This window comes from Canis lupus, chromosome 13 (genome assembly GCF_011100685.1).
Source record: "Canis lupus familiaris isolate Mischka breed German Shepherd chromosome 13, alternate assembly UU_Cfam_GSD_1.0, whole genome shotgun sequence".
In the NCBI taxonomy this organism is placed as follows: Eukaryota; Metazoa; Chordata; class Mammalia; order Carnivora; family Canidae; genus Canis; species Canis lupus.
In genome coordinates this window covers 22072868-22207188 of record NC_049234.1, presented here as the reverse complement: position 1 = coordinate 22207188, position 134321 = coordinate 22072868, and the positions used below count along the sequence as shown (strand labels likewise).

At 39.0% G+C, this 134321-nt stretch overlaps 2 protein-coding genes, 2 long non-coding RNA genes and 1 pseudogene across 8 annotated transcripts; 3 read left to right on the top strand and 2 right to left on the bottom strand.

Annotated features, from left to right (window-relative positions):
* Positions 1 to 23792: 23792 nt before the first annotated feature.
* NTAQ1 (N-terminal glutamine amidase 1) lies at positions 23793 to 88692 on the bottom strand. Of its 4 annotated transcripts, XM_038555447.1 has the most exons (8): positions 80648 to 80800; positions 72996 to 73075; positions 44607 to 44706; positions 43449 to 43499; positions 39779 to 39927; positions 39012 to 39136; positions 25271 to 25319; positions 23793 to 24173 (listed from the first exon to the last, which is right to left on the bottom strand). In XM_038555447.1, the coding sequence occupies exons 2-8, from the start codon at positions 73043 to 73045 to the stop codon at positions 24089 to 24091; spliced, it is 609 nt and encodes a 202-aa protein (XP_038411375.1). In that variant the 5' UTR covers positions 73046 to 73075; positions 80648 to 80800; the 3' UTR covers positions 23793 to 24088. The 4 variants fall into 4 exon arrangements, with proteins under 4 accessions (XP_038411375.1, XP_038411372.1, XP_038411373.1 ...); XM_038555444.1 differs by lacking the exons at positions 72996 to 73075; positions 80648 to 80800 and adding an exon at positions 50275 to 50455; XM_038555445.1 differs by lacking the exons at positions 23793 to 24173; positions 25271 to 25319; positions 80648 to 80800 and adding exons at positions 33700 to 34389; positions 88660 to 88692.
* LOC111098542 lies at positions 25326 to 31225 on the bottom strand. Its single transcript, XR_005368608.1, has 3 exons — positions 28299 to 31225; positions 27811 to 27960; positions 25326 to 27071 (listed from the first exon to the last, which is right to left on the bottom strand). It is a non-coding gene; the product is annotated as an uncharacterized LOC111098542 (long non-coding RNA).
* On the top strand, positions 28405 to 41154 carry LOC102154353. The gene is made up of 2 exons (XR_005368609.1): positions 28405 to 28585; positions 40930 to 41154. It is a non-coding gene; the product is annotated as an uncharacterized LOC102154353 (long non-coding RNA).
* On the top strand, positions 50892 to 125406 carry ATAD2 (ATPase family AAA domain containing 2). 2 transcript variants are annotated; one of them, XM_038555442.1, is made up of 28 exons: positions 50892 to 51039; positions 71362 to 71510; positions 76460 to 76509; positions 78046 to 78211; positions 78544 to 78646; positions 78980 to 79067; positions 79907 to 80053; positions 80664 to 80781; positions 86753 to 86860; positions 88919 to 89027; positions 89280 to 89395; positions 93545 to 93719; positions 94587 to 94675; positions 100574 to 100733; positions 102133 to 102223; positions 102898 to 103212; positions 103794 to 103926; positions 104271 to 104457; positions 105105 to 105290; positions 113180 to 113315; positions 114603 to 114799; positions 115363 to 115522; positions 117880 to 118002; positions 118151 to 118294; positions 120283 to 120678; positions 122447 to 122580; positions 123890 to 124018; positions 124748 to 125406. In XM_038555442.1, exons 2-28 carry the CDS (start codon positions 71467 to 71469, stop codon positions 124790 to 124792), a joined length of 3849 nt encoding a protein of 1282 aa, XP_038411370.1. In that variant the 5' UTR covers positions 50892 to 51039; positions 71362 to 71466; the 3' UTR covers positions 124793 to 125406. The 2 variants fall into 2 exon arrangements, with proteins under 2 accessions (XP_038411370.1, XP_038411369.1); XM_038555441.1 differs by lacking the exon at positions 50892 to 51039 and adding an exon at positions 59627 to 59896.
* On the top strand, positions 91841 to 92252 carry LOC102154406 (annotated as a pseudogene).
* Positions 125407 to 134321: the final 8915 nt, after the last annotated feature.

The following is a 134321-nucleotide window of genomic DNA, read 5'->3' as shown; positions in this document are numbered from 1 at the left end:
CTGAGGCACAGAAAGGATAAGCAGTCTGCCCAGGAACATACAACAGAACTGGGATTCAAGCTTAGGCTGTCTAAATCCAGGACCTGCACTCACTGTGCAGCTCGGCAGGGTGACAGGGTGAGGGGGGGTGGTGTTAGAGTGGCCAATTTTGCTGGGTACTTCCGGGAACACACAGGCTAAAGTGGTTTTTTTCCAAAACAGCGACCGATAAAATATAGTCCTAAAATAACTTGCAACAAAGAAGTCTGGCTCTGCCTGAACTTTCTAAAAAACATTCGCATGGATTCTTCATTCCTATTTCAAATTAGAAAAGGCAAAAATTCGGGGCACCTGGGTGACTGAGTGGTTGAGCGTTTGCCTTCACTCAGGGTGTGATTCTGGGTCCCAGGATCGAGTACCGCATCGGGCTCCCTGCGGAGAGCCTGCTTCTGCCTCAACCTGTCTCTGCCTCGCTCTTTCATGAATAAATAAATAAAATGTTTAAATTAAAAAACCAAAAAGGCAAAAATTCATTCCGAGGGCCCTGGGTGTGCAGATACAAGCTCCCTAGCTGGTACAACTGGGGCCACCCTGGCATGTTGATCCTTCAAGCCTGCATCCGGCTCTTCTTGCAGAAAGCTGCATCCTGCCCCTCAGCCAGGTGTCTTGTTTGATTTGGATGCCATGCCCTCCAAAGGGGGAATTTCAGGTCCTCGAAGTATAGCCGGGGCAAGCAATGCTTGCTCTTGGTGTTTATATAACCATCCCAGCTCCAAAACAAGGGATGCTGGCACTCTGTAATTACAGACTTGTTGGCCTGTCGCTGGGGAGAGAAAAACAGGGATAATAGCTCCATCTGCCTGTGGAATTCAAGCTCTCTCTAGAAGCCCAACAAAGCTCCCAGAAAAGGAAGCAGGAGGCTAGATCCCCTAGCACCCCATTCAAAACATCCATTCTTATTAAATAAACAGAATTTGGCTGCTTCTAAACTGAGCGTGACTGTGGCCTTGGAAATGACATCATCACATCTGGGTAGCATTTTGTTAAGAGGAGAGCTCCTTTAAGTTCCCAGCCACATAAATCCGCCCCCCTGCGCATATCAAACATGTTCTTTAATCAAGAACAGCAAGAGTTCAACTTGGGAAGCATAAAAAAAGACATGCTTATTAATCCATACCATGTATCAGGATTCCAGATATCAAAATCTTGCTTCTCTTTTGCACACTAATAAACTGTGAGCTGGTGTCCAGTATTCCCATGGGGAGTTGGTGGTCCGAGCTTTTAATTCTACTGCATTTCATCAATTCTAAAATGAACATCCTTTTCATTCTTTACATCTTTGAATTCAGGCTGCATCTTATAATCCATGGCATCTTAGATTCAGAGAAGCATAGACTGAGACTCATGTATCTCATAAATTCTATTCTGCAATTCCTCTCTGACGGTTCCCCTTCGTCTTCACTGCCTCCTCCAACTAGAGCTGTCAGCATCATTTGCCTGGAAGTCTGCAGGAGGCGCATAACATGTCCCCCCATTGCCAGCTTGCACCCCTCCAACACATCCATCTTACTGCTTCTAGAACATATGTCTAATCATATCTAATCGTTGAATCTGGGAGATAGGTAATTAAAGATTATTTCACTACTTTTTTTCTATTTTTGGCAGGTATCTTGGTCTCAGGCTGCCATAACAAAATCCCCTAGACTGGGACCTTAAACAATAGAAATGCATTTTTCCATAGTTCTGGTGGCTGGGAGTCCAAGATCAATGTCTGGCAGTGTCCGGTTGCCAGTGAGAGCTCTCTTCCGGACTTGCAGACAGCCGTCTTCTTACTGCGGCCTCACATGACAGACAACTGACCTCATTTCATCTGAATTTCCTCCTATCTCCAAATGCAGTCACACTGGGGGGTTTAAGGCTTCAACATATGAATTTCAGGGGAACACAATTAAGTCCACAGCAGTAGGTTTGAAAATATACATAATAGAGATGCCTGGGTGGCTCAGTCAGTTAAGCATCTGACCCTTGATCTAAACTCAGGTCTTGATCTCAGGATTGTGATTTCAAGACCCACATTGGGATCCACACTGAGCGTGGAGAAAAAAATAAAATTCAAAACACATCAGTGAGGATTTCCTATTAACAAAGGCTACCTCTCTGTTAGGGGAGGTGAAGGAGGCTGATTTGGATGCACATAGAAGACAGCCATGAAAGGGGACGTTCACTCTTTAACCGCAAAATTACTTGGGGTTGTTTGGGAGTCTGGCAAGAGTTGCTTTTGTTGTTTTTATAATAATTTTTCAAATCACTTCAAGGCATCTCTTTAATACTGGTCTGACATTCAAGCTCACTGTCATGGCAAACATAAAGCCCCTGCCTCCCCAAAACCTCATCAAGAGCCTTATGTGTATCCTCTGTTCCAGCTCCCCCAAAACACATGCAGTCCTTTGAACTAGCCAGCAGCTTAATGGCTCTTTGCATGCACTGTTTTTGCTGTCTGGAATGCTCTTCCCAGCCTTGTAAATTCCTACTCTCCCTATAAGGCCCAGCTCAAAAGTTGCCTCTTCTGTAGAGACTTCTCTGAGCTTCACCTCCCAATTCTTTTTCTTTTTTTTTAAGATTTTGTTTATTTATTCATGAGAGACACAAGGTGAGAGGCAGAGACATAGGAGAAGGAGAAGCAGGCTCCCTGGGGGGAGCATGATGCGGACTCAATCCCAGGACCCCTTGATCACAGTCTGAGCTGAAGACAGACGCTCAACCACTGAGCCACCCAGGTGTTCCTTCGCCTCCCAGTTCTTGAGGCACCATGCTCATGGTTCCACCATAGCACTGATCTGTGTTACAATTATTTGTCTGCAGAGCTGTCCCTCTCAACAGATTAAAGCCTTGAAAATCCATATTATAATTTATCTGTCTTTGTGTCCACAGTGCCTCATTTAGTGACTGCCACATCTTGGTGGTTCATTACATGTATACAGTGTGACTACACATTAATGAAATGGATTTTCTGTTCAAACTGTGTTTGGTGAATTTAATTCCAATCCAGTTGATTGGAAGTAGAACTGAATAAGCTTTTTTATTCTTTTTTTTTTTAAGATTGTATTTATTTATTTGAGGGAGAGAAAGTGTGTGCACACAGAGAGGAAGAAGGAGAAGCAGACGCCCCACTGAGCAGGGAGCCTGACACAGGTCTCGATCCCAGGGCCCTGATATGATGAGCTGAGATCAAGAGCCACCCAGGTGCCAAAAGAAACTGAATAGGCTTTTGAAAAAAAATTTTAAACTTAAAAAAAGTCTCCTTAACACAATATATAACTAAGTCTGTAGTCACTTTGACTTAAAAAAATAGTCTAGATCTCAGGCACCTGTTGCTCATAATACTCTGGAGTTATTTACATATTTTTGTATTTATTTATTTATTTGTTTGTTTGTTTATTTATTTATTTGAGAGAGAATGAGAAGGCAAGTCGGGGAAGGGGCAGAGGGAGAGAATATCAAAGCCAACTCCACGCTGAGCTCAGAGCCCAACCCAGGGCTCGATCCCACAACCCATGAGATTAGGACCTGAGCAGAAACCAAGAGTCAGGTTCTTAACTGACTAAGCCACTCAGGTGTCCCTCTGGGGGCACATTTTAAAAAGAAAACAGATTCACTGCCCTCATCCAGGCCTACTGAATGACAATCTCCACAGATAGATTCCCCAAATCTGTAAAATCTTAAAACATCCCTGAGAACACTGATGCAGTCAGTTCAAGGATAGATTTGAGACCTCTGTTTTAGGGAAAAATACAAAAAGTTTAGGTCAATTCATTCATGATACGGTGATGTCAACCAGTGTTTTGGTCTCATATTTACAGTATGACAGACTAACTTTAACATATCATTTACTGGGATCCCTGGGTGGCGCAGCGGTTTGGCGCCTGCCTTTGGCCCAGGGCGCGATCCTGGAGACCCGGGATCGAATCCCACATCAGGCTCCCGGTGCATGGAGCCTGCTTCTCCCTCTGCCTGTGTCTCTGCCTCTCTCTCTCTCTCTCTCTCTGTGACTATCATAAATAATAAATAAAAAAAAACATATCATTTACTTTGAGAACTTGCTGCATCACACTGAGGAGTGAATCAGACATTAGAAACAGGTGTACTGGGATGCCTGGGTGGCTCAGTCAGTTAAGCGTCTGCCTTTGACTCAGGTCATGATCCTGGGGTCCTGGAATGGAGACTGACATTGAGCTCCCTGCTCAGTGGAGAGTCTGCTTCTCATTTTCCCTCTGCCTCTCTCTCTCTCTCTCTCTCTCTCAAATAAATAAAATATTTTTAAAAAAGAAAAAGCCAGGGACACTGACATCATTTATCTGCACTATAAAAATATGAGGAAAACCCAAAGTTAGAAGGCTATGCTAGAAAGAACCTATAGAAGAGAAGACACAGATAAGTGAAGGAGCCACTCCAAACTTCCTACTTTATTATAAGCTCCAGATAAGGGGCAAACCACTCAACCTACACTGGTCTGGATATTTTCCATCTGCTGCTCCAGATCTACTCTCCACCTTCTGTATTCTCTCTGTCGCCTGAGAGTCTGACCCATGTGAACTGCACCTGTGGGTCCCCTGCCTGTAGCTCTGGTTAGATTAGGCCAGGGGAAGAGAGATCTAGGGAGTGAGGCAGAGTACTTACTCCTGCTGACACCTCCCTGACACCTCCCCACAGGCTAGCTGCCTCCCCTTCTTTATAGCTGTCAGCTGACCCTCTCCTGCAGCTTTCTCCCTGGATCTGCTCACACCTTCCTTCCCCTCCCTCCTTTAGGCTTAGGGGCTGTGAAGTTTTCTATTGCTGCTGTAGCTAACTACCACCAACCTAGTGGCCTAAAGCAAGAAACTCATTTTATTATAGTTTTCTAAGACAAGAGTTTAAAATGGGTTGGCAGGGAAGCCTGGGTGGCTCAGCGGTTTAGCATTGCCTTTGGCCCAGGGCCCGATCCTGGAGACCCAGGATCGAGTCCCGTGTTGGGCTCCATGCATGGAGCCTGCTTCTCCCTCTACTTGTGTCTCTGCCTCTCTCTCTCTCTCTACCTCTGTGTGTCTCTCATGAATAAATAAAATCTTTTTAAAAAATAAATAAAAATAAAATGGGTTGGCAGGGCTGCATTTCTTCTGGAGGCCTTAGGGGAGAATCCATTTCTTTGCCTTTCCCAGTATCTAGAGGCTGCTCGTGTTCCTTGGCTCTTGGCCCCACACAGCTCCGACCTCTGTTTCCATCATCCTATAGCCTCTGACCATCCAGCCCCCCTCTTATAAGGACTGCTTGGTCCCAGCCACCACATACAGTCTTTGGTCCAGGCCACCTCAACAGAATTTTTATCCTGTCTAGTCCACAGCAGCATATCAGATCACATCATTCATCTATTTAGGACCCCTTGGTGGGTTTCCATCAGACTTCAAATAAAACCTGATTTCTTACTAAGAACACATAATACCCTCCATGGTCTGCTCCTGCCCATCCTTCTGGTCCCATCTCATCCCCCCACCCCTGTTATGCTCCAGCCACACTCATCCTCTTTGAGCCCCTCCAACTTGTCAAGCTTTTTCCCACCTCAAAGCCTTTGTATTGTTCCCCTTCCAAGGTTCTTCTCATCATTAGATCATAAAGGCTACCTACTCCAGGAAGCCTTACTTTCCTACCTCAATGCAAAGTAGGATCTGACCTCCCTTTTCCTGTCCCAGTTCCATTATTCCATATCTCAACCCTTTGGTTATTTCCTTGGTGGCACTTATTATAATTTGTAATGATTTCATTTGTTTCTTTGAGTTTTAAGGTATTCTTTACTAGACTGTAAATTCCAGGAGCACAAGCCTTAAGTCTTGTCTAATACTGTCTTCCTATAGCCATGGAGTCTGACAAAGTACACCCTTAATATGTTTGTTATATGTGGTATATGGCCATTGCTTAGACTCTAGGAGGCAATGGGTAATCAAACCAAGCCTGTAGTCTTTATTGCAGTGTGGGCCAGTTCCTTTCACTTGTTTACCAGCCTTCCAACCTGAGCAACCATAACCATTACTGTATCTCCAGCCCTAAAACGCCACATGAACTATATGCACTGAGTAGAAATCCTCGCCACCACTATTCATTTCAATTCACTAGCTATGGAGAAACACTAAGCAGGGATGAGTAGCGTCACCTACTCAATACTGAAGAACAGCATTATGTTACTTATATGTGTAAATGATAGCACGAATTCATCATGATTCTTATTATGGGCCAGGAACCGTGATAAATCTGTTACATGCATCACCTCATTAATCTTCACAACAGCCCCACGATGCTATAGCATAGCAACAAAGAACATAGGTTCTAGAGTCATACTGATTTGGGTTCAAATGCCAGCTCTGCTTCTCTTGAAAAATCCCTTAATAGCTCTGTGCTTGCATTTCTTCATGGGTGAAATGGGAGTAATGGTTGTTACCACATGTTAGCGTTGTCCAGAGGATTAAATGAGATTGTGTATGTGATGTGCTTCGCTCAGTGCCTGGCACATAGAATTCGTTCCATAAATGCCAGCTGCTTCTTCTTAACTTGCTCTTCTGTGGGACATTTTACAGCCTGCAGCATTCGACTATGCATTGAACACAGAGGGAGAATGAATGATCAGGGCTGAGCTCCTGCCCTTTGGGAGCACACAATCAGAGACAGCTGCAAGCACATTCTTAGAATTCAGAGAAGACAGTAAATGTGTTCCTCCAAATGGCTGTGTTCATTTTATGGTGCAAGCACAGTAAACCTATGTTCTCATTTCCTTTTCCACCAAAATAGCTATCTCTGCTCCCTGAAGAGGCCCTGGATTATTATAGTCCCTTGAATGCCCTGAAATTCTCAGGAGAGAAGGAATGTTTTTTTAAAAAACAGGCACAGCTTGGAGCTAGAAGACAAAAGGTTAAATTCTCTTAAGCTACGACAATGTAACTCATTTCCTGTTTTTCTCAACTGTCTAGACACAGATCTCATAAGCATTAGCCATGAATCCCACCATCATGTTAAAAATAGAAGGTTTAAATATGAAATGCTGTGGTGGAGGAAAGATTGTAGGTTTCTACCTTCATCCACAAAATGACTACTTTGAAACAGGACTTTTTGGCTTTGGTGTCAGCTTTTCCCTAAATTCTGTGAAGCTGTATTTCAATGGCAGGACTAGAGAACACCTTTTTTCCTAAAGAATATATCTGCCCCTCCATAAAGTGAATGCAATTTTTCCCTCTACGTTTTAAAACCACTTGAAGACAAACTTATGGCAGCTTCTCCTAACAAGGACTGTGGTCACACTTGAAAGTTTTCAGGTTACTGCACAGGCCAATATTTAGTCCCAAATGGATGTGTGCAAGAGAAAATCCATATAGAGTTGACACATTTACTGTTTCTTCTGCTTATATCTTACCCTTCCATAAAGTGTCTGACAAATGTTTTGTTTTGAATATGTAATTTTTTCTGGAAAACACATTTTTTTAAACTCCTGTAATAATTCCTGGGCAGTGTTACTCAAGTGTGGGAGATCTACCATGACAAGTTTCCCAAATCTATTGGACCACAGAGCCCTTTTATCATTAAGCCTTTTAACACCTCCCCAAACAATATTCCATGGAATAGCAGTTTAGAGAACATGAATTGGATACCTCTATGATTCTTTTTTTCTGGTTTCTGGATTATATAAGGCTAGGTCTCTTCCCTAATAACCTCAGCTATCTGATTTGTAACATAAAATCTAGAAGTAAACAAGTACTATTGACTCTGCAGTGCTGTAATGGACCTGTTGTTCTCATTATTGGAGACAGATAGAAGCCTGCCTTACAGATACTCATGCATTTACTTTAGAAGGAATGTATTCATCATGGCTTTTAACATTTGAACAGGCACATACTGAAATAAATGTAGAAGAGTGTGTGTGTGTGTGTGTGTTAGTATATGCAAAAAAATTTCCTAGGTCTATCCACTAAAAGGATCAAGAAGCAATGAGCTTCTGTACCACTACCAAGGTCTTGGTTTCAAAATCAATACTCTGATAAAAGGAGCTAATGTTTTTCTGAAAAAAAAGTTTGATTCCAGGACTGGGGCAAGGAAAATATAAGCTGAGCCTAGGGGAAAAAAGGAAGTGCCAAAAAGTAAGTAGGTACTTACAAATGATGGAGCAAGTTTAAAGGATACAGACCAACCTAATTAAGCTCCTAATAGGCAAAGCGGGGACAACTTGAACAAAAAAATAAATAATGATAGTATGAAATTGTGACCCATAAAATAAAATAAATATGCATAAGGCCATCCTAATAGAAAGATATAAATAAGAGAGAAGGAACAACTCTTCCTTACAGAGAAATTACAATTAATAAATGTAGAAGTCATGAAAGATATAGAAAATGCCCAATAAGCAAACATCATGGTAATATCTTCCCATCCCCTATGCCCAACAACTAACAATCACAATAATTTCTGTCCACTGAAATTAAGATAAACTAACATCCAAAGTATCCTTGAATGAGCAAACAAGTAATGAACATACAAAGATGGCAGCAGAGAGAAGGCAGGCAGATGGGAAGAAGGAAGACTTTTTGGCTAGTCAATGGTTAAGAATACGCATGTACCCTCAGCTCTGCAGCTTTCTAACAGTGACCTGGACAACTGGTTATTCTTTCTGACTCTTTCTCCTTAACTGAAAAAAATGAGGTTTAATAAGTGTAGTGGGATGAAGAGTGTACCCCCAAATTCACATCCACTCACAACTTCAGAATGTGACCTTTTTTGGAAAGAGGATCTTTGCAAATGTAAATTATGATAAAGTTATACTGGCTTAGGGAGGGCCCTAAGTCCAATGACTGGTGTCCTAATAAGAAGAGAGAACACACAGAGAAACAGAGAGAAGGCCATGTGACAACAGAGAAAGAGATCGTAGTGATCCAACTGCAAGCTGAGAGACAAACACCAAGGATCACCAGAAACCAATAGCTAGGAAGAGGCAAGGAAGGATTTTTTTTCCCTTGGACCTTCAGAGGAAGGATGACACCTGCTGACACCTTGATTTCAAACGTCCAGTTTCTAGAACTGTGAGAAAATAACTTTCTGTTGTTTTAAGCCATTGAGTTTGTGATCATTTGTTTTGGCAGCCCTAGGAAACTCACAGAGTAAGCAATACAGAAGGCAATGGATAGAAAGGGGCTAGCCAAGGGCAATTAATCATCTTTTAGCCACATCATGGCTCTGCTTTAGTCAGGAGGAAGGAGGAGGAAGGTCTGGCTTGATTACACTGTTTCTTAGCTTGGGATATTTTAGCACTAGTCGGCACACTCCCTGCCATTTCTCTACCCACAACTACTCTGAGTCACTGCCCAGCTATCAGGAACTCTCAAATTCTGTAAAATAGCCTTTGCCACTATCCATTTCAGGAGTGGGAGTGGGATAAGACCCCTCTCAAATAATAATACTACGGAGCAGTAAATATAGATTTGAACCGATCCTTCTATCTCATCAGCCTGAAAAATGTTCTCTGGGCATGAGGTCACTGATGTGGAATTGTGCTCCCCAAAAAGATAGGTTGAAGCCCTAACTTCCAATCCCTCAGAATGTCATCTTATCTGGAATTAGGGTCATTGCAGATATGATTACTTTAGGATGGGATCATGCTGGAGTAGGGTGGAGGCCCTTAACCCAATGACTGGTGTACTTATACAAAGAACCAGTCAGAAACACAGAGAGAGAGGACAACAGTGTGACTCTAGAGACTGAGACTGGAGTGATACACCTACAAGCCAAGGAATGCAGACACCAGATGCTAGAAAAGGCCAGAAATTATTCTCTCCTGCCAGTTTCACAGGGAGCATGGCCCTAATGATACCTTGATTTCAGAATTCTCGCTTCTCAGAACTGTGAGAATACATTTTTGTAGTTGTTGAAGATGTATTTATTTTAGAGAGAGACAAAGAGTGCAGGAGCAGAGTGAGGGGCTGAAGAAGAGAGAGAATCTCAAGGAGACTCCCCACTGAGCACGGAACATGATGCAGGGCTCGACACAGGGCTCGATCCCAGGACCCCCGAGAAATCAAGAGTTGGTCGCTTAATTGAATGAGCCATCCAGGCACCCTTGCTGTTTTGAGCCAGTTTGTGGTGCTTTGTTTTGCAGGCCTGGGAAACATATATAATTGCTTTAACAAGGCTGTTTCGGCAGGTGGTGTGCCCTGCTCTCCAAAAGTTTGCATTATGAAATAAGTGGATACAGGCAGCATAGGGATTCTTGTAAGTGTCTATGGTGGTTATTCTCTATTTACACATACCCTCCTCTGTTTTACACAGTTCTCTGTGCCCTGCAGGGCTGATTCTAAGGAATGCAGTATCCAAGCTCCCTTGTCCTTAGCTTCTGGTTGGGTCTGGCGAATGAAAGACAACTGGTAATGTGAGGGTAAAAGACATGAGGTTGGAGATTTCTCTCTCCCTGCCTCAGTGTTCTGGCAATGTCTTCATCTCTCTACTACTACAGTTCCTATTGGGCACCCCTGCCCACTTTCACCCTACCTCTTCAACTCTCTCTGAGCTCCATAATTTCCTCCTTTTTCTCCTTCCTTGGGGTGAGAACTTCCTTCTGCTGCTAGTCCCTGAGAGCCTCAACATTCCTATTGGTTCCCTCTATTGCTGCTTACTATAGAATGCATATTTGTATCCCCTCAAAATTCATATGTTGTGGCTCTAACCCACAATTTGATGGAATTTGGAGGTGAGGCACCTAGGAGGTAAACAGGTATAGAAGAGATCATGAAAATAAGGTCCCCATGACGGCAGGAGTTACTTTTAAGAAGAAAGACTAGAGCTATCCCTCTCCACGTGAGAATAAAGAAAGAAGGCAATCAGCTATACGCCAGGAAGAAAGCCATCATCAGGAACCAGTTGGCCAACACCTTGATCCCGGACTTTCCAGCCTCTAGAGCTGTGAGAAATAAATGTCTATTGTTTAAGCCACCCAGCTTGTGGTACTTTTTTTAGAACCACTCAAACTAAAACACTGTCCCACCTGGATATATAGCCCCTTTATTAAGTCCTCTTCAAAATGCTAGGTAAATATGCCTTAGATTTCCTTCCAAGATCCTAAGACAGTAGCTGTGTGGCAAAACCAAAGAGATATAGACCACATGACCAAAGCTAGACTGTATGATGACAACTCAAAACTGCAGTTGTCCCTCCTGGACACTGGATTCTTAATAACAGTAACTAATTGGTTATGAATTGCAAGGGTCCATTCAAGTCCAACCAATCCAGAGAACTACCTTTGATGATAATTGAAGAAGTGGCTTAACTCTAGGTTCTAGGAAGATCACAAAATAATGCACTAAAAATTACCAAACCCAACATTCTAAAAAATACATGCCCAACTCTCCTCAAAATTGTCAAGATCACAAAAAAACAAAGAGAGACTGAGAAACTATCACAGACCAGAGGAGACTAGAGACATGACAACTGAATGCATTGTAGTATCCTAAATTGAACTGTAGAACAGAAAAAGGACATTGATGGAGAAAAACTGGTGAAATCCAAATAAAAGTCTAGAGTTTACTTAATGGTAATGTACCAATATTGGTTTCTTGGTTTTGACAAATGTATCATGATAATATAAGATGTTAACATCCGGAGAAATTAAAAGTGGGTAAGGGATATATGGGAACTCTGTAACTTCTCTGTAGATCCAAAATATTACAAAAGTAAAAAGTTTATTTTAAAAAATGATTAGCCCTACATTATAGAGTGAGAACTATATGCAGGACAAGGGACAGTTCTTGTAAGCATAAGTAATTTGTTTACAACCAGGACTATTACAAACTGGGTTCCTTATATAAATTTGATATGCCTCTCCAATGATATTAAAAACCCTTCAAACAGGCTGGGAGAGGTTGTGCTAAGAGAAGAGTCAATGCAAAAGATACTCCAGTCACACATGCAGACCCACTCCATTAGGAAGAAATAAAACACCCAAACAAGAAACTGCAAAACAAAGCATTACCTTCACTACTACACAATTGCTATTGTTCAGCCCAAAAGAAGGTGCTATTGAATGTCTCAGTGGCTTGCAAAAGCAGTATCTCTTTTTACCCTATTTTCTGTGTTTCTTGAATGGAGCACTTAGGTTACTGAAATGACAAAACCTTAGGTTTCAACCAAAGTGGAATGCCCCTGGGGAGGTGCAAAGAAACAGCCCTACAGGGAGAGCCTTCAGATGGAACACTGACTCTTTCAGACATCTAGACATAATCCTCGGTCTTTAAGGCCTCATTCCTTTTATTCTCCAAGCTATGGAGTGTCCTTCTCATCAGGTATCAGTCAGTCCACAGCAAAGGGCAGTGGACACAGAGAGTTTCTGGGGGTCATTAGGAATAAGCTCACATGGGTCCTTAAGGGCATGGAAAGCATTGCACAGTCCCCTATGCCTCTCCAAAATCCTAGGAGAGCAAGGGAAAGCACACACATTATTGTTGATGTCTGCTAACAGAAAATGAAATTCTACACAGAAATGTACTCTATTATTAGAGCAAGTGTCAATAGCAGGGACTTGCTCTAATGCACATCTGGATTCCCTTGGCCTGGTTAGTGCCGCTATAGCAGGCACTCAATAATCACTTGCGTAGTGAATTAATCAATCAACAGCTGCCCCAAGCATTGATGACATTGTAACAAAAGGTATTACTAGGTCTGCATCCAATAGTCTCAAAGTTTATTCACATTTTTGTACTTTTACTTTGACCTCTCTGCCTCATTCGAAAAATCATTATATACCCCCAAATCTACCTTACAAAGAATAAGACTGTAACTATAAACTGTAACATTTTTCCATCTATAAAAAAATAATAATATTTGATGATCTTTGACAAGATTGCCAATATCACTTAATGGAAAAAGAACAGTCTCTTCACAAATGGTGTTGGTGTTAGTGCTTAGATGTCTACAAGCAAGAGATTTAAGTTGAACCCTTATCTTATACCATATACAAAAAATAACTCAAAATAGAATAAATACTTAAATATAAGACCTAAAACTGTAAAACTCCTAGAAGAAAACACAAGGGAAAACTTTACGCCATTGGACTTAGCAATAGCTTCTTGGATACAACACTAAAAGCGCATGCCACAAAAGCAAAAATAGACAAATGAGACTACATCAAACTTAAAAATGTCTGTGCATCAAAAGACACAATCAACAAATGAAATGCAATGGACAGGAGAAAATATCTGCAAATCATTTATCTGAGAAGTAGTTAATAACCAGAATATATAACGAACTCCAACAATTCAACAACAAAACAATCAAATAACCTGATTTTAAAATGGACAGAAGTCTTAAACGTGTAAATTGCCCTGGGTAACATTGACATTATGGTCAACTAATATTCGATAAAGGAGGAAAGACTATCCATTGGAAGAAAGACAGTCTCTTCAATAAATGGTGCTGGGAAAATTGGACATCCACATGCAGAAGAATGAAACTAGACCACTCTCTTTCACCATACACAAAGATAAACTCAAAATGGATGAAAGATCTAAATGTGAGACAAGATTCCATCAAAATCCTAGAGGAGAACACAGGCAACACCCTTTGTGAACTCTGCCACAGTAACTTCTTGCAAGATACATCCACGAAGGCAAAAGAAACAAAAGCAAGAATGAACTAGTGGGACTTCATCAAGATAAGAAGCTTTTGCACAGCAAAGGATACAGTCAACAAAACTAAAAGACAACCTACAGAATGGGAGAAGATATTTGCAAATGACGTATCAGATAAAGGGCTAGTTTCCAAGATCTATAAAGAACTTATTAAACTCAACACCAAAGAAACAAACAATCCAATCATGAAATGGGCAAAAGACATGAACAGAAATCTCACAGAGGAAGACCTAGACATGGCCAACATGCACATGAGAAAATGCTCTGCATCACTTGCCATCAGGGAAATACAAATCAAATCCACAATGAGATACCACCTCACACCAGTGAGAATGGGGAAAATTAACAAGGCAGGAAACCACAAATGTTGGAGAGGATGCGGAGTAAAGGGAACCCTCTTACACTGTTGGTGGGAATGTGAACTGGTGCAGCCACTCTGGAAAACTGTGTGGAGGTTCCTCAAAGAGTTAAAAATAGACCTGCCCTACAACCCAGCAATTGCACTGTTGGGGATTTACCCCAAAGATACAGATGCAATGAAACGCCGGGACACCTGCACCCCAATGTTTCTAGCAGCAATGTCCACAATAGCCAAACTGTGGAAGGAGCCTTGGTGTCCATAGAAAGATGAATGGATAAAGAAGATGTGGTTTGCAATGGAATATTCCTCAGCCATTAGAAACGACAAATACCCACCATTTGCTTCAACGTGGATGGAACTGGAGGGTATTATGCTGAGTGAAGTAAGTCAATCGGAGAAGGACAAACATTATATGTTCTCATTCATTTGGGGAATATAAATAATAGTGAAAGGGAATATAAGGGAAAGGAGAAGAAATGTGTGGAAAATATCAGAAAGGGAGACAGAACATAAAGACTCCTAACTCTGGGAAACGAACTAGGGGTGGAAAGCGGGGGGTGGGGATGAATGGGTGACAGGCACTGAGGGGGCACTTGACGGGATGAGCACTGGGTGTTATTCTGTATGTTGGCAAATTGAACACCAATAAAAAATAAATTTATTATTTAAAAAAATAATAAAATAAAATGGACAGAAGTCAATGCTGAAAGCCTTCAGGGAGCAAAGGGGGAAAAAAAGAGGAAAAAAAAGAAAAGAAAGAAAAGAAGTAAGGAAAGTAGACAAAGGATTTAAATAGACATATCTCTAAAGATGATATACAAATGGCAACCAACATATGAAAAGATGCTCAACAGCACTAATCACCAGGGAAATGCAAGACAAAATCGCAATAAGAAATCACCTCACATCCATTAGGAGGGCCAATACTAAAAAACAGAAAAACAAACAAAAAACCCAGAAAATAAGAGGTGTTGCTAAGAATGTGGAAAAATTGGAATTCTTGTCCACTGTTAGTGTGATTGTAAAATGGCATTACCACTATGGAAAACGGTATGGAGGTTCCCAAAAAATTAAAAATAGGAATAACATGCAACCCAGAAATCCTACTTCTGAATATATATACAAAAGAATTGAAACCAGATAACTCAAAGAGTTATCTGCACACCCACATTCATAGCAGCACTATTCACAATAGCCAAGAGATCAACCAAATATCCATCAACAGATGAGTAGATAACCAAAATGTGGTGTATACATACCATGGAATACTATTCGGCCTTAAAAAGGGAAGGAAATCCTGTTAAGTGCTACACAATACCAATGAACCTCAAAGACATCATGCTAAAAGTAAAATAAACCAGTCACAAAAAGACAAATACTACTCGCTTCCACTTATATGAGGTATCTAAAGTAGTCAAACTCAGAAACGATTAATAAAATGGTGGCCACCCAGAGCCCAGGGTGGAAGGTATGTATTTTCTTCTGTGGCTGAAGAATTTGTTTTGCAAGATAAAAAAGTTCTGCAGATCTGTTTCAAACCATGGAATCGTACACTTAAAACTGGTTAAGATAATCGATTTTGTGTTCTATAAAACACATGCATACATAAATTTTTAATTCATTGATACTTGGCAGGGGAAGAGGCCTATTTCCTACCCTGCTGCCTTGTTGGGAGGCCACTCCAGCATCTTTGTCTCCCAAGGTCCTTTCTCACCTCATCTCTCAACCTCATGGCCACCTCCTTGTTCCTGGTCCCTTGCTTCATGTGTCATCCCTAACTTAGAGCTCTGAACCTGTCTCTTGTATTCACTGATGCTCTGGCCTTCATCCACTTCTTTCATTCCTGCCTGCAAAAATCCTATAGAATTTGGTTCAGGAAAGTGGTCCAGGAAAGCCCTCGAAGCTGCACATGAATAGCCAGTGATTAATTTATAAAATCACACCTTTAGCAATATTCTATACTCCAGATATTAATGCCAAGTGTAAAGAGATGGATAAAACATCTAATGCAAAAATTTTCATATTATAAAAGCACTTTAAAAATTATTCCAGGGGCACCAGGTCATAGTCCTGGAGTTCTGGGATCAAGTCCCAAGTTGGGCTCCCTGCTAAGCAGGGAACCTGTTTCTCCCTCTCCCTCTGCCTCTTCCCCCCACTCATGCTCACTCTATCTCAAATAAGTAAGTAAAAACTTTAAAAAAGTATTCCAAATATCAAATAGCATTTAAACATCATCACATTAACAATCTTACAATATTATCCTGTACCACTGAATATGTGATAAAACTTTCGTACAGTATCCGGTGGGAATATAAATTGGTAGGAACCTTTAGAAAAGCAATTTGGTGAGGTGCCTGGGTGGCTCAGTCAATGAAGTGCCTTTAGCTTAGGTCATGATCTTGGGGTCCTGAGATCGGGCCTCATGCCTGGCTTCCTGCTCATTGGGGAGCCTGCTTCTCCCTTTCCTCTGCTTTCCCCCCTGCTCATGCTCTCTCTCTCTCTTTCCTCTCTCTCAGAAAAATAAATGAAATCATAAATAAATAAATAAATAAATAAATAAATAAATAAATAAAAATTAAAAAACAGAAAATCAATTTGGCAATATGTTTTCAAAACTATAAAAATATCCATGCCTTTTGACCTATTAACCCCATTGCCAGGAATTTGCTCTAGAGAAATTATAGTATATAAGGAAAAAGTTTATGTACAGTTTATTTCCAAGTTATTTCTATACCACTGTGTGGACATCATCAAAACACACTTTTTCATTTTTCTCCCACCATCCCTTTAAAATTTGTTCAGTTTGGGGGGGGGGGTTTAATTGGAAGAAGAAAGGAGGCTGTACTTGATCACAGGACCCTTCCAGCTCAGGTCACTTTCAAGTAATGACATGCTAATGGTCACAGCAAGTCACAAACAAGGTCATAATAGAGAAATCTGATGTGTTACAACGTTCATTATATTAAACAATAATCCCGGCTTCATTCAAAGATTTCTCCCACTTCTCAGCTAGAGCTATCACCAGCTCAGTGAGAGCTGCAAGGGAAAGCAGGGGCTCATATGCAGTCAACTTCTCTCTCCTACCATTCCTTCACATTTCCTCCCCTGCTCACTGGCTGCTGTTTTGAATGCCATGTCAAAATGGGTGGAAGGCAAAGAGGTTAAGTCGTTATGTCTGGAAATACTCTAACTGGCTTGTGACAGGTACTGTTGTAAGCTGACTTCGTGCTCACTGGGCTTTGGGGCTCTATAAAACTGCTCTCCCGTGTGGCACGCCTCATGGGATCTTTGGAGATCCCCATCTCTGGGGACCTCTCTAGTTTGAGTTCTCAGGACAAGGGAGAAGCAATCCATCCCAGCTGCCACTGCCTCCTCTGCCCTGGTCCCTGGCACGCCTCTCCACTCGGACTTCATCGTTGGAAGTGCTCACCCTCCTGGAGTGGGTCCTCTTGGCCAGGACTTAAATGACTCCTGCCCAGAACAGATAAGCAAACTGTGGGTGGGTATACAATGGCATATTACTAAAATACAAAAGAGAATGAACATCAATACATGCAACAACAGGATATTATGCCCAGTGGAAAAAGTCAATCTCAAAAAGTTACATACTGCATGATACTATTATATAACACCCTTGAAATGATAAGATTCCAGTGATGGAGATAATAGATCGGTGGCTGTGGGCGGTAGGGGGTGAATGTGTAGGTGTAGCATTAGGGAGTTTCTTCTTAGTAATGGAGCAATTATGTACCCTGATTGCAGTGATGATCACACAAACCTAGGCATGTGATACAATTGTATAGTAATACACGCACAGCACAGCTCATATATGCATTGATGGAACCCAAGTAAAGTCTGTAACTTAGTTCATAGTATTATACAATGTCATGTCAATTCCCTAGTCTTGCAAATGCACTATGGTTATGTAAGATGATATCACTGGGGAAAACAGGGTGGAGGGCACATGAGAACTCTATTTTTGCAGTTTGTGCATCTTAAATAATTTTTTAAAGTTTTTTTAAAAAAAGGCTCTGGCCCAGTTCCCTCTTCCCAAGGGGCCCACCTTTGAGCCCAGGAAACATTCTCTCATCCTTTACCCTAACAGAGCCTGGGAGGGCAGTTCTCTCTGGCCCCAACTGTGGAAAATACATTTCAAGCTCTATCTGGTCCTAAGGAAGCCCCCATCATATACTTTGGAAGAAGGCCTTTCCCCTGGGGAGTGAGGGAGGAGTCACAGCATGCAATGTACCCCCACCAAGCTGACTGCTTGCTTATTCAATCTGGCTGCAGGGGTCAAGGACTTAGCCAATGTTGTGCCCAAGATTGCGAATCTGAGAAACCACCAAGGAGCCGACACCAATGCAAACACACGAGGGTTTATTTACAAGCTCGAGCTTGGGTCCAAGTGTACCCGACACAGCGGACCAGGGACTTGGACCCCGAGACTAAGAGGCGTAGCAGCTTTATAGGGGCCAGTGGCCCATGGGATACGCAGAAAGTTGCACAGTTATGGCGGTCCCCATGCAGGTGGCCAATTGAATTACATCTTACCTTATAGTATCCATTTGAGCTGGCCTATTACTTTGGTCAGAATTGGCACGTGCAGTTTTGGCGGGCACAAAGCAGGGTTACATTGTTATGAGCCGATTTCAAATTAGGGTGTGCCCAGCGGCTTGACTAGGGTGGGGCAGCGCCTTAAGCAATAAGCAGGTTATGTGGGGGTCACACAGGAGGTGGCAGGTGCAGCACAAAATGGAATCAGTCCTGCTTTGCTTGTCCAGGGGTAGGGGATTTTTGTTAAATTTCCTGGGTCCCACAGCCAACAGGTTCATGAGAATTCCCCTGGTGTGGTGGATGCTCTAGTCTCCGCCCAGCCCTCCTCTCAGGACTGAAGCCCTCATTCCCACCCTGAGTCTCCCTGAAAACTGCTTTAAGTTGAAGACAGCATCGCACCCATGTCCCCTTGTGTCATGTCCCCTTCCAGGGGCAATTTGCATCCAGTGACTGGTCCACACAGAGGCATAAAGAGCCGGCCTCCTTGCTTCAAAAGGGGACACCTCTGTACGACTATCTCCGCTTCAGAGCTAGTGGAGGAGCAGCTGAGGCCTTTACAATGACAGCATCAAAGTGCTACTCCCTCTGCCCACTCTCGCTTCTTTCATTCCCCCACAGGTGGTGATCCCCAAGCACTGCCCAATGAACCTCTATACACAAATCTCCAGGGGCTCTTGGGTGCTAAGTTGTTAAGTGTCTGCCTTCAGCTCAGGGCATGGTCCCCGGATCCTGGGATCTAGTCCCACATCGGGCTCCCCACGGGAAGCCTGCTTCTCCCTCTACCTATGTCTCTGCCTTTCTCTGCAGTCTCTCATGAATAAATAAATAAAATCTTTAAAAAAAACAAAACAAAAACAAACCTCCATCACAGATCTTTCCTGGAGAACTGACCTTTGACACTTGGTGAATTCCATACATGATGGTCAGCCTCACCCTCATTTTGAAATCTAGTATCTATCGAATTGGTGCCTAAGTCAAAAGCGAAAATGGAAAAGTCCCACAGAGCACATTATACTTGTAATAGGAATAACCAAGGAGAGATTTATTAAGAAATTGTGGCAAATCTGCTCCAGGAAATATTAAATAGCCAGTAAAAATTATGGACATTTTGAAGTACAATATTCTGGAAAAATGACCATGATCTAATATCAAGAGAATACAATGTTAATGCTGGATGGTGGCAGGGGAGAGGGAGGAAGCACTTAAGGACATCTTGGGAATATTTGGAGAAATGTGAATATAGAATGTGGATTACATAATATCACTGCATCAGTGTTAAGCTTCCTGGACATGAAAATAATATTGAGATTATGCAGAAAAATGACTTTGATGTTAGGAAATCCTGCTGTAGTATTTATAGTCAAAGTCTCCTGATATCTGCAACTTGCTTTCAAATGGTTCAGCAAACAATTGTGAGCAACAGAGAAAGAAAGAGAAAAGGAGAACTCTTTTCCTGCAAAGAGCAAGAATACTCTCTGCAGTGATCTTATTTCATTCTTGTGCCAAATGCTCCACCTTGTGTACCAAGAGAGCAGAATGCATTCATCAAAATGAACTCTAAACCTCCTCTGTGTGATGGGAAAGCAAGACCCCAAGACTTTTAGAGAAGGCAGTCAAAGGACAGCACATTTTAGTACACCCTCTCCCAACCTGCAACCAATAGTATAGCTCCTATCTCCCATTTGCTCTGCATGGTGTCAAAACTGGAGTTTCAGTTCTGGTGGAGGGAAGGCATAGTTGGCAAAGGGTGGGGAGGAGGGTACCTTGCCTGTGAAGGTCATGGGCTCTAGAGTCAAATAGCCCCGGGAATGAATCCCACTTTGTCCACCTCCTAGCTGAGTGACCTCTGTGAACATCAGCTTCCTCATCTGTGAAGAAGAGATGAAAACAGCCCTTGTAATCAGAGGAGGGATAGATAGGATTAAATGAGATAATGCAGACCAAGACATAGCCTAGGCCCACCACTTGGTTAGAGTACAGGGGCCCTGGGTGGCTCAGTCGATTAAGTGTCCAACTCTTGATTTCAGCTCAGGTCATGATTTCAGGGTCCTGGGATTGAGCCCCACATGGGGTTCCCCACTCAGCAGGGAGTCTGCTTGAGATTCTCTCCCTGCACTCTTTCACTCATATTCTCTCTAATAAATAAAATCTTTAAAAAAGAGAGAGTCCAGGGGCACCTGGGTAGCTCATTTGGTTAAGCATCTGCCTTCAGCTCAGTTCATGATCTTGGGGTCCTGGGATCGAGCCCCACATCAGGCTCTCTGCTCCTCGGGGAGTCTGCTTCTCCCTCTGCCTCTGCTCCTCCCCACTACCTGCTCATGTGCTTGTATACTCTTTCTCTGGGTCTCAAATAAACTCTTTTAAAAATGAAAAAATTTACTTAAAAAGAGTCCAGTATTAATCAAATATCATGACCTATTAACCTCTTCTTGAGGAGGCTTCCAGGAGAGTTCCTTGGAAGTTCTACTGGCTTGTAGAGCATAGTTTGAAAAATACTTCCCTAGGGTAACTATTTGTAGACTTTAATCCTTGGTGAGAATCCATCTGATGTTTTTCCTACAAAACTATGCTTACTAATACCATATTGAAACAAGAAATAAATAAGAAAAAAACTCCCTTTCAGGGATGCATACACTGAAAAAGGGCTATTTCACTAGTAATGTTTCCTCATAAGTGATTTCCAAGAAAATGGACATTTTTGAGTTCTCTGCCAGTTTTTCTGCTCATCATCATGGCTCCTCTGCATCTTCTGCTTTTGAAACTCTAATCATTGTCTCCTCCAAGGCACATCACTCTCATGTTCCAGGTCAAGATGCCTGCAGAGTCTCTTTCATGCTCCCCAGGGTCATGCACCCAACTGTCTACTCTTCCTCCTTCCACTCTCTTCCTCTTGCTCTATTTCTTCCTTTCAACAAATCCTCATGGAGCATCTGTTATCTAAAGGGCACAGTTCTTGCTGGTCTTGGGTATAAAAATCTCAAGACCATAGTTCCTGCCTTTTAGGAGTTTATATTAGAGTCTACTAGGCCAGACTCTAGTAGGAAACCCAGACATGTAAAAAAGGCCCAGGGAGGCATTACAGCAGATACTAGATATGGTCTAGCAGAAAACAACATCAGAATCCCACTGGGCTCAGGAGACCTGGATTAAAATCCTAGATATGTAGGGACACCTGGGTGGCTCAGTGGTTGAGCGTCTACCTTTGGCTCAGGGCAGGGATTGAGTCCTGCATCGAGCTCCCTGCAGGGAGCTCTTTAAAATAAATAAAATCTTAAAAAAAAAAAAGAAAAAGAAAACCTAGATATGCTACAGACTGGATTTGTGAGCTTGAACAAGTGAAATCATGTCTCTGAGCCTAAATAGTATCACCTGTTAACTGCCTTAGATTGGGTTCTCCCAAGGTCGGCCTTGAGATGGGGACTGGGGTACAGGTAGTTTATCTGAGAAAGGATCCTAGGAAACATCAGTGAGGAGTGGGGAGGTGAGTCCGGAGAGGCAAGGAAGCAGGTTACTGAGCAGGTGCCAAGCAGGTGTGCCTAGTGGGCAGGTGGGAACCAACACTGCTTGGGATCCCAGGAAACCTGTAGCACCTCACTCGAGTTGTACCCTCTGAGGAACAAGAAAGCTGAAGCATCAGCTGAGAATCGGCTGCTGAAGACTCTTCCAGGGTGTATTAACTCTTCCACACTTCCAGCCAAGCATGTTAGGACCATGGAAAGCCTCTCATGGACACACAGGGGCTTCACTTAGGTGAGGAAGAGTAAGGGAAGATGGGAACTATTGGGGCGGTAGGGATTGACAACATCTGCTGTGACTTCTGGAAGAATTGTTTGGGCAGACAATGGTAGACCATGAAAGTCCTGAGCAGGGTAGCTGGCAGAGCATTAAATACACCAGAATGTGATAGCAGCATGAAGTACCTCCTCAATGACCCATCCCCGCGTGATAGAGCACGCTAACCATGTTATTCTCCACTTGCTTCCTTTTCAACCTTCAATGAATACAAACTCTACCAAATCATTGGAAAGAAATCACCTAGATCCATCCTTCCATGCCCATGCCACCCCTTCCCTAGTCCTGACACCATCAGTTTGCATGTGGAGGCCTTCTCCTACTGGTCCCCCCTCTTCCTCACCCCTCTGCCAACCCCAACCTGTCAACCCCAGTCTATGGACACTCCACAAAGTGCTAATCTTCCCACAGCCCTTTGCTGTTTAACAGCTTGCCACCAGAGCTCCTTTCTCCTACAAGATTAAGCCCTAAATCCCAACCTGTGGTTCGAGACAGGCCACCCCCATTACTTCCCCAGATTTTTGCTTCTATAATCCACCCTGCTTCTCAGAGAACGATGCCCTAATTTTGCCTTTGGGTTTATTCCAATGTGCCTGCATCTTCATTTTATGAGGGAGTAATTCTGGAGTCAGACCCGGGTTCAAATCTACTAAGAAGGGTTTGTGTCTTTGCATGAGTTCATGGGCCTTGTGAGCCTTTCTGTACCCAAAGTGCAGCTCAAGCCATAGGCAGCACAGAAATACATCCTTTACCAGCACACAAAACAAAGTGCTCCTCAGCTGCTTGGAGGTCTCACCTTCACTCCTGACACCAAAATCAAAGGTTAGAGCCGTTGAACACGGGGCTAAACGAAGTATAATGGAAAAACAATTGGGGGCAGTTTCCTCATTCCTCAGGCTCTCACCATGTGAACTTTCCCTCCACGTTCCCTAAGTGTGCATCACACATCCTGACTTTTCCCACTGTGGCTCAAAGCAACTTTCACAATAGAGAGCACCTGAAGCTATAGCTGTTAAAAGTTGTGTTTTTAAAAAAAAAAAAAAAGTTATATGGATACATGTGTAAGTGATGGAAAGCGTAGGTTTTTTTTTTTTTTTATTTTAAATCTGTTTCTAACAAGTGACATATTCACAGAGATCACAACTCTTAAAACCAAAAAAGGGTGTACAATGAAGTTTCCCTCCCTCCCCAACAACCCCAGCCACCTGGTTCTCCACTCCAGAGGCAACCAATATTACCAGCTTCTCTTGGATAGTGCATATTCTTTTAGATATCCTGTACAAATACAAGCAAATATATATTTTTCTCTTTTAAAACGCACTGTTTCACTTGCTTTGTAAACTTAACTTTATTAAATATCTCACTGAGGCAAAAGAATGTAACATAAGAGTGAACATAACAGAATAAAAACATCCCCACTCAGCTTGAGGAAGAACCTTGCTCGTTTATTTTTACAGCTTCATAATATTTTCCACTACAGCTGGATTACAATTCAGTCAGTCAGTCCCCAGTGAATAGGCCTACAGGTGGATTCCAGGTGGGGTTGTTATCCATGTGTACAGTGAATAACCTTGTTTATCCATAGCTCACATATGTGCAGTGTATTTGGAAGATAAATCCCTACATGGGGAATTACTAAGTCAGAGTATTTTTATAGGTCATTTTTAAAGATAAATATCCAGGTTACCATCCATACAGGTTGAACCAAATTGACTTGCCTTTAAGTTTCCAAGATGCCTAGAAGTCCAACAGGTGGCAAAGTCATTAAATGATAGATCCAAGAGGATGGGAAAGCAAAAGGATCCCTTTAAAATGAGATTAAGAAAAAGACAGGGCACATATTAGGCATGAAGTAAGTGTTAGCAATTTAAAACACTTTACCTTTCAGAGTATAAAAACTTTTCTCTCTCTCTCTCTCACACACACAATCTCAAAATAACCATAAGTGAAGCAATAAGGGCCCAGAGAGGTTAAGTGACTTCCTCAAGGTAACACAGCAAGTGATGAACAAAAAGCACAGCTGTGATGGGGACTAAGGACTGAAACCTAAATTTTTCTTGTATGCTGAGTGCAGGAACTAGGCCTCCCCCACACCTGGCCTTAAAGAGATCACAACAGTTCTGCATCCTGTGGGCCTTGAGTGGAGAGTGACTCACCCATCACCCATGATTCTAGAAATGGTGTGTGCCAGAACAGTGTGACTGTATTAACATTTTGCCCCTCAATTTCTTTCCAATATTCTTCCCAGAAATTGCTCTAAAACTCCAGGGCCCCATGGAAACCTCAGGAAAGCCTGCCTGTTGACTCTACGTGAATTTCAGCTGTGACTGCTCCCTTGATAACAAATGGATATTACTAAAAGCCTGGCCCCAACAGATGCCTGCTGTAGCTCATGGCCAGAGCCACATTATCTGTGGCTGAGAGGGTGAAGGAGATAGCCCATTCTGGTGCCAGGCTGTGTGCGGTCAGCTCAGAGGAGAGGGGGACACCACCTGAGGCCCCACTGTTACAGCCAGATGCAGGACAAGGTGTTTTTCAAGTACATTTGTGGAGGGAGGACTCCACTGAGAGTATAGTATGGGTGATGCTCATAAAATCACCTCTCAACCGTCCTGGCCACCTGAAGAAGTCATCTGTGACATGCCCTCCAGACAGAGGTGAAAGAGGAAGGCCTGGAGCCCAGAGTCTGTGAAAGAAAGCTATGTGGCCAAGGACCACATGATCTAAAAAGGAACAGAACCTAGTTGGAGCAAGGAATCCAAAGACCAAGAATTTAGCAGCACCTTCCTGGCATTTTATCCAGAAACCAGTGGTTGGGTGGCTTGATCTTCCAGACCCTGCTGGCGACAGGAATTGTTCCTTCATGAAGCAGTCGAGGAATACTTACTTGCTGGGTACCTACCAGGCCAGACACTGTTGGCGTTGAGTAAGGCAGAGCCAGCACCCACAGTCTGGGGAAGGGAGATAGCAAACAGGCTCTTAAATAAATATATACACAAGGTCATTTCCATTAGCGACAACAGCTATGAAGGAAAGAAGTGATGAAATGATGTGACCTCGCCTGGTCAGGCAGCTTGGATTAGCAGACTCGGAGCTGGGACCTAAATATCAGGGAGCAGTCAGCCCAGAGAAGACACAGGAAGGAAGGGGCAAGTCAGAGCAAGCAGAATGTGAGGTTCTTCAGGAAGGAAGAGCTCGGCCTGGCCCACAACAGAAACTTCATGGAGACGGCAGGACAGGGATTTGGGGAGCTGGACCCACACAGGCAGCCACAGTCCAGATCACAAGGGGCCTTGATGGCTTTAGAAACGACAGTGGATTTTATCTAAGTTCATGTTGAAGCCACTTTAAGAGTAGTGGTGGTGACAGTTTGTTGTTTTAAAGCAGGGGAGTGAGGTGCTCTGGTTTGTATTTTTAGAAGACCACTCTGGCTGCTTGGTGGAGATAATAGACTGCAAGGTGGGAAGGAGACAAGAAAAAAAGCAGGGAGTCTTATTAGGGCTGGCGCCAAGGATGAAATATCCCTGCAGGCCATCCAGCATTCTTTTCTCCATGTGGATGCTCAAGAAAGACAGGATAGGGACATCTGGTGGCTCAGTGATTGAGCATCTGCCTTTGGCTCAGGTCATGATCCCGGGGTCCTGGGATCAAGTCCTGCATTGGCATGCCCACAGGAAGCCTGCTTCTCCCTCTGCCTGTGTCTCTGTGTCTCTCATGAATAAATAAGTAAAATCTTAAAAAAAAAAGAAAGTACAAGCCATGGGACAGATCTAGTCATAGGGAATAAGCCCTGGAGCAAGAACTGAGTAGTGTTAGCCCTGCATGAGAAGACAGCAGGCAGGGAGGTGAGGTCTCTGATGTCATCTGAGTACTCTTTGGAGGGGTAGAAATGGTTCATTTGTTCATAAAGGAAGAATTGCACGAGGGCCAGGGACAAAGTAGTCTCTCCATGACCCCCTTCCCCCTCAGCACTGCCCCATTTCTCCGTTCCCTTTATCATAATACTCTGCCTCCTTCCTCTTGTTCTCTCCTGAACCCATTCAACTACTTCCATCCCCATCACACCACTGAAACTGCTCTGAAGACCTCCATGTTGCCAAAGCCAACAGTACCTCAGTCCTCAGCTGACTCCACTGATCGGCAATATCTGACCGGACTGATTCCTCTCTCCCTCTGGAATCACTTATCCCCTGGGCTTTCCTGGTTTTCTCCTCCTCCCCTTGCTCCCCTATCCTCTCTGTTTCTGGGACCTCCTCCTCTCCTGACCTCTAAATGTAAAAGCCCCCAGGGCTAGGTCCCCAGACCTCTTCTCCATCTACACCCAGCATTTCCATGATCTCACTGAGCCCAGTGCCCTCCAATACTATCTGATGTCTGTCTCCCAGTTGCATATTGTCAGCCAGAACCTCATCCCTGAATCTGACTTCTTTACCCAACTCCTATTTGACATCTCCTCTCAGACATCCAACTGGCATCTCAGATTTAATACGTCCAGAATAAGACTCCTGATCTTCCTCCCCCAAAATGCTCCACCCTCAATCTTTCCCCAATTCAGTAAATGGTAACCACCTTTTTACACATAGTACATTACATGTTCGGTGTCTGTCTTCTCCAGCAGAGTATAGGCTCTGTGAGCTCAGGGGCTTTGATTTCTTCACCGCTCAATCACCGGGGCAGGAAGTATTTGGCAGAGTAGGAGCCACCTGTTGGATGGATAAAACACCTCTTCCAGGAAGCCTCCTCACTCCTTTAACCAGATGTTTCTCTCACCTCACAGAGCTATTGCCTCTCCTCAATGGCACAGTGCGCAGCTGCCACTGTGTGGTCATTTGCATGATTCTTTGGTTGACATCAGCCTCTACCATCAGTCAGCCCATAAACAACCGGAGGGCAGGTGCTATTCTGGTTTCAGTTACCAGGATCTAACTTGGAGCATGGCACACAGGAGCCCCTCGATAAGTAAAAATGATAATATTTTTAAATGGATAAACAGATAATACGGGCTATGGGTCCTCTCTCCAGAAAAATATGTTCATACAGCCACACACAGCATGTGCTGGGACTGCAGGTTAGGAATTCTTGGTCTTAATCCTTTCAGCCTGCCCTAACAAAATACCACAGACTGAGTGGCTTAAAAACAAGTTCTTGCTCACAGTTCTAGATGCTGGAAGACCAATCAGGGCACCTGCATGGCCGGGTCAGCTCACTGGCTGCACACTTACCATCCTGTCCTCACACGGAGAGAGGCTAGAGAGGTTTCTGGGATCTCTTTCCTGAAAGTGCTAACCTTATTCATGAGGACTCTGCCCTCAAGAATGAATCGCCTCTCAAAGGCCCCCACCTCCTCATACCACATCACCTTTGTGGGTTAGGATTTCAACATACGGATTTGGGAGATGGAGACCTCAGGCCCCTTGATATATTACAACAGGCTCAACTTACCCTGAAATCCAGAGATACTGTCCCCTCTCCTCTGTGTCCCTCGGCCACAGCACACAAGGAAGTAGATTCCTCAACAGAATGTTCTAATGAGTTGGAGATACTTGTGAATCCTCTCAGAACTGGCACAGACAACAAGCCTTATACACAAGACTGGGAGGAAGCACAGTGAGACCAAGGGCAAAAGGAGACCCAGAGAGAAGCCCTCCCACAGAACATTCTTGTCCTTTCTTCACCAAAAGAAAAATGACTCTGCTGGTGTCAGTTGTGTGGCCCATGACCCAATTCAATCTCATCAACTGGCAATAGCTGCCTTAGATGCACAACTACATAACCATCTCATTGATTTTATAATTACCACTGACAGAAACACATCTAGACAACCTCATGAACATACATTCATTTCTTCAGTAAATGTTAATTGAGCATCCACCATGTGTCTCATTCTGCAAGACAGTTTCATATGGGGGACTACTTAGCATACTACTTACCATGAGTATCGGGTGCTGGACTAAATAATAGCTCCAGCACTCAGCCTAGATACTCACTGCTGTCATAATTGGAGAGGTTCTTTACCTCAGTGTTCTTTACCTTGGTGTTCTATGAAGGTGACAGAAGGACCTGTTTGCAGAGACTGTCATTCACCTCCATAATGAGTACTCTATACCAAACCTATCTACCTACTGCCAACCACACAGAAGCAGCAGCAGGTGCTGGTGTGAGTCTCCAGCAAGTCCTCACTAGAGAGCTGATGGTAACCCCTGAACAGAGGAGCTAAGTGAGTAACTCTGGTTCAGGCTAGACTTCTTTTTCTGATCCTAGGGATCTTCATATATTTACATATTTTCTGGTTCTATCGCGTCTGTACTACAATAGTCACTTCCTTCCTTCAAGGTCCTTTTAAGTAATTACAGGACAATTCTTTAGTTGGGCTTACATGTTTGTTCAAAATGCAATCTTTTAAGTGCCAAGTCTTTATCGAAAGATTTCTGTAGAACAGGCTTCGCAAAGTACCTTCTTGTACTTCTTGTACCCCTGTTCTCCAAAATTTACTCAAGGCAAATGAGTACGACCTCCTTTTCCCTTAATGGTATGTATCTGGTATGTCCCAGGCTTCCAACCACTAGTAAATCCAAACCCATTACATTTATAGTAATCCCAAATCTTGATGATTTAAGCATACCTTCACCAAGTCCAGCTTTCTAGAAAAGCATTCTCCACCAAAAATTCCAGCAAAGCACCAGGGGGCGCTATTACAAGCTGAGTGTACTCAAGCCCCCACCAGCTCCTGAGTCCCATATAAGGTCATTTTCTACTTCAAAGTCGTGATGAAATGGGGGTTCACAGAGAATCAAAGCCTCAGGCTTCAGGCTTCATCATGCTCCAGCTTCAGTGCTCTGAGCCCAGCACTCAACCACTGAAACTCCATCCTTTGTCAGACTGCTGATCTCTACCCACCCAAGACCAGTTCCCTGCAAGGTTCCCACAGAGCCATGCTGAGCTCTGATGATGGATCCTTCCTCTCTTTCCCAGAAGATGGGGCTTTCAAGAACGTGGGGGAGGTGGGGCCAGAGTATGCTGTGAGGGGACAGTCGTAGGAAGGCACCACTGTAACTGCCACCTGTGATTCCCCTAATTTCCACTCATCGTTCAGTCTGAGCTACTCAGCCACATGTCTCCCACTCGGGTGTCATCTTCTCTCAGGAACCTGTTTTTCTGTCATCTAGCAAGGACTGCTTTCAGGACTCCTAGGCCATCAGACAGGCCTGAACACAGATGAACCATATATGAAAACAGGGCTTCTCTGGCATCTTTCCCACAAGGCTCCCAACCTCTTGCAAAACAAGAGGTATGAATGGACATCTGTGTTCGGTGTTCCCGGACATTCTTTGAAGGGCAATAATTCCACAAACACTGCAGGACATCGAGGGGGTAGTGGGCAAAAGCACAAAGAGGATCTGACTCCACATGGAACATCACAATTTCTGATCCAGTCAAAAAATACCGTGCCACAAGTACCTGAATGGGCACTTTATTATTTAGGGAAGGCTAAATGCTAAATCAAGACTCACCAATAATTCTGTGACTTAAAGAAACACACCAGTTTGTCTCTGAGGATCAGTTCCACATTATTTCAAGTTAGACATGAGACTCTGCTCCATAGGGTCATTCAAGAATCCAGGCTGATGGCAGCTCTGCTATCTTCAATGGGTAGCTTCTGAGGGGGTCATTCTAGTCCTCAGCCATTCATCAGGAGGCAAGGTAGAAAAGGTAGGCACTGCCTACCCAGTGTTTCCCACATCAGCCCCTTACATTCCAATGGTGAGAACCTGGTCACATGACCACACCTTGCTGCAAAGGAATCTGAGAACTGTAGTCCCTGGCAGATCAGCCATATACCGGAGACAATGCTTTCTCTAGAACAAGGGACAGCAAATTATACCCCAAAGGTCAAACCCTCAAGTCCCCTTTGTTTTATAAAAGTTTTTACTGGAGCACAGCCATATATTCATTTCCATATTGCCTATGACTGCTTTCCAGTTACAAACGAAGGGTTGAGCAGTTACGGCAAAGGCCTTACGGCATGCAAAGCCTGAAGCATTTATTTGGCCCTTTATAGAAAACATTTGCCAGTCCCTTCTTCAGGAAAAACAAAACAAAACAAAACCATGCATTCAGTGGGACATCTAGCAGTCTACACTTTCAAAATTTATCTCGGAAACTGTTATAAAGACACATAGACAAAAATATTCCTTCAAGCAGTTTTGTCATACCAAAAGACTAAAAACAACTTAAAAAGGACTGTGAAATTATGGGCCATGCATACCACAGAATACAATATAACCTTTGAAAAGAATGAGGAAGTTCAACATGTACTGATTAGAAAATATCCAACTATTTTAACTTTAAAAAGTAAAATGAAGGGACACCTGGGTGGCTCAGCATTTCAGTGTCTGCCTTGGGCTTGGGGCGTGATCCTGGAGTCCCAGGATCGAGTCCGACATCGGGCTCCCTGCATGGGGCCTGCTTCTCCCTCTGCCTGTCTCTGCCTCTCTCTCTCTGGTGTCTCTCATGTGTCTCTCATGAATAAATAAATAAAATCTTTAAAGAAAAAAAAAGTAAAATGAAGAACAATGTTTAGAATGTTACTACTTGTGGGGGAAAAAAAAAAGCCACAACAGAAATTCACGTATAAAACCTATATGCTAACATGGACATAAAAATTCCTGGAAGAACACAGAAGAAACTGAAGACAGATTGTTTCTGGAGAGAGAAATCTGAAAATTAAAATACAGGACTTCTTACCATATACTTTTCTATATTTTAACTATATACAATATGCATGTACCACCTATTTTTAAAATAATTAATTTGGAATGCCTGGGTGGCTCAGTGGTTGAGTGTCTGCCTTTGACTCAGGTTGTGATCCCAAGGTCCTGGGTTCGAGTCCTGAATCAGGCTCCCCACAGGTAGCCTGCTTCAGCCTCTGTCTCTGCCTCTCTCTGTGTGTCTATCATGAATAAATAAAATCTCTAAAAAAAATAAATACATAAAATAAAATAACTAATTAAAAATTACTCAGAAAACCACATACACAAAACAGTTCACCTTTACTTCCATTGCTAACCAACCCCTCTTCTGAAAGACATAATCCTTCTTACAAGCCACGGTAGCATCTCCAATCAAATATAGTCAGTTCTACTGCACTGTGAGCCGTTTTGCATTGTGGTATCCCCACCTGCCCCCACTCTATCATATATCAGATTCTCAGAGATACTTCATTTCTCTTATTTTCATAGTCAACTCGCAAATTCTATTTTAGTCAACTGCTTTTCTTAAAAGTTCCTCTTTCCAAACAGACAAGCATTTATCGGTATTTCTTCAGTTCTCTCACACATGTTGAGTATAAAGAGAAGCAACTCTGACCTCAAACAACAATTAAGCACAGAAAGATAAAAGTACAGTTCCTGATAAACAACTTTTCAAGAAAAATCTTGCAAGGGAACCTACCTTTAGGTTAAAACTGATGGCAATCCAACTCACACGGGCTGAAGAGGAAAAGGAATCCACTGGTTTATGTAACTGGGATGTTCCAAAGTTGTGGCTGGCTTGAAGCAACAGAAAGATCCAGGCACTCAGAAATGCCTTTAGAGCTCTTGCTCTGCTCTCAGTTCTGCTGGGCTGCCTTCTGCAATGGAGCCCTTTAGCAGCAGTCGGCCTGGGCACCATAAGCCCCAAACTCCCAGGCCCTCCCAGGCCCCTAGTTTAGCATTCCTCATAGAGAATTTTTTTGGTCTTTAAATGTCAATACAGCAAATCCAGAGAATTCTGTGACAGGTCATTCTTAGACTTGTCCAGGGATGGGCTCCAAGCCTGGCCCAGCTTAAGCCATATGCCTTAAAATACAGGCCACCAGGACTATATGAAATGTGCAAAGAGTTCCCAAAAGGAGCTATAGGAGTGGGGAGTGGTAGGTAGAAAAAAACCAAATGTCCTCTTTTGCTTCTACCTACTCAAGATTGTGACCACTAGACATTTTAACAAGCTTAAAACTATAAACCTTGCTCCCTACACTGGCTAGAAGGAAGGGGTTTTCAATTACAAAACAAGTTGGCTGCAAAGCTCAAACTCCTACACACACATTGTCTGATTCATCTGTACTAGACACAATTATGAATACCAGATTGGAAACCTGCTCATAAATTGGCAAAAAAAAAAAAAAAAAAGACCCAACAAAAATGCAATTTGTAAATCAGATTACAATCAGATTGTAAGAAACAATCAGAAAGTCAGAAACTTTCTACTCAAGACAAAGTATTTCCATAGTACAGCCTGCCAAAATTTATCTTCATTTTAGCCACATGCTTTTTAAATGACCACCTAAAAGTCAACAAAGATATGCAAGTACGAGGTCTATAATTAGATCTAAATTATAAAATAACTTAAGAGGTTGTGTTTGTATTCCTCTTACCAAGGTTCATTCACTTTCTCCCAGAATCCTCCCTGGTTAGCTGAACCAAATGGATACATGACATTTCCTTTGATTGATTCTTTAGTAATGATTGCAATTGTCCCTCCATAGCACAAGGCAGAGGATCTACATTAACTGAAAGTTTCTCATAAGCGAAACTCATCTAAGATCAAAACCCTGGACATCCTTGCTTTCAAAAATTGCTCATTTCTGAAATTGCTCTACTGTTACAGTAGAATCGTGGAGACATATATGAGAGTTAACATTATAAGCTGGTTTAATGCCAAATGTCTTTTACTTGGAATTATACTATGAAAGACAAATTTCCAAAACATCTTCAAGAAGGAAGACTGATACATGTACTTTTTTTTTAAAGATTTTATTTATTTAGGGACACCTGAGTGGCTCAGCAGTTGAGCATCTGCCTTTGGCTCGGGGCATGATCCCAGAGTCCCGGGATCGAGTCCTACATCAGGCTCCCTGCATGGAGCCTTCCTCTTCCTTTGCCTGTGTCTCTGCCTCTCTCTGTGTCTCTCATGAATAAATAAATAACATCTTTAAAAAAAAAAAAGATGTTATTGATTTATTTGAGAGACTGAGGGAGAGCATGAGCAGGGAGGCAGGGTGGAGGGAGAAGCAAACTCCTCATTGAGCAGAGAGCCCAACTTGGGGCTCAATCCCAGGACCCTGAGATCATGATCTAAGTCAAAGGCAGATGCTCAACCAACTGAGCCATCAGGCACCCTGATACTGATACATGTTTTTTTTTTTTTTTTTTTTTTTTTTACCGGGGCTGGGGACTGTGCCTGCGCGGCCGGCCCGGCCCCTGATACATGTATTTTAAAACAATGGTTCCTGTCTACAAGTGAAGTATTCCTGGGTATCTCAGGAAAGGTGACATAAATATCTTCAAAACAAAATTACTTTTAAACCAATTTTATTTAAAAACATATATAAATTAGGCCAAATAACACTCAAACCTGAGAGGGCTGCAATCTTTTCTTAAGAACATAATAGTCCAAAAAGACTAATACTTATTGCTGATTCAGCTCACAGTACCAGCCCCCTTTAAGCAGCAGCACAATCACTAGCAAACATTTTATGGGCACCTTTTAGGGGCATAAGGGATTCACAGAGCAATGAGCCACAGCCTTGCCCTCAAGGAGCTTACAGTGTAGCTGGAAAGAAACAAAACATCCAGAACAAAGTCCACACATCTATCTTAACAAAAGGAATTACTGGCATAAGTCATCACATGTTTTTAACAAATGAATATTGGAATATCTTAACAAATATGCACTACATCAAGTTTCAACGTGACATATCAAAAAAAATGTGTTGTTATTGTTGTTGTTGTTTACTCATGTTTCAACTCAACTGAATTAAAAGAGGAAAATATAATTCCAAGCCAAATGTACCATAGTGTTTGCTGTCCCAAATGAAGGGATGAACTGTTAGTGTCCTAGAATTTCTCCACGGTTCTCCATCCAGATGTCAAGTTCAGTAGTTCTGACTGCCAAACCGATGTACAAATTCAGATAGGGAGTAGACAGCTCCCCATCCTACCTCAGGATCCATACTGATAAAATCATTCAGGTTCATTTTGGAATCTAAAAAATTTATGAAAGAAATGTCCATTGAAAATACAATAAAAACATCCAGAAGACCAAAAGTAGGGGAAATTACTCAAATGGAGAAGCGTTCAATATCACTTCTGTAGTAGTCTTGTCTCAAACACTTAACTCAATCTAATCATGAGAAAACATCACAAAAACCGAAACCGAGGGACACTCTACAAAATAGCTGACCAGTACTCTTCAAAAGTGTAAAAGTTATAAAAGAACAGAAAAAGAAAAAAAATTGTTACAGATTGAAGGGGACTGAGACAGGACAACAGAATGTAATATCCTGGGGTAGATTCTGGACCAGAACAAAGAAATTAGTGGGAAAACTTGTGAAACTTAAGTAAGATCTATAAGTCAACAGTACTGGATCAATATTTTTATATCAAGTACATCATTTCCTTGGTTCAGAATTACACTATGGTTATGAAAAATTCAACATCAGCAGACAGAATCTGAGTAAAAGGTATATGGAAACACTACAGTTTTTTAGCAAATTTTTTAGAAGTCCAAAATTATTTCAAAATAAAAACTTAAATGAAAAATGCATAAAGGAGGGCACTTGATGTAATAAGCACTGAGTGTTATATGCAACTGTTGAATATTTAAGCTCTACCTCTGAAACTAATAACACATTATATATTAATTAACTGATTTTTTTAATTAACTGATTTTAAATAAAATTTTAAAAAACAAAAAATGCATGAATAATCAAACTACCAATTTATTGGATTCAACTACAAAATTATAGGAAATTCAGAGGCTACAAAAGAGACACAATCAGCAAAATCCAGACTGTTTCTCCCAGATCCAGTTTCTTCAACAAATAAATTGTAAGAAAAAAAAGAGTTGGGCAAGGAACCTATATATTAAAAAAGACTCTTAAGAGACATAACCAAACACAATGTAGGGATCTCAATTGGACGCTGATTCAGATAAACACACTGTATAATAAAAGATATGGGGGCAGCTGACTGTCTCAGTCAGTAGAGCATGCAGCTCTTGATCCTGGGGTTATGAGTTAAAGCCCCATGCTAGATATAGAGATTACTAAAAAATCTTAAAGAAAAACAAAACAAAAAGATGATGACTTTATGACTTTATAACTGTGAATCTGAACACTGGCTAGATATATGATGATTTTAAAGAATTATTAAATTTTTTAGCTGTAATAATGGTACAATGATATTTTTTTATTTTTTATTGTTTTTTAAAGATTTTATTTATTTATTCATGAGAGACACAGAGAGAGAGAGAGAGAGGCAGAGACACAGGCAGAGGGAAAAGCTCCATGAAGGGAGCCCGATGTCGGACTCGATCCCAGGTCCCCAGGATCACATCCCAGGCTGAAGGCTGCACTAAACCACTGAGCCACCTGGGCTGCCCTGATCATATTTTTTTTTTAAAAAAGAAAGCCTTATATTTTAGAGATCCATACTGAAATATTGAAAGTTGAAATGACATAGTATCTGGTATTAGCTTCAAAATAATAAGAGAAGGGCAAAAGTGAATGGAATACAAATCGATTGGCCATGAACTGATAACTTCAAATTTGGTCTGATATACTATTTTGTCTAGTCTGGTATATGATTTCAATTTTCCACACTAAAAAAAAAAAAAAAAAATGTGTGACGAAATAATGGCCAAATGTTTACAAATTTGATGAAAACTATAAATCCACCAATCTATGGATCTAACAAACTTCAAGTGGACTAAGCCTAAAGGAAACTACATGACAGTCCATCATAACTGAAACGCTAAAAACCTTTAAAAAATACTGAAAGGGGAACACAGAGAAACAAATACGAGATCAGAACCCACGCAAGCAGAAAACAAAGGAGAGACGCCTTTAAACAACTAAAGGTAGAAACACATAAATCTAGTATAGGTTACCCCACAACTCCCTCTCTCAAAAGTGAAGGTAAGCACTTAGGATGTAGAAAACTAGAAACAGGGTTGCTAAACCCCCTGTAACAAAAAAGCTAGATAATCAACAAACACAGAACTTTTGCTAAGGTGCAGGATTACCACATAACCAGAAATAAGGGGAAGACAGCCACCTGTCAAGAAATATGGGGTGGAAGCTCTTGCTAACCTGGGTAGGTGCCAGACTCCACATAGGCCAGTAAGTCTGTGAAAATTTCTAACAAACTGCTTTAAAAGGAAATCCCAACTTCTGAAATACAACATTTGTTTTCTAAGACGTTCCCTCTCTTTTTTTTGTTTTCTAAGACTTTTTAATGTAATTAAATAAAAGATGATTACTATATGCAGCCATTTACTATCTAAAAAGATCAATGTATTAAGAACAAAATAAAAAAATGTTTTTAAAGGTCAAGGTATAACAAATAGACATCTGTCTCTAATTTCCCCCATGAGGCACTATAACATTTCTGTTTACCTAACACTGGTCTTCCAGCTTGGCTCAAATTAGCCAGTGTTACTATACATTTGGAAGTAAAAAAATGAGAAGTATATGCAGGCAAGAGGCAAGAAAGGACTCAGAAAGAGAGAAGGGAATTTGGTGTACTCAAAAATTCAGCCCAAGACAGGAAATGTCTTTAAAAACTGACCCATTGGTGGCCAATGCTGGAACTGATTCTTCAGGGCAAGGTATTACAACTATAAATTTCAGTTTCCTTCTCATCGGGGTGGGGGCGGGGGGGGGGAATCCTTTCTTTAAAATACACTAAATGCTGAATTGAAAATAGTGGTCATGCAGACACCTGGCCACCAAAATTATTAAACATATAACCCTAATGTCTGAAACATCAAATGTACTAAATTTCCAAGCCCTAAGAGTCAATCCCACCACTGAATGCAGGGAACAGAGGGAACTGCCTTTTTTTTTTTTTTTTTTTTTTAAGATTGTATTTATTTATTCATGAAAGACACACGGAGAGAGGCAGAGACATAAGGCAGAGGGAGAAGCAGGCTCCATGCAGAAACCCCAACGTGGAACTCAATCCTGGAACTCCAGGATCACGCCCTGAGCCAAAGGCAGACGCTCAACTGCTGAGCCACCCAGGCATCCCAGGAACTGCTTTTTTAACCTTATTTTTTATAAAACATTATGAATTAGCTAAAGGTAATTCTCACTTATCCTGACTTCAAATATATTCCTTGATAAACACGGGATTTGAAGTAATGAGTTTACTACATGAAAGAACATTATAGTGTGGTGAAATTATGAGATGGGAAACTCATGCTTGCTCCACACTTCAGAGGAGACTTCTTTTAGTTTCAATCTCAAGTTCAGGAGATCCCTGATGAACTAGCTACACACAGGGTAGAAACAGACACCACCATCTCCTCTCCCCATCCTGCCTAGCTATGCATCTGAGGCAAAGGGCCTAATCTTCATGCACCTCACTTTATGCATCTATCAAATGAGGAAAATAAAGCGTCCCTGAGCTGCAGTAAAAATTGTATCAAACTAGTTTGAAAAGCGGCTGGCACCAAAGCCTGGCACAAAATAGCATCTACTGGGCGGTAGTCATCAAAACTGAAAGGAATGACTCAAAGAGGGGCCAGGCTGACAGGCTGGTGTTTACTGAGTGCTTGCTATGTGCTAGGCTCTGCGTTGGATGCTCATGTCTAAAAGAGAAATGGGAGTGGCTGAAGGCATGCTCTCCCAGACCACAACCTATATGGCAGGTTGCCTGAGATTAAAAGGAAGATCTACGATGCCCTCTAACCTAGAAGCTATCCCAATTCTAGCACTGAGGATAGCAAACAGCCTGGTAAGCCAAAAAGCAGCTCCAATACAAATGTTTAAACTCATGAGAGAGAGCTTCTCACAGAGAGCATTCCAAAATCAGTTTGAAAAAACAAAACAAAAAATAAAATAAAATCAGTTTGAATCCTCTTCCAGTGTTCAAATACACCAAATATATTTACTTTCTTCCTTGCTGAACTCCAAACACTACAGTCCTATTTTTCTGGCATGTTGTACATGTACAAAGCATTTTCACACAGAAGGTCCCATCCCCTGGGATGGGATGACCTCACCAAGAAACGGCAATGCTGCGAATTACTTAGAATCGTAAATAACATTTCAAACTCATGTGGAATGCCAAACAATGGTAATGCGGTGAAGAACTCTTTATCTACTTAAATCTCAGAAAATTATTAATTGGACTGATGCCTAAAAGCACATAAATGAGATGAGTGGTACAATAAAACCTGCTGGCTCTCACTTCCTTCTACTGTAGATTTTCTCACAGAGCCAGGGAAATGACATTTCACATACCACAAGAATGCCATAGGGACTTTGGCCCTAATGTGAAACTCCATAATAGCAAGGTGCTATGCAGACCTGAAGTGCAGTGTTCTAACAGTAGGCACACCTAACACCCTGGTGGTGTGCAAGTGTCATGGTTCTGCTCCTGAACACCTCTCCCCTCCCCTATGAGCTCTTCTGCTTTCCACTCCTGTTTTCTGTGCTTCAATTCCCAAATCTAACAAATGCGTACATCTGTGCTTGCTGCTACCTTCTTATGACTCAAGGAGTTTCATACAAAGAGTAACACATGATTTCTGTCCCTGGTTAAGGGGCACTGATCTGTACAGTGACCAGAAAGCTTTCTAAAAAGGCATTTGAGGCTCACCTCCAGTTTCAATACAGGGATATGATGGAGGAGGTTCTCTCCAGTTCCCACTGGAATCTTTCATGTGAGATCGGTCAGAAGCAAAGTTCTTCAGATACGAATCTGCACGGATCACTCTAAATTTCCTGCAGATAAAACAATATTTGCTCCCATTAGGAAGGTTCCACGTAAAATTCTCCTCGATTTTTAGACAGACTCATTTTCTATGACATACAAAAAAGTACCCAGACATTTTTGTACTATCAGTAATACACAAGTATGTATGCAGCTTTACCACCTGTTAAAGAAGCCACAAGAAAGGATCAGTTGAAATCCAACACTACACAGGCACAGAAATACATCTGGGTACCTTTATTTGCTCAGTTGTACATCAGGGGTAGGGGGCCTAATGTTCAGTTGCTGCCATCACAGATCTCTCAATGTTGCCATCATTAAAGCCACAACCCACAACTGCCCACCCACCCACATACACACGTATGAGAGAAATCCCCAAAATGGCTTTCAGAAAATGTTTGGGATCTCTTTTAAAAGAATGCCAAGCTTTTATATATTGGACAACCTCTAAAACCTTGAAACATTTTGAGTCTTCTATGTAGCACATCATTTTCAAATATCAACTCAATGGTGATACCAAAACAAGTCATCTTTGCAAAAAATGCCCCCCCCAAAAAAACAGAAAAGTTCCCTCATACACTCATACAAACTCTCTGCACAACTGTCAAGGTCTAACTTGAGAAAGTAGGTAAAGCCATTCTGAATCCCCTCACCTTCTAAACTGTGGATGGATGTCCTCATCAGACTTAAAGGCATCTTCCACGTAAGTGTCAAAAGGACAGGGAAATGGCAGGACAGTGTCAAGATCATATATGAAGCTCTGTCCTCCACTTGAAACATGAAGCAGGACAACATGGTAATCCTAGAAGTAAAAGTTGCTAAAGTTAACCAAATTACCTCATGATGGTGAATTCCAAGGTCACAATAATATACATACATATGTGTACGTATGTGTGTGTATATATATACACACACATATATATGTTAAACCATTAAAAATGATTACAAGATTAATATAGCCCTTCTCAAAATAGTAAAAAACAAAGCAAACACAAAGCCCTAAAAAAAGACTCAATGTCCAGTGACAGGGAACACTTAAGTAGTGAAGATGCTCATATGCATTAAATGCATACCCTTTGATGTAGCAATTTCACTTCTAGGAACCATTCCTACAGAAATAAACGGCAATATGCACATAAAAGTATATATACAAAGAAAATCTCTGCAGCACCATTTACAATAGTGAAAATTCAGAAACAATCAAAGTCCACCACAACAGAAATAAAACCACAATGCAGCCACTAAAAAAAAAAAAAAAAAAAAATTAGGTAAATTTATGTAGAAAATGGAAAAACGGGACATGTTACATAGTTGAATGGGAAAAGTAAATTCCAAAATATGTACTATTTAGTAAAAGCTTTATGTATGCAAAGACATACATGTGTATTCCAAAGAACACATACATCCATATGAATACAGAGAAAAAAGTATGCAAGGATATCCTCCAAATCATTAACAAAAAGGATTTCTCAGGCTAGCCTGGAATGTGAAAGGACTTTTAAATATTGTTCTTAAGTCAGCCAACCCCCACTCTGTAGCCATTAAGGGAGAGATGAAGACAGCTTCTCCTGTGCAGCTCAGCGTGGTGCACCACACCCAGTCCCTGATGCTGGGCACTGCCCGACACCAGTTAATGGCTAGCAGGGAGGACATCAGGAAGATTATCAAGGGGCATGAGGGCAGTCTGATGCTCTGAGTCCCTCAGAAGGAAGGTGCTTTCACAGAGAACATGACTGGGAAATAAAAAGGCTCAATCACATCAGTACCACATTAGTAACACCACCTTATATTTCTACTATTTCAGAGCTTATAGAGCACTTTCTCTAATGTTGTTTCATCGACTCTATGATGATGGAGTGGAGGTGATTAATTAAGACTGGAGATGCTGTGCCATCAAAGCCCAAAGAGCTTCCTTTGGCTCCAATGCTACCTGAGTAAAGCAGAAATAGCATCAGAAATGAATGCTTATACCCTGCATTCCCCTTAATGCATGCTACCTTCCAGATAAAGTAAAAGCATCCTCCTTTCACTGGGTGTGTCCGTGTCTTTCCCGTCCTTCTGCAGCAAGCTTTCCACCTCTCCCCACATCCATCCCTTGCATGCTGGCTCTCCATGAGTCTCCCACTTCCTACTAGAAAGTCTCTGCCTTATCCAAAATCTGTTTCTCTCTTGACACTTTCTACCTCATTATTACAGTGGTTTCGACATGCCTACTCTCTATTACTTGTGGGAAATTGTTACTGAAATAAAGATGCAAAGATGATAAAGGTAGGTTCTGACCCTCGAGTTCATGGAGCAGACTGGGAACTAGTAAGGGCTACAGGACAGTGTGACAGTTGCAGAGAGCAGGTGGCTTCACGAGAGGGCACTGGGGTCAAACCTCAGCCTCTCCCCTTCCAGCCTGAGCTTCTTCCTTTATAAACTGAGATAAGTGTAGTATTTACCTCAGACTGTTGCTGGGACAATTACGGAGATTGTTAGTAAACACTTTTTTTTTTTGTAAATGCTTTTTAAAAGCCAACTCAGAAATGGAGGGGAGTGGGGCCCAAAAGCCAAGGAGAGTTTCACAGAGGAAAGGCTGCCACGGCTGAATCCCACCTGAGGAGAAAGTGTTCCAGGAAGATAGTACAACTTGCCAAAAATGCATATGTAATGAATATCCACAACCTCCCAGTTAGTTTAGGTCCATACCCTTAGATCCTAGATGGCTGGTGAAATGGACAGGGAAAGCAGTCCTCAACGTCATGTTGCCTTTAAAGCACAGATGTGGAGTCAAGGAATCCAGATCAAGCAGCAGCCTCACTGAGCTGGGTTCAACGCCTGCCCAGATGCCAGGATGAGACCAAGCTGGGCTAGGGGGAGGGAACTCCACCTAGAAGGTGATCAGCTTCTTGGGACTGGGTGTCTCTATCCACTCAAGGTCCTCATTTCCTACCACAGGGCAGCAATGAGGCAAAGACACATCTGCTGGAGGGTGCTGGGAGACTTCTTGGAACAGGAGTCCCCACTCTGGGCTGCCATGAGATGCTGGGTAAGGGGGACATGACTACAGATCATTTCTCTAAAACGAGAAGAAAGACTATGACTCAAAGTCAGCTGAGTGGTTCAGCAACGGGGATGACTTCTAGGGCACACGGACAGTCTGCAATAGGGATTATGTAGCCATTGTTGCTAACAAGAAAAGCTAATGCTTCTTGAGTACCAGTACCAGATGCTGTACCAGGTACCAGGATAATGCCTTACACATATTATCTCACTTAATACTTACAATGTCACTGGTCAGAGGACACTGAAGAGAGAGGGTAAATAACATGTCCAGCTCACACTGCCACCAATGGGAGGACTGGGACTTAACCCCCAAATTGGGATTTGGGATTTAATGTTAGCATAGCACATTACCTGCTGGTAAAGGAAGCAAGAACATGAGCTCTGTGAGGCCAGGGACTTTCATCTATTTTATGCCTAGCATATGATAGGCACTCAATAAATACAGGTTAAATGAGTGAATGAATGAAGGCGATTTAAGTGATACTTATTTTAAGTAAGTATCAGAAACAAGATGTTCATTACATTATCACAAATGGAGTTTTTCTTTTATCTTCATGTTATTAGCATAGACAAGTATTCAAGGGGACAGGTTAAAGTAACACATACATGTGTAAAGGGCCCTAGCCTAAGATGCAGTCCTGCCACTAATCAGATAACTTTGAGCTTCTTGCTTTGTCTTCTGGGCTCGTTTCCTCACTTGAAAAATGAAAGGGTTGTAGTAGATCTGGGTTTTTTAAATGCTAGTCATGGTGACTCAGGAGTCTGCTAAAAATATTAACTCCTAAGTCCTTCTCTAAATCGATTAAATCAGAAACCTGTATTTTTAATATGATATCCAGATAATTCTAATGTGCAGCTGTACTAGATATTGCTAAAGTTCCTCCCACTGTTAAATGGATAATAGTCTAGGAGATCACAAATATATCTGCCCCATCAGCGATTTTAAATCTTTACGGAGTGCCTGGCTGGCTCAGTTGGTAGAGCATGTAACTCTTGATCTTGTGGTCATGAGTTTGAGCCCCACATTGGGCACAGAGCTCACTGAAAAAATAATAATTAAAAAATAAAATTTTTCCTATAAGAATAAAATTAAATGAAAACATGTCTGTAAGTACTACCCTAGACAAAAGAACATCTATTCCCAAGAGGTCAATTACCAATAATTATGATAGCCATTCTCTACTGCCCTATCATTTTTGTTTTACCAAAACATAAAGACCACTCAGGGATTACAAGTACTAATGCACCAGAGGCTCTATGTGTTAACCATCTTACCCAGATCACAGGTCCATCTCCAGGTCTTGCCTGTTGTTTCCAGATAGGTATCTACAAAATATAATCAATTTCATAAGCTACAACTTCAGTTAAACCATTACTATCTCCCTTAAAGCAATACATAAATAAAATATAGGGGCGCCTGGGTGGCTCAGACAGTTAAGCATCTGCTTTTGGTTCAGGTAATGATCCCAGGGTCCTGGGATCAAGACCTGAGTCAGGCTCCCTGATCAGTGGAGAATCTGCTTCTCCCTCTTCTTCTGCTCCACCCTGCCCACTCATGTTCTACCATGTTCTCTCTCTCTCAAATAAATAAAATATTTTTAAAAATTCAAAAATAAATAAAATATAAAATATTTCTAAGCAACCAACAATCAATGTGAATGAAGAAATCTAAATCCTTCCAAGCATTCTTAACAATGAAAATGCAAGAATTCATTATCTGATATTCTTTGGAGAGTAGAAAGAGACCTCAACAGGGAATCAGAAGACCTGGCAGATTCTCAAGTCTTAGTTTCCCAGATTGTTATGGGAGCTCCCTGAGTCTCTATCTCCTCCTTTATAAAACAGAAACAGCCATCTGAACCCTGCCTACTTTATCATGGTTCCATTAGCATGACATGATGCTTACAAAAGTGCTTTACGGGCTCCAGGATGGATCATTTGGTAGCGTGTGTGACTCTTGATCTCGGGGTTGTGAGTTCAAGCCCCACATTGGGTGTAGGGATTACTTAAAAATCTAAATCTTTAAAAAAAAATTTAAAAGGTGCTTTACAAAATATTAAGGGCTTTTTTTTAAGGGTTTGCTTTTTTAATAATTCATGTAAGTTTATCATAATTTTATTTAAACTCCAGAGACAAAAACATCTTTACTTCAAACCTGAGAGTACATGGCTGTAGTCTAAGGAATTTAAAAAGCTTTAACTTGTGTAAATACACCATCATCTATTTCTTGACCTACAAATAAGGGACTTAACTTTTCTAACTCAACTGTGCCCTGAAATGAGGGGAAAAAAAAATCTCATTCAAAAATAAACTTTAAAATGTTATTTTATTTTATAAAGCACGTTAGGACAGCACTGACCCCATATATTATATTTAGTTTCTACTATCACCCTAAATCTCTTGTTCTCTTTCTGCAATCAGTCACCAACTTACCATCTTCCTCTCATTAGATATGAAGACAGCGTAACACTCTTCTAAAGGATACTGGTCATGGTTTTTGATGTATTCACAGAGCTTCCAGATATTTTCTTCACTGAAATAAAATAATAGTTTCATCAACATAATTATACAATGACTCTCTGTGTCTTTCAAATTTGAACAGAAGACTGATGAGGATATTAAAAAGTTGGAAGAGATTTTAAACACCACCTCATTCAATAACTAGCTGATGCCTGACCCTCCTCTAAAATATCCCCAACAAAGTGTTACCCAAATTATACTGTGTGCTGAGCTCTCTCCAAACACAGCAGTTGTTACCTGCCCCAGCAGTGTTTGCAAATGGAGGCATTTTATAACTGATAAAATGCTACATCAATACTCCACAGCTTTGGGTCCAGTGACTCGAGACACAGCTGGAATTCCAACTCAGCCACTTAAACAAGGTAAGAAGCTTTGAACATCTTGACCTGAGTATCTACTTTTCTTACCTGTAAAATGAGGATAATCATATTTTAAACACTTGAAAAATCTTAGTTAATATTGGTTCACTGCTCCCCTTAGGAAAGGGGCAAGAATAATGTTTTGGGTAGGAGGGCTTCTGGCTGGAAAGGACTGAGGGCAGTTACATGATATGCCTAGGAATTCTTTTGGAGAGAGACTCTGAGTGGGATTCCCTACATCCCTCTGGTACAACAGAGGTCCTGACTTTTAGAAAGTTTTCTCATACTGAATTAAAATCCACCTTCCTATATTTCAGCCCCAGATAAATGTCTCTATGACAGGCCTTTAGATATTTAAAACAGTAGTCAGAACCACCTAAGCAATGCCAAGTGCATCAAACCAAGCCACACTGGTGGCCACAGGCACACTCCCACACAGGTAAAAACATTCACTGCTGGCAGTATTCACAGCTCAGCCCCTGGATTATTTTTTTTCAATGAGGCACATAGCACCTTCGTTCAAAACAACCTGCATCAACACTCTGCTCATACTCATGATTCAACTGTCAAAGTCTAATTTCCAAACACCTACACTATGCCACTTGAAAATAAAGTAAGGCATACACGGCACTAAGGACTACCACCATTTTATGACACACGTTCAATGCAGTTTTGACCTTGTCTACCTGCACGACTACATTTAAAGCACCGAAATGAAGTGTATTTTTTTCCTATGATTTTTTTCTATAAGATACCTAAGAAATCTTAACAGAAAAAGTAGTGGCAGAGGTAAAAACAGGAAACTGCTACTACTTCCATAGGCTATGTAGTATGGGGTAAGCAAAAAGGTACAGTTTCAACATGACATATGACGTGTATTAGCTACATTTTAAAAAACCTGGATGTTGGGCAGCCCCGGTAGCTCAGTGGTTTAGCGCTGCCTTCAGCCGAGGGCGTGATCCTGGAGACCCGGGATCGAGTCCCACATTGGGCTCCTGCATGGAGCCTGCTTCTCCCTCTCCCTCTGCCTGTGTGTCTCTCTGTGTGTGTCTCTCATAAATAAATTAAAAAAAAAAAAAAAAAAAAACCCTGGATGTTCTAAGACCACATTTTTAGAAGACATGTCTGTCCAGCCTCTAGACATTCTTGAGTTGATCAAAGACATCAAGAACCCATGATATAAAAGCACCATGCTAAGTGGTTGGAGAATGTAATGATAAATTAGAGCTTGCAGACAGTGAGAGAAGACATACAGATCCATAAATAAGCAAGCATCATAGAAGGCCATAAAAGATGCACAGAAGGAAGCGTCATTGATTTTGAGGGGCACAGGAAGATGGAGGGCATATAGGTCAGGGGTTTCTCCTTGTGTTGCCCTTCCCCCAGGCCTAAGGATGGGCACAGGGTTAACACAAAGATTTTAAGAATCTGTGTGTACCCCAAGTACTGTTGGCAGGCTGAATATGTACGTGGCTGGACAAACTTTGTCTATTATCTTTCAAATATGTGTGAATGTTACAAAGAGAAATAAAAATTTAAACTAAGAGTCACTGAATTTGTAGCCCCTTTTTATTATCAATTTTTTTCCCAAGAGTACAATTAATAACATGTAGGAGGATCTCAAGAAACTTGATGTTTAAAAAAAGGGGGCCTGGGGACACCTGGGTGGGTGGCTCATTCGGTTAAGCATCCAACTCTTGATCTCAGCTCAGGCCTTGATCTCAGGGTTATCAGTTCAAGCCCTGCATGGGGCTCACTCTGGGCATGGAGCCTACTTTTAAAAGGTTGAGGGGGGTACTTATACTTGGAAATGCTGGGGTTACTGGTGGAATAGGAAGAAACCCAGATTTGGTATGAATCCTAGCACCTCTTTAAAAAAGGGGGGGGGATCCCTGGGTGGCTTAGCAGTTTGGCACCTACCTTTGGCCCAGGGAGCAATCCTGGAGTCCGGGATTGAGCCCCATGTCGGGCTCCTGGCATGGAGCCTGCTTCTCCCTCTGCCTATGTCTCTGCCTCTCTCTCTCTCTCTATGCCTATCATAAATAAATAAATCTTTAAAAAAGGGGGGGGGGGATTGTGATAATAACGTTCCAACCTACTGGTTGATTACTTTGTTGTAGCAGAAAAACTAACAACGCAGCATTAAGGTCAAGATTCTGCAAGGATTACTGGTGATGGGCTGAGATCAGAGAAGCATGAAGGTAAGGATCCCTGGCACACAGGAGGAGCTCAACCAACATCTGAAGAGTACAAAGAGAATCAGACATGTTCTGCAAACCACCTAGTGCCACACAAATACTGGTTACCACTATTATCACTCAGCTGGGTCTGAACAGATAAATAACATCTGACAGAAGCTAAAAGACACAGAGAGGAGGCACTTATTCCAAGTTATAAAAACCTGCAGGAGCAAACATAATAAGGTACACTATCTGATAGATTAAGACAAGATAGAACAGTGGTTCTTAACTGAGGCAATTTTGCCCCCCAGGGAACATTTGGCACTATCTGGTGACGTTTTTGCTCGTCACAAATTGGGGCAGGGTGCTACAGGCTTCTAGTGAGTGGAGGCCAGGGATGCTGCTACATAGCCTACAATGCACAGAACAGCCCTCCACAACATTAGCACGTTCCACATGTCAATAAAGCCATGGGTGAGAAACCCTGGGTTAGGGCATAGAAGGCAGGCTCAAAATAAGATTGCAGAAACACAAGTGACCAGATCTCTGAATATGCTCAGGAGACAGACTTTACTGTTTATGCCTATATTCCTGAAAACGTGATCAATGGACGAGTGTAAGACTCCTCCACTGTACTGTTTACACACCAAGACTCTCTGGAGTAGAACCCTAAGATCTGCACACTTTACAAGCTCCCAAGTGATTCTATGGCTCATTTGAATTTAGAACGACTTTTAGCAGTGTGAAGCCAGTTAAGGTTTAGGACCTGAGGGAATAGGAAACAGATCTGGGCAGAGTCCTATAAGGAAGGGCTGGAACAGGCCCCTGACAGCCGAGGAGGGCTCAGCCCACAGCTGAAGGAACTTAATTAAGGGAGGCCATCTATTGAAGAGATATCCATTCCGACCATTCTTCCAGCAGACCACTGCACTCTCGCTGTACGAGCCACCTTGTTCCTAGAATACTCCTGCACACTTCGTTCTCAGAGCCTTTGCACCACTGCTCCCCTGCCTGGGATGATTTTCCTCCAATATCCACAAAGCTCCCACCGGTTTTTTTTTCTTCAGATCTCTGCTCAAATACCACTTTACCAACAACGCCTTCCCTAAATATCCATTATAAAAGTGAGTCACCATCCCTTACCTTTATTTTTTCATAGCACTTAACACCAAACATGGTTTTACGTGGTTTTGCCTGCTTTCCCTGAACCAAAATATTAAGAACCATAAGATCTTAACTAGGGAATCTATTTTCTGCTGTCTCCCAAGTGCCCACAATTGTAATATCACACAGTCCACATGCCTAATAAACATCAGATGAACAAGTAAAATAATGAATGGGTGCTAGGGACAAAAACTAATAGGATTTAGGTGAGAGGTAAGGCAGTACTAAAGTACAGTCTTTAAGAATCATGGACTCCTGTACTACAGTTCCAATTTCAGCCCTGCCTCTTGCTACACGTGTGACCTTGGACATGGCTTGTCTGTGGCTCATTCTTTTCGTTAATAAAATGAGGTAAATGACAGAACCTATCTCGGAGCCATGGATGGAAACACTTGACACTAGCCCTGACATGCAGTCAGAGCGGAACAGATGTAAATTGGTGACATGGTTTGACCGCCAGCTAAAGGAGGAAAAGGTAGTTTTAGATGGGCCTAAGGTTTCTTTTGCAACTGAAAGTTGGGGAAGAAGTCATTAATTACTCAAGTGTACGAGCGAAAAAGACAGAGGTAGGAGTGGTGATTTGGTCACACAGGTGGCCTAGGCCAAGGGGATAGTGTGTGGACTCCAGAGCCAAACCCTGCAGGTAAATCCCCATTTCTTCACTTACTAGACAGGATGGCCTTATGCAAATTAGTTGCACCCTCTGTGCTTCGATGTTCTCATCTTTAAAACGGGGGTAACAATAACACCTACCCCCGCTCAAATGAATTGGTTTACATAAGCCAATCAAAACAGTGTTTGGGGGGATCCCTGGGTGGCTCAGCGGTTTAGTGCCTGCCTTTGGCCCAGGGCGCGATCCCGAAGTTCCGGGATCAAGCCCCACGTCGGGCTCCCTGCATGGAGCCTGCTTCTCCCTCTGCCTATGTCTCTGCCTCTCTCTCTATGTCTATCATGAATAAATAAATAAATCTTTAAAAAAAAAAAAAAAAAGGGATCCCTGGGTGGCGCAGCGGTTTGGCGCCTGCCTTTGGCCCGGGGCGGATCCTGGAGACCCGGGATTGAGTCCCACGTCGGGGTCCCGGTGCATGGAGCCTGCTTCTCCCTCTGCCTGTGTCTCTGCCTCTCTCTCTCTCTGTGACTATCATAAATAAATAAAATTTTTTAAAAAATTAAAAAAAAAAAAGTGTTTGGGGGGGCACCTGGGTGGCTCAGTGGTTGTTGCCGGGAGTTCTGGGATCCATCCATCGAGTCCCACATCGGGCCCGCAGGGAGCCTGCCCCCCCCCCCGAATAAATAAGATCTTAAAAAAAACAAACAAACAAGTGGCATACAGCAAGTGCTATGTAAATACAATGGGCACGATCAGGACAACATGGTGGTTAAGCTCATGGTTTCTGGTACAAGAAGGCCTGAATTGGATTCCTGGCTGCTATTAGCCGATGACCTTGGAAAGTTACTGCAAAATCTCCGCTCTCCCATTCTCTTCCTAAAATTAAAATGACCTTTCACATCAGTGGGGAAACCACAAAGGCTTCAGCAGGATAATCCGCAACGGTTCTCTGCGCTCCACCCTCCGCCTCCAACTCCCCTTTCCTGGCCCCCAGGCACTGAGATCTGCCGACAAAAGTCCAAGCGAAAGGCTTCGGGCATTAGTAATGCACCACCGAGCCCACCCCCTGGGAATCCGCCCCCGCCCCGTGCCTGCGCTCCTCTCAAGGGCCGAGGGCTGCCATTCCCGCTCCCTCAGCCCCCACGCGGGAACCTCGCCGGACGAGACCCAGAGCGCCCCCAGGGAGGGGCCGGGAAGAGGCGGGGCCCGGCCGCGACGCCGAGACCGCGGGAGCCGGGATGCCGGGGGCTGCGCCCGCGCCCCCTCACCAGTAGCAGCTGTTGTAGACGCAGGCGTCCCGCGGGGGGCTGGCCGGCTGGTAGCGGGCGGCGGCGGCGGCGGGGACATCCCCCTCCATGGCGGGCTGGCTGGGGCCCGGGCACGGCCTGAGGCGAAGCGACTGCACCAGCCCCGCGGGCAGGCTTCGGGGGAGGAGCCGGCGTTCGGCGCGCGGCGCGGGCCTCCCGGGCGGAGCCTGAGGCGGGGGTGCAGTTCCCTCCCGGGCGGTGGAGCCAGGGACCCGGCGGGCGGAGCCTGGGTGGAGCGAGCGACGCAGCTTCCGGGCGCGCGCCGCCAGGGAGGGCGGTGCCAGTTCCGGGTGGACGGAGCCGGGGGCCGCGCGGGCTCCGGCGGTTCCGGTGGGCGGGGCCTGGAGGGAAGCGCCGAGCGGGTTCCGGGAGCGTGGAGGCCGGGCCAAGTGGGCGGATCCAGGGCGGCGAACGGCGTGGGTCTCCAGTGGGCGGGGCCTGGGGCGAGGAGGATGACGTAATTCCTGGGGGCGGGGCCTGGGGCGGAGCTGGGCGGCTGGGGCGGGGCCGGGCGTGCCCCGCGAGACTGAGGTCAGCGTGGAGAGGGCAGAGGTCACCCGCAGGTCGCTCGGAGGAGTGGGGGCAGAGCGTGGGGTTGGTCAACCGCCCAACCCTAAATGGCGCTTCGGGGATCTCCCGGAGGCGTCGGAGGCCCTCTTCCAGCCCGGGTCTGGGGTTGCCAACAGCCGTGGAGGAACCAGAAGAGACGCCAAATGAGAGAACCTTGTATGTAAAAAACGGAGCTTTAGCAGTTTTTTCCTAGAGGCCGCGGGAGCGCAGGGGCAGGGGGGACCGAATTCCAAATACGTCCGGGGCCAGCCACCCCGAAGCTCACCGCGCTGTGACAAGTTTTTATTAGAATTGTGTACGTTGACCCAGAAAAATATAGTGATTCTTGGTAAAGTTTTTAAAAGTTTAAAAGGAGTCCTCATGGCATTCATTTCGTGTTAATCATATTTTTATTTGCCAGCAGCCTGGAAGGAAAGACCCCAAATTATTAAAACGGTATTTATCTTTGATGAATGAATGATATGAAGGACTCTCACTTTATACTTAATAGCCTTCTGAATTGTCTTAGACTAGTAATGAGCATGCATAACTCATCAGGGTACTTCCCATGATAAAAACTTAAATTCTTAGTCTGTTCATAGGCTATCTGCAGTCAGGCTTTCCCAATGTCAGGAGTTCGAAAGCCCATATGTAAATCCTAAACACTTTGAGCATATGTCGTTGTGTCAGTTATCAAGGCATTGCCTCTCAGCTCTGAACACACTTCGACATAGGCTCTGTGATAAATAGCAATTACTTTGAGCATTTCTCCTTCAAAGCGGGCACCAAGTTAAGCCTTCTGAGTAAAGTATGCTGGAGGAAGAAGCTCCTTGCAGTTTCTAGAGCAGTACAAGAGTTGGGAGTGTGATCCTGAGTACATCCTGTGGGGTCTGCCCCAGCCACAGGTTCAAACCCAGTTCCTCTGTGACCTTACAGCCCAAATTTGGCAATAACCTTCCTACAGCCCTCTTAACCCAGAAACCAGAGTCCTGTGAAGCCTGCAGGCAGCCACTTGCCCATACTTCTTTGGCAAACCCTTCAATGGCCTGTGCACAGTTGCCTGTGGCCAACAGGGTCACACGCTGAGCAGTCATTCCCTCACCAAGCCTCCCCCTCCTCCATCAACCCCACCATTCCTTCTTAGACATTCTGAGAGCTTTCTACTCTAGCTGGCTAGACCCCTAAGGCATCCCCCTGACACTGATTGATGATTGCTCCCTTTGCTGACTTCTCTGTCTTGCTTAAGGGAAGGTGGATGTCAAGCATTAACTGTGATAAAAGGGTAGCCAGAAGACATAAGGACACTATATGGTACCTAGGGCTGAGGACCAGTACTCAAGGACAAATTTGAAAGGAGAATGCACCTGGTTGGAGAAGGCATGGGTTGCTACCAGATTGCAGAGAAGGTTTACCCAGTCTGGAGGTGGTCTGAAGTCGCTGGGCAAACAACAGAGAAGGGGGGAGAGGAGAGCCAGCAGTCTCTGCCATAATGCACTCTCTTTATGATTCAGACTTTGTCATAAGTAGGAATTTTTTAACTAAAAAAAAAAAAATAGATCGTGTTTTTTACATTCATGTGATTTAAGGGATATGGTTTCAGAGGAATAAGGTTCTAATGCTTAGAAACAGATTCTGACCTATAAACTCCAAAGATCTGTTTGAGGAAAAAATAAGAGTGCACTCAAAGAGCCCAAAACCCAATGAAATCAGGATGTTAAAGGGCTGGGGTTGACAGGACACAGAACAAAGGAAAGTATAAAAGAGAGCCACATATGTGAAAGGGGAGATCAAGAAGTAGGCAGCACATAATACACTGAGGTTTAACCACAAAGGTTTTTTTTTTTTTTTTAATTGGAGGAGAAGGTATTTTTAATGCCCAATATTAAGAGCTAGAAGAAAAAAGAAAGAGATAATCCCTTACTTGAGACCATATGATATGTGGTAAGGGACCATACAAATGAAAGGAAACAAATACCCAATGTCTATTTTGATGTCTTTTTTCTATCAAAGAAAATGATCCTCAGGCTGTAAAGAATAAGGGAAATAGCAGTTGAGAGGAAATGAAACCCAAGATAGGTGCAGTGGTAAGAAGCACCAACTTGCCTTAAATGGATTAAAAATCATCAGACCCAGATAAGTTATATCCCAGCATATTCGAAGTGTTGTAGATTATGACCCCAAAGCCTTTATTATGGATGTGGAGAAAATATGTTGGAGATGACATAAAACTAAATATGAATACTTGCTGGCTTAAGTTCCATAAAAAGGAAAGATACATATTCCAGACATTATGCTTTGTGAACTTGATGCCTATTCCCAGGATGATTCGTGGCCATGAAGAAAGGTGATTATTTAGGGGCCTTTAGTGGTTTACCAAGCCCATTTCATGCCAAATGGACCTCATTTCATGTTGTTGGAAGAATTAATTGATCATTAGAATAGAATTATAGCACACACACTATAATTTGATTCCAACAAAGCAGCTGGCCCAGGATTAGTCATGACTCATTCAGTTAGAAGTCAAGGCAGAAAGGCTGTTTATTAGCTGATTTAATGGGAAGGATGCTGAAGTGGCTCTCAGAGTCAAAAGATGATCTGCAGAAACCGAGTCCCAAGGGACCAGCAGCAGAACCCACTTCCCCAAGCCTTCCTTCTCCCTAGTTCTCAGCCTGCTTCTCAGAGCTTGGCTTCATCCCGAGGTGACTTCACTTCCTGCTGTGGGGAGGATGGCTGCTGGCAGCCCCATATTCATATTTTCCAGGCTTGGCAGCCCCAGTGGAAAGAGAAACCTCCCTTTTCCTCATAGCAATCACACAGAGCAACTTGTACCTTTATTTTTTATGTTTCTGTACTTCTTGACATTTTTACATGTACAGTTGACCCTTGAACTACACAGGTTTGAACTGTGTGGGTCCACCTACACACATTTTTTACAGTACCGTAAATGTATTTTCTCTGTGGTTTTCTTAATAACATTTTCTTTTCTCTGGCTTACTTTATTGTAAGAATATGGTATATAATACATATAACATACAAAATAAATGTTCATTAACTGTTTCTGTTATCAGTAAGGCATCCAGTCCATAGTAGATTATTAGTAGTTATATTTTGCAGAAGTCAAGTTATATGCAGATTTTTGACAGCACAGGTGTTAGTGCCCTTAGGCTCCATGTTATTCAAGGGTCAACTGTATTACTTTCTAAGAACAAAAAATTTTTTTAATAAAAAAATCCAATCAACAAAAAAAAATCAAATTTATCAACATTAATATAAAGAGCTGCATAAAAAAAAAAAGCTGGACAGACTATGGTTCATGTAACTTTCCCCCTACTTTTGTATATTTAGTTTTCAGATCCTACTATTATAAATAAAGCTGCAATTAACATTTTTGTATGTAAACCTCGGTCCATGCCTCTGATTATTATGTTAGGGTAGAGTCCTAGAAGTGGAATTTCTAGGCCAATGGTTTTAAATATTTTCCTGGTCTCTTGATACATGTGTCTATATTGCTTTGAAGAAATGGGCCTATACTTCAATATTACATTATTATTATTAAAAAAAAAACATGGATGCCTGGATATCTCAGCGGTTGAGCATCGGCCTTCAGCTCAGAGCGTGATCCTGGAGTCCCAGGATCAAGTCCCATGTCAGGCTCCCTGAGGGGAGCCTGCTTCTCTCTCTGCCTGTGTCTCTGCTTCTCTTTCTGTGTGTCTCTCATGAATAAATAAATAAAATCTTAAAAAACAGACAAAAAATAGGCCCCCAAAACCCCTAGCATTCCCATTATTATTTTAATTTCTATTTATATTAGTATTACTTTCCTGTGTTAAAAGGATAACTTCTTTCTTTAAAGACTTATGTATTTATATGAGAGAGAGAGCACGTATGGGCAGGGGGGAAGGACAGAGGGAGAAGGGAGAAATCCTCAAGCAGACTCCCTGCTGAGCATGGAACCTGACGTGGGGCTCAATCCCAGGAACCCTGAGATCATGAGCTGAGTTGAAACCAAGAGCCAGACATTCAACCAACTGAGCCACCCAGGTGCCCTTAAAGGGATAATTTCAATATAAAGTGCTAAGATAGCAATATACAATGGGAGCTAATGGGGGGCACCTCACCACTAGAGGTGAGGAATTAGGCTGGATTGGAATGTAATACTGCTCCTACATAGAATGGGGTAGGAAGAAGGCAATAGTCTAGGGCCCCCTGTGTGGGCCAGCCTATGTCTGTGGTGTTAGAGCTGTGTACCATACCTTACATGGAAAAACTGAGAAATTGAAGTATATTCAGGGGAGGCTGATAAAGAGAGAAAGTCTGAAAAACATGTCACAAAATTATGGTATCTCTTCCCAGCTTACTTCCAGTGCCCACATAGCCTCTCTCCCAACCCTCCGTCCCCCAGGTCTGGAAGGGGTGTCGGTCTCACATGGCCTCCATTCTTTTTGTCAGTGTCCATTCTGGGAAACCATTGGTAATATCTTCCCTCGGACCTGAAACCTCTATGCAAGGCAGAATTCTTGGTTACAAACGACTGAAACCACCTCTGGCTAAGCAAAACAGGAAATCAAATTTACTGGAAGGATAGGAAGGAGGGAGATTAGGCAGGGCTTGGAAGAGAAAAAGTCCAGCCAGGTCACACTGATCTAATTCACCATAATTCCAAGAACCAGCTGGCTAGAATGCCACCATTAATGCCACCGCCTCTGTACCGTCTGTGCTGCCTCCATGAATAATCACTGCCCCTACATCTTTGGGTCACTCGTTCAACAGGCAGTGAACATTTGAGGTGGAAACAATCCACTGCCTGAGCGGAGGTCATATGCCTGAGTCCTGGTTTCCGGGTTAACAGGGAAATAAAGTCTCTGTCCCTGTACAATATCCATCAAAGGAGGTGGGACCCTGCCTAATCCAAATCCACTCAGAGAAAAATCTCTCAAATAGGAAGGGTGTCTGTTTAAATTCCCAGTAGTTTAAAAATGGCAACTATGATTCCCTCCCACTTTTTGTGGTTAATGCTTTTTTTATTTCCTTTTGACAAATCAGTGAGATGAGCTATTGTATTTATACAAGGTCACGTTTACAACATTCCTGAAAGAAATACCTGTCCAAGTTGATGTTTATTTCTAACCTTGTCACCAAAGAACAGAAAGGGACCCACCTATAACCTCATTTCAGATGAGGTAATGGCATTATGGTTGGCTCTTACCTCAGTCTTCTGTCACATGTGAAGTAAAGACAATCCTCTGTGAGCCATCTGGGGCCATGGGGAACAACCTCAGTTTCCACTGTCCTTTTTTTTTCGTAACAAATAATTCCTACATGCAATAGCTAAAACTAGAAGGGAAGAAATACCTGCCAAAGACCAATTCCACACCAACTCGTAAGTTTCCTGAGACTGCTGTAACAAATTACTACAAACTAGGTGGTTTTAAAAATAAAAAAGAAAGAAAACCCAGAAACTTGTTCTCAGGAGGCCAGAAGTCTGAAATCAAGGTGTCAGCAGGGTTGGTTCCTTCCGGAGGCTCTGAGGCAGAGTCTGTTCTGTATCTGTTGCCTCACTTCTGGTGGTTGCCAGCAATCCTTGGCATTCATTCCCTTAGAGATGCATCATTGCAATTTCTGCTTCCATCTTCACATTCCCTTTTTCTCCTTATGTTTTAATGTGTCAAAACACCCTCCCTCCTTTCTCGCCTATGGACACCAGGCATTGTGTTTAGGGTCTACCACAAATCCAAGATGGTCTCATTTCGAAGTCCTTAATTACACCTGCAAAGACCCTATTTCCAAATAAGGTCACATTCACAGGTGTCAGAGCTTACGACTTGGACACAAGTCCTTTGGGATACACAGTTCAACCCACTATACCAACTAAAGCCTGAAGCAAGTGTGGTTATTCTTAATATTGTTGTAAAGAGAATAAAGGAACAGAGAAAGCCATTTGGCTGCCTCTGTCTCTTGGTGTTCTGAAATTTCTGTCTTTATTTTTTATTTATTTTTACGATTTTATTTATTTATTCATAAGGGAGAGAGAGAGGGGGGCAGAGACACAGCAGAGGGAGAAGCAGGCCCCATGCAGGGAGCCCGACATGGGACTAGATCCCGGGTCTCCAGGATCAGGCCCTGGGTCAAAGGTGGCGCTAAACCGCTGAGCCACCCGGGCTGCCCTCTATGTCTTTATTTTAAAAGAACTAAAGTGACTCCTAAAACTTCTGTGGAGGTCAATCTGATAATATCTAACAAAATCACAAATGCCTATCATATGCCTTTTGGGTAGAAGTTTTTAAAATAATATTTTTAGGGCAGCCCAGGCTGCCCTAAAATAACTTGTGAAGTATAATATGCATAAGGAAAAGTGCACAGAAGGGTAGACTATGCTACCCTAAATATTGTTATTTCCTCTTCCATTTGTATTAGGTAAACAATCACTTTAAAGCTTTTTTCTCTTGTAAACATGACACAGTTCATGCAAAAAAAAAATCAGAAAAATTGAAAGTACAAAGAAACTACACAATAGTATTACCATTCAGAAATTAACTATGAACATTTTGTTATGGTTTATTTTGTTTTTTTTTTCCATGAACATTTTGTTACGGTTTATTTTGTTTTTTTTTTTTCCAATGTGAGTATACACATATACTTTTTTAAAACAAAGATGGGAACCATCTCTGTAGTTTCCTAACAAGTTACAATGCATTGTGCCCAACCTTTTATCTAATTAAATTAACACAGATCCACATCATAATTTGTAATGACTGTCTAGCATCCTTCTTTTTTTTAAAGATTTTATTTTTTAGGTAATCTCTACACCCAACATGGGGCTTTAACTGAGATCAAGAGTTGCATGCTCCATCCACTGAGCCAGCCAGGCGCCCTTCTCAAGTGAAGCCTCACTGAAGACATTCAAGTTGTCTTCAGTTTTTTGATATTACAAATAACACTGTGGTAAATATCCTGCTGCATACATGCTTGAAAACTTTTTAAAAGGCCAAATTTTAAGTACAGAACATACATAACTTGCATATCTTACATGTGCATCAAAAGGAATTCCTCAAATTCCTTCCAAACTTGCTATAGCCATAACGTTCTTCATCCCAGTTAAGTGCAGCATCCTGTTTCCATTAGCTCAAGCAAAAAATAAAAATTACAATAAAATAAAATGAATTAGAGTCATCCTTGTTGCTTCTCTTTCTCTCACACCTAAATCCAATTAATCAGCAAATTCCCTTGGCTCTTTCTTCCTGATACATCCAGAATTCAACCATTTAGTTCCTCCACTGCGGTAACACTGGCCTGTGTCACCATCATCTCTTGCCTGAACAGCAATGGTCTCCTAACTAGGGTTGCCAAATTTAGCAAATAAAAATGTAAGACACCTAGTTGAAATTCAGATAAACCTTTTTTTTTTTTTTAGTATTTATAAACCTAAATATTGCATTCTCCATGCAGCAGCCAGGGAAATTCTTTGAAGAACTCAAAAAGTAACTCCTCTATTCAAATTCCTATGATGTCCTTTCACCTCAGTTGTAATAAAAAGTAGTCAGAATGGCTGAAATTCACAAGTTAGGAGATAACAGATGTTGGCAAGTAGAAAGGGGAACCTTTTTACAGTGCTGGTGGGAATGCAAGCTGGTGTAGCCACTCTGGAAAACAGTATGGAGGTTCCTCAAAGTTAAAGATAGAACTACCCAATGACCCAGCAATTGCACTACTAGGTATTTATTTACCCAAAGGATACAAACATAGTGATTCGAAGGGCTACCCCAATGTTTCTAGCACCAATGTCAGCAATAGCCAAAATACGGGAAAAGCCCAGATGTCACTGACACACGAGCGGTTAAAAAAGATGTAATATATGTACAGAATGAAACATTACTCAGCCATCAAAAAGAATGAAATCTTAGTATTTGCAACGACCTGGATGGAACTAGAGGGGATTATGCTATGCGAAATAAAATCAGAGAAAGATAATTATATGATTTCACTCATATGTGAGATTAAAGAAACAAAACAAGATCATAGGGGAAGGGAAGGAAAATAAGATGAAAGAGGAAGAGGTAAACCAGAAGAGCCTCTTAACTATAGGAAACTGAGGGTTGCTGGAGGGGAGGGGGCGCGGGGGGGAATGGAGTAACTGGGTGATGGGCATTAAGGAGGGAGGGCACATGATGTGATGAGCATTGGGTGTTATATGCAACTAATGAATCCCTAAACTCTACCTCTGAAACTAATAATACTATATGTTAATTGAATTCAAAAAAATTTTTTTAAATCAGAAAACTTTAAAGCTGAGGCACACAGCCCTGCAGGAACTACTCCTAGTGGCTCTGCTTAACCTGCCTGTCCTCCGCATTTTCGTTTGAATCCCGCGTGGCGGGAAGCGGCCGGCAGGTGTTGGGCGGGGCTGGGAGGAGCCGCCGTGCGCCCGCCAGCCAATCAGAGCAGGCAGGAGCCTCCCCCCCCCCCCCCCCCCCCCGGCAGCCACGCGCCAAAATTCCAAACGGGACTTCGCCCCGGTCCCCGCCGTCTCCCTCCGCCGAGTTCAGCGAGCCGGCACTATGTGAGAAGAAGAAGTCAGCCTTCTCCCCTGGCTGTCGGCTCAGGTCCTGGCCCCCGGCGGTGCAGGTCCTCCCCCACTTCAAGCCGAAGCCCCTCGCCCGGCAGAAGGGCAGAAAGTTTCGAGCCCGCAGAGGCAGGGCCGCGGCGTGGGCGGGCCGGGCGGCGGAAGGATTCCGGGTGCGCGCGCTGCGGCCGCTGGCGCGGAGCTTGTGGCGCCAGAATTCGGAGCGCGGAAGAGCCCGAGCGGCTGGCGGCCGGCCGCGGACTCGTCTCCCCCGCGGACGCCGGGCGACGAGACCGAGAAGATAAGATGGTGGTCCTCCGGAGCAGCTTGGAGCTGCACGGCCCCTTGGTCTCCTCGGCCACCGACCCCCTGGACCTGTCCAACGAGTTCCTCAGCCTGGAGCAGATCGGCCGGAGGCGGCTCCGCTCGGCCCGCGCCGCCGAGCAGGCCGCCGTCACCGTGGCCGCTTCGGGCGTGAGTACCGCCTGGGGCCTGGGGCCTGCGGGCCTGCGGGCGGCGGGCGGCGGTTTGGCCGGGTGGGGCCCGGGGGTGGGCGGCGCGGTCCGGGTGACAGTTGGCGGCGGAGGGGGGAGGGGGAAGGGGGAGGTTGGGAAGAGTGTTGTCGAGGACAAGTAAAATGGAAGGCTTCCTAAGATCCGCGCCCCGGGGGTATGGGTCGGGGTGGGCGGTCGGGCGGTCGGAGGGGGCACAGCAGTTCCTTTACTACCGCGTTTCATGCGAGGGGGAGACCGAAGCCCTCAGGAACCTTGGTGCGGGGCTGCCCCACCCCCACCTCCCACACCTTGACCTCTCGTCAGGCTCGCATCTGGCGGGGGGTGGGGGGCGCCGCACGCGCTCGCTGACTCCCCGCTGGATGCACGGTGGGCCACGGGAATAGAAAGATTGTGATTCACGTTTCCTGACCTTCATCTGCGATCCAGAGAGGTTCGGTAATAAGAGCGCCGTGAATAACAGCAGGTTGCATAATGTGGGGGGGAGATGGGGAGACCAACATTTCATGTACACCTTCATTTAGCCTCGGTAACAGCCCCGGAGAGTGGCTAGTTATGGTATCTATGTTACAGACGGGGAAAAAATGGACTCAAGAAGGTAGCCAGTGAGTGGTAGATAGATCTAAAATTGGAACTTGGATCCTCTGCCTCCAAAACCTTTCCCTTTCTATTATATCATGCTGCAGTTATAAACAGTGTCTATAGGGGAAGTTTCCAAGGGGGTGGAGCAGTAAAGTCTTGAAAAGAATTCCTTCTCTCTGAAGGTCTGAAGTGCAGATTGGATTTTTGAATGTAGGTTTAAAGCCAGGGGGAAGAGACCCTCCAGTTCCTACCGGAGCTGCTGAGAGAGGCGCAGGTGGAGGAGACAGGGTTAACAAAAGGTTAGGGAAGTGGAGGGAGCAACACTAGAAAAGTTAAGGCAGCAGGAAGTAGTCTAGTAGTCTAGTTCTCTTGGAGGGAGGGTAGGCATGGGGCTGAGAAAAAGAGGACCGGAGAGAGGGTTAGGAAGTAGGAAGTCAGAATGAGAGGCCAAGAGGGAGAGACTGAACAAACATAGTTATGGGAGGGATCACCACATGAAATTGGTTGTCAGTATCTTTTGTAGGCACCCTGTATTAGCTCCTTCTCTCCTGAAGGGAGTGAAAAAGTCTGTTTAATCTCTGAAATTGTGATTCTGAATTGAGAAAAAAAAAATGTTTTTCCTGAACTTTCAGGATAGGCTTCTCAATCACCTATTGAGATTGAGATCTGAGGAGGCCAGACATGTCTGCACTGAACTGGAGTCCCTTATTAACCCATGTTCAGAAAATCTAATTATCTCAATAAATATTTATTGAGTAATTATCCTCTGGACAGTGCTAATTCCTATGATTGTAATGATATATTGAACATTGATTAAGTAACATAGGTGCTTAAAACAATTACTAGTTTTGAATCTCAGCTTACCAATAATCTACATTTGTTAAAAGAGGTGATACCACATGGGTAGTGAAGATTAAATGTGATCATACATGGAAAGACATTACCCAAACAGATTGGCCTATAGTTAGGACTCAGGCATTGTCAGCAATTAAGACCAGGGTCAATGTTATGCCCACTCCCATCTTTCCAGTTCTTCAGGCCAAAAACCTAAGAATCATCCTGACTCCTCTCTCATTTCATAGTCACAAATTCTTTTGGGTCTACTTTCAGTGTATTTGGAATCTGATCTCTTCTCAGGTCCTCCATTGTTGCCATGCTGGCCCAAGTCATTATCTATCTCTTCCCTAGATTGTTAAAACGGATTCTTCACTAGCTGCCTGGTTTTCCACCCATGTGTGTAATGGTCCCTTTCCACAACCATCAGTTCTCAGGCATAGCTTACAAGAGTGATCTTTGTAAAAGAAACAGTTGATCTCTCTGCTCAAAAATTTCTAAGTGTAAAAACTGAAAAGTTTAGGAGTAGCCCTATGCCCTTTTCTCTTTATAATGACATCCTCTTCCGTTTTCCCTTTTGGAAAATCTGGTCCTTTCCACCCCTTTGGTGTAGCTGCTCCTTGAATACCAGGGCCTTTGTACTTGTTTTCCCCTCTGATGGGAATACTCTTCCTCTAAATATCTGTGTGACACATTCCTAAGTTACTTTTTACATTTTTAATTAAAAAAAAAAAATCAGAACTCACAATACTTACCATTTTCCAAGAATTTCACAACTCTTAACTCAATCCTCCTAACCTTATGAGGTAGATATGATAATCTTTGTTTTGCAGGTGAGAGAACTGAGACACAGAGACTTAAATAACTTTATAATAAGCAGTAGAGCTCCAGGTTCAACCTAGGAGAACTTAGGAATTTGTCCGTTTCAAGTCTGCTAAAACTTCACCTTTTCAGTGATGCTTACCCTAAACCCCTTATTTAAAATTACCACTCTCATTGACATGCCTCTTTACTGTGCTTTGTTTCCTTATCACCTCCTCACGTGTTCTATTAATTTCCTACTTTTTAAAGTATTTTACCCTCTTCCTAAGTCAGAATGTAACTCTATACAGTTCTGGATTTTGACTTTTTGTTCAGTATTGTATCCCTAGGACCTAGAATAGAACCTATGTGTAACAGATACATAATAAATACTCATTGTTAATTATCCTTTCTTTAAAGGAACTTTAGAAGAAGAGACCTAACACATCAGTATAACAGAGGCTGTTTGCCATTCTTGCCGTATCAGTAGTATGTGGTGGCTGAGCAATTAGCACTCAGATAGATATTGTAGGGTGAAAGGGGTTTTTTTTTCCCCAGGCTAGGATTTCCAGTAGGGATTATACCTTTGAGACATAGTACTTCTGTCTTCTATAAATTCTCCATAGACCAAATTATAATCAGAGGGTTACTTATCATGGGATTGGATCAAAAGAAATGGATAGTCCTGAGGAGTAATGTATTCATGCTGTCAAAGCCCACCAATGCCAAAAATGAAACATACCTTTGTGATTGGAATATTTTCTAATTGAAGTCTTACATTCAGTACATTTGATTTAATTACAGTTTTTTTGTTTGTTTGTTTGTTTGTTTTTTTACATCAGTCAAGCATTTCAGAAACTTAACACTTGGTCACCCTGATTGTATTTAGATATTCTTATCTCCTCAGGTTCATATTTTTTGACAGATCATTTCTTTTTTTTTTTTTTTTTTTTTTGACAGATCATTTCTTAGGGTAAGTTTTAAAGATGGTTAAATTTATTCATATTTGTTAACTTGGAATTTTCCTTCATCTCAGAAGCTGACCTTATATTCAATTTCTGAAGGTTTAGTTACCTATTTATTAACCTCATTCTACCTTTACATTTTTTTTTTTTTTTTATTTATGATAGAGAGAGAAAGAGAGAGAGGCAGAGACATAGGCAGAGGAAGAAGCAGGCTCCATGCACAGGGAGCCCGATGTGGGACTCGATCCCGGGTCTCCAGGATCGCGCCCTGGGCCAAAGGCAGGCGCCAAACCGCTGCGCCACCCAGGGTTCCCCTACCTTTACATTTTGAATATGAGCTTAATCAGATGGGCTTAAGGATTTCCTTGTTTGGGGTTTTTTTTTTTTTTTTCTCCTGATTTAGTATGATTTCTCTGAAGTTTTGTTTTAAATTTGTTTTTTTGTTTCATAAACTTTTATCTCCATCCTAATTGGATCACAGGATACAGCATTTTCACCCATTCAGAAGCCCCTTCTGTGGTTTCTTTTTCCTCCAGAGTCAGACTAGCCATTGCCTATTTCTGTGCTTTCATGGGTCTGAGGTTCTTTGATTTGTTAAATTTAGGGTTCTTAACATTAGATAGTAGTGGGATGGTGAGTGTACATTATTTTTAAGTTGTGTTTATATACATTTTTATTCTTCTGTATGTTAAGTAAAATAAGATATGCTGTGGTGTGTAGGAGGTACTTTTTAAGTTAGCTTTTTTTTTTTTTAAGATTTTATTTATTCATAGAGACAGAGAGAGAGAGAGAGAGAGAGGCAGAGACACAGGCAGAAGGAGAAGCAGGCTCCATGTAGAGAGCCCGACATGGGACTCGATCCAGGGTCTCCAGGATCATGCCCTGGGCTGCAGGTGGCACTAAACTGCTGTGCCACCGGGGCAGCCCTTAAGTTAGCTATTTTAAAAGTTTGAAAAGTACTGCAAATAACAGTTGATATGTACAACATTTGGGAGATTATTTAAAATTTGGTGTATAACACAACACAGAAAAATGAAAAGTATACAGCTTAGTGAATTATCATAAAGCATGGTAGGGATTGGGATACCGGGGTGGCTCAGTGGTTGAGCATCTGCCTTCAGCTTAGGGCGTGATACCAGGTTCAGGGATTGAGTCCCGCATTGGGCTCCCTGCAGGGAGCCTGCTTCTCCCTCTGCCTGTCTCTTTCTCTCTCTCATAAATAAATAAATAAAATCTTTAAAAAAATGATACGGATATTTTGACACGTTGCTATGACTGTTGCACCCTGAAGTTGAGTGACAAGGCTGCTCTGAATTCAAGAGCATGTACTTGTTTTGATGTAATAATAGGTAGTCCATGTTTGTCAGTTTGTGTAAAGACTGGCCCTTGATTTTATGCTTAGAAGTTGCAACTTTTAGGGGCACCTGGGTGGCTCAGTCAGTTAACTGTGTGCCTTAGGATCAAGTCAAAATCCCAGGGTTGTGAGATTGAGCCCCAGGGCAGGAATTCTTGAAGGTGAGTAGAAAATGTAGCAGAACACAAATATATTTAAGATCTGAAGTAATGGCTATATTTTAAGGCAAGAAGAAGATGAATTATGTTTCTTTTTAAAAAAAAGGTATGTGAACAAAGGATCAAAGGGTTTAAAGGAATGACCAACTGCACCAACTGAAATCAGTGGGGGTAGAGCAGAGGCCATTTGATGCAGCTTTTGGGAGATAGTTTTAGGTCTGTTGTAAGAGCTGCAGAGATAGAAATCAAATATTGCAGCTTGTGGAATAGATCCATAGTGAAGACTTGTTTAAAGATGAAGCCAAGGAGGGATATCACAGCTATACTGGTCTAGAATATTCTGATCAAGTTTTGAAGGAGCTTTATGTCTGGATGCATACATTTTATGTCAGTGTTTTAACTATGGTTTAAAACATCCTGTTTACACCTCATTTGTTGGACTGATGCTTGGATTCAACCAACTGACCTACATACATATTTTTTGTTACGAATTTAAAGCTTGGAGCTTAGTATTGTGGGAAAACAATATTTCTGTTATGCAATTTTGTCTACTTTGGGGAAAAGCTTTTGTTACTCTGGTTGCTTCTTGTCTACTAACTTACTGATTCTGCAAGATTATAACATTTGTTAGATTAAAAATTTAACAAAATATGTTTTTTCCTCTTTTAAAACTCTACTTTTGAAAACCATCAGTGCTCTCAATATTTAAGTAGATTTTAGTAGAAGAATAAATAAGGACACTACATCTCCAGGTTTAGTTTTCAGAGTAAGGATGTTTTATCTTTGTTTTTTATTTCTTAGGACAATTTTTTCAAGTAATGCATGTTGTAAAAATGTATAAAATAGAAAGTGAAAGTACTCATTTCTATCATCCAGTGTTAATTACTGTTACCAGTTGACATTTAACTTAGCTCTTGAGAATTATTTTGATAAACTATATTAAAATGTGACTGGTTTAATAACTGTGCTAGTTCCCTTAGAAAATTAGATGTATACAGGATAATTCATCTAGAGGCTTTTATAACACAAAAGAATTGCAGATAACTTAAATATACATTAAGCATTTTGTTAAATTGATTCATGTAATGGCTAGAATACTAGGCTTTAATTTTTTTTTTTAATTTTTATTTATTTATGATTGTCACAGAGAGAGAGAGAGAGAGGCAGAGACACAGGCAGAGGGAGAAGCAGGCTCCATGCACCGGGAGCCCGATGTGGGATTCGATCCCGGGTCTCCAGGATCACGCCCTGGGCCAAAGGCAGGCGCCAAACCGCTGCGCCACCCAGGGATCCCCTAGGCTTTAATTTTTAAAAAAGATTTGTTTACTTATTTTGAGAGAGGGAGAATGAGCAGAGGGAGAGGCAAAGGGAGGGATAGAATCCCAGGCAGACTCCCTGCTGATCCCAGAGCCCAAGGGTGGGGGCGGGCAGAGCTCAATCCCACAACCCTGAGATCATGACCTGAGCTGAAAACCAAGAGTCAGGGGCTTAACATACTGAGCTACCCAGGTTCCCCTACTCATTCATTTCAAAAGATTTTTAGAATAATATTTGAAGGCATGGGGAAATGTTTTGTATTACTAGAAAAAAGTTAGAAAACATAACATCCTAATTTAAAAATCATGTGAATATGATTGTCTAGTTTATGCACCAAAAGATTAACAGTGGTTATCACGAGTAGCTAGAATTAAGAGAGATATTATCATCTTTGTGCAGTTCTTTATTTTTTCCAATTATAATGGGCATGTATTGCTTTTATAAGAAATATTTTTGAAAGCTACTATTTTAAAACTTCCCAGTATGTACCTCTATGTAGGTGATTCCCCAAGAACCTGTTTTGTTTTTTTCTCCACATAGTTAAGGAAAGCCTTTCTTATTTAGGAAGTATGAATGAAGTCATTCAATATGCAAATCAAAGATTCACTCGTACCACTTATAAAATCTTCTAAGTTTTTCAGGGAATTTTTTTCCCAGTAGTTAGCACCCCCCCTTTTTTCCACGAAAGACACACGGAGAGAGGCAGAGACATAGACAGAGGGAGAAGTAGGCTCCCTGCAGGGAGCCTGATGCGGGACTCAATCCCAGGACTTCAGGATCACGACCTGAGCCAAAGGCAGACGCTCCAACCACTGCGCCACTCAGGTGCCCCAAAAACCTTTTTTTATTTTTCCCAGGAATATGGTAACATTTGCTTTCCATTTTATTGTAATAAAACACAGATAATATAAAATGTACCTTTTTAACTATTTTTAAGTGTACACTTCTATAGCATTAGGTACATTCATTTTGTTGTTCAACCATTGTCACTATCCATGTCCAAAATTTTTTATGTTCCAAAATTGAAACTCCGTACCTATTAAATAACTCCCCATTCTTCCTTCCTCCCAGCACCTAACAACTACCTTTCTATGTCTATGAACTTGACTGCCCTAGAAGCCTCATATAAAAGGAAACAAAAATATTTGTTTTTTTGTAACTGACTTGTTTCACTTAGTATAATGTCTTCTGGTATATGTTATTATATCAGTGTGTTAAAATTTACATCCTTTTTAAGGCCGGATAATATTCTACTGTAAGTACCACAGTTTTTTAATCCATTCATACATCAATGAACATTTGGATTGCATCTACCTTTGGCCCTTGTAAATAATGCTGCTATGAATATGAGTATACAAGTGTCTGCTTTCATTTCTTTTGAGATATACCTAGAAGTAGGATTGCTGGATCGTATGGTAATTCTGTGTTTAATTTTTTGAGGAATTGCCATATCATTTTCCATAGTGGCTGCACCATTTTACATTCCTGTAAGCAATGTACAGATTTCCATTTTCTCCACATCCTTGCCAACACTTAATTTCTCTTTTATAATAGCTATCCTAACAAGTGTGAAGGGATATCTCATTTGTGGGTTTGATTTTGCATTTCTCTATGAGTAGTTATGGTAGGCATCTTTTTGTGTGTTTATTGGCCATTTATATATATTCCTTAAAGAAATGTCTATTCAAGTCTTCTGTCTACTTTGGGGGGTTTTTTGTTGTTAAAATATAGGAGTTCTTTGTATATTATGGATATCAATCCTTTGTCAAATATATGATTTGTAAATATGTTCTATTCCACGGGTTTCCATTTCACTCTGTGGTTAGTGTCCTTGGCACAAAAGTTTGTAATTTTGATGAAGGCCAGCTTACCTGTTTTTTCTTTTGTTATCTGTGCTTTCGGTGTCATATCTAAGAAATCTTTGCTGGGGCACCTGGGTGGCTCAGTGCCTTTGGCTCAGGTTGTGATCCCAGGCCTGGGATTGAGTCTTGCATCAGGCTTTCCACAGGCAGCCTGCTTCTCCCTCTGCTTATATCTCTGCTCTCTCATGAATAAATAAAATCTTTTAAAAAAGAAAGAAATCTTTACCAAACCCAGTGTAATGAAAGTTTTCCCCTGTTTTCTTATAAGACCGTCTAAATTTTTTAGCTCTGTATTCTCTTGTACATTTTTAAGATTTCTCTTAAAATGGTTTTGCTATCTAAGGTTTCCCCCCATCCCCATTGGCTAAACAGTTAGAAAGAAGATCATTTCAGTCATCCTTTAGTGTTGACATTAAAAATTAAAACTTGGGCAGCCCAGGTGGCTTAGCGGTTTAGCGCCACCTTCAGCCCAGGGTGTGATCCTGGAGACCCTGGATCAAGTCCCACGTCGGGTTCCCTGCATGGAGCCTGGTTCTCCCTCTGTCTGTGTCTGTGCGCTCTCTCTCTGTGTCTCTCATGAATAAATAAATAAAATCTTTAAAAATAAGTAAATAAATAAGGCATGGAGATGACAAATACTATAGGAAATATAGTCAATGATGTAATAACATTGTATGATGACAGATTGTAACTATACTTACATGGTGAGCCTTGTGTAATGTATAGAATTATTGAATCAGTATGTTAATAAAATAAGTAAATAATTACGTCAGTCTTTTGATCCACTGGAATTTAAAAACCATAGTTATTTGATTACCTGTCTTGAAACATTAAAAACATAATATATAAACATGCTCCTTTTTTTTTTTTCAATTTTTATTTATTTATGATAGTCACAGAGAGAGAGAGAGGCAGAGACACAGGCAGAGGGAGAAGCAGGCTCCATGCACCGAGAGCCCGATGTGGGATTTGATCCCGGGTCTCCAGGATCGCGCCCTGGGCCAAAGGCAGGCGCCAAACCGCTGCGCCACCCAGGGATCCCAACATGCTCCTTTAGCAATTAGAAATTTTATCTTGATTCTTTTTTTTCCTCTTTTAGCTTGTATTTCTAATTCACAAAGCCACAGCATTTTATCTTGACATATTTTTATACTTAAAAGTACTTTATTAAGTATCCTTTCATACTTGTAAAACAAAATTTGAAATTTTTTATACTTTTCTGTGATCATAAGGCTCTGAGAAATACAATCTATAATATTCAGTTGATTCAAACATCAAAAACATACTTATTTCGATTAAAAATGAAACAGAAAAAAATGAAACCTAGAGAGTAAGATTTCATTGGGATTTCATGTGATTGAGGCTCTCCCCCCCCCAATTAGTTTTCATATGTCTGTGGAGGAATCTTAATGCTGAAGACAGTGTTTAGCATCATTTCCATGCACTGAGAAACATTGTTCATATAAATAAGTAGACAGTAATGAAAGGAGTTTAGCAGTGCCACTCAGTTTTTCTGGCTTATATGCCGAAAAACACTTGCCAAAATTATTTTTCAGGGTCTCTTAACTTGATTAGGTCTCTTTTTCAATTTTGTTGAAAGCAGAGAATTAGAAACCACCTCCCAAAGGACAGGATTTGCTGCCTAGCTTTGTCATTCAATTTAACAACACCTATACTAGTGTTTTTCTTTGTTTGGCTTTAGGAAGGTTTTTAAGGCCTTGAGGCAGTCCACAATAGGAAGATTTAGAATGAATGAGAGAAGACTTTCTTTTGTAAAATGAGAGAAAGGTGAATGAAAGAGGATGCCTTCTTAGGCAGATCAGTTTTAAGAAAAAGTACATGTGGAAGTTAAGAATCTGGAAATAGATTCCCATAAAATTTTTCTTAGTCTTGTTGTATTATTCCTAAGATGTAGATATTTGTTTAAAAAATAATACACCGGGATCCCTGGGTGGCCCAGCGGTTTGGTGCCCGCCTTTGGCCCAGGGCGTGATCCTGGAGACACGGGATCAAGTCCCACATCAGGCTCCCTGTGTGGAGCCTGCTTCTCCCTCTGCCTGTGTCTCTGCCTCTCTCTCTCTCTCTCTGTGTCTCTTAAGAATAAATAAATAAAACCTTTAAAAAAAATAAATAAAACATAAAAATAATACACCTACCTAAAAGTATAGGTATTCCTTTTTCAGACATCCTTATATATAGGTACAAAGATAAAAGTGATTAGCAAACCATACATATTACTAATACTTTATAAAGTACCTATCTAATTCTTAACACAAATCCTGTGGTTTAAATATCCTTATTTTACTTGTGAACCAGTAAGTATTCTGCTCAAAGCAAAATTAGATGACAGAATGTCCTGATAAAATGAAATGACTGTGTAAAGCCAGCCTAAGTGAAAGGGTATACTTATATTGCAGGTTTTCTTAAAATACTAACCATTTTTTCTAAAATTATCAATTTTCAGAGTAATATGGCATATAATTAGAGAGTTGTTAGGTACTTTTATCTTCTCATGTAAAAGTAGCCTTTATATGATTTCAGAGAAATGTGTGTGAACTTTTGAATACTTTATGACAGAACTTCTATAGCTCATAAAGCTGCCACTAAGAAACTCTATAGTCTGTTGAGTAAGAATAAAGTCATATAGAGAGAGCACTGTGGTTTTTACAACAGATTAACATACATATAAACAGTCTTTGAATTCAAGTGTTATATCATCTGGGGGAAACTGTGAAATAGATAGTAATAACTCCTTTTTGTCATCCAAGCCCAAATTACAATTCTCATGGTCCAGTTATTTTTAAAGTTGTTGCCAGTGGTTGCATGGCAGGCAATGGTTTGTGTATCTTTCTAATTTCTGTAGCCTTAAAGGAGTATTTAGTGTTATGAACTATTACAAATTTTTGTCAGTGGTGGAAAACTTTATTAGGCCACTTGCTGTGAAATAGAGCTATAAACCATCAATAAATCTTAGACTAGACATTGCTGGTATTTGTTTATCATAACATGATTGTTTTTTTTTATTTTTATTTTTTTATTTATGATAGTCACACAGAGAGAGATGAGAGAGAGGCAGAGGGAGAAGCAGGCTCCATGCACCAGGAGCCCGATGTGGGATTCGATCCCGGGTCTCCAGGATCGCGCCCTGGTCCCAAAGGCAGGCGCTAAACCGCTGCGCCACCCAGGGATCCCCAACATGATTGTTTTAAATACGATTATAGTTTCTTGGGGAGATACAGAATGATGCTGCATAAAAAGCAGTTGTTACAAACTTGTAATCAAAGAAAACTCTTAGGAGTTTAACTTGGGGATTTTATTTTATTTTATTTTTAAAGATTTTATTTATTTATTCATAGACACAGAGAGAGAGAGGCAGAAACACAGGGAGAGGGAGAAGCAGGCTCCATGCAGGGAGCCCAATGTGGGACTTGATCCCGGGTCTCCAGGATAACACCCCAGGCTGCAGGCGGCGCCAAACCACTGCGCCACCAGGGCTGCCCTAACTTGGGGATTTTAAAGAAAAACTTAGATCACTTTCTCAATTTTTCTTAAAGGATGGGTCTTCGGTTAAAGAAGTTGAAACCTACCACCGGACACGTGCTTCAAGGTCTTTGAGAAAAAATGCACAGAATTCTTCAGATTCTAGTTTTGATAAGAATATGGAAATAACAGAAAAACATTCTAATCGAAGGCATTTTACAAGGTAATACACGGTGGTTGAATGCTAATTTTAAATAGTTTTAAAGTAATTTAGGATTTAATTTTTTAAGTGTATTCTTGACCAGTCATCAAGATTCCAGGGTTACAAAATGTAATTTGAAATGAAATTGCCACAAATGAATGTTATTGACTTAAAATATTAATACGTAACCAGTTTTTATTTTCTTGTTCAAAGACAGTATTTGTGGTATGTGTGAGTATACCTGACAAAGTCGCTTGATAACTACTTATTTTTGTGATTTTTAACTTGCTTATGATGTGATTCTTCATACTTACACAAAGCCTCTGTTCAAAATAGTGGTTTATACTTGTGATCGCTTGCTATCAAGTATTTTGTTAATTCTGCGTCATTTATGAATTTGTATGTTGGTGTGCTTCTAAAGTAGTTTTCACATAGGAAGTGGAACATGATTTTTTTTTTTGACTTGTCTAAGGGTACGAGATGTTTTATACATATTTAAATTTCATTTCTCAAGAACCCTGAGGTAGATGGCATGAATTCCATTTTAATACTCAAGGAATTCTTTTCAGTGAATTAAGTAAGTTAGTAATTCAAGGAACTTGGGTTTGTTTGGTTTGAGGCATATTTAAATTTAATTAGCTAAAAATTCTTCACTTTTCCTCTCTTTGGTGGGCCTGACATAAATGGGGGAGGGTGCCAATTAGAATAAAATTTCTTTGATGAAATAATTGTTTTATTCTCATAAAATATTTCTCATACTGACTTAAAAGACTAGAACCCTCCTACTTTTTTTTTTTTTTAAAGACTTATTTATTTAAGTAATCTCTATGCCCAACATGGAGCTCAAACTCATGACCTGGAGATCAAGAGTCATATGCTCCACTGACCAAGCCAGCCAAGCACCCCTACATAGGACCCTCCTATTCTTAGGTAGACTTTATTTTGTGTAGCAGATTTTCCAGATAAGTGACATTGTGCCCTTTTAAGTTTGTTTTTTGTTAGTATTATTTAAATAGTCTTTCATTATGTATTTTAAAATTGGCATCATTTCATCCATTATTTATGGTGTGCTTACTACCGTATTTCGTAGGATCCAGGATAGCAACAATTGAAACACTCATTGTTTTATGAAACAGTAAAAAACAAAACACTGAAAGTTAAGCTATGACATTCCATCAGTTTTAAGACACATCCCAATTTCAGAGATGTTAAAATGGAGGGAAATGTAACTTAAAGAATTGATGAAGTACAGTTCAAGCTACCTAAGTATTTCTGAAAATTGAAGTCTTTTGGGGGTGGAGAAAGTGGCCCATGGGTTCTCTCCAAGAATTTTAGACTTTATTTCATGATCTGAAGAAAAAGTAAACATTCTAGATCGTCTAAATGGCTACCTTGTAGAGAATAGTCATAAAATTTCAGGCCCCATATTTGTATTTACAACTAAGTCGATACCAGCTAGTACTGCTTGAGTTAGCTCAGGTTTATGAGATAAAAACGGAGTCTGACCTTAATATATAAATGATGCTTTGAAGAGGAAGCCATGGATATGATGTCATAACATGCTGTTCATATGAAGATTTGGAGCACTTGAAATAAAGAGAAATACAAACATGATGTACAACATACCAAACGCAAAAGAAACTGATAGCAGTCTATCACATTCACAGAGCAAATGGCTATTTTGTTTCACCAAAACCTCATATGTTAATATTTTTGTTAGTGGTTTTGCTGGCTTATTTGTATAAAATGTAAATGAATTTCTCTCTAATTTGTCTTGTACATAGTCATAAAAATTTTAATGTTTGGGAGGCACCTGGGTTTCTCATTCAGTTAAACATCTCTTTATTTCAGCTCAGGTTATGATCCAGGGTCCTGGGATCGAAGTGCCACATTAGGCTCTGCACTCAGCAGGAAGTTTCCCTGAGGTTCCTCGCCCTCTCCTTTGCCCTTTCCCCTGCTCATTCTCACATGCATTCTCTCACTCTCAAATAAATAAATAGATCTTTAAAAAAAGAACTATTAAAAATTTAATGTTGGAAGTCCTTAAAGTCTGTACCTTTAAAAGTTAATATAGCTTGCTCAAATATATGAAACATCATACTGTCCTTTATGCTCAAAAGGTATTAAAGGAGTATTAAAATAAGTGCTTTTTCAATCTAGATTTAAAGATGAGTGACTTTTATATTATATTATATTTTTAAATTTGATTCCTTTTACAATATATTGAATTGCTATCTTTTAAAGTTTATTTTTATTTTATTAGAGAGGGAGTGGGGAGGAAGAGGGAGAAAGAGGATCTTAAGCAGACTTCATGCTCAGTGTGGAACCTGACAGAGGGCTCCATCTCACAATCGTGAGATTATGACCTGAGCCACCTAGGCATCTCGAAAATTGTTCTTAAATAACAACTTTATGGAGATATAATTCACATACCATAAAATTCACAATATTAAGATGTATAATTCATTGGTTTTAGAATATTCACAATATTGTGCTACCATCGCTATTATCCAATTTCAGAACATTTTCATCACCCCAGAAAGAAGCCCTGTTATATTATCTCCCTCCTCCTTCTACCTTTCTTTCTTTTTTTTTTTTTCCTTCTCCCTTTCCACTGGCTCTTTGGAAATCACTAATCTACTTTCCATCTCTATGAATTTGCCTATTCTGGACATTTTATATAAATGGAATCATATTTATGTCTTTTTGTATCTGGCTTTTCACTTGGTATGATGTTTTTGAGGGTTCATTTTATTGTAGTACCTATCAGCACTTCATTCTTTTTTCACTGAATAAGCTTCCATTGCATAAATATATCATGTTTTGTTTATCCAGGCATTAGTTGATGGACATTTGGATTGTGGCTTTGTGATACTGTGAACATTGGTGCTCAGATTTTGTGTGGACATAGGGTTTTGATTGTTTGGGGCGATATATACCTAGGAGTGAATTGCTAGGTCAAATGGTAACTGTTTTAACATTGAGGATCTGCTGAACAGTTGGCTAAAGCAGCTGTACCATTTTACATGCCCATTAGCAGCGCATGAACGTTCTAATTTCTTCACATCCTAGTCAACACTTGTCATAGTCTGTCTTTTTGGTTTTAGCCATTTTAGGGGGTGTGAAAATACCTCATTGTGGTTCTGATTTATGTTTCCTTGGTTGTTAATGGCATTGAATATCTTTTCACGTGCTCGTTGGGCATTTATATGTCTTCTGTGAAGAACTTCTTAAAAATGATCTGTATATTCAGATTATTATTACAAAGACTGTTATATTACATAGTGACAACCTTTGGATCCGTTTGTACAGGAAGACTTAGATAAACCGACCCTTAGTTATTGTTGAATTTTGTTTTATGTAGTTTCCCGCTTCTTATCAGGGTGACCCCTTTTGCTCTTGCTAGTTTGCCTGACTGTAGTAGTCTTTTAACTTCCTTTGTGTCCCTCCATCCATTTTGTTTTCTATCTGAGGCTCAAAGACCAGGGGACCAAAACTGTTAGAATAATACAGAAAGAGTTGAGTGACTGTACCTGATAGCAGGATCTTATACCTCTTTGGTTCTGAAGTTCCTAACTAGGGCCCAGTAATCCTAGTTTTTAAGGGGGCATATGAAACCTCTAAAATAATGTATAAACTTGTATGTGTGTATGCAGTTTTCTAGGTAGAAAAGATCCATAGCTTTTATCAGATTTGCAGACACCTATTTTTGTAAATAGTTTCATTGGAACACAGCCATACCCATTTGTTCTATGGGTGTTTTCCTGCTTCAGTGTTAAAATTGTGTGAGTAGTTGTGACAGAGACTGTATGATTCACAAGCCTAAAACATTGACTACTACCTGTTTAAGAAGTTTTATCAACCCCTGGAAGGGCCAAGGTGCTTCCATTTCCCTATAGGTGAGAAGGAAGGAAGGAGAAAAGAGAGGAGGAAAGGCAGACAGACATTGTTTCAATCGTTATGTTTCTAGCATTTAATTGGGGCCTTGTTTATAGAAATCTAGACCTACGTGGTATGGAGGGAGGGGCTTCTTTATGAGAAATGTCTATGAGCCAATGAAAAACTAGGCCTTGACCTGTGGATGGATTGCGCGAATGTTTTATTTTGTTCTTGGTTCTTACCAAAAGAGATAATGAATGAATGATGACTTATATTGCTGTGAGAATACATGATCTAACTCTTCTAGATAAGATGATCCCATTTTATTTTAAAATGTCACATTTGAAATCCCATGTGTAACCAGCCCACTTGGAAATAGCTTGACACATAGGTTGATTAATAGATGTAGCTATCCAAGTATGGAAAATTGAGTCCCTAAAAATAAGTTAATGAAACATATTGTTTTGTTTGCTCAGTGGAAGAGAGGATACTTATTTTTTTTAAAGCCTTGGAAAGTATTCTTTCCAAATTCAGTAGATTCCGTCTGCCAGTTTGTAAGTAGGGTATCTGATTTACAAATGGGACTGTTTCTGCATGTGAATGATAATGCATGTCATACAGAGGTGGTAGCCAGCAAATGTTTTTAGAAGGAAATTAACATATCACCAAGAGACATTAGTTCTGTTTATAGTTATAAATATCTCAAGTATGTGGGATCACTATATTCCCTGTGGTATAAAACACATTGTCTTGTTTTTGCTCAATACTTAAACTATAACTAAATACTTAGGCTACAGACATAATTTTTTTGTTTTAAGTAAGATATTTTGATTTGATTATTCTGTTTAACCAAGAGTTAATACATGTATCATTGCGTTTCACAACTGGGTTCTCAGACTTTGTTTAGCTGTAACTGACATAAGCATAGATATTCTAAAGCTTTTTGTTTTACAGTGGTTTTTAAGCTTTTAAGTATGAGTATTTACTCTCTAAGCTGATACATCTTTTTACCCTACTTTGTAGTGTTAGGAAACATAGGATTTGAAATTATGTCAATTATTTTGAATTATTTAATATATTTTTTCATATAGGCAATTGGCCAGACAGCAGGCTGATAAGAAAAAAGAAGAATGCAAAGAAGGTAAGTAATGTTAAAGACATTTCAAATTGAAAACATGTAATTCATATTTTGTTTACAGATGTATTGAGGTATATACAATAAATTGTGCATATTTAAAGTGTACAATTTGTTTGGTTTGACATAAGTATATACCATGAAACCACCACCACAGTCAGATAGTGAAGGTAACTGTCACTGCCAAAAACTTCTTCAGGCCTCTTTATATAATCACTCCCCCAGCTCCTTTCCAGACGTTCCATGCACCAGGTTTCCTGAGCAATCACCAGTCTACCTTCTATCACTGTAATTTAATTTTCATTTTCTAGTTTTGTATAAATGAAAATTATACAATTGCATTCTTTTTGTCTGGCCTGCTTTATCTCAGCATAATTACTTTGAGTATCATTCATGTGGTTGCATTTTCTTGCCAAATCCTCCATTATATAGATATACCACAGTTGTTTTTACCCCAGTTTTATTGTGATATAATTGACATATAACATTGTGTATGTTTAAAGTGTACAATACTTGTTGATTTGGTACATTTATATATCACAAAATGATTATCATAGCTTTAGCTAACACCAGCATCATGTCACATAATTACCATTTCTTTTTTGTGATGAGAACATTTAAGATCCACTCTCATAGCAACTTTGAAATGTATAATACAGTATTATTAACTATAATCTCTGTGCTATACATTATATCCTCAGAACTGACTTGTCTTATTGCTGGAAGTTTATGTTCTAAACAACATTCCTCCTTTTCCCTCACCTGCCAGTCCTTGTTAACTAACATTCTAGTCTCTATTTCTATGAATTTGGCTTTTTTTTTTTTTTTTTTTTTTTTTTTAAGATTCCACATTTAAATGATATCACACAACATTTGTTTTTCTCTGACTTTTTCACTTAGCATAATGCCCTCAGGGTCCATCCATGTTATTGCAAACAGCAGGATATTCTTCTTTCTCATGGCTGAATACTATTCTATTGTGTATGTGTATTTTACATCCTCTGTATCTATTCATTCATTGATGGACACTTAGGTTGTTTCCCATAATTTGCTTGTTCATCTTTTGGCGGACATTTGAGTTGTTTCCAGTTTGAAGCTATCACAAACCTTTGTTGGACATTTGTGTACAAATTTTATATAACATATCTTTCCTTTCTCTGGAGAGTGGAATGGCTGGATCATATGGTAGGTGTATGTTATAACTTTATTTTTGTTTTCTATTATTTTTAAGAAAGATAAGTTCAATGGGACACCTGGGTGGCTTTGCGGTATGGTGCCTGCCTTCAGCCCAGGGCGTAATCCTGGAGACCCAGAATCGAGTCCCATGTCTGGCTCCTTGCATGGAGCCTATTTCTCTGCCTATGTCTCTGCTTCTCTCTCATTAATTAATTAATTAATTAATTAATTAATTAAATCTTTAAAAAAAGATCAAGATACAATGATTTTGTTATGCCAGTCTAGCTGTTCAGTCCATTTTAGAATTGTTTTGTAAATGCCATTATTTAAAACGTTTGCATTTATTTTTATGAACACATCTTGAAGACAAAGTGATTCCAGTTACTCGGTCATTGAGGACGAGAAACATTGTTCAAACTAAAGAACACTTGCATGAAGAGAATGGTGACATTGAAGTTCGCCGTAGTTGTAGGATTAGAAGTCGCTACAGTAGTGTGAACCAGTCTGTGCTGTTTGACAAACTTATAACAAAGTAAGTAAAAATTATTTAGATCAAGATGATTTAACTGGCAAAACTTTGCTGGGGAGGGATCATAAATTTCAACTAGCTTAAATATTTAATACATTCAGCTGTGTAAAGCATAAAGGAAAATAAATTAGTAGAGGGCTTAGTAATAGTTCTATGTATGTATTTAAATTTCTTGGAAAGAAATTTTAGAATATTTTTACACATGGAAATCAATGCCTCATATAGATATATTTAAAATCCCAGCACTCAAAAAATACAATGGAAGAAAAATCAAGTCTTTAAAAATGTGTACTACTCTTAAAATTTTAGCTTCTGTTATCTCAATTTTCTTAAAGCACTGCCGAAGCTGTACTTCAGAAAATGGATGACATGAAGAAGATGCGTAGACAGAGAATGAGGGAACTTGAAGACTTGGGAGTGTTTAATGAAACAGAAGAAGTAAATATATCCTTCCTTAGCCCTGAAACTAGTGTAACATTGTGTGTCAACTATAGTTCAGTAAAAAAGAATATATATATATCTCCTTCCATATAAGGGATGATTTAATGATCTCCAGTTTAACCTTTTTTCTATGGTACCTATCCATTTTTTGATTGTTATTCATCATTTTCAACATTTTTAAACTGTCCAGCATTTTGATCTGTCACTAGTTATTGTTGGAGTTGTAAGAATTTATAACTGTAAATATCTTCATTTTAAGCAAGATAGGAAGACCCTACTGAATTTTTTTAATATACTAAATATTAATGGCTTTTGTTTAAACATTTTTAGGAGAATCTTAATGTGTACACAAGAGGAAAACAAAAAGGTATTCAAAGAACTGATGAGGAAACAACTGACAATCAAGAAGGCAGTGTGGGTTAGTCTTTTGTTCTACTTCTGGGTTTGAATTTCAGCACTTTTTATTTAGTAGGAAATAGCTTTTTTATTCAGAAGTTGTAACATTTATGGTACTTTGTGAGAGATTAAAGGATTGGTCAAAATGGAAAAGTGAGGGCAGTAGAGAGCTTAAAAGGATACTATGTCTTACTTGGGAAAGTACTTGAAATCAAACCTAAAGCAAATAAACCTGGTTTGCTTGTATGATACACCTGCAGATAACACACCTCTACCTGTTCTAGTTAAAAGGTGATTAAAATTGAATTTTGCTCTTCTGTTTAGAAATTACTACTGTGATTTATTAGAACTCTTAAGTGAAAACCAGTTTTCTGACATGGATTTTAAATATTTGGTGAGGGTGTTTCACATTTTCATAAGTAGATTGTTTGAGTTACACTTTATGTAACTAAGTAACAGCAAGAAGGTCTGGATGGAATTTAAAACTTTAAGAAAATGAAGGGAGGAGATACTCTAATTTCTCAACATGTGAAATTAACTTAGAAACTTAAGTATAGTCACTTATATATAATAATAAAATTAGCAATACCATAAACTTTAGTTTGATTCTACTGATACTAGCCTTTAAATGTATTTTCCTCCTTCCTTTTTTCCTTCCTCTGGTTATTTTTAATTTTACAATTTACTTCATTTTTTAAAATCTTCATTTAATGTTGCAAATGCATTAACATATAATTTCTATGAACAATCTAGAAGTAAATAAATTTTTAGAGAAGGGTCTCTTTCTTCCTCAGTACCACTGTGTTAAAAATTGTTAATATTTTGGTGAGTGTCTTGAAAGTAAATGTTTTTTAAATGTAGAATCATCTGAAGAGGGTGAAGACCAAGAAGATGATGATGGTGAAGATGAAGATGATGATGATGAAGAGGATGGGGAAGAAGATAATCAGAAACGATATTATCTTAGACAGAGAAAAGCTACTGTGTACTACCAAGCTCCACTGGAAAGTAAGTGCTATATAAATTTTTTTCCGGGAGAAGCTGTAAATATATTACCTTTATCTTTACTGACTTTTTCTCTGTTATTCTTATTTTTCATGTTTTCATTTTGCAGAATACTCATGGCTGTTGTCTTTAATAAACTATCCTAAATGTGCAAGAAAGTTAGATGTTATCCTTGACCAAAGCAATTAATGGGCTATTTTGAAATTTCATGTCTGTCTTTAATTATTTGAGATTTATTTATTCATATTTTACAGCTTTCTACTTAGTTTATTTTGCCACTTTGTGTAAATAGGACTGGTTTTGATTTATGTTGATGTTGTACCTCAGTACTCATGAACAAATATATGCAGGGCTGATAACCAGCTGTTATGCATCAGTATAATCATAATGGTTGTTTATGGCCAGTGTATGTTTTGGTTGGTTGGTGTCTGCTATACATATTTTCAACAGCAACCCTGCAGATGTAAATGATTTAAAACGTGAAAAGTAAAACAGTGTAAGTAAGGTAGATATGTACTAGTGTTTTCATGAAAGGCAGCACCTTTGTATTTAGATGAAGACCAAAATTATCTTCATACGTGTTTATATGTCACATACCTTTTCTTCTTTTTAGAACCACGTCACCAGAGAAAGCCCAACATATTTTATAGTGGCCCAGCTTCTCCTGCAAGACCAAGATATAGATTATCCTCTGCTGGACCAAGAAGTCCTTATTGTAAACGAATGAACAGGTTTGGTTCTGACGTAGTGATTGATTTATGACAACATAATTGTGGCTATGTTAGTGTAGGATTCTAGAGTCTTAGGATTGGGTATATCCAAGTAAGATTCTAGAATCATATATTTGGGAGAGTTAGCTCAATGCTTATAGTGCTCTTATCACTACTACCACTGATTAGTTTTTGCTTTTGCTTCCATTAATAGAAATTGTTAATAACTACCATGGTAAGGTAGTTGATTCTATTGTTCCACAACTTAATAATAGAGGCTACCTTTGCTTCAGTGTTTACTGTATTCCTGGCTTGGTGTTAAGCATCTTACGTAGACTGTTTCATTTAATCTTCACATTGCTCAAGTGTAGGTCTTGTCTTCCACATAGTATCACAGACATATTTCCTCACTATGACAAACATTCTAGGTTATATAACTTTCTAGACTTTTCATGATGGTGACCATCCTTTTCTGGGTCGGTTTTTTTTTTTTTCCAAATTTTATTTCCACTTTTTAAAAATCCATTTCTCTCTTACATAGGAAATATTAATCTTCTTTGATCATTCAGATTATTTGTAGGTTTTTTTTACTTCTACATCATAACATTTGTTGGTTGTCATATTTAAGTCCAAAGAGGGAACTCTCCTTATTTTCTCATTCACCCAAGTAATAAAATATTTTCTGATTCATTACAACTTTCTGGATAATAGTAACATTATAGTAGTTCATGAATGAGAGAGTTTGTTGGTGAAGATGAAAGAAGGCAGAAAAAAATGACATTGTGGTACTTTTTCCTAATATTAATTTGCTCAGCGGTAAGACTGAAATCCTACGAGACTTCAACTGTTTGCACAGTTCTTGGAAGTCTCCTCATTGAAGCAGACTATCTGATCAGGAAAAGCAACACTTTTATAGGCACTGACAAATTCTTCTAGGAAAAATATGAAATACTACTGTGTCTCTGGGTCTTTTAATTTCATTGAGTGTCAAAACATCACAAATGTGCACATTTCTAGATTTCCTGTTCTGTCATCCCTTTTCATGCATACATACAGAGCCCAGAAGGATGGAGGATGAGGGGGCAACCTATCAGGGCTGCCCAAGATAAATTGCACTTGAAAGGATGCCACACTGTCATTTCTTTTCATAGGCCCCTTAGGGTATTGTTAAAGACCAGTATTTTGGTAGTGAAACCTAATGATCTTCAGAAAAGCAGGGTACAATGTAATGTTCCCTGGAATCCCCACCAAACATAAGGTCCGGGGTAGCTGTCTTGGTTGCCTGCCTCAGAGGACAAACCTCTCTATTAGATCCAACAGAAGTGAAAGGCTGGCACTTTGAGATTTAGTTTCTTCCATTTTTAATGGATATATGTTTGTGGAAGTAACGTACTTAATGATTGCCTGCCTCTGTACTTACCACCTACAATATATCTTACGGCAGGTAGGAATATTTTTTTGCCCATTTGGTGCTCAAGTTCCCATATCTGGTTCACGGAGTCTACCCTTTATGGAAAGCATTTCATAGCTCTTTGAGTAGAGGATTTTTTTTTTTTTTTTTCACTACAATTTAACAGATGTTTGAGTACTACCATGTGCTGAGCACTATATATATAAAAATGACTTAAGTCAGGATTCCTGCCCTTGGCTCTTGTAGACTACAAGATTCTAACATTTTTTTATGTATGTATTTTATTAATTTTTTTCTTTAGGTGTAGTTGACACATGATGTTATATGAGTTTCAGTTATACAACATAGTGATTCAGCAACTGTATGTTATGCTATGGTCACCACAAGTGTAGCTACCATCTGTTACTATAATAATGCTATTAAAATACTATTGACTATACTCTCCATACCATACCTTTTTTTTTTTTTTTTTAATTTATTTATTTATGATAGTCACAGAGAGAGAGAGAGAGAGGCAGAGACACAGGCAGAGGGAGGAGAAGGCTCCATGCACCGGGAGCCCGACATGGGATTCGATCCCGGGTCTCCAGGATCGCGCCCTGGGCCAAAGGCAGGCGCTAAACCACTGCGCCACCCAGGGATCCCACCATACCTTTTTAAAAAAAAAAAAAAAATTTATTTATTCATGAGAGACCGGGGGAAGGAGGCAGAGACACAGGCAGAGGGAGAAGCAGGCTCCATGCAGGAAGCCTGATGTGGGACCCAATCCCAGGACCCCAGGATCCTGAGCCGAAGGCAGACGCACTTAACCACTGAGCCACCCAGGCGTCCCACCATACCGTACCTTTAACTCCTGTAACTTATTCATCCATTATTGGAAGCCTGAATCTCCCACTCCTGGTCACCCATTTTGCTCATCCCCCTCTCTCACACCCTCCCCACTGGGTCTGGCAATCATCAGTTCTCTGTATTTATAAGTCTGAGTCTCCTTTTTGTTTATGCATTCTGATACATTTAAATTAAAGTATGAACTAAGAGATTCAAATTGTACCCTGAGTCACATTATTTGACTTAATGATTTTGGTTTTGGTTTTGATAGCTTTGTAAAGATTTTTGCTTTTTGATAATAGTTTTATTGATATGATTCGCATACCATATAGTTTACCCATATAAAGTGTACAATTCAAGGGCTTTTAGTATTTTTACAGTTGTGCAGCCTAAACAGCACCATAAACAATTTTAGAACATTTTTCTTGCTTCAGAAAGAAACAGTATGCCCTTTAGTTATCTCTAATCCCCCCTCATTCTGTACCCCCAGCCTTAAGCAACCAGTAATCTATTTTTTGTCTCCATAGATTTGCCAATTCGAGGTATTTCATTTATGTGCATTCTCTTGTGAGTGGCTTCTTTCACTTGGTACAACATTTTCAAGGTTCATCCACATTTAGCATGTACCAGTGTTTCATTTTTTTATTACCAAATACAATTCCATTGTATAAATATACCATATTTTGCTTACCCATTTATCAGTTGATGGACATTTGGGTTGTTACTACTTTTTGGCTACAGTGTATAATGCTACCATGAACATTTGCGAACTACTTTTTGTGTGGACTTATGTTTTCACTTTTCTTAAGTATGTACCTAGAAGTGGAATTGCTAGATCAAATGCTCACTATATTTGCTATTTCAAGGAATTGTCAGATTATTTTCCAGAATGGCTTCTTTATTTTATGTCCCCACAAGCAATGTATGAGAGTTCCAGTTTCTCCACATCTTAATTAACATTTATTATCTGACCTTTTGTAGGTTTTTTTTTTTTTTAAGGTTCCTTTCCTGATTTTATTATTTTTTTTTTATTGGAGTTCAATTTGCCAACATATAACATATCACCCAGTGCTCATCCCATCAAGTGCCCCCCCAGTGTGCATACCCAGTCACCCCAATCCCCCGCCCACCTCCCTTTCCACCACTCCTTGTTCGTTTCCGAGAGTTAGGAGTCTCTCATGTTCTGTCATCCTCACTGATATTTTCACTCATTTTCTCTCCTTTCCCCTTTATCTGACCTTTTGAATATAGCCCTTTAAACTTTGGATTTTTTGGTAACACCCTTGCCAAGACTGTGTAAACATCTCTTCCCCTTTAATAACCTTAATGGTAATTTTGCTCAGTCTTTTTACGTTTTCTTGAAGAGACCAGCATGTGTATACTTTATATCCTACTTCATCCACATAGGCATGGAAACAAAACACACATCCAAAGAATCATTTGAACATTGCTCTTGGTATCCATGTCAAATGGTCAAGAAACCTTGCACCCACAGCACAGGATCTTCTGGTATACTTAGCAGAGCTTCAGAAATGCTGCCTTTAAACAGGATTTTCTTTCTTAACGATTGCTAACCTCTACTCATCTAAGATTTATTCTTTAGCTTCAGTCTGCGGTTTCTGGAACAAGCCTAGTCCCTTTGAACATGAAGGTAACATAAAAGTACAATTCCTTCACCTGTTATCAAAGTGTTAGAACTGCCAATTCTAGACACTGATTAGATTCACAGTGCTGATCCAGTGCTTATCCATGCCAAAAAATCAAATGTTTTTAAAAAACAAAGTGGAAAAAAATGAGTGAATGTGGGTATGTGTGTTTAGAATCTTTTTAAAACTGAAATAATGGGTTTTTTACAGTATAGAGTTATGAAGAACCAGGACCCATAACCAGGACTGCCCAGATTGCAAGTCCGGTTCTTCCATTTATTAGTGACCTTTAGCAAGCTATTTAACCTCTCTTGTTTCGTTTTGACCCATAGAATGAGGAGATGATACTATCTCACACTATTGTGAGAATTAAATGAGTTAATACATGTAAAGCATTTAGAATACTATCTGGCTCATATTGAGTGCTATTTTTGTTATAACTATTTCAGTGCTTAAAAATCCTACCTACTTTGCAAACCAAATGGAAAATTGTTTCAGTCCTCAGGTTTTTTTGTTTGCCTATAACTGTTTTTTGGTTTGTGAAATAAACAACTGGAAATCACCATTGTATATAGAATGTGGATTTTTGAAATAGAAAGACAAAGGTTTGAATTCTGACACCATCATTGCCTAATTTTGAGCAAATTTGAACTGTGAGTCAACCACACTAGCCCCAACTCTAAATGAGCATGCCAATATGTACTTGTCCAAAATTTAATTAAGATTAAATGAGGTAATATGTCTACCTGGAACAAGAAGTTCTTAATAATTATTAATCCTTTTTATTGTGAAGTTGGTCTTAATTATGTGAATACATACTGAATTCACATGCAGTTATGTGAATTATGTGCTTACAAGTTAGAGTCTTTGTAATATTAATGGGAATATTAAATAAATTTGTCTCATATAAAATTGCAGACTCTCTTTTAAAATTGCAGTAGAGGATCCCTTCTCATTTATATCTGTGTTTCCATAACCCCTATCCAAAGTCCTTGGGGCTATTTGTGTTTCAGAAATCAGGTTGAAGGGAATGGGGAAGTCACGAAGGTAATGTGCAATATTAACATCTCTAAGGGTATCTGGGCTAGTACCACCTAGTCAGGTATGTTTTATAGTAGAACATATGCATAATCATAATAAATGGAACAAATAGAGGCTATGAATTGCCTTTTAAGATATTTCAGATCCTCCTATGTGAATAGTGGGAAAACTTGTTTGCAGAGAACAAGATTCTGGACTTACATTATACAGATAATATATTGTGAACCTTTTATATTTTTGGAAATACCTATTTAACCGTGATTGCACTCTAACTCAGGAAGAGCTCTAGACCCTGAGCCAATAGAATGATTAAAGGTTTTCCTATCTAGATCCTTTGTCTTTCCTGTCGGTCTTTTGCAACAATACAAAGGTAGAAGTAATAGAAAATCTTTTCAGTATTTGTAGCCCTTGGCATCTTAGTTAATACTACCAACCAGCCTAAGAATTTGGGGAAATTAAGGCTTTTATGGTTTCGGTAACACATCCATATTTACACAGCTTTAATTAAGTGGCAGTTATGAATTTACACTTGGTGATGTGCTGTAGATAAAAGGCCATCTTATTTCTCACTGTTTCCTAGTATTTTTTAACTTCTTGATCCTTTTTGGTTTACATAAAAATTTGCATGTTCTCCTTTTAAGGTTGACATTTCAAAAGGCGAGTCCCTTCTGAATGTGAAATTGTATATACCATAATACTGAAAATACTTTCTGAAATTACAGTCCCAAAGAGTCTAATACCCTCTTTTCCTCACCTTACTCTTTGGGAATAATGGATTTCTATTAAGACTAAGAAGTCATTCTGCCTGGACTGTGTCCTATCATAGTGAACATGTGATTGTCACCTCTAGCACAGCCTGTCTCCCCTCCCCCCCTTTCTCTCAGTTATCCACATCTTTTAAAGACTTCAAAAGATTCAACCAACAAAGCCTACTTCATTGGTTCAGCAATGTATTAGTGTTATAATAAACCTTTTTGGATCCTTAGGTATTTCTGATGTTTGCATCTTATGCCCCTGCTTTTCCTGCCCTCCTTCGTCATGATTTCAGCTTTCCTCTCTGCTTTAGGCGAAGGCATGCGATCCACAGTAGTGACTCTACTTCATCTTCCTCTTCTGAAGATGAACAGCACTTTGAGAGGCGAAGAAAAAGGAGCCGTAATAGAGCCATCAACAGGTAAGTGTCATACTGATGCCTTTTAAAACTACAAACTTTTTTTTAAGTGATGAGAAGGCTGAATAATTTGGGAATAAATATAACTTGACCAAATTTCAGAATTACTAAGAGGTTAACATATAAACCAGAATGCCATCTTGTTTGAAATACCTGTATTTGAAACTAGCAATAGATTTTTTTCTTACACAAACATTGTATAGCTCAAAATGGTGCTTGGTTAACGCTCACTTGAGGAAATAACTTTTTTTTTCAAATATATTTTTTCTATTTATAATAATTTAATAGTACATTCTTATTGTAAAACTCCTTAGGAAAATTAAGGAGTTTACTCATTTCATAGCTCTTTGTAGTGTAAGTTCATAAGTTCATATATAATTTCATAGCAAGGATAATAATGCCCATTCTACAGATATGAGTGGGTGAGTGAAAAATGCAATGCCGCTATCCTAATAAAATATTTTTATAAAGTAGAAAAAATGTTCAATGAAACAATTAGAACATAAAAGTTGAAGAGGTATGCAACCCAACCATTCTTTGTATCCTAAGCTCTGTTCTTTGATAACATTAGATCTTCCCTGATGTGGTAGTCACTTGTTAACACGTGGCTACTAAGCACTTGAAATGTAGCTAATCTGAATTGAGAAATGTTACAATTTTTTTCAAAAATATACTCTTGGATTACAAAGATTTAGTACAAGAATATAAATTATCTCAATTTTGTAAATATTTTGTGTATTGAAACAGTAACGTTTTAGATAAGTAAAGTATATTATTAAAATTAGTTTTAAAATTTTGTTTAGTGTGTCTAATACAAAATTTTGACTTGCATTTCATTTCTGTTGGCAGCATTAAGTTGTTAGATCATCCACAACCTGTATTATTTAGGCTACTTGGATTTTTCTTTACCTTCATTCCTAGAAATGTGCATCTAATCCTATGGACTTTATAGCATACATTTCTATTAAGAATTATTTAAGAAATGCCTTTTAAAAAGCCCAATTGAAAAAATGTCCATCTCAGATTTCACAGTGTAAATTTCTTATGGAGTCTGGGGCTAGCAGGAGCTGGCCCTCGAGTGGTTCTGGAGTACTTTTACTCATGTTCAGCTGTAGCACTTAGGTGCTCTGATGTGTTTCAGCCTCCAGCATGAGCCGTTTGCATTCTCCATCTATAAAACATATTCTTCTAGGTGTATTCTGTGTAATCTACCATAACTGTTTTTTGAAAGTAGCTAAAAAAAAAAAAAAAAGCAATGATTCATTCTTGCAGGATTGATGTGGATCCAAATGCTTGGTGGACTGTGAATGTTTTGCTGAGAGGTATAGTAGCAGAGTTGTTGCAGATCTGGAGACACACTGCTTTGGTTTGAGTCCTAGATATGCCACTTACTAGTTGTGTACTTTGGGCATTTTTTTTTTGGTAAGGTTTTATTTATTCATAGAGACACACAGAGAGAGAGAGAGGCAGAGACACAGGCAGAGGGAGAAGCAGGCACCATGCAGAGAGCCTGACATGGGACTCGATCCAGGGTCTCCAGGATCACCCCCTGGGCTGCAGGCGGCGCCAAAGTGCTGTGCCACCGGGGCTGCCCTACTTTGGGCATTTTATTTAACCTTCTTGCGCCTCAGTTTTCTTTTAAAATAAGGGAAATAATAATACTCCTTAAGACTATTGTGAAGACTTAACAAATTATTACACATAAAGCCACCTAAAGCAGCCTGGCAATAGTAAATACTCTGTATATGTGAAACACAGTCATTATAAAGTATATTGATACTGGATTCCCAAACATGAATTACCTTACGGTGCTGTGGCATCTTGAACACTGGTCTTTCATTTGACTGTATATCTTTAATAATAAAACTTCAGAGATAAATATTTCCAACATTGAAGTTCTCAACCTAAAGAAGCAAATGAGGAAGTTGAAATACATAACTTCACAATTGCTGTGTTTGAAATTTAACTTTTTAATTTTTAAGAAAAATTTCCATATTCTAACATGGAATTTGGGGGAGAAAGGTGAACTGATGGGTGTTTTTAAAAATCTTTTCTAATTAGGTGCCTTCCACTAAATTTTCGGAAAGATGAATTAAAAGGAATTTATAAAGATAGAATGAAGATTGGAGCAAGTCTTGCAGATGTCGATCCAATGCAACTAGATTCTTCAGTGAGTACTATCTTGAAATGTATATTTGAACATATATACTGTTTGTTTTAGTTTAGTTTTAAAGTTAAAGTAACCAACTTCCTTTAATTCAGAAACTTTACAGACCTTTTTGTTTTCTTTTCAAATCTTCAGGCTACAGCTAAAATGCTGTTACTCAGTTGACTGTGTATGGGTTGAGTATAGTTTAGGGATGGAGTGACATTTTAACTTTGACTTCAAATCTGAGAATGTCTGTTTCCCTTCCATTATCAGGTACGATTTGATAGTGTTGGTGGTCTGTCTAATCATATAGCAGCTCTAAAAGAGATGGTGGTGTTTCCATTACTTTATCCAGAAGTCTTTGAAAAATTTAAAATTCAACCTCCAAGGTAATTTAATTTTAGCCAAAATCTGGGCTGTGCTATTGTACAGAAAGATAACACTTCTTCATTGATATTTTTCAGGTCTATAGTAATTTGTTATGCTTTCCTGGGTACTTTGAATATTTTTAATTTCTTAATATTTAAGTTGAAAAATGGTTTCAGAATTGATTCTACATGAAAAGAAAAATAATTTCCACAGCTTTTCATACATTTAGTGAAATTCTTCCCCGTACATATTCTTTTTTCTTTCACTTTTAAAAATTAGTTTCGAATTTATACCAAAGTAATATATGTACATATTTTTTAAAGTCATATAGTACTACTATTAGTCTTAAAAAGGAAAAAATGGTAGTAGTCCCTTCTTTCTCTTCCCACTTTCCAGAACCAACTACTTTCAACTCCTGTTTACCTATTTAAATACATATTTAAATAATACTCTATACTGTAATCTTTGGTCTTTCTGTTTTAGACAGAATCTATTGATTTCTAACATGAACATTCTCTTGCTTTCCTCACCCTCCAAATATACACATTTTTTTTCCCATCCTCATATGCTCCTGGCAGTTGCTTTACACACATAGAATAATGTTGAATCAATTTTTAGTGTGTGCTTTATGATCATATAAATATTTCTTACAGCTAAAACTACATTTTCCCTCTTTTACAACCCTGCTCTTTCCCCTCAGCTTTAGTACTGTTTGCCCGTGTGGGGGGTTTTTTGGTTGTTTTTTTGTAATTAGTTTTATATGACTTTTCAGTTCATGCACAGAGTCTTTGCTAGAGATAAAATTCCTTAGTACAGTTAAACATATAAAATAATTTCTTGATTCTTCCTTATTTTTCTAGACTCTTAGAACTTTGTTTCCTTGCTCCCATCCAGACTATTCTATTCTTGAAGCACAACTAAGCTTTGGGACTTCTCATCACAATCGATGGGATTTCTTTCATTTTTCAGTGCTGGATACCTGCTTCCTGGAATCAACTAAGACCTTTTTTTAAGATTTTTTTTTTTTTTTTTAATTTTTAAGTAATCTCCACACCCAACATGAGGCTTGAACCCACATCCTAAGATCAAGAGTCTTCCACTCACTCCACCAACTGAGCCAGCCAGGTGCCCCTAAGACCTTTTTTTACAGCTGTGTTTTGATGGACTACATGGAATATCCTGAGAAAGAAAAAGAGTGCATAAGAGGTTATTTTTACTTTCTTTTTAAGAGTGGTCATGTAACTACACTCTATTGATGGGGCTTTTTTCCCCTACCACTTTTTGTTGTACTATGCGTTTACTATGTGGAAACATGTCCTTGATTTCTTTTTTTTTTTTTTGTGTGTGTGTGTGTGTTTTTTTTTTTTGTGTCCTTGATTTCTGGACAAGTTTTTTTTATTGCTTCTTCAGTAACTTCCACTCCCATATTTTCTCTTCCCTCAATTCATGTCAGTTGAATGTTGGACTTTCTAGATTAATCTTTTTTTTTTTTTTTCTTATTTTCACCTCTTTTAGGGGATTTCCTTAAGTGTCTAATGATCCCTGGATCTCTGTTAATATTTAAGAGTGAAGCTTTTCTTAAGATTTATTTATTTGAGAAAGCACACACACAGGTGTGCACAGGGCCAGAGGGAGAGGATCTCCAGCAGACTCTGCGCTGAGTACCCTGCCCCCATGGGGCTTAATTTCGTGACCCTGAAATCATGACCTGAGTCAGAATCAGGAGTCAACCACTGAAGCAACTGAGCCACCTAATTTGTCCCACAAATTAGCTTTCTTATTGGGTGCTTTATTTAGCTTTCTTATCACCACATTTTTTATCTTCTTCCTTTTTCTTCTAGTTTTTATACCTTACTCATTAACCCATTTTTAAACCCTAATCACTTGATTCCTTTGTCCTTATGCAACTTTTCTTCCTGAATCATCCTGTGCAGAAACATTGATTTAAGTAAACTTTTTTAAATTACTAAGCTTGGGACGCTTGGGTGGCTCAGTGGTTGAGTCTTTGCCTTTGACTCTGGGCATGATCCCGGAGTCCCTGGATCAAGTCCCCCATCGGGCTTCTCCCTCTGCCTATGTCTCTGCCTCTCTCTGTCTCTCATGAATAAATAAATAAATCTTTAAAAAAAATAAAATTACTAAGCTTTTTCCTTTTTCATTATGAAAGTTATGTATACATACATCAATCAAAGTTAAATATTGGTGAAGTTAAAGGTTTTTTTGCAAGGAAGTTATATTAAATAATGTTATAATATATATTACTGCTTATAAGTAAGTATTAGAAGTACCTAGTTAAGATAATTTAGTAAATTAGTCTAGGTGGGTGGGGCCTGTCATGACCCAGCCTTTCCCTCAATTTTCCCTCTCTGCCCCCCACTGTGATTTGCCACTGAGGTCGCAGAGCTGTCAGGAGGGGCCTGAATGGGCATTTCAGGGACCCAAGATTGTCTAAAGCAACAAGGAAAATGGTGGAAAATTCACCGTCCCCATTGCCACAAAGAGCAATTTATGGTTTTTTTCTTAAGCTCCCAATTTGGCTTTATATACTACATTTTTTGTGGGTTTTTTATTCCTGAATCTTGGCTAACCTGCTTAGGCTAAACCTATTGGCTTCAGAAATATAGGGCAGTTGCATTGCCTATCTTCTCCCACTACTGTAGTGATTATTTACTCTTATTCGAAATAAACATGATGAGTACCTCTGTCCACTCAACAACATTCATATAATCACAGATAGTTAGTTATAAGCTAAAAATCAACAGCAGAAGAAATACCAAGAAGAGGCCATCCCAGCATTAAACAGATGAAATTCCTATTAGTGAAGGAAACCAAATGTTCTTCCTTGCAGCCGAAGAACTTTATGCCAAAAATTGGTAGTATATAGACTAACACCTGCATTTATTATGTTTTTGATGTAATAATTTTGATCATATTTGTTTTTGTTTTTAAATATTTATTTAAGAGAGGGAGAGAAAGAGCAGGAGGGAGGGGCAGAAGGAGATTGAGTCTTAAGCGGACTCGACATTGAGCATGGAACCTATCTCATTGCTTCCTCTGTGTGAATCCTTAATCCATCTTTAAGATACAGTCCCACAGATGACATTGTTAGCTCAATAGATACATTTTTAAAAGTCTGATCCTTCCTTAGCTTTTGAATTTTTCATTTATTTTTCCCTTTTTTTTTTTTTTTGGTATTTTTTTTATTGGAGTTCGATTTGCCAACATATAGCATAACACTCAGTGCTCATCCTGTCAGGTTGCCCCCCTATTCCATTCATTTTTAACAGTTGCTTTGTTTTTTTCCTACTGCATTTGATCATATCTATTTCTTATTTTTCTTTTATATTTTATTCTTTTAATAGATTTCATCTAGTACATGTGAATTTTTCCCCACAATTCTCATTTTGTCATTTTTGCTTTTCTGAAATCTTTAATGTTACTTTTCTTTTTTTTTTTTTATGTTACTTTTCAAGAGGAGCTGTATGATGATCTGAAATTGATTATTTCATGTTACTTTGGTAGCACTTCATCTTTGACATGTTCTATTTCTATACCCTTTTTACATTTCTAATAAGAATTATGAGTATAGCCTATTTTTTTTTTGGAATTCTATCTGAAGAGCAATGAATAACTTTGGAAATATGTTTGAAACTATAGATTACCCCATTACAGTGATGTCACCAAGACTGATTTCAGATTATTTACATTGTCCTAGTCCCTACCGTTCAAACACCACTTATTTCTTTAAGATCTTTTCTTTTATCTTACTTTCTTTTCTGTTTATTCCCAACATGTTTTCTTGCAAAACTTTTGGTGTTGTATTCCTGGCCGTGAGACCAGAGTTGTAGATGAAATCTGCTATTCTTTCCCCTGATATGTTACAAAAGTAAACTATCAAGTCTTTAAGCCTGACTTCTAGGCAAGTAATATGATGAATATAATGAGTGAATAAAAGCAAATATGTTTCAAATAGAGGGTTTTATTTCAATATTAATTTTGTAGTATTGATATTAATTTTCAGGTTTTAAGTTGTGCTTTGTGGATTGAAACAATACAGTTGTCTTGTTTACTTTTTTATTCCTAAATTAACTACATTCATGAAATTGATTTCTGATTTTTAAATAGTCTACTTTCAATGTAGTACTGTAATGATACTTATTCTTTTATAGAGGTTGTTTGTTTTATGGCCCACCTGGAACTGGAAAAACTCTGGTTGCTAGAGCACTTGCTAATGAATGCAGTCAAGGGGATAAGAGAGTAGCATTCTTCATGAGGAAAGGTGCTGACTGTCTAAGTAAATGGGTAGGAGAGTCTGAAAGACAGCTACGATTACTATTTGATCAGGTATGATATTAAGATTTACCTACATAGATCTATAATCAATGTAGATGTAAGGATTAGATAAGTCTTGTATTTAATCACATTTCATAGAAATGAATTCAGAAGAATTAGACCAAATATCTACTTCTTATGGATTATTTTCCTTTGTATGTCATGATAATACTGACCTTCGATGAACAGTTATATAGGAAAAAGACAAAGGAATCATTAGATCTACGTTCTTAGGTCTCATATCTAGAGCATGACTGGTAGTCTTATACTTAGCAGCAGTGTGTTATGTCTCAGTATGTGGTTGAAGATTAGTTCTGCCCTAGTGTGGCTTTCAATTTCATATCCCAGATTGTATTGACAGCACATCGTGAGATAATGCATTCTGATATACCGAGGCATACTGCTGCAAATGCTTTAAAAATCTCTTTATAGTTTCTTTGAGTTTACTGAAATAGACTTTAAAAAAACAAAAATGAACTATAGCATCTTGCTAAACATTTTCCTATCCTTACCTGGAGGAAGGCTATGTCATTGTCTTCTGGTCTTTGTCTTGTTTTGACAGTTAGTCTTGAATAGGTAATTTTGTGCCCCAGTAACTATAGCTATATGAAAGCTAAGGTATCTGAAACCTAAGGTGTGTGATCAGTGGAGTATGTATTTTGAATATTTCCAGTTGAGAATGCAAATAAAATTAAATTGTATATAATATTTTAGTTTAGATCCTTAAAATACAGTTCTTGGATTTACATTTAGATTTATAAATTATAAATAAAATTTTTATAGTCAAGTTGAAATGAAAATGTATTAAAATGGTTCATAATAAGTCTATATATTTGAAGTTTTTCATGATAACATGCAACCACTGGACCTGCTTTCTAGGCTTATCAGATGCGCCCATCCATTATTTTTTTTGATGAAATCGATGGTCTGGCTCCAGTACGATCAAGCAGGCAAGATCAGATTCACAGGTAAAACTTGCTTGATGGCACTTTCTGAGCTGTATTGATGCTACATGAGGAATAGAATGTTAAGTAGTGAAAGGTACTTTACAAACCAATAGTTTCCCTTTTTTGGGTAGAATCCTAATACATAGTATGAAAAGAAAAAAATGGACCTGTTCTGCATGGCAAGATGTTAACAAGCACAGTATTAAACTCTTGGTTACAGGTTTAATTCATGAGTACAAACTTAAAAGTCCACTGGCCAGTGAGGTGTCAGGCAAATGAAATGAGTGAGGCAGGCCAATAGTAAGAGTGGGGCTACTGTTGGGAATGGGGCTGAGCATCTAATCCTGTGTGCAGCCAGTTGTTTTTAGCCCCAGCCTGTTACTGAAGTGCAGAAGCTGACTCAGACTTGAAAAATGAATTTGCTCTCTTTCTTAAATGTTACATTCAAATTTTTGTGTTAGGTATCTTTTAAATGCTGCCAACTAATGCAGGTATTTTTAAGACACTGCCTTGGCTATACAAAATATGTCTTAGTGCATGACTACTAGTTTGAGATTAGTTTTAGGATGGGAAAACTCTGCCTCCTCTGTGAGCAGCTGACTGCCCAAGGGGAGGGGGGAGCCTGCTTCAACTTGAATCTAAATTACTTTTAATCCTAGTTCATCTTCAGATTTTCAGAACTTCTTTTTAGCTGGTCTCATGTGTTATCCATAATTGCTTAATTAATTTGGAATACCCTAAAGCAAATGTTTGCATGCCTTCATATAGGCCAGTATTGTTTTATTTATTCCAAATAATATAAAAGGGAACAAGACATAAAATGTGAGTGATAGATAGGTCTTTATTTTCCTAATACCTAACAATATTTACTGTAGTCTGATGGCCCTCTTTGACTTGATGCTACACAATTTCATTTGTTGCCCTCAGTAAATTAAAATGTTAAATACTATAGTAAAAATAGCTGTGTCTAAAATATCCTACCAGTAATCACATAGACTTTTTATACATGACACATGTCATCATCAGCCATACTATATTCATTATGTTAAACTAACTGAGTGCTTACTGTGTTTTGGAATAGTTCTAAAAGTAATTGGAGAGAGATGCCTGGGTGGCTCAGTGGTTGAGCGTCTGCCTTTGGCTCAGATCATGATCCCAGAGTCCTGGAATCAAGTCCCACATTGGGCTCCCCAAAGGGAGCTGCTGCTTCCTCTATGTCTCTGCCTCTCTCTGTGTCTTTCATGAATAAATAAATAAAATCTTTTTTAAAGGGGGGGGGGGGATTGGAGAAATTTTAGCAACAAAATTTATAGCACAGTTAAAAGAGTACATGCCATCTCTAATACATACATGTATTTTTTAATTAAAGGATAAGTGACATACACGGTTAATAGTTTAAGGTGTTAAAACATAGTGATTCAGCAGTTCTATACACTAAGCTATGCTCTCATACCAGGATAAGTATAGTTACCATCTGTCACCATACAACATTATTACAATATTGATTACATTCCCTAAGCTGTACTTTTTCATCCACATGATTTATTTTATAATTGTAAGTTTGTACCTCTTAATTCCCTTTGCCCATTTTCTCATCCCCCCAAAAACCTTCCCTCTGTCAATTACCAGTTCTATATTTATGGTTCTGTTTCTATGTTTTTTGTTTTTAGATTCCACATATAACTGAAATCATATGGTATTTTCTTTTTCTGACTTATTTCAGTTAGTATGACAGCTTCTAGGTCAATCTGTGTTGTTGCAAATGGCAAGATCCCATTCTTCTTAATGGCTGAGTAATATTCCATCGTATACATGTATAGCACATCTTCTTTACCCATCCATCATCAATCAATGGCAGGTTGCCTCTGTATCTTGCCTATTGTAAATAATGCTATAATAAACATAGAGGGATATATATATATATTTGAATTAGTGTTTTTGTTTTTGGGGAGTAAATAACCAGTAGTGGAATTACTGGATTGTAGTATGGGTTGGGATTTTGGGATTGTTGGGGGGCACTGATATTTTTATTTTTAACTTTTTGAAGAACCTCCATACTGTTTTCCATAGTTGCTATACCAGTTTATGTTCGCAGTAACAAGGTACAAGGGTTTTCTTTTCTCCACATCCTTGCCAATGCTAATTTTTTCTTTTTGATATTAGCCATTCTGACAAGTATAAGATGATTTTTTTTTATTTTAAGATTTTATTTATTTGAGAGGGGCAGAGGGAAAGGGAGAAACAGACTCCCCATTGAATGGGAAGTCCATATAAGATATCTGATTGTGGTTTTGATTTGCATTTCTCTGATGATTAGTGATATTGACCATCTTTTCATGTGTCGGCTGTCTGTACGTCTTTGGGAGAACGTCTATTCTTCAAAGAATGTACTCTGCCCCATTTTTAAATCAGATTTTTTTGGGGGGTTGGTGTTGAGTTATAGAAGTTCTTTATATATTTTAGATATTAACACCTTATCAGATATATCATTTGTAAATATTTTCTCCTATTCAATAGGCTGCCTTTTCGTTTTGTTGATGGTTTCCTTTGATTTGCAAAACCTTTTTATTTTGCTGTAGTCCCAATAGTTTAATTTTGCTTTGGTTTCCTTTGGCTGAGGGAGATATACCTAGAAAAATGTTATCAAGGCTGATGTCCAAGAGATTACTCCCTATGTTTTCTTTAAGGAGTTTTATGGTTTCTGGTCTCATATTTAGGTCTTTAATCCATTTTGAATGGATTTTGTGAATGGTGTAAGAAAGTGGTCCAGTTTCAAAGATTACCAAAGCAGTCCGAGAAAGAGGAAAGTTGGAGGTATCACAGTCCCAGATTTCAAGACATGCTACAAAGCTATGGTGATCAGAATGGTATGGCACTGGCACAAAAAATATATGATCATAACAGGATAGAGAGACCAGAAATAAACCCACACTTACAGGGCAATTAATCTGTGACAAAGGAGACAAGAGTATGCAATGGGGACATGGTATATAAGAAGTAGAATAATAGTCTTTTTAGTAAATGGCTTTGGGAAAACGAAGTGGCTACATTCAAATATATATATATGAGAAAATGTGCAAATTTTGTTTTGAGGTTTTGTTTTGTTTTGTTTGGGGGGGGGGGACGTTTAACCAAAGACTTAAACAATCTGAGCATAAACATTTTTGTTAAATATTTTTATCTCCTTCTGCCTATGTCTCTGCCTCTCTCTGTGTCTCTCATAGAATAAATAAAAATCTTTTTTAAAAAAAAAAGTATTTTGGGGGCAGCCCAGTGGCTCAGCGGTTTAGCCCTGCCTTCAGCCCAGGGCGTGATCCTGAGACCTGGGATCGGGTCCCATGTCAGGCTCCCTGCATAGAGCCTGCTTCCCCCCCTCCCCTCCGCCTGTGTCTCTGCCTCTCTCTCTTTCTCTGTGTCTCTCATGAATAAATAAATAAAATTTAAAAAAATAAAAATGAAAAAAGTATTTTTAAAAGTTAAACGACTTTTTTGTTAGTAATAAGGTAATGCAAAGAAGTAAATTTGTGAATGCCTTAGAAAATGATTTTTTAGCCTTTACTTTGAATTGAAAATATTAGTATGAACTCACAATGAATATTTTTAAGAAAAAAATGGTTCCTAGCTCTAGACACTTAAAAAGGCCTAGAAGCTATTACAGTCCAATAGCAGTTCGTACCCCTAGCACCCTAAATGTAGTCTCTACATACTAGGACACTTAGGAGAGACGGTGGATAATAGAAATGAGTCTCGAAATAAGCACGACAAGCAGGCCTGGACTATCAAGGAATTCCTGGAAGCAAGGAAACAAAAACTACTGGGGTCACATCAGAATGAAATAGTCAATTTTGAAGGTATTTCCACTGCCAGGACAGGATAATTTTTGAGCCTCAAAAATAATGACTACAAGAGTAAAATGCATTAAATACATAAAAATTGATAGTTTTTCATCTCTTTTTTAAAAAATAAAAACCTAATTGGTCATTCCAAAGGATGCTGAATAAAATAGTCACTCATTACTCTGTAAATTGATAAAATGAATCACACATTTCTTTTTCCTGTCCTGTAACTATGATTCAGGTCATGATTCAGAGTAATAATTGATGGAGTAACATTGTTCTTCATAGGAAAGTCATCGTTTTTATAAATGGAAAGGAAATTACTGAAATAGAAAATCACCATTTCACAACCCCTGATGAAATAGTGGATCTAGATCTGTGGTTTTCAACTGGGAGTGGATTTTCCCCGCTGCTCCATGGGACAAATGTCTAGAGACATTTTTGATTGTCACAAAGTGGAGGATGTGGGTGGTACAATATTGGTATCTACTGGATGAGGACCACAGGTGCTATTAAACATCCTGCAGTACAGAGGACAGCTCTGCTCTGTACACTAGAGCTCTGCTCTGTACAACATTTGGATGAGTTATCTCATCCAAATGTTAATTGTGCCAAGATTAAGAAACCTTGATCTAAAGATTAATTACCAGCAGCTGCAAAAACAATGAGGTAAAAAGGTTGATAGTGAAGTTTATGAGAAATGTAGTAAGCTCATAAGACCTCACCTAAACCTAATCTTAAATGAGAAATTGGCATGTGCCTCCTGAGTATACAGTAGCAAGTACATGGTTTACTCCTCTGATAGAAGCTATCCCAAGTAGTTCAGCTTGCATCTGTTAAGCTTCTAGATCTAACAGCCAGTTCATAGGAAATATGAAAGATAGAGGACAGGTTAAATGACCCTATGAGGAAGCAAGCAGCCCAATCCAGAATTTGGGGAGGAAATTTTACAAGGCAAATGACTCAGTTTCTTTAACAAATAAATGGCATGGGACGCCTGGATGGCTCAGCAGTTGAGTGTCTGCCTGTGGCTCAGGTCATGATACCAGACTGGGTATCATGGGATTGGGTCCCTCATCGGGCTCCTAGCAGGGAGCCTACTTCTCCCTTTGCCTATGTCTCTGCCTCTCCCTCTCTGGGTCTCTCATGAGTAAATAATTAAAATCTTTAAAAAAACAAAAACAAATAATGACATGAAGGAATAAAAAGAAAGGAAGGTTCGATGGGAAGTGTTTAGGATTTGAAGGACATTTGACCAAGGGCAGTGTGTGGATCTTTGCTTAAAAAAAATCAAACATAAGATATTTTGAAACAATCAGGAAAATTAAATATTAAGTGATATTAAAGGATTACTGTCAGTTCCATTGGTGTCCTAGTACTGTGGGAGTTGTGCAAAGTCCTTATCTCAGAAATAAATACATGAAGTAGTTAGTATGAAATGTGTATGGATTAAATGATCTGTGTGTAGTTTCTTGGGTTTTCTTTCTTAGAAAACTATTGGGTTAAGTCAGAAAAAAGGACACTGATAATTGTTGAAAGTGGGTGATGAAGGGGGGTGCCTGACTGGCTCAGTCAGAGGAGCACATGACTTGATTTTCGGAGTCATGAGTTTGAGCCCCACATTGAGTGTAGAGATAAAAAAAATGGGGTGATAGAGATGTGGAGGTTGTTGTACTATTCTCTATCCATAATTAAAATGTAATTAAAGTTCTGTTTTTTTAATACTTTATATTCTATTTGGGGGTTCTTTGATAATGTATACACAATGGAACATTTTTTAGATATAGTTTGCCTAGTTTTTTTTTTTTTATATTTTATCCTTTTGGGATAAACTCAAGTTCCTATGTGAAGTTATGCTTAATGAAATGTCTTCTAGGATCCATTTGTGGCATTCTAAAGACCATTTATGTTTTTCATTGATTTTAACCTCTATGCCACTTAGTATGTTATTTTACAGTTTTTAAATCTATTAGAAGTAATGGCATGCTCTGAGAAAATTTGTTCAGATATTTATTAAATCTTAGCAAAAGTAGAAATAATACACTCAGTATATATGTTTAATCTCTCTTATTTTTACATTTAGTTCCATTGTTTCCACCTTGCTAGCTCTTATGGATGGACTGGACAGCAGAGGAGAAATTGTGGTCATTGGTGCTACCAACAGACTGGATTCTATCGATCCTGCTTTGCGAAGACCTGGTCGCTTTGACAGAGAATTCCTTTTCAGCCTACCTGACAAAGATGTAGGAATTTAACATTCAAATTTTGACAGAATATGTTGCCCATATCATGAACAAATCTTGGCACAGTGAAAATTTGAAGATTGAATTTTGTATGTTCTGAAGCAAAAGTCATGTGATTAACATCAAAACATGTATGCATGTATTTTTAGGGAGGCATTATTTAAAGAAGCTGAATTTTTTTTATCCTTTTTTTTCTTTTTAAATAAAATAATGCTTTCCCTAAAAATACTCTTTAAATTTTCTCAATTTGAGGAGTACCTGGGTAGCTCAGTCAGTTAAGCATCCAACTCTTGATTTCAGCTCAAGTCATGATTGCAGGGTCATGAGATTGAGCTCTGTGTTCAGCAGGGAGTCCACTTCTCTCCCTCTGCCCCTCTCCCCACTCGTGCTTTCTCTCTGGAATGAATAAATTTTAAGAAAGTTTTGGGGGCCATAGAGGAGGAGGAGAAACTGAATGAGGAAAATCAGAGATGAAAAAAAACCATGAGAGACTCTTAACTCTGGGAAACAAACTGAGGGTTGCTGAAGGGGAGGTGAGTGGGGGATGAGTGGGTGACAAGCATTAAGGAGGGCACATGATATGATGAGCACTGAGTGTTATATGAAACTGATGAATTATTGAAAATACATCTGAGGGATCCCTGGGTGGCGCAGCGGTTTAGCGCCTGCCTTTGGCCCAGGGCACGATCCTGGAGACCCGGGATCGAATCCCACGTCGGGCTCCCAGTGCATGGAGCCTGCTTCTCCCTCTGCCTATGTCTCTGCGCCTCTCTCTCTCTCTCTCTCTCTCTCTCTCTCTCTCTGACTATCATAAATAAATAAAAATTTAAAAAAATAAAAAAGAAAAATAAAAAAAAGAAAATACATCTGAAACTAATGTACTGTATGTTGGCAAATTGAATTTAAATTTTAAAAAAACCTACAATTTTTAATATGTACCAGAATGAACACTAGTCCTATCATTATTTCTCTCATACACATTTATGGTGACTAAAACTTGAGCACTATAAACATAAGTATTTATTTATTTATTTATTTATTTATTTATTTATTTATTAATGAGAGATAGAGAGAGAGAGGCAGAGACACAGGCAGAGTGAGAAGCAGGCTCCATGCAGGGAGCTCGTCGTGGGACTCGATCCCGGGTCTCCAGGATCACACCTTAGGCTGAAGGCGGCGCTAAACCGCTGAGCCACCAGGGCTGCCCCAACATAAATCTTTAACATAAACTCCTTAAATGCTTTTACAAATACATCTTTTTCATTTTCAGTGTTTCATATTTTTATTTTAATAGGAATTGATTTCTTTATGATTTTAGATAAAATTATTTTTAATTGAAATTATTCAAATCTGAATAGCACCTTGTTATAAAAAAAATTTTAATTGTTATCATTTATAGGCTCGAAAAGAAATTCTTAAGATTCACACAAGGGATTGGAATCCTAAACCACTGGACATATTTCTAGAAGAACTAGCAGAAAACTGTGTTGGTAAACATTGCTTTAGACATTAAAAGATAAAATGCATGCATTTCAGAGATAAAACAAGTTGTAGTTTTGCAGATTATGTTTAAAAAAAATACAGGTTATATTTGTTTCTAATCTCTTATTTGTGGCATGTTTTCTTTTTCCAAAATCGGGGATATTAAATAGAGATATTTGATGAACTAGCTGTTGGAGAATTTGAAAGCAAAGTTAGAAAATAATATGCAGTTTACATTCTCCTAGTCATTGTGTTAAGCATTCTATATATACTATTTCAGGAAATTCTCTTATCAGTCATGTGAGGTAGGTAGCATTTCCCCTATTTTACAGAGGTGGAAATAGCTGAGAGGGCATAAATGATTCTCCAAGGATTATACACGTACTAAATGATAAATTGAAATTAAAACCTCATCTGTCTGATTTTAAAACCCTTGTTCTTGACTGCTATGTTGTACTTAAGTGTTTGTATATTTCACTTGTAAAAGTTGGTAGATTTGTTGATGGTTATTACTAGCATTATAAGTTCACTGGGTGATTGAGAGAATTTAGGTAGCCTTATTACTTCTAAATATTTTCCTACTATATTGCTGGGTTGAGTTTTAATTTTCTTTTAACCATGATCATGCTAATTAATAGGATAAAGATACTCATTTAAAAAATTTTTTGGTTGCCTTGGATAGGATACTGTGGTGCAGATATTAAGTCGATATGCTCTGAGGCTGCTTTATGTGCTCTGCGTCGACGCTACCCACAAATCTATACTACAAGTGAGAAACTACAGTTGGATCTCTCTTCAATTAACATCTCAGCTAAGGATTTTGAGGTAGCTATGCAAAAGATGATACCAGCTGCCCAGAGAGCTGTGACATCACCTGGGCAGGCATTGTCTACTGTTGTGAAACCACTCCTGCAAAGCACTGTTCACAAGATCTTAGAAGCCCTGCAGAGAGTATTCCCACATGCAGAAATCAGAACAAATAAAGCATTAGACTCAGGTATGAAATTTGATTGGCCATTTAAGGTTAGTTTTCATAATAAGTAAAGCTAAATGTTTTATAAATCCCAGAAACGTTTCTTTAGAAAAGATCCTCTTCAGGGCATCTGGGTGGTCATCATTTGAGCATGTGACTCTTGGTTGCAGCTTGGTCATGATCTTGCAGTCATGAGATCAAGCCCTGTGTCAGGCTCTATACACTCAGCCTGGAGTCTGCTCAAGTTTCTCTTTTCCTCTTCCTCTGCCCATACCCCTTACTTGTCTACATACATGCTCTTTCTTTCTCAAAATAAATAAGTAAATCTGCTAAAAAAGAATAATAAGAGCCTCTTGGAAGCAATTTAGTCATACTTTGCCTGAATTTTTGAAGGAAATTTACTTCAGAGATTGCCCTCAATTAAAATTAATTTAAGTTTGAAATGGCATTTTTATATTGTTCGTATCTACACAAATACTTGTGATTCTTAAACAATTTTATTGTACATTTCATACATGTTCATTGATTTGCTAATTAAAGCATTTTGTAAACATTTGCTTTGCAATCCAGAAAAGTTACTAATGTGCGATCTTTTTGTTTTATAGATATTTCATGTCCTCTGCTAGAAAGTGATTTGGCATACAGTGATGATGATGTTCCATCCGTTTATGAAAATGGGATTTCTCAAAAATCCTTTAATAAGTCGAAAGAAAAATATAATTTTCTTCATTTGAATAGGTATATTTCCCCTGCAAATGAATATATATAATTTTTTGGTGTGTAAATTCCCTGAAACTAAAAGATGGTGCTTGTAAAGATAAAAGATGCTAACTGATCTTTTTCTAAGTTAAAATATCAAGTATTTTTATCATGACAGTTGTCACTGTAGTAGAAATTTCACTGTATAAACTATTCCTAAAATCTGTGGAGGCTGATATTTTCCAAAAACCATGTGAACCATGCTGTTATGGATTGACCAGCTGTGCAGTCAAAATTTTTGCCTTAAGAGAGTTAAAAATTTATTACTTGGAAGGAAATTTTAAATTTTTGCTTTTTTCTAAAATAAGCTAAATTTCTTTCAGAAATGCATGTTATCAGCCTATGTCCTTTCGACCAAGAATATTGATAGTAGGAGAACCAGGCTTTGGGCAAGGTTCTCATTTGGCACCAGCTGTCATCCATGCTTTGGAAAAATTTGCAGTGTATACATTAGACATTCCTGTTCTTTTTGGAGTCAGTGCTACATCTCCTGAAGAAACATGTGCCCAGGTAATTCATTGTTGCCCAAATAAGCTGTAAGAGTATCGGCTTCAGAGACATAATCTAGAATTGCCTTATGCTTTTTGAGCTGTGTTTTCTTATTGTTCCGATTCCTACCTCCAGGCTTAGGACACAGAACTATATGTAATTGCTAGTCATTAAAGAGTATGGGTTTAAAATCACATTTCCACCATTAATATCTGTTTGACCTTAGGGAAGTTGTTAGATCTCTGCCATGTTTTCCCCATGTGCAAAATAGAGGTAATATAGTACTAACCTTACGTGGCTGTTTTGAGAATTAAGTGAATAAAGTTCTTAAAACAGTGACTGCTACATGGTATGTACTCATTCTGCTGCTTCTGTTTTTGCTATTTTCATGTTAAAAGTTTTCACATGTAAAAGTTTTATATTTTTATATTTAACACAAATCTTCTAGATCTATTAAGGTGTTTTCTTTCTAATTGCTTGAAGCAACCATGTTTTCCTAAAAATGAGACTTTTATAAAACATTTAAAAATAAGCTCATGAGACTGGGGGAAAGCATTTTAAAAACTTGAGGGTTTTATATGATAATTCCAGGAAGTTCCAGACTAATCAAGCATAATTAATTTAATGACTCTTCAACTGAGTATAATTTATTTTTCCCTCTCTACTAGATGATTCGTGAAGCTAAGAGAACAGCACCAAGTATAGTCTATGTTCCTCATATCCACTTGTGGTGGGAAATAGTTGGACCAACACTCAAAGCCACATTTACTACGTTGTTACAGAATATTCCTTCATTTGCTCCAGTTTTATTACTTGCAACTTCTGACAAACCCCATTCTGCTCTGCCAGAAGAGGTAATTTGAGGGGGAAGAAAATCACTATACTTTAAAAAGAGACTTATTAAGAATTTATTGTAGGGGCACCTCGGTGGCTCAAGTGGTTGAGCATCTGCCTTCACACTCAGGACATGATCCTGGGGTCCTGGGATCAAGTCCCACATTGGGCTCCCTGCATGGAGCCTGCTTCTCCCTCTGCCTGTGTCTCTGCCTCTCTCTCTCTCTGTATGTCTCATGAATAAATAAAATCTTAAAAAATAAAAGATGAGAAATCTTATTTAGACTGTAAAAAAAAAAAAAAAAGAATTGTAGAAATTTCAAGTGCTACAGAGATGAATAAAAGGATATGGAAGAGTTTTCTTACCAGAAATACTGTGTTAACTATGTAGTGTATAGACTTGTTTGTTGGACAGGATGATGTATACATATGTGTATAGTAGGGCTACATTATAAATATTTTTCTCTTACAAAAATAGGGGTTAGGGATCCCTGGGTGGCGCAGTGGTTTAGCGCCTGCCTTTGGCCCAGGGCGCGATCCTAGAGACCCGGGATCGAATCCCACGTCGGGCTCCCGGTGCATGGAGCCTGCTTCTCCCTCTGCCTGTGTCTCTGCCTCTCTCTCTCTCTCTCTCTCTCTCTCTCTCTCTCTGTGACTATCATAAAAAAAAAAAAATAGGGGTTATATGTTGAATACTATTCTGCAATTTGCAGAATATATATGTGTGCGTGTGTGTGTGTATAATGTGTTTCAGTACACAATCTCATTCCTTTTAAAAGCAGCATGATTTTTCCACTGTCTTTATGTACCAGAATTTATCCAGATTCTTGCTTATAGGTATTTTGGTGGTTTTTTAGTTTTTTTCTGTTGAACTGTTACAGTGAGCATCCTTGGGTTTTATTTTGTATAAGCATTACTGTGTGGATTTTTCTGGCATCCGTTCCTAAAAGTGGAATAACTATGGCTTAATCAAAGAGTATACACATATAATATTTTTGATGTCACTAAATTACTTTCAGGTTTGTGCCTGTTTAGACAACTACCAGTGACACAAGTTCATGCTTAATTGCCTGGCACAAACCTTTATTTTTCTCAGGTCTCTACCCAGATGTCACCTTGGAGAGGCCTTCCCTGATCAGTTTCTCAATTATACTGACTAGCTCCTCTGCCCATCACTCTCTTTTCCCTTACTCTGTTGTTTTTATCACTCTCTGCCATTAAATATTTGTTTGACTCTATCTCCCTTAGAGAATATAAAGTACATGAAGCAAGACTTTTTCCTCCCACCTTTTCAATTCTCAGAGTACATAATCATATTGTAGGCTTCTATATATTTTGTTTTTATTTACTAAGTTTTTCCATACTTTTTGACATAATTGGTTTGCATTTTTTAGAATGTGAGTAGGAAAATAAGTTCAAATATTTTTTTTTAGTTCTAATATTAAAGAAATATTTATGGAGTACTTATTCTTTGTCAAGCATAGTTCTTAGATACTGGGCATATAGCATTGAAAGATAGAGACAAAAATTTCTCTTCCTAGAGCTTACATTATAATTGAGGGGGAGAGAAAAATAAATAAAATATATAATACCTATCGCTATAGAGAAAATTCTAGCTAGACAATGCCAGTAGAGTGTGATAGGGTCACAATGTTAATAGTCTTAGGTAAGGCCTCACTAAGAAGGTGACTTTTGAGGAAAGACCTGAAAAAGCTAAGACAGTGAGTAAACCATTTGGGCATCTGAGGGACAAAGGTTCCTGGCAGAAGAAAAGCAAGTGCAAAGACCTGGAAGCAAAAGTGTGTTTGGTGTTTGGGAAAAATAGTGAAACCAGGGTGGCTAGAGCAGAGTGAGTGAAGAGCAGAATTAAGGACATGAGATAAGTCATCAAGAGGACAAAATGATGTCCCTGCTGGCTCTATTTTAATGGTTGATTGTGAATTATTCAACTAAAAGTTGAAAACGCTGGGAAATAAACGTCAAGTATGTGTTACATGTTATGGAGTCAAAGACCTCTGATTAGTTAATCTGGTTCTGGACTCTTCCATATTGGCTCCTTTATGTGGATATCCCACCTTTGTTGAGACACTTTCTTCACTATTCAGTTTGTTAGCTCTGACTCCTAAAAAATCTATTTATTCTTAGTCTCTGTTTTGTAGGTACTATATAGAACCTGTTGAATCTGTTTTCGTCATGACAACTCTTTGATATTTGAATACTCTGTTATATTTATTTGTATCTCCCCACTCTGACCCATGCTTCACATTAAACATTGCTTCTGTGATATGGTATATTCCTTAGAGTTATTTTTTTTTATTTTTTATTTATTTATGATAGTCACAGAGAGAGAGAGAGAGAGGCAGAGACACAGGCAAAGGGAGAAGCAGGCTCCATGCACCAGGAGCCCAATGTGGGATTCGATCCCGGGTCTCAAGGATCGCACCCCGGGCCAAAGGCAGGCGCCAAACCGCTGCGCCACCCAGGGATCCCTTCTTAGAGTTATTAATACAACAAGTTTATTTCTCGATTGCTTAACTGTACTACTCAGATGACTACATTCAGGTCTGTCCTCCCCCGTATAGTCGTTCCAGACATTGGGCTGAGAGACGTTTCTCATTTTCATCACATGGCTTTCCAGTTTGCTTTCACTGTACCTCACTGGAAAGCGTAGCCCATTCATGTGCCTGATCTGAAAGATCTATATCATTTCCTCTCATGACTGTACCAACAGCAAGGGAGACTAGAAAGTATGACAAACAGTGTGCCCCAAGAAGAGGATATGGGCTTGATAATAGCAGGCTCTGCTACACAACACATGTTTTTCTTCAGAATTCTAGTCACTCTCCTGAATGTCTTTATATTCCTCTTGAAAAGCTGTACTCAGAATAAATTAAGTACTCTAGCATTGTTCTGGTTAACAGAGTAAAGAACTACTATTTAGTAGCCATGTTATACCATTGGCTTATTGTACTCACTGTCAGTTAAAACTTTGTTAATCATTTTGAAATTTGAAACAAAGTAAGTTTATACTCTTGATAACAAGACAAACTAGCTGAGTTGTGGGAGTTTCTTTTTGGTTGTTTGTTTGTTTGAGACCAGGGCAGACAAGAAGGGAAAGAGAAAATCTCCAGAAGGCTCCATACCCACCGTGGAGCTTGATACACAGGACTCAAGTCTCACACCCCGAGATCATGATGAGCAGAAATCAACAGTCAGACACTTAAACTGACTGAGCCACCCAGGCACCCCCAGCTGAGTATTCTTTCTATGGATGTAGGAAGATTGAAAAACAAGTCCTTTTAATCTAAGATCACTTTATCAAGAATATGGGAATTCTGCACTCAAAGATCTTTTTTTAAAGAATAGCTACTCTATTTTCTTAGGGTAGTATTTCCTAAACATAAATTGGGTGAAGTATCCCAGTACTGCACTGCATGGTAGGGAGGAATGGGTACCGGACTGGGAGTTGTTTATTTTTTAAAAATGAATAATCTAATTTATATACATATAAATAAGCAAGTCCACTTTGAGCCTTTTAGTGGTTCTGTGATACTGTCAATGTAGCATGTTCTATATAATAAATGAGAACACTGTGTGTACCATTTTTAGCTGCATTAAAGTCTGTCCATATCAGAATTGCAGTCAGAGTACCTATATGTATGAGCACTTAACAATTCAGCAGTATGGGGAAAGTGAGAAAGAATGTTATGAATAGATTAGAAACTTTCATGAGTCCTTGAAAGACAAAGCAGTGGGGATTAGGGATTAGACTGATGAGGGTAACCACAGTTCAAAGCATGTGCATGAGAGGACTGTATTGAAAGATGGCAGTAGTTTCTAGCTCTGAGTCAATGCTAGAAAGGAATTGAAAGAGCTCTTGGACAACTTTAAGTTAATTGGCTTTCTTCACTTTTGACCGTGCCAAGCAGTAATTAGCAGAGTTGTTCATCCTTAGCTAGAGCAGTGAGGATGGGCCCAAAGACTACTGTGTCAGCAGTCACTATCTATGGCTGCCAATATCAGGAGGAATGGGGAGACCCTGTTGTCCAGAAAGAAAATTACAGGCACATTCTATTTCTAGTATAGGCTAGCTTCTTCATAATCACTGGATGTAGAAGCTAAAATAAACAGAAAAAGCATCTATGGGCAGAATTCAAAGGCAAAGATGAGCTTATAAATAAGCATTTGAGAAGGACAGCTCAATGAATAATCATATCCATGCATCACTTAACAGACTGTTTGTTGTAAAAAAGAACCAATTGGAGATACTATAAATGAAATAACTCCCCCCTCCCCCCAAATAAAAAGTCCATGAGGCTTTTGAAAAGGAACAGGCACAGATAAAGACTGAATTAGTGAGATGAAACATGAGATCAGGAATTCTTACAGTATATGGTACAAAAGGACAGAGATTTGAAAAAGAAGAGAAAAAGCTAAAATAGAATTTAATGCAGGTCTAACACCTATTTAGTGGGCCTTATGGGAGGAGAAAATTAGAAAATATTCACATAGTAAAACAGTTTGTAGAGTTAAAGAATACCTTAAGTCCAGATGTAAGGGTTCCTGTGTTCTAACTAATGGATATAAAAAGGTCCACATCTAGATAAATTAGAATTTCAGAAGTACAGAGGAGAATTTTAAAAATCAACCGAGAGAAAAAATATTACTAGGAAGGACTGAAAGTCAAATTGCTTCTACCTTTTCATTGTGAACACTAGCTACTAAGGAGACAACTAAGCAATATTTCCAAAGTTTTGAAGGAAAATAACTTTAGACTTATAATTTCCTTCCCAACAAAGTAGCATTTGAGTGAAAGAACAAAACAAATATTTTCTGTTTTGTTTTTTTTTTTTTTTTTTGAGAGAATTCTAAGCAGGCTCTATATCTGGCACAGAGCCAGATGTAGGGCTCAGTGTCACAACCCTGAGATCATGACCTAAGCCGAAATCAAGAGTCAGATGCTTAACCGACTGAGCCACCCAGGAGCCCCAATGACATTTTTGAATATGCAATTCCTAAGAAACTTTTACTCATAAACCCTTGACTGAATTATTAAAGGATTATTTCTCTGAGATTTTTTTTTTAAAGATTTTTAATTTATTTATTCATGAGAGAGACAGAGAGGCAGAGACACAGGCAGAGGGAGAAGCAGGCTCCATGCAGGGAGCCCGACGTGGGACTCGATCCTGGAACTCCAGGATCACGCCCTGGGCCAAAGGCAGGCACCAAACCGCTAAGCCACCCAGGGATCCCTCTCTGAGATTTTTATTTGTAGAAGTTGCATAAAAAAAGCAGTGAACAAAGAAAGCAAACTTACTGTCACAAAATTGTGATAGAAAAATTTTTTAAGGAATGTGAAACTGAGTTGGTCTGTTGGTCTGAACTTGATAATGGCAGGAAGGACATAGGACATAGCAAAGGAGACTAAAGAAGTAAAAGCACATTCAGATTTTTGCCTGATACATAGAAATTGATTAACCTTAGAGTTTGCTAGGAAAGGAAACTTAGATATGTCTGTTAATACTTGTAACAAGGGGTGCCTGGGTGGCTCAGTTTGTTAACCTGCCTTTGGCTCGGGTCATGATCTCAGGGTCCCTGCATATTAAAAATTAGAAATTAAAACTGTAGGATTTGGGCCAGCATTGGGAAATTGATGTAATAAAATCCATTAGATGCTTGTTTACATAATAATTTGGTAAATGAATTAGCAAAAATAGAGACATTTCTTAAATGATGTTGAGACAATAGGAAAAGCTTCATATAACATACTTGGAACATTTTCATATATGGAAACGTGGAAGACCCTATAAATCAGGTTATTTAAATCTATGAATGTAAACTTCTGTATGTCAAAGATAACCCAAAATAAAATACATAAGCATCACCAAGGAATAAACATGATTATTCTCTAATAATAATACTGGAAAAACAAGAGTGCCTGGGTGGATTGGTCAGTTAAGTGTTGCGTTCAGCTCAGGTCATGATTTCAGGGTCCTGGAATTGGCCCTACATTGGGCTCTCTGCTTAGCAGGGAGTCTGCTTCTCCTCTCTCTCCCCTACCCCCACTTGTGCTGACTCTCTCTCTCTCTCTCAAAAAAATCTTTAAAGAAAAATACTGGAAAAGGTCAAGAGGTTGCTTAGAAACGTCCTTTTGGGATCTCCTTTGCCCTTCTTTTGGTAGTGAAATATGCATAACAAATTTACCATTTTAACCATTTTTAAGTGTACAATTCAGTGACCTCAAGTACATTGCATTGAGTATATTCACAATGTTGTGCACCATTCCCAGAACTACTTCATCATCCCAAACAGAAACCCTATACCCATTAAACAGTTACTCCCCTATTCCCTCCTTTTCCTAACCCCTAGTAACCTCTGTTGTAATAAATTTCTTTCTGTGAATTTACCTATTCTACATACCTTGTAAAAGTGGAATCCTATGGTATTTGTCCTTTTGTGACTGGGTTATTTCACTTAGCATGTTTTCAGAGTTCATCAGTATTGTAGCATGCATTAGAATTTCACTCCTTTTTAAGGTTGAATAATACTCCATTTTATTCATATATATAATATATATATATGTGTATATATATATATATATATATATATCACAGTTTTATCCATTCGTCTAGTGATAAACATTTGGATGATTTCTACCTCTTGCCTACTATGCATACAAGTTGTATTTGAGTGGGTTTTTTGTTGTGTTTTTTTTTTCTTGCTCTTCAGATATGTATACTGGATTACATGGTAATTCTGTTTTCCACAGTGGCTACACCATTTTAACATTCCTACCAGCACAAAGGTTCTAATTTCTCTATATTCTCACCAGCACTTACTATTTCCTTTTATTCTTTTTTCTTTCTTTCTGAGGGTCGGGGCGTGACTTTGTCTGGATTTCTCTTGAGGTTGTCTTGGTCTTGCTTTTTCTTTCTTTCTTTATGTTCTTCTTTCATTCCTTACATTCCTTCTTCCGCCTTCCTTCTTCCTCTTCCTTCCGTCCTTCTTCTCCTTCCTTCCTTCCTTCCTTCCTTCTTTCTTTCTTTCTATTTCCTTTTATTCTTTCTTTTTTTTGGGGGGGGGGATTTTATTTATTACTGAGAGACGCAGAGAGAGAGAGGCAGAGACATAGGCAGAGGAAAAGCAGGCTCCCTACAGTGAGCCTAGTGTGGGACTCGATCCCAGGATGCTGGGATTATGCCCTGAGCATAAGTCAAGGCACTCAACCACAGAACCCCCCGGGTGCCCTTAAAAATTTCATTTTTAAGTAATCTCTACACCCAAGGTGGGGCTCAAACTCACAACCTCAAGATCAAGACTTGCATGCTTTACCAACTGAGCCAGCCAGGCACCCCTTAGCCTTTAAATTCTTATCCTGCCTCACTTAGGGTTGTGAAAGTGAATTCATTCATTCGTTCATTAATAGATCTCAAAACCCTTGAAATCAAATAATGCCATATTAGTTACCACATGAATACTTTGGAGTCTTGAGTTTTAAAGAAGGTCCCATATTTTTTAGTTCCTAATCTTTTGTATAATGATTTATATGTAACTCCAGCATACATTAAAGATCTGTGTCTTAAAAATATCTCTTTATTACACACAGTTAAGGGCATTAAAAATTTGTGTATAATAACCTGTTGCACTGAATGATACATATGTAGTATTGGTTTGTTTTGTTTTTTTAAGATTTTTATTCATTTATTCATGAGAGGCACAGCGAGAGAGAGAGGCAGAAACACAGGCTGAGGGAGAAGCAGGCTCCCTGCAAGGAGCCTGATGTGGGACTCAATCCTGGATCCTGGGATCACACCCTGGGCCAAAGGCAGACACTCAACCGCTGAGCCACCCAGGCATCCCCATAGTATTGTTTATACACATATATAATTCATGTATTTTCTTTTTTAAGGTGCAAGAATTATTTATCCGTGATTATGGAGAAATTTTTAATGTCCAGTTACCTGGTAAAGAAGAACGAACAAAATTTTTTGAAGATTTAATTCTGAAGCAAGCTGCTAAGCCTCCTGTATCAAAAAAGAAAGCAGGTTAGTTTCTCCATCAAAGTTTAACATATACTAATTTCAAGAAGGTGGGAATAAAATATTAATGGCATTATTGTCTTCTAATAACACAAACTCAAAAACCTCGATCATTAGGTTGATATCTCTACAGATTACAAGTCTCTATGCTTCCCATTAAAATAGACCAAAGATCGTAAAGCATACCAGATACCAAGGTGGCTGCTTCTCTCTCTTCCTATGTCTGCCTCCCTCTGTGTCTCTCATGAATGAATGAATGAATAATTGAAATCTTAAAAAAAAAAAAAAAAAAAAAAAGATCTTAAAGCATACAAGACCTTTCCTAGTGTAATCCTAGTCTATAGAATTTCAGCTGGAATTCATAATAAAGCCCTAGTCTGGGGCAGCCCTGGTGGCGCAGCGGTTTAGCGCCGCCTGCAGCCTGGGGTGTGATCCTGGAGACCCAAGATCGAGTCCCACATCGGGCTTCCTGCATGGAGCCTGCTTCTCCCTCTGCCTCTCTCTCGCTCTCTCTGAATGAATGAATAAATAAATCTTAAAAAAAAAAAAAAAAGCCCCAGTCTGTCTTACCAAACCCATTTTTGGCACTTTTGTTCTCTTTTTCCCTCATCTCTTTCCTTGCAAAACATTCTGTCATTACACTACTTGCAGCATATTCCGGTCTTTTCATAATCTCATTCATGCTTGCTCCCTGTCAGCAATGCTTCTATCCTCATTGCCTGTCTCTGCCTAAGGAACCAGTTGTCCCTTCTACTATGACTCCTTTTTTCCTCCTTCCACTGTACTTTTTTCATACTACTAATATGACATTACAATGATGTAATAATTGTCTCTTATTCCCTTAATAGATTGCCAGTTTATTGTAGCAGCACTTTCATACTTCTTTTTCTTGTCCTGAGTACTCAGTGCATCTCTGTTTAAACAAAATTAAACTTACTACATTTGAAACCTACCACAATTTGTTATTAGTTCAAAAATTAACTATTAAAAGCTTTTTTTAATAGAATATTCTTATATTGGAAAGAATACATTTTGAAAGTTTTGATAACCTCTCAAATGATCTTAAAATGGAACAGAGGGAATGATGTAGGAACTAATGTTACAAATTACAATTATTGCTAGAGGGGGAGGTAAGGTTAGAGATTATGGTAGCACTTGAGTATTTCAAATCCTCTGATTGCCAGGAATATAAGGAGGATAACAGTTGAAAGCCTGGCCACTATGTTCACTGAATCATTTGTTATCCTTGATGTGATAGAAGAGTAGTAACTAGTATCTTCTATTCATGTGAAGTTTTGCAGGCCTTGGAGGTACTCCCTGTAGCACCACCACCTGAGCCAAGACCACTGACACCAGAAGAAGTGAAACGACTAGAAGAACAAGAAGAAGACACATTTAGAGAACTGAGGATTTTCTTGAGAAATGTTACACATAGGCTTGCTATTGACAAGCGATTCAGAGTATTTACTAAACCTGTTGACCCTGATGAGGTATTGATTTAATCTTTGGATCAAATGTGCTCTAAACTGTAATGAACTAGGGAATATTTGGGTAGTTTATGTGGTTCCTTGTCTACACTCTGAGCTTATTTTCTTTGTATAGAATATACCGAGTAGTGTCCTAAGCACATGGAGCTATGTAATGCATTTTCCTTTTCTCCAGAGAGTAGCCTGTTAACTTTATCTGCCCAACCCAAACATTCTAGATGTGATTTAAGAGTGACTTAATGCTACATAATATTATTGTGATCTACAGGGTTTAGAGTGAGCTTGAGAGTGAAGTCTTAAGTTGACATTGAAAGATGAATGACATTTGGATAAGGGAAGAGGTATAAGATATTACTGGAGACAGGTGCCCAAGAACAAGAGTAAATACAAAACAAAGCCAGCTTTAAATAGAGTCAAAGGTTTCATATTAATACATTAATACATCATTTCTTATATATTTATTCTCCTCCCCCCCCCTCCCCATATTGCCTGGCAGAGCAACTGGACTCAAATGTTTTTGATGTTCACAGTTAATTTAGTGATTTGGTCATTTGCTTGAATTTTAGGTTCCTGATTATGTCACTGTGATAAAGCAACCAATGGACCTTTCATCTGTAATCAGTAAAATTGATCTCCACAAGTATCTGACTGTGAAAGACTATTTGAGTGATATTGATCTAATCTGTAGTAATGCTTTAGAATACAATCCAGATAGAGATCCTGGAGGTGAGCATTAGTGGGTTTTTTTCCCCCAGGGGGTGGAACAGGGGCTGCGAACATTTTAGTGAGGGTTGACTTCATACCAGATGATATAAACATTTTACCTTCACAGTGCCACTTAATAGAGCATTACTCTCACTTTACAGTTAAGGAAAATGAAGTTAGGTTAAAAAACTTATTCACGGTCATACACCCAGGAAGTGGTAGAGGCAGAATTTGAATGTGGGTTTCTTTGTCTCCAAAATACCTCTATTAATTAAGAGTTTCATGGTGTATCTGCTAACAAGACACAGAATTGCATAACAACTTAGCTTCTTTATCAGTGCTCTTTCTCCAAGTAGTAAAGAAACATTCTGTAGTAAGAAAGATCTGAAAGAATTTTCTTAGTTAGGACCATTATTATTTTTATTACAAAAGTAATATATAATATTTGCTCATAATATATTTTTTAGACTTCCTTATTTTAGAGCAACCTGGGAGAAGGGCAGAATGAGAGGGAGACAAAGTCTCAAGTAGACTCTGTGTGGAGCGTGGAGCCGTACATGGGGCTCTGTCCCAGGACCTTGATATCATGACCCAAACCAAAACCAAGAGTTGGACATTTAAATGACTGAGACACTCCAACTTGCTAATAATAGCAAAACTAAGCCCCCTAGGTTTGTTATGATGATCACTTCATAATATATAAATGTCAAATCATTATGTTGTACACTTGAAACTAATACAATATTGTAAGTCAACTACACTTAAATAAAAATTAAGTCCCTCATTTCCTCTCTCCAAAGGTGGACACTGTTAAGTTTGGAGATATCTTTTTAGACCTTTTCTAGACATACACCCATTCTGTCTTCACCTACACAATCTATAAGTAAATTAAAAGTAAGGGATTTTTTTTAACTTCATATATGTAATAATCAACTTTCTACATATTTGATATAATCTTTACTCATATCCAGAAATATTCTTTCTTAGGCACTTCTTTTTCCTAGCTTCCTATTTTTGTTTTGTGGATAGTGTCCTTAACTTTCAGTGGATAATTTTTTTTTTAATAGTCCTGTTTGCTGTGTTACCTCTCTCCCCCAATACATTGGTTTTCTCTTTTCTTGGTAGTGTTTATAAATTAGACTGATTAGCATAGAGACCTACTGAGAGTTCTTCAACAGTTGAAAAGCTCACTGTTCTTCCTCTCCCAGGCCTCTGCCCTCACCTCCCCAAGGCTTTTCCCTGTAGTTCACATCTGTAGGTAAGCACTGGGAACAGGCTACCAACCTGAGAACACTCCTTAATTGTAGAGTGAAGCATTACCCTGGAACCTGAGGACTTTTTCTGTATCCTTGCACTCATGCTGCTGCTACGTCTTCTTCTGTCCATTGTGACTATCTAAAATTACTTTAGACCAGTGGTATGCCTTTAGCAGGCAATCAGCATCTCCTAAAAGGATTATTAAGATGGAGCTTGCAAGGCCCCATCTCCGTGGTTTCAGATTCTGTAGATGTAGGTTGGGACCTGAGAATTTAGATTTCTGACAAGTTTCCAGGTTACGTGATGCTACCCTACTCAGGGAACCAGTGCTTAAACTTTTGCCTCTGCTTTTCTTCAGGCCCAAATGCCATGTTAGAAATCCCCTGAAGAATCCTGATATTATAACTATTGTTGCCAACTCTAACCTAGGCATGAATATTGCAGCCTACCACCCTGTGAGGGAACTGATCTGGTTGTTCAAACAATTTTACATTTGCTTATTACTTGCTCTCTACCTCAAAGCATATTCCAGCTTATGGTGCTTGGATTCTGAGTAGAACTGATCTGGTTGTTCAAACAATTTTACATTTGCTTATTACTTGCTCTCTACCTCAAAGCATATTCCAGCTTATGGTGCTTGGATTCTGAGTAGACGAGCTTTTCTAGTGTTTTCCTGTGTAAGGTTGCTATTTGTTTAGTTTCTCTGTCAATGCAGTACCAACTTCTCTTCTAAAATTCTTTAACATCTCTGGCTCACTAATGATATTAGTAGCCTTCCTTGCTGTCTTTGTTGTTGTCATGTTGTTGTATAGTCCTGCTGTTGATTGATTTTTTTATTTTTATTTTTTCTGATATGTCAAGGGGAGCTAGATCTAGGACAGAGTAGTAAAATTATTTGGGTTTAGTCTGCCATACTGAATTGGATGTCCAGAACATCCAATAACATCCAGAACAATTAATAGCAAAAACAGAACAATACAATTCCAGTAACATTTACTCTTCATGGTAAAAGTAAAAAAGGAATTTTAATGACTACAATCTTAGCGTAACATGTTGAGTTTATTTTTGGTAAATTATTAAAAGGAGATATTTTTAAATTGAATTCTTTATTCATTTCTCAGATCGTCTCATTAGGCATAGAGCCTGTGCTTTAAGAGATACTGCCTATGCAATAATTAAAGAAGAACTTGATGAAGACTTTGAGCAGCTTTGTGAAGAAATTCAGGAATCTAGAAAGAAGAGAGGTAGGAAAATGATTTGGCATCAGAAAAAGATGTTTCTGATGATGTTTCTGATGTTCTGATGTCATGTATTACTTATTCCTTTTAATTAACCCTTCATGTAATTTTGAAATCCGGACATTTGACTTGATATTCCATGTCTATTTATAAGGTTGTAGCTCCTCCAAATATGCCCCATCTTACTATCATGTGATGCCAAAGCAAAATTCCACCTCTGCTGGTGAAAAAAGATCAGATCCAGAGCAGAATGAAAAACTCAAGACACCTAGTACTCCTGTGGCTTGCAGTACTCCTGGTAAGTGCACTTGGGTAATTTTCACTTAGGAAACTAGCCTTCACTTTCTGCTGATGCCATTCACTTTCTCCTTCGTTTTCTCTGTGTTGATGTGGTAAATTACCTTGATATTGTTAATAAATATTAAGGCAACTCTGCATTCTTAAAGTAAACCCAGGTGTATTTTTATTTATTATTTTATTTTATTTTTTTAATAATAAATTTATTTTTTATTGGTGTTCAATTTGCCAACATACAGAATAACACCCAGTGCTCATCCCGTCAAGTGCCCCCCTCAGTGCCCATCACCCATTCACCCCCACCCCCCGCCCTACTCCCCTACCACCACCCCTAGTTCATTTCCCAGAGTTAGGAGTCTTCATGTTTTGTCTCCCTTTCTGATATTTCCTACCCATTTCTTCTCCTTTCCCTTCTATTCCCTTTCACTATTACTTATATTCCCCAAATGAATGAGACCATATAATTAAACCCAGGTTTATAATGACCTACCACTTGCAGTCCCAGTTCACCTTCATCTAATTGCAGATTAACTCATTTGAAATTGATTTTCATTTCTATAAATTCTAGTCTATTTCCTGTTCCTTCTTATTCTTAGGGTATAACTCCAGGGGGTACTAACTTGGAGCCCATGGGTTTTCCCAAGGCCTCCTTTCCTTGGCAGGCTCTTAATTCCAGTTTTTGTTAAGCCCACGAATGTCCTGACTCTCCTCAGCACCTTAGACTCTTATTCATTTGTTTTCCCAGAGTCTGGTATCATAATTCCTCAGTGCCTTAATTAGATCTCAGATCTTTTTTTTTTTTTCTTTTAAGATTTTATTTATTTATTCATGAGAGAGAGGCACAGGCAGAGAGAGAAGCAGGCTCCATGCTGGGAGCCTGACATGGGACTCAATTCCGGTCTCCAGGATCAGGCCCTGAGCTGAAGGCGGCGCTAAACCGCTGAGCTACCCGGGCTGCCCTGATCTCAGATGCTTTTAAACAGAATTTTTAAAACTCTATTTGTGTATGTTTTGCTGGGATTGGAACATTCCTTTATTGTATTGCATGTTTGTCTCCTGGAGTAAATGATTTAAGATAGGTAGGGTAAGCCCTTCTTTGTAAAAATGGAAGGAGGCAATTAGAAAAGGGAGGATGAGAATAGCAAATGAGCAAGGAACCTGTACTAGCAGGTGTTCTTGGTCAAATCAGCTTTGAGCAAATGTGTGTGTGTGTGTGTGTGTGTGGAAATTGAGAACATGGAAAATGTCTCCTCTCAAACAGTCCATCCCTAGCTATATATCCAGCAGGACTGCATACATTGTGTTCACTGAAATACATGTACAAGAATGTTCTTAGAACCAATATTTTAATAGCCCAAAACTGGGAACAACCCAAATGCCCACAACAGCAGATTGGGAAAATATAGATTATTAAACAACAGTGAGAATGACTAAACACATGCAGCAGCCATATGAGTGAATCTCCCAAACAGAATATTACAGTGTAGTCATTCTGTATCTGGTCCAGGCAGAATGTTTCATCTATGGATAGCTTAGTTTCTTCATCTATAAAAGGATGTTGATAATGATAGCAAACCTGATCAGGTGAAAGTGAAATTTCAGGGAGTCAGTACATACGTAAAGAGCTTAGAAGAGTCCCCACTATGTGGTAAGCACTCAGTAAGTATAGGCCATTTTTAGCCTTACCCTTCCTCCAGTTCATTCCTTGTATTCCTGCCACAGTGATTGTTGAATTAGAGTCATCGGATGATTCATATCATTGCCCTCCTTGAAATTATTCAAGATAAAATTCAAACTCCTTAGAATGACACATTATTGCCTACTACTCTGCCTTCTCACAGTACTTTCTACCCTTGTTTCTGTGTTCAGCCATACAAAACTACAGCAGTTTCTCAAACTCTACCCTCTTATATCTCAGGAGGTATTTTCCCCCCAGTTACTTGGAAAATTGTCAAATGTCCTTTTATCGTTTTCTTAAATTTTTTGAAGCTCAGTTGAAGAGAAAAATCCGCAAAAAGTCAAAGTGGTACTTAGGCACCATAACAAAACGAAGGAGGATTTCACAGGTGAAAGATGAGAGCCAGAATACCACAGATGACAAAATTGAGAGTGATACAGAGGAAAATCAAGATACAAGTGTAGACCACAATGAGACTGGAAACACAGGAGAGTCCTCAGTGGAAGAAAATGAGAAACACCAAAATGCCTCTGAAAGCAGAATCGAATTGAGGAATAAGAATTCAAGTATTTGTGGTATTGAGAATGAGCTTGAAGAATCTGAGAAGACCACAGCATGCACAGAAGTGAGGAAAGATAAAATTGTTTGCAATGGAGATGCTTCTGGTTCTCAGATAATAGATATTTCTAATGAAAATGAAGCAAAGGGTAAGTCTCAAGCAATTTACTAATTTTAATTTTAAAAGATGTTTTGGGGCATCCTGACTCTTAGTTTAGGCTTAGATGGCAATCATAGGGTTGTGAGATTGAGCCCTATATCAGGTTCCTCACTCAGCTCTGAGTCTGCTTGGGATTCTCTCCCTATTCCCCTCCTGCTCATTCTCCCTCCCCCCCATTTCTCTCTCAAATCTTTAAAAAGAGGTTTCACTCAAAGTTCTTAAATGACTAATTACTATCTCAGTTTATTCCTTTTTCTTGTCTTCCAGAATGTAGGTGTTAATTAGGAAAAATAGTATTATCTTAATAACTATTGAGCTTATAAATCACTGTTGTTAAAAGCACAGTGTGGCATCAATAGGCCTGGATTTGAGTGCTAGTCCTCTACTCAGTAACTTGTGACCTTGGGCAAGGTCTTGACGAATCATGCTCTATTTTCTAACTTCTGCAAAATTGGGGTAGATAGTGGTCAGGTAATCAGATATTTTGAAACTTAAATAATCCATTTAAAGCATGTAGCAAAGTGCTTGGCTATACAGTTTTCAAAAACTGGCAGGATACCCTCTTCTTTTTAAGCAAGATCAGCGATTCTCTAATTTTGGCTGAGTGGTATAGAACAAATGTTACTCCGATCATTGCTCTGTTTCTATTATACGTTAAGTCCAAGATTATTTATGATCCTTCTATCCATTCTAATGATCCTTCTCCCAAAGTTTGTCTTTTAGAATTGTCTTCTATCTGCATCTTTTTAGATCTTTAGCAGTAGATTTGTTTGGGTTTTGGAAAAGTCAAGCATTAGTCTTATAAAGCAAAAAGAGGGGTAACAATTAAAAATTTGTTTTGGTCAAAAACAAGTATTGACAGTGTTAATGAGACTGGTTTTTTTCAGTGGCTTATAGACTATAGGCAAATCTTTTTCAAGGACTTCCTCAAAATGAGTTCAAGTGTGTTTGAATAATCCTAGCAGAATGAAAAAAAAATCATAACAGAATGGACTAGGATATAGTCTTTCCAATATGGGTATTTTAAATGTTAATCCTCTGGCTACATAATGTAGTATGTTTTCTTTAGGTTCAGAATTGTTTTATTTTTCCTTTATCATTATCTTTTTTTTATCATTATCTTTTTTTTTAAAGGACACTATTTAATGGGGGACAGATATTTGTTTACATATCAGCATACTTCAGTTCTTACTTTGGCTCTTACAACAGTTAGGTACATTGACCTTAGAAGAGTCTCTTCACCACTCTTGGCCTCATTTTTCTTATCTACCAGCATGGATTATTCTAGATCAGAGATAGGCAAACTTTTTCTGTAAAGGGACAGATAATAAAGATTTAGTGGTACAATCTCTGTCATAACTACTCAACTCTGTTAGAAAAGCCACATTGACACAGACATGTAAAATGGGCATGATTGTGTTCTAATAAGACTTCATGTATACCAGTAGGGCAGATTGGGCCTATGAGTGGTAGTTTGCAACTCCTAGATTACTGAGGTCCCTTCCAGCTTTTTCATTCTATGAATCTCATGCTGAAGTAATCCTGTGCAAAGGATCCTGTTGAGGATCTTTTGAAATACTCCATTTAAGAAGTACTTCTCTTTTTTTAAGAGTAGAAGTAGCAGCATCTTAATCTTACAGCAGACCCAATACGCCAGAGTTGGTGTTTGTTTTAGTCCTGCTATTTAATCTGCCTAATGTTTATTTTAATCGTAATGTCTGTGAACCAAATAATAGTTATTTAACTTTTCATTCTAGAAATGTGTATTCTGCGAATGACTCGAGCTAGACGTTCCCAAGTAGAGCAGCAGCAGCTGATCAGTGTTGAAAAGGCTTTAGCAATTCTTTCCCAGCCTACGCCCTCACTTGTTGTGGACCATGAGCGATTAAAAGTATGTAAATTGAAAAATAAATGAATAAATAAATAAAAAAGAAATAAAAAATAAAAGTATGTGAATTGAAATCATAATACTTTTGCTATGCAGATTAGTAACATAACCCACCAAAAATGGACTTGTGATAGTACACTGTGTCAATTTGACATGGAATAAATAATCTCTTATGAAAAGTTAAACTTGGTATAGAATAACTTTCATAAAAGCAGTGTTTGGAGATGACTAATGTGTTGATATTCTGGTTTTTAACATACTTGTCTGCATTATTGATCCTATGTATTAGGTTTTGTTTTTTTTTTTAAAGATTGATTTATTTGTTTTAGAGAGTGAGCAAACATAGTGGGGAGGGAGAGAGAGATCACAAGCAGACTCCTCACTGAGCATGGAGCCTGGTGGCATAGGGCTCAGTCTCAGGACCTTTGAGATCATGACTTGAGCCAAAACCAAGAGTTGGACACTAAACTGATTGAGCTACCCAGGTTCCCATATACATTATTTTTTAACCATTACCAGTGACCATTTTTAGTTGGTATTTACTCAACCATAATGGCATTTTTTTGTTGTTGTTAACTGAGAGGTAATGGCATATATCCCCATAGGACCAGGTTGAAGAGTCACAGAAATATAGTAAGTCCATTTCAATCATTAAACACTGAGTAAATGGAAAAGTCTTTTATAAGAAAAAGAACGGGCACCTGGATGGCACAGTTGGTTAAGTATCCTACTCTTGGTTTTGGCTCAGGTCATGATCTCAGGGTTGTGAGATCAAGCTCCATGTCAAGCTTCACATAGGCTTTGTGCTCAGTGGGGAGTCTGCTTAAGATTTTCTCTCCCTCTCCTTCTGCCCCTCCCTCACTCGTGTTCTCTCTCTAAAATAGATAACTAAATCTTAAAAAGAATTGAAGTAGTGAGGTGGTTCATTTTTTATGTACTATCTCTTTTTTTTCCACATTACAATGTACCTGCAGTGCCATAAAATACCCTGCAAAAAAAATGTTGCTTTTCTCCTTATTAATCTACTCTGAGATTATATTTAATTTGTCTATAGAGATTTATGGCTAAAATTGAAATTGGCCACCTCCTCAGCTATAGTTTTTAGGTTGAGAGTTACCCAGGGCAAAGATAAGGATCATAAAATGATGGTTAACTACTGCGAAATATCAGAGCCATTATCAGAGGTCACCATGTCTCATCAGATAATTAGGTGTGCCATCTCTCTGGTTTATATGCTAAAAATTCCCAAAATCTACAGAATATCTCACAGAATTTATCTCTCACATGTGTAAACACTCGTGTTTTCTTTTAGAATCTTTTGAAGACTGTTGTTAAAAAAAGTCAAGAATACAATATTTTTCAGTTGGAAAATTTATATGCAGTAATCAGCCAGTGTATTTATCAGCATCGCATGGACTATGACAAAACAAGACTTATTCAGGTAAACTAATCTATATAAGAAGTTAATAAGATTATAAGAATTTTTAAAGACTATTTTTTAATATAAAGACTAGGAATTATTTGTAGATACAGCTAAGTTCTGTACTTCTAAAAATCAAGTTTGGTGTTTCTTCAATAAACATTGGAACTATAGTATCAGACTATAAAAAAGTCTCTATATTGTGTATGTATTAATGAAGAGCTCCTTTTTAAGATAGACTTAAGAAAGACCCATGTGTCTTTACTTAATCTTGCTGTATAGTGGGCATTAGTACTAAGATAATGGATGATAACAGTATAATAATAGATCTTATTACTAGTACCTGCTAGTATATAATATACATAGTAATTAATATACCTACTAAGAGTACTATGTTACTATGTTACCTACATAGTATATATGTATATAATATTAGTACCTACAAATTACAAAATATTAATATCTAAAAATACACCAGTGACTTGATTATAATAACTACTTGAACTTAACATAAGATGAACGTATCTCAGACTCATTTCAAGAGGATTTAAAATAATGAAGTCCCATTGGTGGTATCAATTTTATGTAACAGTCATAAATACTAAACTAAATTTCTGTTTTCACTCTCAGATATATAAATGAGTTAATAATATTCTTGAGTTTGACTTAAAAAAAATAGTAATAGAGTCATGTTTTTTCAACTTTTTTCATCCTGAAAGTTACTATTTTTCCTTTGTACCCTTTATCTAGAAAATGGAGCAAGAGGTAGAAAACTTCAGTTGTTCCAGATCATGATGTCATGGTATCAAATGTTCTTTATATTTAGTTGCTATTTAATTTACCTTTGTTATGTTCGTAGAACTGATGCAAGACAAAAATCCTGCATCTTTAAGATTAAAATAGTAAATAAAAATATTTAAACTTTCTTGGTATTTATGTACATGTGTAAGATAAATTACAGAGATAACTAATAAATATTGGAACTTTGAACAGGGCACTGTAGTGATAGTAATTCTGTAGCATATCAATAGTTGAAGTATGGCCAACTCTTAAAAGTTATTTTGATAACTAATGTTTTATGGCACGTAAGAGTAATTAGTGACATTGACATCCTTTTTGTTTTAAGCACTTTTAAGGCTTTTCCTTCCTAAAAATAGTTTCATGTATTGGACTAGAAATTTACTTAGCCATTGTATCTTTGTGTCTTTGCCACCCTTTTTGTTCTCCTTTTTTTCAGTGCCCATCTCCCATTTGCCTTGAGCTTTCTTTCTCTGTTTACTTAAAAGCTAGGGTTCAAGTCATACTTTGTGGAAAGCCCCCCCCCCCCGAACAGTTTCTGTACTTGAATGTCAAAATTTACATAAACATTTTTATAATTCTCATTTGGATTAATAAAGATTTTAAATATATTTCGGTTTATTTTTATGATTATACACACAGCAAATGTATTAATAACTAGTTTGTTAAATATCTTTAATAGCACAAAAGTTTTATATTTGAAAATGCTTTATATCCTTCTAAATTTGTGTTTAGGTTATATACTGTAGATAGCTTTTATATACAATTATATAAATATAAATATTATAAATTTTGTATTAATGATATCAAAAATACATTTCTTTCTTAAAGCAATAAAACTGTTCACTGCCATGCATATTCTCTTGTGTTGTTTTTTTTTTACAGAGACATTCTAATATTAGTTTGTAAAATAGTTGGAAACTTTTTTCAAGGGGCATAGGAGATAATGATCTCATGAGAGATTCTGGATTTTGAAACAGTTTCGAGAAAAATTTTTTTAATAAAACAGTTACAGAATTGAGTTACCTTTTGTTGTTGATTTATGTGGATATTTTATTTAAAGCCTTATAAAACCTAATAATTTAGATACCTTAATTAATAGATACCCACTTATATAATGCATAAAGCAATGCTGGTCACTGAAAAAATTTTAAGTAGTGTATTTCTGCCTTTATGTATACACACATACTCATTCTTTATTGAAGATTATTATAACTTACTCCAGATACATCTTTTGTGGGGTTTTTTAAGGTTTTTAAGATTTTATTTATTTATTCATGTGAGGCAGAGACATAGGCAGAAGAAAAAACAGGTTCCCCAGGCATCCCTCCAGATACATCTTTTATAACTAGGATTTCATTTCGTATATATAGCTTCTGTAATAAATTTTAAAAGTAAAAAATGCTTCTCAAACTTTTCTATTTTTTAATTATTTTAAAGCATACTAAAGATAATCTAATGCAAAACAAGTACAAAATCTGTTTTATTACTGTGTATGGTTTAAAATACTGTTGACACTTGAATCTTGATATGGTATATGTTCATTAGCTACAAAGATGAATGTGCTCCTTGTCCTTTTCATGATGTACTGTCTGCAGACATGGGAAGTAATAGATCTACATTTTCTATGTAGACTCACAAAATCATGCTGAAATTGCAAGCCTAGAATGTTTATCATTTGTTGCTTAAAATACAATCAGTCTATAGTAATTAGGGCAAGAAAAAGAAATAGAAGGCACCCAAATTGGAAATGATTAAGTAAAGTTATTCACAAATGGCATGATTTTATATGTACAAAATCCTAAAGAATTCACAAAATATCTATTAGAACTAATAAATTCAGCAAAGTGGCAGGATAGGGGCACCTGGGTGGCTCAGTGGTTGAGCCTCTGCCTTTGGCTCAGGTCATGATCCTGGGGTTCTGAGATTGAGTCCCGCAAGAGCCTCCTCGCAGAGAGCCTGCTTCTCTCTCTACCTGTGTCTTTGCCTCTCTCTGTCTCACATTCAGTCATTTCATAAATAAATAAATAAATAAATCCATAAATAAATTCATCCAACCACATTGGAATACCATTTCTCACCTAGACTAAAGGTTTAAAAATAAGGTTGATGGGATGCCTTGATGGCTCAGTGGTTGAGCAGCTGCCTTTGGCTCAGGGCATGATCCCAGGGTCCTGGGATCGAGTCCCTCCCTCATCAGGCTCCCCATAGGGAGCCTGCTTCTCTCTCTGCCAGTCTCTGCCCCTCTTTCTGCCCCTCATGAATAATACATAAAATCTTAAAAAAAAAAAAGTGGCAGGATAGAAGATCATTAAAATCATTTGTATTTCTATACACTAGCAATGAACATTTATAAGAGCATCTAAGATAATAAAACATCTTAGAGTAAATTTAACCAAGGAAGTACAAGACTCTCTACACTGATTAAGACCCTGGGGGTCCCTGGATGGCTCAGCGGTATGGCACCTGCCTTCGGCCCGGGGTGTGATCCTGGGGACCCGGGATCGAGTCCTGCATTGGGCTCCCTGTGTGGAGCCTGCTTCTCCCTCTGCCTGTGTCTCTGCCTCTTTCTGTGTCTATCATGAATAAATAGATAAAATCTTTAAAAAAATATATTGGAAAAAAATTAAGACCTAAATAAATGAGAAGTTATCCTATATTCACATATTGGAAGACTAAATGTCAAAGTGGCAATATTCACTGAAGCAATCTACAGATTGAGTATAATACCTATCAAAATCCCACTGGCTTTGTTTGCAGAAATGGGAAAGTCTATCCTAAATTCATAATGGAATTGCAAGGGACCTTGAATAGCCAAAACAATCTTGAAAAAAGAGAAACTTGGAAGACCCCTACTTCCCAATTTCAAAAGTAACAAAATTACATCAGTAAGACAGTATGGTATTGGCGTAGAGGATAGATACAAGATCAATAAAATAGAATTGAGAGTCAACAAATAATCCATTAATCTATGGTCAGTTGATTTTTGAAAATGATGTCCAAGATCCTTCAATGGGAAAAGAATAGTCTCTTCAAGAAATGGTGTGCTGGGAAAGCTGGACATCCACATGCAAAAGAATGAGGTTGGACCTCTGCCTCACACCATATATGATAATTAACACAAATGGATCAAAGACCCAAATTTGACCTAAAATTATAAAATTCATAGAAAATAAAGACAAATCTTTATGACCTTTCCTGAACTAGAGACAAACACCATATCTTGATCTTTCCCTGAAATCTGTTGCTCCTTCAGAATTCCTCTTATCAATAAATGCTACTACTATCCAACCAAATGCTGAAGCCAGAAACCTAAAGCTTCCTTCTCCTTCAGCTTCTGGCTTATCACCACGTCTTTGTATTCTGCCTCCCAAATACCTCACAATTCTCCATTTCTTCCGCTAGCTCTCGACTCATAATCACATGCCTATACTGCAAGAGCTTGCTGATTTGCCTTGCTTCTACTCTTGCCCTGCCATTAATTCTCCATTCAGTAGTCAAAATACTCTTATGGATCTTAGATCTGATATCATTTGCTCTTACTCAGTGTTATTTTTTCCTACCTCTGGGCTTTTCCACATGCTATTCTGTTTGTATAGAATGCCTTTCCCTCCACCAATGCATGTCTAACTCCTATCCTTCATTTCAGCATAAAAGTCTGAGAAGTTTTCCCAATAGCCCCTTTAATCTAAATGAGATTTACTATGTTAATCTTCCATTTAATACATGACATTTTTATAATTTGTAACAATTATTTTACAGTGTTTACTTAACATCTGTCTCACCATGAGATTATAGGCTTTATAAATCAGGAACTATTTTGTTTTATGATTATAGATCCAGCACTTACATAATACCCATTGTCAATGCTAAATATCATTTGGTCAAATGGGTAATGGATAAGGAAAGCAGAAGATTAAGAGCAGAATGGGAAGATAAGAAGTTGAAAATGGAGGCCCATGCCTCAGAAAAAGAGTAGGATCTAGCTAATAGCATCTAATTTTTTTAAAAGATACATAATTATTTTGATTATATTTTTAGAAGCTACTGCTGTTAGATTTATCCAGCTCCTATGCTGTAAAAAAGCATATTTGGGGGGTTCCTGAATGGCTCAGTTGGTTGGGCATCCTGACTTGGTTTGGGCTCCAGTCATGATCTTAGGGTCATGATATCAAGTCTTGCATTGAGTGGGGAATCTGCTTTAGGATTCTCTCCTTCTATCCCTCCCCCTTGCTCACTTGCTCTCTCTGAACTGAATAAATCTTTAAAAAAAACAAAACAAAACAGATTTTCATTTCAGTTGGCTACTAGTCCACATATTGGGCATTCTCATGAAATTGAAACCCATTTAATAATTATATCTTAGCTTTGCAACTGATGATACAGATCATCAGTAACAATGACTGAAAAGACTGAAAGGTGATAGGGCTTTTCATTTTTGTTTTTTGCTAGCTCTGGAATATTCACATATATAAGATAATATTTACATACTTAATGTGTTATGTTTGTGCATAAAAATATATAATTTATATGTAATTGTTTTATATGTATTTTTAAGTTATGTTTATATATAAATATTGATGAGAGAGCAGTCATCAGTTGAAGTGTTGAATTAAGAACAGATGGATTTTACTGGTTTAGATTCTTTTGGTTGCAAGCAACAGAAATTCTCTCTGGCTAACTTTAGCAAAAAGGCATATTTTTAAAAGAATGTAAGTTACCTCATGGATGGTCAATACAACCAAAAGTCAGTGGAGAGAATCAGAACTGCTCCAAGCTCTTGCAAGAATTTTTAAAATAGTTGCCATTAATGTAACACAACAGAGACACCCCCATGTTCATTGATTCCATTTTATTTATTTATTTTTTATTCCATTTTATTTATATTTTAAAGATTTACATATTTTGGGGAGAGAGCACACAAGTGGGGTAAGGGGCAGAGGAGAGGGAGAAGCAGAACCCAACATGGGGCTCAATCCCAAAACCCTTATTAGATCATGACCTAAGCCAAAATCAGAAGTCTGATGTTCAACTGACTGAGCCACCAAGGCGCCTCAACTCCATTTTATTTATTTATTTATTTATTTATTTATTTATTTTTTTTCAACTCCATTTTAGATTTCAAAATTCCCCCATCAAAGAATTGGATTAGTCTTGATGTTCCCCCTATGGCCAGAGGCTAGGGTCACATAATTTAGACATTGTTGAAGAAAATCACCATTACAAGGAAAAGGAAGGGCAAAACCAAAAGCCACCCCAAGAGTTGTCTGTCATAAAGGCTGAGTCACAATTTACTAACATAATTTCTAATGTGTGTTTGAGTCAGTTCTTTGATACGTATGGAGAACTCTCACCTTGTATGCAATATTTAATCCTTACAAAGACCCTACGAGGTAAAATATGTTATTTTCACTTTAAAAATTAAATGGATAGATTAGGTAATTTACTCAATTTCACAGGCGAAAGCAGGACTCTAGTAGGTGTGTTTGATTGAAACTTAAGTTCTTAACTACCTTCCCTAACCAGACACTATGGTGGTGCCTTACTCATACGCTCTCCGCAGTCAACATCCTGGTATGTGCCACTGGCAACCTCCTGCCAACATCTGTTAACCCCACCTGAGGGTGTTTTCGTGGTCCATGCTGGATGTAGGCTGGAAGTGACAAGATATAACATCCCTGGGAATAACTCCAATGAGGTATAGGTAGAAGCTGATGAATAATAACACCCTAGTTCCCTTGCTCCTGGGATGTGCTCTACACTTTGTCTCTAGTCTCCACTGGGTTTGAACCCTAGATCTTGAAACAGCGTTATCCAAGCCTAGGCTGCTTGAAACTGCACTGTCTCTACCACTACCTTCCTTCCCTGTCTCACTTCTCTCCCTTGCCTGTACTTCTTGGCATCACATCCCAAATAACCACTTGCTCTCACATCCTTTCTTCAGGATCTGCTTTAGGGAGACCCGAATCTATGACACTCCCTTTATAAAGTAAAAGAAAAATATGAAATTCCCTAAACAACAATGACAATTTTTTTTTGTTTCTGAGCTGTTATTGAACCTCACAGACCAGCATTAATTTCCTCATTATTGCGACAGCTTAACAATTTCCAAATGTATTCCCATTTCAAAGATTGTCTTTATTATTTTGTAGCAATGTTAAATTATTCTGTTTTCAAGAGGAAAAATCTGGAAGCTTCATGTTTGGGCTATGTAATTTTAGTATGCAAAGGTTGGAAATGAAATCACTACATTTGAGCAATCAACCCTGCCAACATCCGAATTCTGGCTGAGAGTCAGAGAACAGCACTTAACATGCAGTGAGAGGGCTCTTGGAATACCACTACCTTCAGACCACATGCCAAATCAAAGTGATTTAAACATCCAAAATATATGAGACTAAAACATTTACTGGATCGAGGAGTGCCAAAAATGGGCACCCTGGACATGCAGACATTGTGAGCTACAAATATTGGTTTAAAGGACCATTGTGAAACTTCAACTTGCTTGAAGATTGACTTGGGGGAAAAAAGGAGGGGGCCTGTTGCAATAGATAATGTATTCATGAAATAATTTGGAAACTGATTACGTGTGATGAATCTTAATTATAGCTATTTACTGTGGCGAATATTTAGGAAAATCAGGGTCTTAAAAAAAGACACAAGCTTTTGCTTTAATTATTTAGGAAGAAAAATAAGTTACCCCAATCTTATGTTCTATAATTATTTTTTTTCATTCAATTTACATGTTTTATATTTAGGACCACAGCATATGTCTCTTTTCTGTTTCTTCCTCAAATTTTTCCTAAGTCTCCTTCCCCACCCCACTAGGGAGGAAATGCAATTTACCATCATCACTCAAATGAATTCCCTGGTATTTTATGAACTTTCACCTCACAGCTATTGCATGAAATATAATCCCAATGAAAATGTCTATCCAAAATGACAGTTTTCTAGTATTCTTATATGAAATAACCTTGCAGAAGAAGAAACAAAGATAACATATATTCTTTCATCTAAAAATAGGCTAATCCAGAAATACACCAAAATGCTAATAGTAGTTAGGGAGAACCATAAATGGGTTCTTACCTCTGTTGTTGTCATTTTAAGTTTCTGCAAAGTGATTGTATTTCTTTGGTAATGAAAATATTAAAAATGTTAAAGTTGATTTTAAGCTATAATTCTTAGTTATGAAATGTGAAGTATCTAAAGGAGGGGAAAAATCAGGAGAAAATGATGTAGTTCTTTAATTTTTATATTGTCCTTCAACTGTCTTTGGGCAAGTATATCTCAAAAAAGTTGTTAAAAGTCTGCATATCTCTGCATGATCAGAAAAGAGGTGTGTGACTCTTGGTACATGCATAACATAAGCATGGCATTGTATCACCTTGCTAGCTATAAATGACATAACTCTCACTCATCCAGCTACGAAACGGAGGAAAGAAATGTGTAAGGAGGTAGATAATAAAATATCTGACGTACAAAACAGCTGAGAAATTAACGAGAAGCCCAAGCTAATTGGTCTCTATTTTCAATTTATGGCATTCATAATTAAGATGAGATAATGGTATAGTTAAAATACATTGCAAATAACAAGACACAAAACCAGTATGTTATTATTAGAGTATTCTAATTATAGTCATGAAAGCAGAGACTATGTCTGTCTTGTCCAATTAATATTTTTTTTAAGATTTTATTTATTTATCCATGAGAGACACACAGAGAGAGAGGCAGAGACAGAGGTAGAGGGAGAAGCAGGCTCCATGCAGAGAGCCTGATGTGGGACTCGATCCCGGGATTACAGGATCATGACCCCAGCCGAAGGCAGATGCTCAACCGCTGAGCCACCCCAGCATCCCTCCAATTAATATTTTCTGAATTTATGTGTCTGTGTACATACATACTATTATCGAGGCTCTACTGTGTACAATGCATTAGGAGAGAGAAAAATGAAATATGATCCCTGTCCCCTAAGAAATGTATAATATGGCAAAATTACATGTGAACACACCTAAAGTTCCTCACACCTCAGTTAAGAACTTAAGTTTGCCTTTACAGAAGAATGGATCGTAGACTTCACTATGCAGTGGAAAAAGAGGGCCTGTGGAGTCAAAACATGGCTTTCAATCTTCTTCAACATGTTCTCCAAAAAAGATCTCTTTTGTTACGGTAATAGGACAGAGACATTTGCTGCTCACCAAAATGTCCTTGTACTCTCCTACATTTCCTGTGATTAGGGCTGATCAAAGAGCTCTAAGCAGAAGTGCCATGTGTCACTTGTAAACCGAAACATTTAACAGCTGGTAGAAATATCTTTTCCTCCCTGTCTGAGCAACCTAGAAGACATGTATTCCAAAAGGTATAGCCAAAAAGAGGGAGCAGCCTAGCACCCTGAGTAACGGTTTGGTAGGAGCTGACCCAGAGAGTCACTGAGAGCTATAAGAAAACTTAATGAGTAAGAAATAAATCACAATATGTTAAACTGAGATTTATTGCGGGTTTGTTATAGCTTCGTCTATTCTGAAAAATAGAAATATTTCCTTGATGGTTGTTGAGCCTGTGATGGAAGAATCAGTGTGAAAGTAAGACAGATCTGCTTGTTTTTAGGTGGCTAGAAATTGTTGTTTTTCTGTGCTGTCTCCTCAATGGAAAAGGCCTGACCAACCTCCAGCTCTGTCCAGGCTTCTGCTACCCAATATTTAAACCTGAATAAACCCTCTGGTTCCACAGCTTATGGGACTTGACTAAGGCAGTCTTCTTGAGTCTCAGTTTTCTTGTCTAGGAAATGGAGGATGTATAAACAAATCAAAAAAAAAAAAAAAAGAAATGGAGGATGTAGTACTAATATTTATAGGATTGTTTTGAAGATTAAATCATAGAGCAAGCGCCTAGCTCAGTGCCTGGCAGGTTGAGGTGCTTTATAAGAGTTGTTTGCCTCCCCTATGTTTTATCTGAAGCCAATGGTTCTCAACACTGACTTGACTTTAGAATCATTTGGGAAGGTTTCTGGTTTTTGTTTTTTGTTTTTTTAAATCACAGTGCCTGTATCCCAACCTAAATCAAATATTCAGAATCTTTGGAAGTAGAACTGGTGGGGGAGGCTAGGGGGAGCTATTGTTTAAAAGCAGTAGATGACTCTTTTGTCTAACCAGGGTCAAGAACCATTTTCTTAGGCAATGTACAAACAAAATGCTCTTTGATAACAGAATTTTTTCAAAAGTGCCTTCAAAAAGTACACAGTATGACCACTTGGAGCTTTGAAGAAGGCTTATTTATAGGGGTGCCTAGGTGGCACAGTGATGAGCATCTGCCTTTGGTTCAGGTCCTGATCCCAGGATTCTGGGATCGAGCCTGCTTCTCCCTTTGCCTGTGTCTCTGCCTCTCTCTCTCTGTGTATCTCTTATGAATAAATAAAAATCTTAAAAAATAAAATGAAATAAAAAATAAGGCTTATTTATAAATGACAGATGAAAAGAGTCAATAAGTTGTTACTGGATGCTCTAAGGGACTCTAGGGCATTCTGATAAGC

Coding starts and splice junctions, on each gene's coding strand:
- ATAD2 (XM_038555441.1), top strand. CDS start 59,729: ATGGTGGTCCTCCGGAGCAGCTTGGAGCTGCACGGCCCCTTGGTCTCC. Junction 76,510..78,045: donor AAAAGAAGAATGCAAAGAAG/GTAAGTAATGTT, acceptor CACATCTTGAAG/ACAAAGTGATTCCAGTTACT. Junction 86,861..88,918: donor CGTAATAGAGCCATCAACAG/GTAAGTGTCATA, acceptor TTTTCTAATTAG/GTGCCTTCCACTAAATTTTC.
- NTAQ1 (XM_038555444.1), bottom strand. CDS start 50,363: ATGGAGGGGGATGTCCCCGCCGCCGCCGCCGCCCGCTACCAGCCGGCC. Junction 39,137..39,778: donor ATCCATCCACAGTTTAGAAG/GTGAGGGGATTC, acceptor TTTTATCTGCAG/GAAATTTAGAGTGATCCGTG. Junction 25,320..39,011: donor TCCCTGTATTGAAACTGGAG/GTGAGCCTCAAA, acceptor TCCCTTCCCCAG/ACTGTGGGTGCTGGCTCTGC.